Genomic DNA, 140,703 nt, shown 5'->3' with positions numbered 1-140,703 from the left:
CTCCTTACCACAAGACTTCAAAACCTCTTACAAGGTGCATGGCCCCAGTACTGCTGCTCCCATGGGGCTCTAACCACAATGGAAGCACATGGTGGGGCTAAGGGTGAGTAGCAGGGCTCTTCCAGTGTGCTGTGGCTTGGTTCATCTCCCATTCAGCAGGGAAGCAATTGCTGAAGCCCACAGGAAATGCTTGTTGCCACAAGGAAGTTTCAGCAGGAACAGGGAGGCACTGTTGTATATAGCAGCTGATCCGAAGCACTGTGAGCTCCTGCAATACCTTGCAGTGGTTTTTATGCAGCAAAAAGTGTTGATATGCTGGTTGGAATCATGGAGCAGACAAGGAATTTTACCCAAGTTTATTCAAGTGTCATGGTTCTTGCCCTCCCTCCAGCTTCTGAAGGCAATGAGATAAGTCTAATCATCCAAATAGTACAGCAGTATTTAAAGACTTTGCCAGCATAATCTTCCAATATATAAAATTTTACATATAGTTCCTTGCTTTTATAAAAACAAAAATATCTTTTTTTCCCCCCCATACAAAATATTTGGCATCAGCAGGTTCCAGACAATTGGGCTGGGAAGAGGAGTGGTCTTCACCACATTGTGGGTGGGAATGTGACTGAACAGTGGCATTTGTCCTTTCTCAGAGAACCTATAACAGTGGAGCAGTAACGTGTTAACGTTCTCTTTCTCCAAGGAATTCACCGCATATTTTGTAAGATGTTCCTGAAGTTTTCCAGTTCTCTAACACTTGTCGAAATCCTGTGTGAGGAAAGCAAAGAGGAAAGAGAGACAGATCCACATCACACTTTATTTAGAATTCAAGAGAAACTTGACAGCAGTCCCTAAAGCTGCAAGCAGCTCTTAGGAAGAGAGAATTTAAGATTTCAACTAAATTAGGTTGCGGTGAGGTTATCTGGTAATTTCAAACTCTTTTTAAAAGAAACACTGAGAAACACAGAGGATGTTACAGAGATCACACAAACCCGTTAACTAGAGGTCAAGAAACAGACTGTAATATTACAAGCGCTGCAGGCACGTCTCCTTGCTCTGTAAACTTGTTTCTTCTGAAGGGTTATTTTAATCACCCACCTCATTTTCCTGCCCCTGGAGCATCAGTGAAGGGGCCAAGTCAGATCCTGAAAATATGGCCCATGTGTACCTCTTCCGTACAGGAGGGTTCTGCCCTTCTGCGTACAGCACAAACTGCTGTTCTAAGGTTTGGAATAACCCAAACAACAAGTGAGAGATGGAGGTTTTAAAGGCTCCAAGGAGGATTTTCAGTTGGGCATCAGAGGGGAAAAGGGAAGAAAGAACAAGGCCTGTTCTTGAGCAGCTCAATTTCCTCTGAACACAGCCATGCAGAGATTCCCTAAGTCTCCTGCATGCTGCTTCCAGAGGCTGTGGTGATCTGGCAAAAGAAGGGCCAAAGGAAGTTGAGCTTCCTTGGTGTAAGGGGAAGGCAGCTGCCGTGCTTGGGAGGGAAGCACGACAGCAGCCCCTGGGGAGGAGCACTTAAGGGTTTTCCAGGTCTGATGCACATTACAGGCTCCCTACTGCTTACAAGTGATGCTGCAGGTTTGGTTTGAAGCAAGATATAGCAGGATCCCTGAGCCTGAGCACTGGCAGCAATGTTGCCCAAAGAATCTTTTGAAAAGCTTGAAGGAGAGCTCAAAAGGGAGCATAGAACAACCACAATCCCCATCTGCAGACAACATGCTCTGAGGACGGAGTCACACAGTCCTTAAAACCTACCAGAATACTTTGTATCTTTATACAAATGCTGCCTTGTATTTCTTAGAGAAATGTAGAGTATGACAGAGTTGTTTTAAATTGGATGAAGCCTTTGGTGATATGGTTTAGTGTGTGGTGTCCCTGCCCATGGCAGGGGGGTTGGAACTTGATGATCTTAAGGTCCTTTCCAACCCTAACTATTCTACAATTCTATGTCAACATCATCTGATGTGTGAGAGCTTCTTCATGAGACAGAATGATCGGAGCAGGAGCCAACAACAACATTGCTGGTAAGAAATGTCTGTTTAAGTTTAAAAGGGATGTAACCCTACAGCTCACGTGAAAGTAGAGGGAAAAAAAAAAGTCTCATACTAACCTTCCAAAAGCATTAAATAAGGCAACAATTTCTTGTCTGGTCAGCTGGAATCCATAGGAAGGGCCACTTTCAGGCATCTTTTCTATTAGGTTTTCAGAAAAGAGAATCTTCAGCGCTGTACCCAAGCCCTGCGTCTGTAACAAACAATTACAGTTTAATAATGGGGAGATCCCCACAGCCTGACTCACAAGTTTAACTTTCCCTCCCTCCTCCGTCTTTGCAAGGATTCCTGCTGACATCATCTAACAGAGCAAGACCTGGATTCCACCTAGCACACATCAGAGAAGGGGCAGAGCACAGCCAGGATGCTTTATTCATTTAGTGTTGCTGTGACAGCACAGTTGCCCCACAGCAGCTTTCTGTGTAGGTTTGACCACCTCCAAAATCCAGTGCAGATTGCACTGAGCAGCACCCTCTGCATTGCTTGTCAGAGGCCCTGCAGTCCCTCCGCTCTTTTGGGGAGCTGCTGTAGCAGGGTAACCCAGTTTCCAACTGCAACGGCCACAGGCAGCTGCTGCCAAGCCTAGAAGGGGCACACTGCTTCCAACTGACCACACAAGGTAACACCCGAGCAGCCTGATCTGTACCTGGGAGCTGACCCATACCCAAGAACCACATCTGAATCCCATAGGATCAGCCTGCAGACACATCCCCTGCCACTGAGCAAGCTCACCTGCAACTTCCCCCACAGGCGACATTTGAAGCAGCCAACACAGTCCATTATCCTTGAAATATTCTTAAAGTGTAGCCTAAATTCCTCCTAGGAGAAAAAGACATCCAAATTGATTGTGGTTATGCACTAATTAGGACTTCTTCCATCTATTAATCCAAATCCAATAATGTATTAATCCTGGACTTCATGCTAAATTCAGTGGGACTGAGCTAGGGAAATGCATCCCCAGCAGCAATTCCCCACTCTCCTGAAGGTGCAGACTGTAGTTACCCAACAGGTATCCAAACCATTCAGAAAGAAAAATGGAATTTAGAAAATTAGAAATTGGAAGATTTGAAATACCTCACCTGGTCCCTGGCATGTACTGGGGTCCTTTTTAGATCCAACATTACCCCAGCCACACACCTGGAAATACCCTTTCACCAACAAGAGTCCCAAATGAAAGGGCTGGCCAATTACCTTTAGTTTAGTAGCTTCCTTTTTATTTCCTGCAAAGAATGAGTTTTCATCAAAATGCAGTGGGAAAGATCTGAAATAGAATAAAAAGAGATTTGTGATTGATGAGAAGCTCAACATGGCCGGCAGTGTGTGTTCACAGGCAGAAACTGTCCTGGGCTGCATCATAAGAAGTGTGGTCAGCAGGTTGAGGGAGGTGATTTTCTTCCTCCTCTTTCATTAGACCCCACCTGCAGTACTGCATCCAGCTCTGGGGTCCCCAACGTAAATAGTACATGGCTCTGTTGGAGCTAGTCCAGAGGAGGCCATGAAGATGCTCAGAGGGCTGGAGCATCTCTGCTATGGAGACAGGCTGAGAGCTGGGCTTGTTCAGCCCAGACAGGAAAAGGCTCTGGGGAGACCTTAGAGCAGCTTCCAGTGCCTAAAGATACTGACAATAAATCTGGAGTGGGGCTTTTGGCAAGGGCCTGTGGGGATAGGACAACGGGGAATGGCTTTGAACTGAAAAGCTTCCCCATCCTGGGCAGTGTTCAAGGCCAGGTTGGACGGGGCTTTGAACAACCTGGTCTAGTGGAAGGTGTCCCTGCCTGTGGCTGGGGGGCTGGAACTAGATGAGATTTAAGGTCCCTTTCAACCCAAACCATTCTAGGATTCTGTAATTATCACTCCACAGCTTGTTTCTGTGGCTGAAGTCTGGCTCCAGGAAGTACCTGGTGAGGTGGGTGAATGAAACCAATCATTGAGAAACATTGGACATCTCTAGATGTATTTTAAGTGTAATCTGCTTGTTTCTTAGATTTTTTGGAGGCTTTCCATTTTAGCTTGCATCTCACCTTGGAGACACATTCAGCAATTGCCCTATGGTTTCTAAGCAATTTTAGTCTGTTTTCTAACAAATGTAAGTATTGAAGGAGCAGGAGTGTGACAAGATAAATTCAAACATTGATCACATTGAGACACCTGTTTCCATCTGCTTCTATTTCTCTTAGTCCAGACTGTCCAACAGCCCAAATCTCTGTTACCAACAAGATGCTGGGGCTTGAAGAGCCATTCGTCCCAGCCATTGAGTGTAATTACTTGGCCAGGTGGAGAATGTCCAGCAGTAGGCTTTTCATTTCTGCATCACGACTCTTATTCCCTGTGTAGAGCTGGAAACCTGGGCGCTCAAAGAATGGCAGCACTTTGGACAGGGCTCGCAGCTCTATCAGGTAGAGAAAATAGAGGTTCTTGAGTCTTCTGGGACCTTCTCCTCTTGTGATGACTTCATCAAATCTTCGCTGGAACTCTGTAACATTGGGGCCCCATTTCTTCTCTGACCATGTATCTGAGAGAGTGGAAAAAAAGACAAAGATGTGATGGGTTTAGTTCAGGTTCAGCTCCTCCCACCATCCCAAGTTAAATGATGAAATATAACTCTAACCAGGGAGATGCAGGCTTTCCAACAGTCACAGACCCTTCACCTACCACAGATGGTTTCAGAGACAAGAGAGGTGGGCTTTTAGCTCAAACCTCAGCAAGCACACAAGTCCCACAGACCTCGGTCAGCTGGTTTAAAACACGACCCAGGCTTACAAGCAAAAGGTAAAATTGGAGGCTACCCATTTTAACAAGTTAAATCGGTTGGAGAGTTTCTCATCAGGTGAGCTGAGTGTTTCTGGGAGCAGTTCTGCATAAGCTGGTGATAGCTCAACATTTGCAAGTGAAGAGGACCAGATGGATGTACCAGGCAGGCTGTGAAGGTCCCTTTGTTTCTTTCTTCACTCCTGCCTACAGAAGCCATTGACTTAACTGCAGAACTCTGAAGAGGTCTCTGCTTTGGCATGAGTCTGCAGAGGCAAAAAGGCCTCCTGCTCCCATTGCTCTGGCAAGCAGCAAGGAGGCCAGAGGTTGGGAGGTTTCCTCAAGAGCAGGGACATCTTCAGAGAATTCCTGCTGTTAGGGAAATGCAAGAGAACAAAAGCAAGCCAAGGGTGGGAGGAGACTGGCCTCTATTTTCCATTCTCAAGCCCACAGGTTTCACAAAGGATATTTCATTTTGCTCATTCTGTCATATACTTCAGACTATATTAAAGAACATAGTGGAAATGTGGAACACAGCCAGAGTGAGCTAATGTATAAAAACAAAGAATAAAAAAATAGGAAGAAGCTTTATCTTGTAAATCACCCAGCAGGAAAGGGCTCCTTCCCAGCTCTGAGGTGAGGTAGGCTCTCTGCAAGGCAACCACAGCACCTGCTGATGGAAATCCCTGCACAGATCAAAGCTGTGCCAAGGAGCAATCACCTCAGAGCAGAAATCACCTTCCAATGGATGCTCTCCCTTTCTACACATGCTAGACAAAGACACTCACTTGGCTGTGTGTAACCACCCTTATTTTCCTAATTCCTCTGAGTCCCAGCTCATCTCTTGCCTTTGATGTTTCTCTTGTCATTCCATCTCCCAGCTCTAACATAATCTAACATCAAGACAAGGCCTATTTGAGCTGTAGAGACACAAATATAATTACTTAAGTTAAATCTAAATTGCTTATCCAAATTTCAATGGCTGTCTCTAAATCTGTGCTTGATTTCTATAAGCTTTTAAAGAATAAAGGTGTTAGGCTTGACCCACAGGTACCTCTCTGGACTACAACGACTAAATCCTTCAGGAAGTCTGTCATAATCTATGCCCCTGTGCTGCATGAGCAGCGCACTATAGCCATTGGCTTCGCAAGACACACTTATCATGTTTCCATGTTACCCTCGATTTTTAACCCCTGGGTTGAAACTTCAATCCTTCAGACAGCTACTTACAGACAAAGGCACGCAAAGGAAATGGAAATAGCATATGAAAATGGATCAAGGGTGCTGGGAAAGCCTAGCCAAGCATTTCACAGTCTAGGTGAGATTACTGCTAAACTGACCATCATAAAAACAAGGCTGTCCCTTCCTAGCCCGATACTCAGTTAGAAACCCACTCCAAGATAATCTTGGAAGAATAATAGAAGGTATACATGCTGGGAGTCTTGGTACAGAGCACAGTCCAGCCATTTTCAGACCTGAAGGCATGCGGTAATTGCATTCCTAATTCTGTTGCACAACTGGTGTGCTGAGGGAGGGAAGAGAAGGGTGCAGACAGAGGCCTGAGCCCTGCAGGAACAGGCTCCAGCTAGCACTTAGTGGAGACACAGAAGTCTCAATTTAGGAGTGATGCAGAAGAGCTATGGCAGAAAGTAGCATTTACCTTGTAAAAGGTACCTGGCACTCAAATGGATGTTGATGCTTGCATGGAGACCAGAAATGAGTCTGTAGAAAGCTCGTTTCTCTACACAGACACCTGAAAAAAAAATGGGCATCTTAAGATACTGAAAGTTTACATAGAATTTTCTTCTCCCAGCTGTCAGACAGAAATCTAACCCCACCTGAGTGTGGCCAGTAACTCCCACCCGTGCCCAGACCATTTTGTGTTCATCCCAGGAACAGCAACCAAGTTTAGACAAAGGATTACCTTTCAGCCACTTGTAAAACGCATGCCCTGGAAACAAAAAAGGAAAACAAGCACGTCAGTTTAAGGGTACTGCCCAAGCCTGATACACTGAACCACCTCCAAGACCAACCCCAGGGTTGCCCTTCTTGGTCTAGTTTGCAGAAGCCAGGAGAGGAGCATGAGAAGAGCATGAAAATAGGTTTTCTCCCCATCCTGACCGATGCTTCTATAACCCAGCATGCCAGCAACTAAGCACAGCACATGGTCCTTCCCACCCATCTCAGCAAGTGCTGCAGAACAGTACAACATAGGGGGACACAATGAGCACTTTTCTCTTCTGGCTAAGGTGGAGACAGGGGCATTTTGTTTGGCTGTTTATAAAACAAACAGCACAACAACCCAACCAAGTAAAAAAACCCCACACAGTGCAACCAAGTGCACACAATCACACAATGTAGTGTTTCACACTACTCCTGCTACTTGATTGTAAGTAATCTGGAGAACACAAAATGATTTGGAGACAATTTGGAGACAAAAAGACACGGCATATACACAGGCCCAGTGCTGCAGATGGCAAAGAGCTCCAGAGAACATGATCTCCCAGATGTGAGCCCTGCAGGGCTGTGGGCTGGGTACCCAGCCTATCAGTCTTCTCAAAGCTCCAGCCTGAGAGCTGCTGTCTCAGTAATAACCAGTGTTGAAATAACCACAACACAAGTCCTGTTTCTGAAGACTCACAACACTTCAGTGACTATCTTCAAATGGCATTAAAAACCTGCTGGTGCTTTTAAAGCCCATGGAAGGATGGGCTGACCTCAAGGACAGGGAGCGCAGGGAGATCTCTACACAGGGTCCTGAACACAACAGAATTTCAAGACAACTTTGATTTGCCTGGGAAAAGATTTTGCTAACCAGGTGCATTAGTTAATGGTACAGCTCGACAGCATGAGAGAGACACTATGTTTGTTTCTGTTATTAGTAGAAACAGGTAGAGTGCCACTCACCTCCATCGTCTCCTGATGAGAAAGAGCATGAATGGTGGAGGAAGAGAAAACAGGAGATAAAAATTACACAAAACCAAAAATTAAAGCCCAAAGCACAAGCATTAAGATTGTTCTGTTAATCTGCTCTGACAAGAAAATGAGCCTCTCCAGGGAGACTTAGGAATGTTCCCAACATGGAAAATGTTCTGAACATCTCAGGCTGCAGCAATGAACATACCAGATGAACAATGCTACTGAATAACCTTGACCAACACTGGGGGCATTGATATTTGCAAAGGAAGTAAAACCACCACAAGCTGAACCAGAAGCCAGAAAACAAGGGACATAAGTCACAGAATTATAGAATGGTCTGGAAGGAACCTTAAAGTTCATCCATTTCCAACCCTCTTTCACAGGCAGGGACACCTTCCACTAGACCAGGTTGCTCCAAGCCCCATCTAACCTGGCCTTGAACACTGCCAGGGATGGGGCAGCCACAGCTTCTCTGGACACCCTGTGCCAGTGCCTCACCACCCTCACAGAGAAGAGCTTCCTAATATCTAATCTAAATCTCCCTCTGTCAGTTTAAAGCCATTCCCCCTTGTCCTTGTAAAAAGACCCTCTACATCTTTCTTGTAGGCCCCTTCAGGTACTGCCTATGTCTGCCAGAGGTGCCTTGTATGACCTCTGACAGGATACTCAAAGATCCCATCGCTGCTTCCTGCAGTTTGTCACTTGCAACAACTCTAGCAGGTGTCAGTCTCTATTTTCATGTTCTCCTGCTTCCTGATCTGTGAAAGGTATCCCTCTCCCCTCAGCATATCTGTAGTATTTCATTCATATCTTGCCCTAAACTGAGGCAGTCCAAGGAAGCACTGGTATTTTCAAGGACATTGTACATTTCCTTTGCCAGTGCTGCTCCTGAAGTGCCACTTCTCTGCACAAGGGTCAAGTGAGGGGGGAAGCACCTACACAGTTTAGGGAAAAATCACGGGATCCCCCAGAGGGCACTGCTGGGGCAGTGTTCAGGTCAAACGAACAGGAAATGAGGTTAAGGATATTCTACTCATCTGGACACGGTGGGGTATCAGGAGATGTGGGGCCTCTTAGCCGCCTTGAGCAAGAAGCTCTCATGCTTCCAAAACCCTTCCCTACTTTCATTTACACTGTATAGGCTTTGCTTTTGGGGCAGATTTTTTCTTTCTAGTGTCCACAGATGATCCCAGCCAGGTTCTCATTTCAGACCATCACAAATGGTTTGGTATTGGTAAGCAGAGAAACCAGGGACCCAGGGAGAGTTCAGAGTTCAGCCCTGCTCCCAGTCCCTCCTAAGTTCACATTTCTTCCAGGAATGGAAGATCAGACTTTCCTTCTCCATGATGAATGCTAGAAAGCCACAATTCCAGCTGCTCTTGTGTTAACTATAAAAATCTACGTGTGATCAAGAGCTACAACACATTTCTCATTCAGTAGAAGTAGCTCAAGAGAGCATTTACCGTTCCTGGGGCTAGGATCAGTACACTGCTAAACCACTTAGTGAAATAAATAAATGACTCACCTCTATCAGATTCTAAAGGTCTTTTTACATTCTGAGGCCTAAAAGGAAAACCAAAATAATTTAAATAAGATATGTAAATAAGTTAGTGTCTCCTTGCTGTGCAGAAACACAGTACAGCAGAAATAATTATTTCTCTGCAGTCAAATGGCTAAGGAGATCTAAGAACCCCTTCTGTGCTTTAGCTTTGCTTAGAGAGGAAAAGGATACAGCAAAATGAGGCTTTCTCTGGGGCTTCTTGTGTTGTTTTGGGTGGTTTTTTTTCTTCTTTCTTTATTAAAAACAGCTAGGAAAACTTGAGTGTCTACAGAAGTGCTGGTGGGCATTATCACACAGTGCAGCACGATACACCAGGAATGGAGAGGAGAGCCCTAGAGACCACAGCAGTCAAGACTGCAGACCAGTGCCCACCAGTACTGTGTATCAGCCTCAGGGGTACCCCTGGCAGAGCTCAAACTGGCGCACAGCCTGGGGAGAGAGCTCACCTCACCTGGGTGGTGGCCAGGGAGGACATCGCACCAGAGCTGTGCACCCCTTGCCAGGCTGCTGCCTCGCCACACTGCAGGGCCTGCATCAGGAGCCTGCACCAGGGCAAGCCATGGTACAAACAACAGCCAAGGGAGGCTCATGGGGCAGCCACATGCCTCATCCCCTCCCCTGACAGCCCATGCTGCACAAGCGCTGTGGCAAAGACAGAAGAATGAGGATTAATGGGACAGTTAAAGCACATGCGGCCCCTCTGCAAAGAAATCAGCACCTGCAAGCTTGTAGAGTCTGTATCCCAAAGCACCTACTTGAAGCAGTTTTCTTCGTAAATACTGTTCCAAATTTTCCAGGCATCCGGTCCTTTGTAGCCAGTATAGCGCTCAGGGTTCAGGAGTAAATCCACGTACTCTGCGTCAGGAGAAAGGACGTCTGCAAAGCAGAGTGCTGGGTCAGTGACAAAAACCTTGTGAAGGAAAATGCCATCTCCATCTAAGCTGCTAAATTCCTAAACAGGGCAAGACCCTGAGCAGTGATGAAGCTTTGTCAGCAATCTTTGCATCACATTGTTTTCCAACTAAAGAGGGGAGGGGAGGTGGAAGAGAGAAGAAATGCTGTATATGCTCCAGGCTTGCTGCAGTATCACACACTGTCCTGAAAGTTCTGCAGAGGTACTTAAAATCCCACTATAACACTTGTCAGAGCTAAGAGGCCCCTGTACCATCAGCTTCGCAGAAGTTGTCTGAAGAGTCATCGTGCCGTGTCCATTGGAGCATTGCCCGCTGTGTTTCCGCACTGCAAAGGAAGTTGAAAGAGACAATGAGAAAGAGCACTGATACTGGGTTTCCTTCAAGATGAGTAAGGATTGTGGAAAAAGAAGTCCAACCTCAAAGAGCCATCAACAGCTCCAAGTCGCTCGGCTTCTTCACATTCTTCAGCAAGATTGTTGGCTTCTTCTGAGTACTGGGTTGAAAAACAAAGGGGTGGGGAGAGAAAGGGATTAAAAAACAGGTTTTTTGCTATTATAAGTCTGCCTTTAATGCCTTAACCTAGGTTACACATCAGAAACATTTTCATGATTCATCCCACCCTGTGTTTCCACAGGATGTCTGCAGATACCCAGATGCTTGTGCAATTGCCATGACTTGCAGGGCCTCACAGCAGCCTCCAGCACTGCCAGGAGCACTTTGTCCCTGACACCACCCTGAAGGCTCTATAGCATACCAAACACCTGAAGAGGGTAAAAATTTAGGCACAAATACTGCCCTCTGATTAAGGCAGCTTTTATCAGCTGAAGCAACATGGAACTGGCCTTATCAGCTGTGTCATTTTGTGTATGCAGACACACCTACCTTGTAACTTCCAGATCTGATTCCATCAGGGACTTCCTCCTGAAAGACAAAATGGAGCAAGTGCTTCATGTGGAGCTGATGAGGCCTTTCAGCCTAATCTTTGAGAAAGATTAGGAAGGTTACCACAGTTTCCAGTTGGTAGAAGGTAATCAAAATGCTCAGCTCAGCTTACAACACATCCAGTTTCAGGCTCCTCCACACACTAAGGTTAAGCAATATTCTTGGGTGGTTTATTTGGATTTCTCACAAGACTCCTCAAAAGGTCAGCAGCTTTCCACAATGCTACATCACATTATGTTTTGCTTACATAAGCATGAGGTTGGTGAAGCCAACATAAACCCCAGAGGAGCTGGAGCTGCCTCTGGTCAGCTGGTGACATCCTGTCTACCAGTGATGCCAGCAGTCCTCGGATACTACACAATTGATACATGTCATTCCAAAACTTCCCCTTTGCCACTCTGTCACCTAGTGTCAGCCCCACACAACCTGAGCAGTAGGCACAAGACAACTGGGCTCTAAATTCTCCTCAACTTCCATTTCCTCCATCACTGGGAAGGCAGTAAACCCACTTTTACATTGCAGAAGGAAATATTATGATGGCAAGTAGAACAGGAAGAGAAAAATTAAGCAATAAATAAGAGTTATTTTTATTGCTTTTCGTGCAAAGTGGGCCCAAATTAAAATAATTAAGAACAGCAGTGACACAGCCAGTTCTTAAAATAAGAACTTCTTCCCTACAGGATGACCTGGGCAGGCTGGAAAAGTGAGCTAACAAGAGCCTTACAAAGTTCAACAAGGACAAGTGTAAGGCCTTGCACCTGGATGAACACAGTCAAAAAGTGCAGCACGGGCTGAGATCTACCCAGCTCGGGGGCAGCTCCATGGACAAGGACCTGGGGGTCCTAGTGGACCAAGCTCAATAGGAGTGACCAGTGTTCAGCTGCAGCAAAGACATCCAGCAGAATGCTGGGTTACATCAACAGGGGCATCACAAGCAAAGATAAAGATGTCATTGTCCCATCTACTCAGTGCTTGTCAGACCACACCTGGAATACTGTGTTCAGTTTTGGTCTCCACTATACCAAAAGGTGTGGACAGGCTGGAGAGAGTCCAGAGAAGGGCCACAAAGATAATTCAGGGACCAAGAAGCTGTGTGAGGAAAGGGTGAGAGAACCGGGCTTGCTCAGCCCAGAGAAAAGGCAGCCCAGGGGAGACCTGCTCACCCTGTTCCAGTATTTAAAGGGTGGCTACAAAGAAGACAGAGACTCCCTTTTGACAAAGGAGTCCCATAGAAAAGATAAGGGGTGATGGACACAAATTATTCCTGGGGCAATTCCGACTGGACACAAGAAAGTTTTTCCCAATGAGAACAATCAGCCATTGGAATAATCTCCCCAGATAGTGTCCCCAACACTGGACACTATTAAGATTCAGCTGGGCAGGGTGGTGGGTCATCTAGTCTAGGTCATGTTTTGCCTGCAAAGGTTGGACCAGATCATCCTTGAGTTCCCTTCCAACCTGGTATTCTATGATTCTAGCAAATATTAATTTAATCGTAACATTACTCCGTCACTAGTAAATCATTAGTAAAGACATTCCTTTTAAGGAAAACAGTATTTAAGCAAAATTTAGGAATCATTCCCAACCCAACATTTTGGGTCCATAATAAGTGCTTTTTGAAGACTAGGGAAACAAAGGACATGTCTCCTACTCTACCCCTCAAACACAAATTTAACATACATATCAGATTTTATATAACACAAGTGATATCCACACACACCCCAAACCAGAATATTCCAAGGTGTTGTATCAGCTTAGTAGCTGCTGGGTTTTTTCCAGCCAACAGCTATGCTACACCACAGTAGTTATCAGGTGAAGGGGACAGACACCTGTTTCACTGCAGCAGACATTAAGTTATACATGGAAATAAACTACTACATTGGGAAGACACATGCAAGTAGTGCCATGAGGCCTCTGTCATTGAGAGCACTCATCACACTGTTGTCACAGCATTCCCAGGGCACCATCGGCACACAGCTGGCTCCAGAGACCAGGGAAGAAAAGGGTGAGACAGCCTGTTGCTGGCTGCGACCCGCAAAGCCAGACCGGGTGGTATCTTCAGCACCTCTAGCAACCCAGCAACCAAGTTGTGATTCATCTACTGTCCCATCCCCTTCTCTTCAGGCAGACGCCTGCAGTCAAGGTGTTTTCTTTTAGTTCAGCGAAAAAAACCCTTTTACCCAGCAGACAGAGTCAAGAGTGTTTGCTTTCATACTGGGAAAATAATACTGGTCTCTGGAAGAGCAACTGCACGTAAAGAGAATGGGCTGGGAAGGTTGAATTCATCAGGCAAAACTGCAAATCACAGTGTGCCTCATTGGCCAACTACAAACATTCTGTCAGTTAACACAAGAGGAACTTCTTGTAACAACAGTGGATTTGCCCAAACCCCATCCATTAATGCCAAAAATAATAGGGTCCGGGACAAGGTTTTAGCCATTCATGGAGGGTGCAACTCTTAAAAGCCCAGACATTTAAACTGTCACAATTTAGCATTTTAGCCTTTCTCATGCATACCAGTATCACTGCACCTAGGAAAGCTTCATCAGAGCCACAGGTTTGCTGTAGCTACAATAACAAGTAAGTCATCTGCCTGCTTCTTCCTCTTGGTCTGCAAAAAGCCAAGTAAAGGTAAAATAATGGATTTTGTACTTACAGACATGCAGGGCTTTACAGCACAGTCTCTTATTCCACAATGACTGTCGTCATTCCAGAAAGGGCAAGGTTTCTTTAGGTTTACCTACAAATAACATAGTATGCTATTACACATTTTTTCCATGCAACCACACCAACCTTCCACACCAGATTTACCAACACACACCTTCAGTGCCTTAGTGCAAGACTTCAGATTTAGTGCAAGGTGGAGTGCAGTGACAGTGGAAACATTTGGTGTTACTTAACAATACAAAAAGCTGATTACACTCATTGATCTGTCTCTCGCACAAGAGGTGTACACCCTCACAACCTGGTCAGCACTATTTATGGTAACACAGAACACAGGAGGCACATATCTTGTGTGATGTCAAGGTGGCTTGTACCCTTTAGGAGCCAGCAGGCACTCGCTGGCCTTGGAATATTGCTGACTTTGTTCTCTGTGAATCTTGGGGGATGTTTGCTCCCCATTGATTTTGTTTCCTTGTTTTGGGCATCTTCGGACCTCAGCCTGCCTCCCTGTCAGAGGAACAAGGAGAGGATGTGCTAGAGTCCTGCTGCCAACCGCTTGTGCCCAGAGAACAGGTCTGTTGCTGTCAAGTCACCTGTGTTCTGGACATGTTGGTGTGTGAGCCTTCCAAGCTTGGCAGGAACAAATAACTCCTTGGTGTTCACGAGACTGATTGCTATCACTCATGTCCTTGCTATCAATAGAGGTTATGTTTTTAATCCTTGCTTTGCTAGTTCTTCAGGTGCTTTCACACACAGACATTTTTATTCATGCTTCATTCAGACCAATCTTAGTATGTCTGCTACAAATCCCAACACTGGAAGGGGAAAGGACATGCACTTCTTTAATAAGCCCTAGTTTTCCTTTTCTGAAAGTTGGTATCAAGTGTCATTCTTCCCAAACAATTCACAAGATTTTGTGGGTTTGGTAGAGAGGGAGAGCAGGGAAAAGCAGCTTCACCCCCATGATTTTATATACGGGCCCATGCAGTGAAGTTGGGAACTTTGCAACTTGTTCCCACAGAAAATGTTTATTTTGGCTGTGGAAACAATCAGGCAACAGTTGCTATTCAGTATCTGTACACAGCAGGTAAAAATACCACCCAAGCACCCAAGCCAAGCACACTCAAAAAAGCCCCACATTTAGTTACATACACATGGTCTCATGCCAATATCTGGCAGTAACAGCCATCACGTCACCCGAATGCCTGGTAACTAAACCTAGCTCTCCACCTCAATGGGGAGACACTGTGGAGACTCTCATTATGCAACACGGATCTCTGGTCATCAATATTTTCGAGCCACAGCTCAACAGAAGGAGTCGTTTAATTGGTTTACTGCTTGAGTTCTTAAGGGGGAAAAATGCATAAGGAAATACCTTTAAAGCCATGCATCTTACAAGCATATTGTATGACAATAAGATTCTCCTAATAACAGAAGAGTTCACCTACTGACTGCATTTTTAAAAGATCAGGATTAAAATGTAGGCATCTGATTTTAAAAAGATCAGCAACAACTTCAAGGGAGAGTTAAAAAATTAAAAGCAAAGCAGTAGCACACAAAATAAACACAATTCTTCTATGAGAAAATTACTTTGTAGTATCTGAAATAGTCACTTTCCAGAAGTTCATTCAGTCTAGGAAAAATCTTGTAGTTGTTGAAGGCGTCAATGCTTTCGACATCACAGGTGCAGTCATCTAAATGGCCAGTAACCTGTTAGATAAAAGAAAAACAACAACCAAATATGAACAACTTCATCAGTGCTTTTTAACACTGCAGACAATAAAACAATTCAGAATTGTCTTTCCTTTTACCAGCAACTCAACTAGTTAAGTTTAAACAACGTTAAAACAGACAGTGCCGATTGGCAGAGAACTTCTTTTGGTGCATCCTTTAGGAGCTGTCCCATACTTGTTGCTTGGGACAGGCAGTTTTCTCTGGTAACACTTTTCCTCTGACACAGAGAGATAAGTTAGAATTCACTGATGTCAGAGTAATAGGCATGAGATGGACACTTCTGTCTCTGAAAGGCAGATAAGTGCGTCCTCAGCAAGTTCACCGATGACACCAAGCTGTGTGGTTCGGTTGATATGCTGGAGGGAAGGAATGCCATCCAGAGGGACCTTGACACACTTGTGAGGTGGGCTGATGCCAACCTCATGAAGTTTAACCATGACAAGTGCAAGATTCTACATTTGGGTCAGAGCAATCCCAGGCACAGCTACAGGCTGGGCAGAGAAGAGATTCAGAGCAGCCCTGTGAAGAAGCACTTGGGGGTGTTGGTCAATGAGAAAATGAACATGAGCCAGCTTCAGTGTGCGGTTACAGCCCAGAAAGCCAACCGTATTCTGGGCTGCATCAAAAGGAGCATGACCAGCAGGTCGAAGGAGGTGATCCTGCCCCTCTGCTCTGCTCTCATGAGACCTCACTTGGAGTATTGTGTGCAGTTCTGGTGTCCTCAACATAAAAAGGACATGGAACTGTTGGAACAAGTCCAGAGGAGGCCACGAGGATGATCAGGGAACTGGAGCACCTCCCCTATGAAGACAGGCTGAGAAAGTTGGGGCCGTTCAGCCTGGAGAAGAGAAGGCTGCATGGAGACCTCATAGCAGCCTTCCAGTATCTGAAGGGGACCTACAGTGATGCTGGTGAGGGACTCTTCATTAGGGACTGTAATGACAGGACAAGGGGTAACGGGTTGAAACTTAAACAGCAGAGGTTTAGACTGGATATAAGGAAGAAATTCTTTACTGTTAAGGTGGTGAGGCACTGGAATGGGTTGCCCAGGGAGGTAGTGAATGCTCCATCCCTGGCAGTGCTCAAGACCAGGTTGGATGAAGCCTCGCATGATATGGTTTAGTGTGAGGTGTCCCTGCCCATGGCAGGGGTTTGGAACTTGATGATCTTAAGGTCCTTTCCAACCCTAACTATTTTATGATTGTATAACAGGACACATCCGTGTGTCACACACATACACAAAATCCACACAGCCCTTGTCCACACATCACACACAGTTACAAGGATCCCAGATGTTTCAGTTGAGGCCAAATCCAGCGAGACCTTGATATTGGCTGCTGTAAGAGCTGGGAGCTGTAGGCACTGCCAGCTGAGGCTCTCAGCTGTGACCACCTCAGTCTGTCATTTCTGTAGGATGGCACACAGAGGAGAGCTGGCATTTGTATAAGGGACCAGTCAGGCAATGATAATGCCACTGAAGATTATGGCATCCAAGAAAGTCCCTGTGGTTGATCAACTATGCTTCAGCCATTTGTTTGACTTAATCAGAACCACAGCAACTGCAAGAGGCTCTCTCCTCACCTCACCTTGGGGAGCCATATGGCAAGAAAATATTTGTTTTAAATGTGATGTAGAAAGCCAATACTTCCTGCATTCCCCTGAACGACCCAAGCTCTGAAGAAACAAAAAAGTAAGAAGTAGCACAGATTCTACTATGGGTTTGTGAGATGTGGATTACAGTCCCAATGACAAAGTTGCACAATAAAAGTAGTTTTAAGCATATCTGAGCTCTGGGGAACCAGCTCTTGTGACCAGCCATCAACTGGATTTCATTCCACTTCCCACCACACTTCAGGCCTGGCCACCCAGACAGTTTTTACCCAGCAAACAGCACACCCCTCCAAGCCAGTTTCTCCAGGAGAATGCTGTGGGAAATGGTGTTAAAAGCCTCACTAAAGTCCAGGTACACAACATCCACAGCCTTTCCCATACCTATTAAGCAGGTCACCTTGCCGAAAAAGGAGATCGGGGTAGTCAAGCAGGACCTGCCTTTCATAAGGCTATGCTGACTGGGCCCCATCACCTGCACATGTCCTATACATGCTATAGGACAGCACTCAAGATGATCTGCTAAATAAAATCCCCCAGCACCGAGGTCAGGCTGACAGATCTGTGGTTTCCCAGGTCCTCCTTCAACCCCTTCTTGTAGGCAGGTGTCATATTTGCTAACCTTCAGTCAGCTGGGACCTCTCCAGTGAGCCAGGACTGCTGATAAATGATGGGAAGTAGCTTGGTGAGCACTTCCACCAGCTCCCTCAGCACCCCTGGGTGGATCCCATCCAGTCACCCTGGCCAGAAATCAAGTATTACTACTCATTCACTCTCAACAGCACACCAGGGATTCTTCCTGGATGTAGCAATACAACATGGGGCAAGCTGCCATTCCCCTGTATCACATAAATTCAGAGTTTTAAGACCAGACAGTTGTTTTAAATGGATCTTGTTGATTTATGAAGCAAATAATGGGACGTTTGCCACAGTTTGTGATAAGAAACTGCCTTGTCTTCTGTCCCTGAAAGCCTACAAGATCCTGGTAGGAAACAGCACAGAAATGATGCACCCCCTGATAGTGTTCTAGGGGGTAATGTCCAGTCTCTGCCTTCTCTCTGTGCACAGGACAACCAGAAGCAGAGACAAGCAGAATAAGGCTGGAAACACTAGCAGCTCCTGTGCAGTGCGACAGAGTGCGCTGATGGGTGGTGGCACAAAAGCTCTCTAGGAGAGGCCAGGAACAAACAGGCAGATGGGGGATGCGCAAGAACTAAGAATTCACTGGATTTGTATTTAAGAGGCTCCCCCTTTTCTTACTTTTAATGCATGTGACCAGCCTAAGGGTCACTGAACACTGCAGAACAGCAAACAGAAGCAGGTACCATCCCGCTTGCAGGAAAGGCAGCAGATGAGAAAAGTCATAGGCATCTGTGAGAGGAAGTAGAACCCTGGAAGCCTCAAGAAAAAGCATCCCTGAATCCAAAGCAAAGGGGCTGCTCCAGTCTTCGCAGTTAGGGCAAAATACATTCTGTACAGTGCCACGTGTAAAATACGAACTACCTGCCTTGACACATTTCCAGAGAGCCCTCAGATCATTCAGCAAGAGCTACGCATCAACTTAAACCCATCGTAATTACTACTGTGGGAATGGAACTCCCTGTCCTCCTTCCAATAGCACAGGCAGAAAACGGAGCACTTGCCCTCAGAGCACACATGAACTGGGGTGGTGGCACGGGAAGAATAGCCTGGATTAAACACAAAGTACCTTAAAGGCAAGTGCAAGTTCCTTTCCACCACTCCGGACAGGGAAGGAAGTAATCCAAGCTCTAGACCCAGACTGCTCCATAGCAGGAGTTAGTACTTTGGGAACAGTTTTTTTTCCAAAGGGCGTTGATATTCTGGACTCATCAACACTGATCTAAGGAGTGAGGGGAAATCAGAGCATGCCAGACTGAGCACTCAAACAAATAGTTTGTGTTAAGGCACCATGATTTGCAGGCTCACTTCTAATTGTAGAGCTTACATCGAAGCCCCCCCATATTATCCTCGCACAGGTGCTGGATGGTGTAATGCATTTTACACAGTGATGAGAATTAACAGCATAGCAATTAAGCTTTCCACTAGCCTGAATCACCCCTATAAAAAACAGTGCTTTGCTAATCCAGTTACCCAATTTAATGCTGTTTCAGGATTAAAAAACAAACAAACCCCCCCATAACCTGGCAAGAAACAAACCACAACAAAAAGCCAACCAACCACAGTTATTAATTCCTGGAAACTTGGCATGCTTTAGGCAGGAATGTTACAGACAGGGTCTAAAAGTGGGCTACAGATGGGTTTGTGGATAATCTTCAGTTGCTCCTTGTATCCATGACAGTCAAACATGTTGCTCCAAGGGAATTATACTGGAGTGCTCAGCAAGCCCTCAATGGGAACAGCCTGCACTATGGGCACCAGGCCTGTCTTCACTGCACCTGGCAATCAATTCAAGCCAGAACCAAGCTGTCAAAACACCATCCTGAAAATAACCCAGGGTAAAGCACTGCAGCACATAGTTAACACAAAACTGAGGAGGAGATGGGTTCACGCTTTGGAGATCTCCACATATCCACTGCTCTGTTTAGAAAAGCACTAGTGGGAAGATGAACCACAATTGCCATCAAAGGGCAAAGGGGAAGCACTGGGGAAATCTCAAGCTCTGCTCAACTCTGAGGAAAACTCCTTTTTTCCCCAAGGATCTCAGCCGCTCTATGCAGAAATGGGCAATTTCCCCAACCTGTGCATAAGATATTGCTGGCCTGCTTACCTTCCAGCTCTGCCTGCTGAGCCATGCCTGGTGGCACTACCTGCTCATGTCCAACCTACCAAAGCTCACAAAGGAGCACAGAAGACATGAGCCAGGTCTCTTCAGAGACTGAGACGAAAGTCCCAGTGATATTGATATTCTGGATATATTAATATCCCAAACAGCACTGATCCACATGAAGATGCAGGGATGTGGGCAGCATCAGAACACTTGGCAGGGCATTGTCTTCACCCCAGAATTTCCATCTTGCTCCATGACCGTTTGCCATCCCAGAGCATGTAAGCAGCCAGAGACTTGTGTGTTTTGGACTTCAGTTAAGCTACAGCACATGTCAAACATGCCCTGCAATGGGTGGTGCCTTAAAACACTTTCCTCCCACCTCCATAAAGTATCTACATCTTTAGCCTGTATTAATTAGAACAGCTGTTTAAGACGAAATTTAAATTGATCCAGTCCCAAACACGTGCCCTGTGCTTGCTGGCATCTGTGAATCACGGAGCTGAGCAGCAGCAGTGGGTTTCACTCCACCCAGTAAGGGTGTGAGAGCCTGGCACGAAGCTGACAAGCAGGGCTGGGTTTCCAGTGGGAAGAGATGCAACGGAGCCGCCGGGACAGACATGACACAAGTGGCTCCAGCTGCTGAGCAAGCACCAAGGAAGGTGTTTGGCTGTCCCTCTGCAATAGCTGCTCTCAATCCCTTAATGCAGGTTGAACCACCACACGTGGACTCCACATCATCCTTGGGTTTGGCCTTTCCTTCCACCCCAGCCTCCTGTCAGTCTGCTTTCCCTGTGCTGCTGGTCCTCTTTCTGCTTCCCCTAGTGTCACGGAAGCATCCCCTGGGCAGTGGATTTAGGGCTTCTTTTGCTATGGGCCTCATCCCAGACCCATACACCACCACATATTGCACAGCTGGGCAGGGAAGGAAGCAAACTCTTTTCTGGATCTCCCACTTGCAGCTACAACAGGGCACAGGGAAGGCAATGCTACAGTGGCTAAGGAGTTGCTTTCAGCCTATACTGACCTTCCTGGCAGCTGCCTGCTCTCCTAGGCAAGCCACACCAGTCCCAGGCTGACAGCAAGCAGATGCTTCCCCTGCTGCCTCACAGAAGCTTCCTTGAAGTCTCTCTGCACAAGTGCTCTGTGGCTGTGCTGAAGCACTCAGCTAGGACCCCCTTTCACCCATGCCAGCACACTTGGAGCAAGGAACTGGCAGTCAGCTGAGGATAATCATGCCCAGCATCTGGCTTCCAAGCAGTATATGCCAGCCAAGGTGCTTTCTTCCCCATTTTCTGCCCAGAAAACAAGGCTGGGGCCTCCAGAGCTCACACAGAAGCAAACCTCACTTGGGAGCCTCAGGATGCAGTTAAACATGAGAAGCTGATGTGCTGCCAGATATCACGTCTGAGCATCTCCTAGCAAAGAAGGATCTGCAGCTGCTCTGCACTTGGAGCCACCCGGCAGAGATCAGGAGCTGTGCTAGGGATAAATTCCTGCCCTGAAGGCTGCTGGATGAACATCAGTTCAACAGGAACACAAGAGTGGCTTGAGAGTCTGTTCAGGTAACAGGGAGGTAACGCTCAGTGCCCAGACTCACCCCTAATGACAATGTACTGACCATAGGAACACCCCGGAAGGAAACTGGCCCTTTGCCAGACCGGAAACCTAGTCAAAATGCCAGTCTGCCCAGCACCTGCAGCACATCCTTAATGCAGCTCCCTCAGTCTGTAAACAGCAAGTGAGCAATAATTGCTAGGAACATGGAGAACTGATTCATGTCTGACTAAAGCATTAGCACCAAGAGCAATATCAGGGCTGGGGTAAGCTGTCTGTAAAGTTTGAGGGAACTCCGATACTGAAATGTTATTCAGCACTAATGAGAGGGGTTAGAAAGCAGGAACAGTATGTGAAAAAACAGTACTTTTAGTAATAGTTCCAAATACAAGTTTCGGGACTGGTCAGCAACCTCTTTAATGAAATTAGGAGCTAAAATAACAGTCAGGAAAAGCAGGTGAGACACTGCTCTTACTAGTACAGAAAGAGAGCAACACCCATTCCAGAAGTATGGCCCACATAGGTCAGCTCTTGAAGTACTGCTAGAGCAGCCCCTGTCACCTGTCACAACACGGGCTGACAGACAAGTTGAAGCTCTTCCACTTGCCCTAAATCAAGGTTTCTGATCTGACAAGCTTGTGAGACAGCAGGAGATGGTTCACAGGAGGAAATCAAAAACTATACCCAGGCCTTGGAGTATATAAACAAAGGAGGGCAAACCATACCATTTAAGGCTTGCCCTGTATTTTATTTGCTGGTAAATTAAAACCACCACAGACGATGATCAGCAAATCATTTTACAAAATGCCTCAGGTATGTTTTTAGCAGGTTAAGTGGATTGCAAGGCTGAGGAATGCTGCCCTACACAACATGCTTTCCCAAAGACAAAGTCTGGAAAAATCTTGACCCTGAACACTTGTATTGAAAACTAAACCAAAGCACACACTACATGAACAAACAAGTGTGCTGCAACAAAACAGCAGTGTACAGAGTACACTAGTTCCTCCTCCCCAAGGAAAAAAGCCTGCAAGCCATTACTATGCCAGGATGCCAGTTCATTGAAGATTTGGGCTTCTTATCCCACACCACACTGCCCACTCAGGCTTTAGTCCTTAGCAGAAAAACTTCACTGCAAAGCAGTAAGTGTACAAGCAAAAACCTTACAGATATATGGGCTGTTGGTTGATGAGAAGCTCATCATGAGCCTGCAATGTGCTCTGGCAGCCTAGGAAGCCAACTGTGCCCTTAGCTGCATCAAAAGAAGAGCAACCAGCAGGTCAAGGGAGATGACTCTCCTCCTCTGCTCTGGTGAGATTCCACCTGCAAGTACTGCATCCAGCTCTGGGTACCCCAACATAAGAAGAATGTGGACCTATTGAAGCGAGTCCAGGGGAAGCCACAAAGATGCTCCAAAGGCTGGAGCACCCCTCTCGTGGAGACAGGCTGAGAGAATTGGGTATGTTCAGCCTGGAAAAGAGAAGGCTCTGGTGAGACCTTAGCCTCTTTAGGCTTCTAACGCTTAAAGAGGGCTGACAATAAACATGGAGAGGGACTTTTTTACAAGGACATGTAGGGACAGGAAAGGGGGAATGGCTTTAACCTGACAGAGGGGAGATTTAGGTTGGATATTAGGCAGAAATTCTTCCCTGTGAGGGTGCTGAGGCCCTGGCACAGGGTGCCCAGAGAAGCTGTGGCTGTCCCATCCCTGGCAGTGTTCAAGGCCAGGTTGGATGGGCCTTGGAGCAATCTGGTCTAGTGGAAGGTGCCCCTGCCCATGGCAAGGGGTTAAAAGTGGATGAGTTTTAAGGTTCCTTTCAACCCAAACTGTTCTATCATTCTATTATTCTATCTATGTATCTACCAATCACAGATACAGAATCAAAATGCATGTTTTTCAATTCTTTATCAGCACAGTTTATATTTACTGTTTCCACATGAAACTGAAGTGTTAATACCCACCAGAAGGCAAAGCCAAGCACAGAGCTGCAAGTTTTTTTCATTTCTCCATTCTCAGTTTCTGACTCACATTTAAGCACTAGAATTTTAGTACAGCAAAAGTAGCCTTTACAACACTTTATTAATAAAAAGGAACAAAAATATAGCACTAAATACCCTGTGCCGTCTTCACCCTTTCATCTTGCAAAGGTGCTTTTGCTAAATTAAGTCAAAAGCAACCTGGGGAGGCACCATTCCCTCAAATCCAGCTGCCTGGTCTCATCTCTTCATTAACCATACCCAGTTCTCTCGTTACTGTACACCAACAGAAGGTGCACCTGCCGGACGGTAACAAGCCTAGCACATCAGCAAAGGGGAAAACACTGTAAGAGCTTTAACATGAGGGCACCCCAACTCCCGCTGGCATGGCAGGGTAGGGCAGGGGGTGCCTGCTTCAGCCACACTCTCTCCTAGACAGCGGAGCTGGGAAGAACAGCGAGGCAGACCCACAGGAGAATCTAGAGAAAACCCTGGGGTGACCTTAGAGCAGCCTTCCAGTACCTAAAGGGGCCGACAGGCTGGAGAGCGACTTCTGACAAGGGCCTGTAAGTATAGGACAAGAGGAATGGCTTTAAGCTAACAGCGAGGAGATTTAGATTACATATTAGTGCAGCAATACACATCCCTAAAAAGCCCGACGAGAGGCGGCTAGTGAGGGACAGCTCACCTAGCTGAAACAGTCGCATTTCCTGCTAGGCGCAAGGAGAGAATACAGCTAAGAAAGCAAGGCAGAGGGCACGGGACTGCTCAGTGGGGTGAAGTCTCCCTCCGAGTCCCTTTGCTTTGGGCACCTTGCAGCAGGTTTTCCCATGCTCACGGAGCACTACCGCCCCCGCCCTGACGGCTGAGCCTGCCGCCCCGTCCCGCCCCCCGGCAGAGCCCACCTGGCAGAAGCAGCGCCGCTCCGCTGGGCCGGGCTGCCCGCGGCACAGCACGGCCCCCGGCAGCGGCAGCAGCAGCGCGGCGAGCCCCAGCAGCCGCACACCTCCGCCCGCCGCCATCTCTCCAAGCCAGCGCCGCCGCCGCGGTCCTGAAGAACCCGCGCCGCGGTGCGCACCGCCCCTCGTCGGGGGCGCGGCCGCCGCCGGCTACGGCCCGCGGAGCTGCCCGAGGGCGTCCGGGCCCTCGGCGGGAGCGGGAGGCGGCCCCGGGGAGCTGCCTGGGTTCCCACAGCGGTGACTCATGCGGGCCGGGCCGGCCCGGCCCGGCCTCTCCGGGAGGCGGGCGAAAGGCGGCTCTGGGTCTGGGGTCACGTCCGCAACGGTGCCGTGACCGGCGGCAGGAGCCACGGGCTACAGGCAGTGAGTAACGAGAACTGGGTGGACACTTCCCGGAATTATGATGAGTATGTATATAATGAAGATATACAAGCTGTAAAGTGCCTCTTCTCGGTGTGCGTGCTAGGTGGAGCGGTCCCCCATGCACCCGGTACTATGACAAAGTAACGCTGGATTTCTAACCTGTCATGCTGGTTGGAGAGTTGATTTTCCTGGATTTCCGTGGCATCCCGGTGGCCTAAAGGAGAGACAGGGCCTCTCCCAGCAGTAGCCCGGGTGTCCCCAGCTAGCAGGGAGCAAGGGGTGGCAGCTGGCCCTGCTCCAGAGGGGTACCCATACTGGGGCACTTTCCTTCCCTGTGAGAAGGAGCTGGAGGACACAGGCTGCCACTGTCCTCAGAGGGACCCGCTGGCCTTGTGTCCTGGCTCTGGATGTGCAGGAGTGTGTCCAGGTACTCCAGTACCCACCAGGCCATGGCCGCTCCATAACCTGTAAACTAGCCAATGCTGAAAATAAATCCTTGCTAAATCAGATAATGGAATTCATAGCTTGGCTGTAATCCCGTGACTTGTCTTTACCATTGACATCTCTGAAGCTCCAGAATGGCCCAAACCTCAGGGCAGCTTCCTTGGGTGGGCAGCCCCCAGGGCATGGAGCTAAGGAGGCTCATCGGGATTCCTGACCTGGCTGCTGCTTGTGCTAGACACTGTGGTGTGCAGGTGTGTACCTACAGGGAACCACAGAATCAGCTAGGTTGAAAAAGAGCTTTAATGGAACCAAATCCATCCATTGCCCTAGGATTGCCAAGGCCACCATTAACCCATGTCACTGAGGGCCTCCTCTACAGGGTTTATGAACACTTCCAGGGATAGTGGAAGTGTTAGTTACACCACTGCCCTAGGTAACCTGTTACAACACTTGACAACCCTCCTGGTGAAGACATTTTTCCCAACATCCAACCTAAACCTCCCCCGGTGCAGCTTGAGGCTGTTTCCTCTTGTTCTATTGCTTGTTCTGTGGGAGACCGACCCCCACCTCACTACAGCCTCTTTCAGGCAGTTGTAGGGAGCACTAAGGTTCCCCGTGAGCTTCCTCTTCCCTAGACTAACCCCCCCCCCCCCCCCCAGGTCCCTCAGCCACTCCCCATCACACTTGTGCTCCAAGCCGTGCACTAGCTCTGCTGCCCTTTGGCCCTGTTCCAGCACCTCAATGTCCCTCTTGTAGTGAGTGGCCCAGAACCGAACGCAGGATTCGAGGTGCATCCTCACCAGTACCCAGTGCAGGGGGATGATCACTGCCTTGGCCCTGCTGCCACACTGGTGCTGATACAGGCCAGGAAGCCGCTGGCCTTGGCTGCCCGGGCACAAGCTGCTCATGTTCAGCTCTGTCCACGAGCACCCTCAGACCCTTTTCCACAGGCAGTTTCCAGCTGCTCCTCCGTAGCCTGCAGCAGTGCATGCGGTGCTGCAGCACAGCGCAGGCCGCGGCCCCCACCGCGCCTCACCCGCACACCTGCACCTCGCGTTAACGCACACCTACAAATACCGGCATGCACCACGCACGCGGCCTCCCCAGGCCCGCGCTCCGGCGCCCCCCGCACCGCGCATGCGCTCGGTCAGGCGCGCGCCCCCTCCGCGGCGGCAGGGGGTGCTGCGGCGCGCAGCAGGGCGGTGGGTCGGCCGCGCGCAGGGGGCGGGGCGGGGCGGTCGCGCGGCCATGGCCCTTCCCGGCATTCCCTATGAGCGGCGGTTGCTCATGATGGCGGACCCGAGAGACAAGGCTCTGCAGGACTACCGCAAGAAGCTGCTGGAGCACAAGGAGATCGATGGCCGCCTCAAGGAGCGTGAGTGAGCGCCGACACTTCGGGGCTGCCCACACGGCTGTCGCCGCCGCTGCGCCCCCAGGGAGCCCCGAGGAAGCCCGGGGGCCGCCGCGCCGCTGCCCGCGCTTCGTCATGGGCCTGGCCGGGCCCCGTGGGGTAACGCCGGTGGAAGGGAGAGGAGGGGCCGGCCTCGGCGCTGCCGGTGGTGGCGCGGGGCCTTGCGGCGCGGCTCCCCTTGCTAGTGCCGTGCTGTTTTCCTCTCCCTTTGGAGAGCCCCGTGGGGCTGCCTGCGCCCTGGGGACTCACTTGCTTCGGTGCGGGCGGGAGGGACGGGCCCGACCGAGCCGAGCTGGGAAGGGAGGCTTCCTCAGCCCTTCCCCCCACCCGCCCCTGAGGTTGTTCTGTTGGCTTTTTATTTGCCTTTTCGAAATGCTGTGTGCTGCATCGGTCAGACAGTATAAATACTAGTGCTGTACAGAGGAGCTGGGGCCTTTATGTCTGACCTTTATAAATTGGGGGTTGGGTTTATAGATGCCTTCTACAGTATTTGTGCTCATCAGCACCCTGTCAAGGGTGTGTGGTCCTCGGTGTTGCAGAGCAGGGGCTCTGCTCTGCTTGCAGGAGGGTGACTTGTGGGGTGTGGAGTTCTCCCAAAGCTCTAGCTTTGGAAAAGGGCCTGGTCCCGAGTTCCTGTTGGATTGAACAAAATCGAATCCCTGTGTTTCTTTCCTCTTCTAGTAAGGGAACAGCTGAAGGAGCTCACCAAGCAATATGAAAAATCAGAAAATGATCTCAAGGCCTTGCAGAGTGTTGGGCAGGTAATTAAGAAAAATGAGGTCATGGCATCGTGTAGTAGTGGTTGATTGTGAGCCTGCCTGGGTGTAGCGTTTTGGTCTGTTTATGGCATCAAGAAAAAGTGAGAACAGCCTGGTTGAGAGAACTGGGGGGTCTTGCTGTCAAGAACACATGTGCTGAGTGTGTGGGCTAGGGAGGTTTCCTGCATGTGTCCTGCTTAACAGAGAGGTGTTAAAAACATTGGTGAGCAGAATGAAGCAAGAGAGAAGATTTCAAAGCTGGGAGTCATCTTCAGTGCCCTGAAACAAATGTTAGAGGTGGTTTTGGATGGTAATTTATCTCTAAGTTAATACTGCCTTTATTCTTTTGCAGATCGTTGGTGAGGTTCTTAAACAGCTAACAGAAGAGAAATGTAAGTACGTTGGACTGTTACAGTTTTAGAGGTCTCAAAAACAAGCTTTTGTAGTTAAAATCTGGCTAAAGATTTGTAAGAGTAACAAATTAAAGAGTATAAAAACCTTTGCAACATGGACAGTGGGATTGAGCATGCCCTCAGCAAGTTTGTTGATGACACCAAGCTGTGTGGTGTGGTTGATGTGCTGGAGGGAAGGGATGCCATCAAGAGGGACCTGGGCATGCTGGAGAGGTGGGACAGTGCTAACCTCATGAAGTTCAGCAAAGTCAAATGCAAGGTCCTACACTGGCTTTGGGGCAATCCCAAGCACAGGCTGGGCAGAGACTAGATTGAGATTCTGTGGTGATCTGAATATTGGCAGAAAAGCATAGCAAAGCAGTGAATCAAGGAAATGTGATCTTTTTTTTTTTCTTTGCTATTTTCTCTCCAGTTATTGTCAAGGCCACAAATGGACCAAGATATGTGGTTGGCTGTCGTCGTCAGGTACCTGATATGTGTGAATATTCATGAAAGTTTGCTTTTCATTAACTGTGTGCTTAGCAAGATTATCTGGTGTCTGCTTGCCCTCTCCCTTTGTAGCTGGTAGTAGTAACTTCCAAGTAAAGACAAAGAAGTCAGAAACATTCCTGGAACTTTGCATATGCTGTATTCTTTTCATGTAGTTGAAACTCTGTGTTTTTGCCTAATCTTGAATTCCCTGAAATTAATCATTGCTACAAAAATTAGTCAGCTATGTATGGTCTCCATTGCCATGCTGTGAATACAGAATGTGACTTTTGCTGTCGTAGTGCTGAGCTTCAGATTAATGTTTTTTTTCTAATGGTTTTACACTGCAATAAATAATTATGGTAGGCAAGGCCCCCCCTCTGAACATTGCAAGGGACTTTTGTTGCTGATGATCTTAAAAAAAGCCTTGGCACTCTCAGTCCACAGGATACCACCTTTCTTGCCTATATCAAATTCTGTAGAAGCCAAACACTTAAATACCTAAACTTGTGTACAGTGTAATCCATCTGCTGTGGCTGGCAACAACCATTTAGAGGTGCTCTTTGCTTTTTATTTTCATACAAAGTGTAAAGCATTCTATTGCAGGTGTGGTTCAAATACCTGTTGGTTAACTGAGTGCTGAACATAACCCCTTTAGAGTAATAAATCCCTAGTATGTAGGACCTAGAATATGCAGTGGAAGTGTTCTGCAACTCCAGAGCCATTGGGAGAGCAAAGGCAAATTTCTAGTTAGATTTTATTACACCCATCCCTGACTTTGAGAAATGGAAGCAAAGAAGAGAATGCATGAAATGTGAGACCATAAGGTAGCTGAACAGAGAGCAGTGAGCCCAGGGAACGATAGTGTATCCTGAGAAGGCAGCAACGTTTAACTTCATAATTTTAATGCACAAACAACGTAAGATCTTCTAACAGCTGTGACTTCTTATCTTAAGCAGATTCCTTTATGGTGGGGAAAGTTAACTACAGCTGAACTTTTAACACATTTTGATTGTAGCATGTTCTGTATTTTGGAAGTTGTGAAAACCAGAATTCCTTCAGTGAGAAGAGCAGACATGTAGTAGTGGTGTATTAGAGGTGGCTTTTCTTTCAGAGAAACCGATGTTAAGTGCAGAATTTTAACTCCTAGTGGTTCTATATAAAGGAATAAAATGTGTTTGCAAGAAAAACATGCAAATGTTTTTCAGTGCCCAGAATATCTGGATTAGCTTAAGGTTTGTATGTGGAAGTTAAATTGAAGATCAGTGTGATAGAACTCCAACACGGCTGGCTCAGCCCTGGCAGTGTTCAAGGACAGGCCGGGGCTTTGAGCAGCCTGGTCTAGTGGAAGGTGTCCCTGCCCATGGCAGGGGGTTGGAACTGCGTGGACTTGAAGGTCTCTTCCAACCCAACCCAGTGTATGATTCTAGAATACAAAAGTCCACCAGCACTGTTCAGATGATTCATCCATCATGGTGTTGGGCTGGCTGTAGGAGCTGAAAGGCAGAGCAGGGAACTGGCTGTGCCATTTGAAAAGCAGGACTGCTGGGGAATTGCCAGTGCAGGCCCACAGTTAACAGTGCTTGGCAGTAAGCAGTGAGCAAAACTCATGCAATAAGTGTTCTCCTGATGGATTATGTATTTTTCAGTAAGGATGGACCTTTTCTCCTCATTCTAGAGGCAAACTATTTGAGAAATATGGCTGCCAGTAGGTGTGTTAGTTCAGGTAGTATATGTACAGGAACTCTTGACTTCCCTTGAGCATACTGCCATAGTACTTGTTTGTGGTTTTGCTTGTGTCATCTGCAAGAACTGCTAATATTGAAATGCTCTTTAAATAATTTTAAGCTTCATCCCTTTCAAGGCATTATGGTGCAAACTCGCTATTTTCTTTCACTGGAATGAACAAATTATTTTTCTGGAACATAAGTATCCTTAATTCCGCTTCAGGACATGTGAGGTAGTCTTGATGCTGTGTGTTGAAACAGATAAATGCTAAGGAATAGGTTGTGCTTGGATGAGCCTGGCATTGCAACGCATACTTTCAAATTTATTCTTCAGTAAAAGCATTTGCTGATCTTAAAAGATCCTTGATTGGATACCAGAGGCTAAAAAAGCCATATCTGTGATTGGTTTCAAAATGTCAAAATACCAAGGTATACGAATGCCTGGGGTGTGTTCAGAGACTACTTGAAGGACTAGTTTGATGAAAGTCGCTGTGGATGTGCTGCCTTGCTGAGGAAGAAGAGCAACACTGCATAAATTGAAACAAAATTACTTCTTATCTGAAGTGCTTTTCCTAAGGAATTCAAGGTCAAGTAGCTTCTCTTTGTTTTCTTCTCACTGTGGAATAATTTAAATCTACTGGGGAATGTGCCAGGTTGGACAGAGCCTTGGATGATATGGTTTAGTGTGAGGTGTCCCTGCCCATGGTAGGGGGGTTGGAACTAGATGATATTGAGGTCCTTTCCAACCCTAACTATTCTATGATTTTATGTTGAATCTGGTAGAAGCTAACAAGAAAGAGATCTCACTAGTGACTGCAGTATAGGAGGAGTGACAGTGTGATCCTGACCACCACTAGAGACTAAAGAATCTGCATGGTCAAGGGACCACATAAATCCCCACAGTGGGGGGTGATGGGAAACTCCAGGCAGTGCTTGCAAACAGTTGTCAAAATCATTGTTGTTCAGATGCCCTGTCAGTAAAACTTGAAACAAACAGGTTTTGTATTATTCAAATGTGGACATGGAAGTAATCTCTTATCATTGTTCAAGGTTGTGTTGTATGAGAGATGGCACTGCTCTCCTAGACCAAGTTTCTTAAAAATAAGGTGAGAAATGTGAGTTAGTTGCTTTAACTCCATCTGAATTTATCAGGGTGTACTGGAATAGGACTGCTATTGTGTTTAAAAATCTCATAAAAATGGAGCAAGCAGACAAAAACTGCCAGGGCAGATGAATGAGTAGGGCAGCTGAGGTAAAAGAGAGCAAAAGAGTAACACTTGGAACATCCAGCTTTAAAGATGGGTTATAACTGAATTATGTGAAATGATGGAGGGCTTGGAGAAAATAGGTTAGGAACATCTACTTGCCCTTTCTGTCAGGCTGGAAATTGGAAAGCCATTGAGGAGAAGGGTGGCAGGCTGGGACTTCAGCAGGCAGACTCTCATCTCTGCTCTCAGAGGAGGATTCTTACTTGTTCTGAGACAGCTGGTTCTGCCTGATGTTGAGCAGAAAGGAGGATTCAGTCTCTCACTAATCCAGTCAGATTGACAGCATAAAAACACAAAGCAGACCAGCCTATTACAGTCTAGAAAATAGTATTTATTTTCAAAAGTGGTGGAATGGTTAATGACTTGCTGCTAAAGATCTATTTCAGTGCAAACAGAAGTTATTCCTGTGGTGTGGCTTTGCAGGTGTCCAGTTGTGACAACCAACAGGTTTGTTGGTCTAGACTGGTGCCTGGATTGCTTCTCTGAAAGATCATGTCCCCATGGCACCATGGGCCAATTTTTTCCAGTTTAAACATTCCTGGAAATGGTGGTGGCGGGCACGTGGTGTTTACTAAATGAGCTGCTTGGCAGCTTTGTTTTCTTCTTGTGTGTGGTTGAGTGAAGGGTGTAAGCTGCAGTAAACATCATGGCTAAAACAGATGTTGTTCTGGAGTATGGTTCTAATAGAAATACTTTTTCTGTGTCTAGCTTGACAAAAGTAAGCTGAAGCCGGGGACGCGAGTTGCTCTGGATATGACCACTCTGACTATCATGAGGTAGGTTTCTGCTCTGCAGCTGCTCTTCTCATTATATAAACAGGGAAAACAGTGATCTGAGTAGGTTACACAAAGGTTTGAATGATCAGTTTTGTAGTATTCGTAGCTAGATCTGGAGTGTTTTGTTTGTTTGTATCATCAAATACACTTGTCTTATCAAGGGGGAAGGAAGAGAAATAATTCTTATAGTTTCTTTATAATTTATTGCAATAACTTTGTAAGTGTGTGGGCACAATGAAAAATGTCTGCTTTTCACTCTTTTTCCCCAGATATTTGCCAAGGGAAGTAGATCCATTGGTTTATAATATGTCTCATGAAGATCCAGGGGATGTTTCTTATTCTGAGATTGGAGGCTTGTCAGAACAAATCAGAGAGCTGCGAGAGGTATCTAATATCTCAGAAATGCTTGTCAAATAGTGGTACATGTTCTGAGTGAAGTTTTTTAGCACAAAAATGTTATACCGATGTTTGTCCTAAATATCATGAGACGGGTTGTTAAAAGGTCCTATCAGATTGATGCTTTCCATGTCTCATTAACTTAGACCACATTTTCCATACTAGAAGCTAACTTCTGAAGTTTCAGAGTGTTATAGCCCTGTCACTGGCTTTGTGGCAAACAGCAGTGTGATGGCAGGGCACTGGTGTATTGTACTAAAGTAATCTCTAGTTTGAGCATCAGTGCTGCAGGCCTGCCCAAGAATGGGGGTGTTTGAAGATGAGCTTGTCCCACTGTGAGCTAGCTGACCTTAACAGAGATTGCTTGTGTGCTGGGCACACACCTCATGGTAGCAGAGAAAGATTATTCTGAACACCACAGCCCAGTTTGCAAACTGATATATCTTTACTGTTAGAGCAGCTTGCACTGAGATTAATATGAAGACAATTCTCTAAAGAAGAGGATCTGAAAGAACTGAGACTCTAGCTAAGGGCATGCCATAAAGTCATCGGGAGAGCATAGTTAGGATTGACAGCCAGAAAACCAGGCTTGAATTTTGCACAAAACCTACTAGAATCAATCTGGGTAGCAGAATTATGACAGTAACAAAGAGCATTGCAGGAGACAAGCCATTGCTGAGCTGAAGTCTGAACAATGAGGGCAGGATTGTAGATCTCTTACTTACATCAATCTGACATTTCCTTAAGTGCTGCTCATACAAAATATGCACAGATAAGTCAGAATACAGATATCTGGAAAGCAGGCTGGCAAATGTATCCTTAGCTCCCTGGGGCTGCTGAGCTGAAACTCAGACACTGAGTCTCAGTATGTTGATCTGTCTCTTCACAGGTAATAGAGCTGCCTCTTACAAACCCAGAACTATTCCAGCGTGTGGGAATTATACCTCCAAAAGGCTGCTTGCTCTATGGCCCCCCTGGTGAGTTTTGTGAAGGGGTAATGAATGCTTAGTTGTCACTCTCAAACTGTGGCAATAGGCTTGTTTTGCTTTTGGTTTTGTTTTGGGGTTTTTTTTTATGAATGTTTCTCCCTTGCTACTGTTTTACTATTTTATGTTGGGGCTTTTTTTGAACATGCAGTCGCTTCTTAAAATCCTTTAATCTCCTGTCTCTCCAGGTACAGGGAAAACACTTTTGGCCAGAGCTGTTGCTAGCCAGCTTGACTGCAATTTTCTGAAGGTAGTGTGATTGTACTTTTGCACTCATGCACATGGTAAATTTGTTTGCACTCCAGTGTCTTCATCCGTGTGCCTTTTGCCTTTCAAAAGGTGGTGTCGAGTTCAATAGTGGACAAGTACATTGGTGAAAGTGCTCGACTGATCAGAGAGATGTTCAACTATGCCAGAGATCATCAGCCGTGTATCATTTTCATGGATGAAATAGATGCTATCGGTAAGGCTGATGGCTTGGGGGGTGGCAAAATTATGCTTTTAACACTGAAATTAGCTATAAAGTCACAGTCTGTCCTCTCAAAAGAAAGTGTTCAAGTGTGCCAGTTCAGAAGAAACATAAAGGGACAAGTGGCTCGGCTTCCTTCTGGAGCTAGCTTGGAACCATATGTAAGAAAGATCCCAACAAAAGAAGGATGTGGACCAGTTTAGAGCAAGTCCAGAGGAGACCACGAAGATGATCTGAGGGCTGGAACATCTCTGTTCTGGAAACAGGCTGAGAGAGCTGGCTTGTTCAGCCTGGAGAAGAGAAGGCTCTGGGGAGAGCTTGGAGCAGCTTCTAGTGCCTAAAGGGGCCAACAAGACAGCTGGACAGGGGCTTTAGACAAGGGCCTGTAGGGATGGGACAAGGGGGAATGGCTTTAAACTGAAAAGCTTCCCCATTCCTGGCAGTGTTCAAGGCCAGGTTGGATGGGGTTTTGAGCAACCTGCTCTAGTGAAAGGTGTCCCTGCCCACAGCTGGGGAGTTGGAACTGGATGAGCTCTAAGGTTTCTTCCAACCTAGACTGTTCTGTCATTCTGTGATACCTGCTTGTGTCTGGATTGAATGTTTTTGACTATGGGAAAAAGCATTTTGCAATGTGTGCTTTTAGCTCTTTACCACCTCTCCTACCCCCAGTTTAAGAAGGATACCTAATTGTCATCTTAGTATTACATGGAGGCAAAAGTAAAGTACTGTCACTTATGAGTTTGGGATGCTGCAGGTGGTCGCCGTTTTTCTGAAGGCACCTCAGCTGATAGAGAAATTCAGAGGACTCTGATGGAGGTGAGTGTTTAATCCCTGACTCCATAATGTGCAGCCCACGTTAAATAATGATACAGACGTGAATTGTTACAATGATCTGCCTCAGTTCTCGGTGAAACTTTTTCAGAGTTAATAATCTGATGCTAAAAGTGAACCAGATGATGCTTTTACAATAGGCAGCTGCACATCCTGATAACTCAGCCATGAGTTCAAGTTGGGGACTAATTAGAATCTTTAAAAACGCTAAAATTATTTAGGATATTTTCTCCTTTACGATGACTTTAACTTCATGGCTGGTTACCACCTTTTCTTTGAAGATTTGGAGGGCCCCTCTTAAGAAGAAAAAGCTGAGCTTGTCTCTTCTAGTCACAATGACACTATAAATAAAATGTTACTACTGTTCTAGTTTGATTTTTCCAAACTAGGAGAAGTAGTTGCATTTCTTTGTACAGATTGCTCTGGTTAACTGGGTTGTGTTGAGATAATTTCAAACTGCTGGTGACAATTAAGAGTTCTGAAGCTAATAGGAAACTTCTTTGGCCTGTTTGCAAACAGTTTTGCCCAGTTCAAAAGAATAGAGTCTGCCTTACATGGAGAACTAAATCACTGCAATCAAAAAACAAGTGCTTTGAATCATCACAATGAAATTTTAATGTATGTGTGTATTAGTATTCTAAAGGTGGCTCTTCAAGTCTCATTTGAATGTCCTGGACAGGCAAATATGATCAAAATGTGCCAGCCAGGCATTGGCTCCCTCAGCACTTGGACTGTTTTCACTGCCTTATTGTTTCAGCCAAGTCTTTCACTTTGAGCTCTGCTTTGCTAGGTATCTTTTTCCCTGGGCAAAGTATTTTCAGTGTCTCTCTTAAGCTTCTCTTTATTGCTAATAGAATATGCAGGAAGTGTGCTGCCTTTCATTAGGCAGCTTGTAGCTGTTTTTTTTTTTTGATTTCACGACATTTATATGTTGGTGAAAATACTCTTGCAGAAAGTAAGTACAGTAGATCACAGTAGGAAAATTTTGTGTTGTTTAAAAATAAACTTCTGCTTTCTATTAGTTATTGAATCAGATGGATGGATTTGATACTCTGCACAGAGTTAAAATGATCATGGCTACTAACAGACCAGACACTCTGGATCCTGCACTTCTGCGGCCTGGAAGACTGGATAGAAAAATACGTGAGTTACTACTTCACAGTGGTTGTAAGGAGGATACTACCAGTATTAATTGTTTTTTTGCTTTTACTAAAGCTGTAATTCTCTCTAGATATTGATCTACCAAATGAACAAGCCAGATTAGATATTTTGAAGATTCATGCAGGTCCTATCACTAAACATGGAGAAATAGGTAAGTAGGAAGCTACCTGGATATCCTTTCTACTTGTGTTTGTAAAACTGAAGAGAGTGAGCTGTTACGATAGGGACTTTGCCTTTTTAATTTGTGTCCTTACACTGGCCACACACCTTCCCTTCTCTCAGAATTCTGTTTGTTTTATCACATCCTGGTTGAACAGTTGTTAAGGCTTCCATTGCAAAGGAAAACTGAATATAAACCCTTGGAGCATGGTTGTAACTGGAAAATCAGCATGATTCTCAGCAGGTACTTTCCTGTCTCTAAAGGAAAAGCTTAAAGCAAGTAAAATGCATTTTGATTATTAACATCTCCCCACCCCCCAGAAAGAAAAATTGTTACTGCAGAAGTCTCAACACAATAAAGTACCTTTAAAAGTCATGGAGAAGCTTTGGAGTTTGGAGACAGCATAATGAAAACTTTGTCTGAAACAAAGCTTGTCTTTGGTTAGTGGTGTAGACTGCTCTCCAGAATGTAAGAAGTGTCTGTCAGATAAAAAGGTTTATATTATGTAATTACTGTGCTGACCAGGGCCATAGTGTCACAGTGACACTTCAGAGCTTTCCTCAATAAAACTGTTTGCCTCTAAAATGATGCTGGCAGCCATTTATTGCAGTAAGGCCCACCAGCTGCATGCAACCTGCCTCTGCCTCTTTGCTAACATGAGCTATTCATGCATCATGATCTGAGCAGTGGAACTGATCTCCTTCACCATCTGGCTGCATAAACAGCTGCAGATCAACAGAGTGGGTGGTACGTGAGTGGGAATGAGCTGGGGGAGGGCAGGAAGGATGAGGATTGCATTTCTTAGCAGCAGTGGTGGCTTGAACATGTATGAATGCCACTGCAGCCTGAGAAGCTCTAAAGCTAATGCTGAACCTGAGGTAAAGTGCTTCATCCTTTTTCTCTTATCTTTGGATACTGGAGGGAAGCTGGGTAGAGTCACTCCTTTACACTGTTCAGCAGGGTGAGATGACAGATGGGTATTAGCTAGGTTTCTGACCCTGATGTCGGAAGGCTGTGATGCTCCACTTTGATTTCTTGAAAGAACAGCCAGAACTGATCAGAAAGGTGGGGAGTGAACTGCATTAAAATCTGAAGATAATGACCTGTTCCAAGGTCCAGCATGAGATTCTCCTACTTCCAGTACTGCTGTCTGCTGAATACCTTAAACTTGCAAACCTTGTGATATTTGGTATTGCTTAGTCCCCTCGCTTTTTTTACTTTTCAGTTATTGGAAGACTCGTTTATAGGGCATTGTGTTACATGGAATTAAAATAGTTGAGTTTCTGACCTCCAGGGGGCTTTGGATTCTTGGAGAAAAAAAAGCTTTGCAGGAAGTCGAGGTTATTTATTTTTAATAACTAGTCTTGCAAAAATTAGATATTTCTGAAGGCTCAGCATACACTGTGTTTTTAAAGTTGTTTCTAGAAGCTATAACCATAGCCACTTTTTTAGTAAATATATGTGCATAAAATATTAGGTTTAATATATCAAGACATTAAATGCTTTTAGTAAGCACAGTTGTTATAATGGGAAAAGAACTGAGTTATGATCACTTGGAGATAATTTTTCTGGTCTTTCATATCATTTAAATGATGATAGCATGCCTTGATGTAGCTTTTCTTGCATTTCATGTTGATGCTTGTAATCACCAGTTAGTCACTTTGGGATTTAGTTGTATGAGCTTTTGGCTGCAATTAATTTTTTTTTTAATGAAAGGGGTGATACAGCTGATGTCAGTTAATTCAGTTTATCAGTCTAGTGGACAGCTATCTATTTGCACTGAAATCAAAATAAAGTGTTTGTTAGCTGAATATATGCATTGTTGGCATCTGTAATGGGAAATGTGAATTTATTTCTAATTGACATTTGTGTCTTATGACTAGATTATGAAGCAATTGTGAAGCTTTCAGATGGCTTTAACGGAGCAGACTTGAGAAATGTCTGTACTGAAGCAGGTATTTTCTTAACTCTTCATTTTGTAAGTCTTAGTTAATGCTAAACATTCAAGATCTTTCTCTGATACTTGTCTCAGTCAAGGTCAAAAATCTGCTGTTGGAACATGATGCTTGTTCACTGATGCTCACTTCTTGTGTTCCTTTCTTAAGAGCAGATAACATTACTAAGTGGTAATGTTAGCATCTGGACAGTATCAAAATGCTCAAAGAGCTGCATATTTCACAGCATGTCTCACATGTCTGGACTGTTAAGGTTATGCAGCAGCAGGTGATATGCCCTGAAGCTTTGATGAAGCAACTTGAACAAAATATCTTCTTTTTCTCCAAAGTTTGCTTATGACCTGTACAGTCACACAGAACCTGATTCCTTACACCCTCCCTCTAAGGTTTCTGATAGGTCTCTTGCCAGGTCAGCAGAAAACCTGGCTGGGTGTAACAACAGACCACCTGATAGGTGCTCGATGGGGGCAGTAGCCTTGCATTCACGTGATGTTCCACCTGCCGAATATCCCTGGCCATACGCAAGCGGGGTCCACGTGGAGTTATGTGGATTTGGGCACCACCCTGTGACATGTGTCATAAAAGATCTCTGTAGGTCTGGTTCAGCATGATGGGAGTTAAAAACAGCTGTACCATTTCTGAGCTGGAGCTTGCCTCTAACCACTTGTAGGCTGAGTATCATGACATACGTCACACTTTCATAAAAGCTGGATACATTCCAGAGATGGTGATGGTACTCATATTCATCCTTTTTGTATAGAATCCATGTCTCTTAGTACCTCGGTGCCTAGAGAATTAATACTATTTTATGCTTTCTCCACATTATAAACTCACTGTACATGCAGGGTTTGCCTACATGGGAAGGGCAAGTAGCACAGTAAATACTCATAGTTTAAAACAAGTTACACATTTCTTCTTGGTGGTCACCTAGTTCAGAAAGGTGACCTCATTGAAGGCTACTTTTCGCAACACTTAAGCCATGTGTGAAAGTCTACATGCAAGACAGTGTAATTTGGATGTGTTTTCACTTTAATTTGAGCGAATCTCTATGTACTGTTTTCATACTGTTGCTGCAAGGAGCACCAACTTAGTCTTGCTGTTAAATTACTCTTCCCAGGTATGTTTGCCATCCGTGCTGATCATGATTTTGTAGTTCAGGAAGACTTCATGAAAGCTGTTAGGAAAGTGGCCGATTCTAAGAAGCTGGAGTCCAAGCTTGATTACAAGCCTGTTTAATTTAACCATATAATTTGTGACTGCACGTGTCGTACATACACATAATGTATAAAAAGAGAAATATTGTACTTCTTTATTATTGTGTTTATGTAACATGTAGCTAGTAATTTGGTAACACTAGTTGCAGGTTGGCTACAGAAGTGTTTTCTGTACAGTTCTGAAATAAAACATTCATTACAGCCCAGGTTAGGTAAAATGTGTGGAGATGTGTTCTCGCAGCAGTTATAGTAGGAATTTATAAATGCGCCTGGATGTGATAGCAGACTGAAGAAAGTCAATTAATTTCTTGACTTTTTTTATATTGGTAAATTTCCTTTTCCCAAATAGTTTATGAATAAAACTTGTTTAAATCTGCTTATCCTGATGTATGTTCTTTGTAACTCTTGAGAATTGAATTATGCCTTGTCAGAATTTGAAGAGCAGCTTTTCTCTGGCATAGGTGTTCTATTGGAGTCCTGTGCCTTTGCCTCCATGTGAGAGGTACCTTTCCCTTAGACAGAGGAGGGTCAAGTGCTGGTTACTCCACTTGTTGTCTGGGAAGAGGATCTGGCTGAGCTAGCATTTAATTATTGCAAGAAGTAAATAAGTCCTCTAATATGTTTGCTGTCTTCCCTCAGGCTGGGATAACTCCTGTCCTGAATGCTAGTTATTGACAAAAGCATCTAAGTGGGAGTGTGAAAACTGATAGCAGTTTGACACATCAGGTTTTGATTATGACTTTAGGGGTGGTAGGGGAGAGGCACAACATGGATTTCCTTCCCAAATTCCCATTTCAGTTGCTCTGTGGAGGCAGGAAACGCCCACTGTCATTTGAACCTGTGCCACTTCAGGCATGAAGTGGTAGACTGTGTACTTCTGGAGCTCTGAAGAGGGTTTTGCCATGCACCTGATGAGGTTGGAATTTGGCCATATACAGGTTGCCTTTGTATTCCCTGAGAGTTGACTGCTGCAGCTGATTATCATAATTGGATTATGTCAGCCATGCTCAGCTGACAGATAAGTACATTAGATGAACTCTAGACATACCAGGAAACACACTACTTAACAGCACCTCCACAGCAGTTCTGATAGCAATGATTTAATTTCTCCATCACCATGAGACAAAGCAGCAGGTAGTGTAAGGTGTAGAACAGTTACAACAAAGCAGCAACAATATTTTTGTGTTTATGTGGCTAATGGTTGTTACAGAACTTTTTTTTCTGCTTAGTATGAAAACCTCCTATTGTGATTGTGTTGTGGTTTAAGCCCAGTCAGTACCTCAACACCACCCAGCTGCTTGCTCACTCCCCCTTTATTCCTCCCTCATGGGTAGGAGAATTGAAAGAGTGTAAGCCCCAAGGTTAAGAACAGTCCAATAACTAAAGTATACAAAACTACTACTAAGGGAAATAATAAGGGAACAATATAAAACTAGAAAGGGGGGAAAAAAACCCCAATAAACACAAGTGATACACAATACAATTGTTCACCATCTGCTGACTGACCCAGCAGTGATCTGGGCCTTGTGGGTAGCTCCCCCCAGTTTCTGTACTGGGCATGATGTGCTGTGGTATAGAATACCCCTTTGGCTAGTTTGGGTCAGGTGTCCTGTCTCTGCTTCCTCCCAGCTTCTTGTGCCCCTCCTCACTAGCAGAGCATGAGAGACTGAAAAGTCTTTGATCATATTGAGCAATAACTAAAGCATTGTTCTTAGACTAAACGTGAAACACAGCACTGCACCATCTGCTAGGAAGGAGAAAAATAACTCTTCCAGCTGAACCCAGGACATTGTGTCAGGAGTGCAAAGATGCAAATCTTGTTTTTTTTTACCATAACACCTTTCAAGTGCACTTGTATGGAGCTGTTAGGTCTGAATGGTAGAGCCATGTGCTTGGAAAAAAATGGAAAATTAAATAAAAGTCAGTTTCTGAGTGTTAAGTGACATAAAGGGAGCTGAACTCCTGGTATTACCTTGGAGGTGGGTAAAAGATAGCAAAGCATTTCCTGAAGCCCTGGGAATGGTTATAGCTCATTTTTGAAGTCTGGGCCAGAAGCTAAGGCTACCAGCACCTGTCCCTTGGTGCCAGCTGGTGGAAGCTGCAGTTTTCTTCCCTCTGCTGTTTCATTTTTAATCTTTCAGTGGAAGGAAACTGCAGTGCTGAAGGGGTCAAGTGAGTATATGTTTAAATAGTTCGGGGTTATACCTTAAGAGTCCAACAGAGCATGGGACTGTGGGATTTCAAGATAGGAGGAAAGGTGGGTTCCTGCCTCACGGCTCGTGTGTCAGAGGATGTCATGTCCTGTGTGCTCAAGAGGACCCGTTTGAAGATGGCCCCGTTTGTGGCATCAGCTAAAATCCGAGTCAGCCATCATCTTTCTGATGGTGATAGAGTGTCTGCTGACCGGAATAGTGTCCGTGTAGTGCGAGGAGCAGCAGACGACCAGCACTGGCAGGGCGAGAGGAAGGCGGCTGCAGGATCGGCGCTGAGAGCGGTGCAGCTGGACCCGCCGGCCGCTGCCAAGCTGTGGTGATGGAGCCGGCGGCCCCGCTGCGCCGGGCCCCGCCCCTCGGGCCGCTGGCGGCACCGCCCCCGCGCGCTGCGGCCGTTGTGGGCGGAGCTACCGGGGCGGGGCGGAGGCGCCGCTGGAGCGGAGCCCGGGGGCGGGCAGAAGGGAGGGAGGGGGCACGGCGGAGGTGGGGGCGGGGGTAGAAAGCGGCAGCAGCAGCGGCGGCAGCAGCATGGCGGCCGGGTGCGAGCGGCCGAGGGCGCCGCCGCCTCCCCCGTCTCCTCCTGCCGTTGCTCCGCCGGAGCCTGTGGGCCAGCTGCCCAAATAGCCGCCCTGCCCGGTCCTGCCCCGCCCGGAGAGCGCCCGGCCATGGAGCTCGCCAAGCCGGCCTTCCCCGCGCTGCCGCAGGCCAAAGAGGACTCTGAGGTGAGCGGCGGGGAGGGGGGAGCTGCCAGCGGCTGCCGCTCAGCCCTGCCTTGGGAGAGTCGCTGCCGCGCCGGCCTCGTGCGCGCCCGGCCCCGTGTGGCACGGCTGCTCACAGCCCCCCCGCGGGGCCCTGTCTCCCGCCGGTGGGTCCCTGCCGGGCCATGTTTGCCGTTCTCTGCCCCGTCCTCCCCTTCCCCTGGCCGCAGAGACCTCGCTGAGCTCTGAGCGCAGCCCCCGCGGGGCTCTATGGAGGCGCAGGTCCTTCTTGTCCCCCCTGTCCCGGTGTCACACCGGTCCGCCCGCCGCTGTGCCAGCCCCCGGGATCACCCACTGCATCGCCTGGTCCTGCCTGTGCCCTTTACTCCCTCAGAGACCCTCTTTCCTCCTGCATATTCTCTTTGGGGTGCATCCGGCCTTTCCCTTACTCTGCCGTCTGCCTGCTCTCGGTGCTCTTAGCGAGCCCTGCCTGCTGAAGATGGGGTGCCAGCCTTCACAGAGCCCCCGGGCTATCCCGGCTGACCGCTGCTCCCTCGGCTTTTGCCCTCTGATAGTGGCCCCTTGTGTGTTCTTCAGTGTGGCACGGCCTGGTTGTTAGTTGCCCTTTTGCTTCCCACTGCGTGTTCTCTCTCTCTTTGTATGTTCACCAGTCCTGTTCTCCATCTGCTGCTGGCTGCCTGTTTGTACGTGCAGAAAGGTAATGAGCTACTAGCAGTGAGGACCTGCATGCCCCCTTCCAAACAGTTGGTGTGCATGAACTCTTAGATACTCCAGAAACAGTTTGGCACTCCAGTGAGTCTGTTGGGAAGGCATTTCAAGAGCCAAGACTTCTTTGCAAACTAAGACAGGTGGCAATATCTGCCAAGACTGAGTTGCACCCTGTGTTGTGTCAGAGGAGTCGGGCCAGTGTGGTGTTTGATTTCTGAACTTGACTTAGCTTCTCAGTTCTGACCCTGAATACTGATGGTGTGTTGTCATGTGTCATAGACAGCCCCGAGTGTCCCACTTTGACAGGGTCAGGTACTTCCTGAAAAATGTCACAGTGCTCATGTGGAAGTTGATAGCATCTGAGCTCTTCAGAGGTCTATAGGTTGTTGTGTGTTTCATAAACATTAGTGTTAATTCCTGTTTTAAGAGAGCTATTGTTAAATGGTCTTAAATTGTGGTAAGTCACCTGAAATATGGAAAGTTACTGTGTCACTTTCAGTTTTGTTGTTAAGACTTTCTCCAGAGTGTGTTTAGAAGGAGGTGTTTGTAAGTTGTCTTGGCTGTTTTCAGAAGGCTGTGATCGCTTTGTATCTGAACAGAAATTATATAGCACTCTGTGAGGCTTATGACTTGGGGTTTTCTTAATATCTTTGTGGAGAAACTGATCCTATTGACAGCTATTCTGAAAATGGTCAACCCAGCCGGGATGGCTTTTGGAACCTGTTATAACTAGAATGGCTGAAAAGGCATGTGCTGTTAAAACAGTTAAAAACAGAAGTTGCTGCCCATCTAACAACTCCTAGCTGGTGAAAGCTGAAGTTATAATAGTATTCAGAGTGGATTTTATTTTTAGCTTTTTTTTTTTCATGCTCTGTCTCTCAGTGGCGTAATGTATAAAATGTGAGACCTTTACAGGCTGCAAAAACAGAGCAGAGAATTTCAAGGACTATTTTTTAAGTAAAACTCTTAAGATATTTTTCTTCCCAACACCTTACATCTGTGTCTGACTTAATCAAAATACACAGTTTATAATACAGTTGGAGTATTTATGGGTAGCAGGAAAGTTAAACCCAGTGGGGAATGTCAGAGTTTTCTTGTGGAGCTAACCTGCTAAGCAAAGTGTAAGATACTTCAGCCTTCAGCCCAGTCCTTACGAAGATGCTTTGGGAAAGCAAACTGAGGAAAATGAAGTCATTCTGCCCACAGAATGTAGTTATTTATGAGAAGCTGAAGATCATCTCTCGTGTGTTGCAGTGAGGTGGTTCTCTTATGAGGAGTACTCTCTAGTATTTCAGGAAGTTGGTTGTGTATGGTTTAATGGTGTCTTGGTAGATTTGAATTCAAGGTATTGTGGGGAAGAAGGGGAAGGGAGACAACCTGGGGAGTCCCTGGTTTACTTACTGATAAGAGTAAGGGCAACTTTGTGGTCATTTTAAGGCAATCTTAACTGCCACTCCCCACTCTCTTCTCCCTACTGACACTAATAACCATGTGACAGCTTAAATGATAACAGTAATAATAATACCAAATCAGTGTGAGCTGATGTGGTTGACTGCACAGCTCCATGCTCCCTAGTTGACACAAGAAAAGATCAGTGTGTGGGCAAGGCTATGCAATGGGTGACAGCAGCCTACAGCTGGATTGACTTAGGCAGGCTGCAGACGTGTACTCTAAATAAAAAGGTCAGTTTCCTGGCCTGTAGATTGTTCACAATGTCACTTATCCATACATAGCATTACGAATTGCTGTTGTTTTAAAGTACTTGGCTATTGGTACTTTTTGGATGCTGGTGGTATTTCCCTGATGGAGCGAGTTGTTTCACCTTTGCATTCTTAATCTGATACCATCTCAGCAGCTGCCCGAGCAGAAGTTGGTTCTTCTGAGAGGTACACATATATTATGAGGCATGGGGGGGAGTTCATTCAGGTGGTGAAACCGTGTATTAAAGGCCAAGCACAAACAGGTACTGGCAAGCATCTGCCATGCTTCAGTGTGTCAGCGCTGGCTGGCCTGTGGTGCTTCTTCCAGCCCTCTCTTGTGCATTGAGTTGTCCAGTTCTGCAAGGTGAGCTCATGAGGTCTGGGATGAACCAGCTTCCATCTTTCACTGGTGAGTCTATGGCAGTTAAAAGCCAAATGCCTTTTTACAGGTCCTTATGCCATCTGAGTGTTTTTTACTTCCAATTTTGGATGTTAAAAATGTAACTCATCATTCTTGAAAAGCTGAAACAAAAATCTGTATGGCACAAATGTCTGTAAACTACATGTTTAATGATACTGAATATGTCAAAGTCTTACATGTAATAGTGATCTAAGCTTAGATCTATGTCTTTTTCTAAAATTGGCATGTTTTCCAAGATAAGGTCTCAAAACTTCCTTAAATTTGAGAAGTACTGTGTATTTTTTCTTTCCCCATATATAAACATGTATGGATAAAGACCTGTTGAAGGAGGTCGGGTTAGTAACAGTGCATGCTGACATATTAGCACTGAGACATCTTAGCACTTTGTGAGAGATGGTAAGGACTGTAATAATTCAAAGAATTTAATGGAAATTATTTTCCCATTAGATTGTAAACAAAAAAAAATGAAAAGTAGTGCTAGGGTATAAGTACTGGGAACACAGCAATAATTAGCAGTTCATTTCTTTGTTAGGGTATGAGCATACTTGTTTGCAAGCAGGCTGAGTAAACTAGTATTTGTGATCTATTTATAATGGTTTTTAGAACTCTACATGGTTTTTGTAATGGAATTATCAGCTTATTGACTAAGCAATCATACTTGTCTATTTACTGTGTGTCAAAACTGAGCTCTATTTAGTGCATGATGAAATTTACATTTCTTGACAGCTGTATTTAGTCTGAATGCTAATGTATTTTTAACTACTTTTTAAAACTCTGTGGTAGTGCAGTCCATCTAAAGGTGGAACAAATTTCTTAAGCTTTTTTACTCTTGCACAATAAGAAATGCAAATAACCTCCTTAAACATAGTGATTCCCCCCACTGCAGTCTCTTTAAAATAAGTAGGAAGCCTGTATTAGAGTATTTATTTTACCTGCCCACATAATAGAGCAAAAGAAATTTTACAACAAATGTAATGTTATGCTGGGAAATGTAAATCGGGTGACAGATTTTGATCACGACTGGGATACTATCAGCCTGCTTTGCATAGATCAGAAGAAGTGCACTGTGACAGCTAAAGTCGAGCAGTCTTGTGAGCTGTGATAAGCTTATGCCTTGCATCAGTGGGAAGCCCATTCAAGTGCATAGGCATCCACACAGACATAAAGGGGGCTCACACCTGAAGCAGTTTGTAGAACTGGGTACTTAAAGTATATATTTTTTAATCTAAATGAGGATTATGAAGAGACCTGCATGTTCCTTGGCTGCCTCAGTGGAGCCCAGCTCACTAGGCTGTAGTTTAAAAAACAAAGGCATGAAAAAGAAGGTACTTGCTCCATTTATAAACAATTCTCATAATCTGAATTCACCTTTTCCTTTACCACTAAAACTTGTTCATTAGGGCCCATTCTACAGATTCTTTGTAAAAAGTGAATCCTCAAGACCTTTTATTGTAGTGGGTACAAATGGGGTGAAATATTACAAGAAAAAAATCTGATGGGTCTTGGCTTTTGTGCAAGTCTATTTAAAAAATAAAAGAAATGCAAAAAGTGTGGCAGTCCTGCCATTTGGCTGTGTGCTTCAAAGAAGCTGAAGAATTCTGCCTTTGGTGCTTTATTGTGCTTTAATAATTATAGAGCTATGGAATAGTTTGGGTTGGAAGGAACCTTCAAAGCTCATCTAGCCCTTGCAATGAGCAGGGAAATCTTCCTCTAGGTCAGATTGCCCAGAAACATGTGCATCCTGGCCTTGAATTTCTCCAGGGATGGCACATCTGCCTTCTCTCTGGGAAATCTGTTCCAGTGTTTTACCACCCTTATTGTAAAAAAAAAATTAATCTATAAAATAAGTTCAGTTCACACATAATAATATAAGAGTTCATACAAACATTATTGCATTATGCAGTAGTGCGTATGTAGTTAGTTAAATGAGTTCCATCAGAACAGATGATCACTATCATGTGTCAGTTCCAAAGTAACAACAAAGATTGATTCTGTTGTTATCAAACACAGTACCACTTAACAGTGCTGATGAGCCGGTGTGCTAATCGGTATTTCACAAGTTAGTAGAGGTATCTGTTTGAACTGATGTTACAGAATGGGACAATTCTGTAACAGTATTCTGTTTCTGCTTTCCATTTAGTTGCCTTAGTCCACCTTTTATCCTTTTCTGTGGCTTGTGTTTCTCTTTGCTAAAATAACCTTTATTTTCCTGTTGTATGCTTCTTCCTTCCTCTCTGTGCTCTGTCATTCCCACCTGCTATTGTTTTTCCTCTCCACCTTCCTGCTTTTGTATTCCTTTGTATTTACAAAATCAAAAATGTCTGTACAATGAGAACTTCATTATCTGAATACTCTTTACAAATAAACAGAAAGCACTGTTAAACACTGCTTCCCAGCCTATGTTTACCATTCTTGAGGCTTGACTGAAGTGGGATCTCTGACCAAGGGGGGACTTGCTGTTACAGCAAAGCCCATCTAATAGCTGGCTTTGCTAAAAAGCAGCTTTACCCATCCTGCCAACCATCCAGTGTTGTCACCAGTTTTGTCCCAATGCTTATCTGACCTGTGGTGACCTGGAGCGGGGAGCTTACTTGGTTGACAACCAGCTTTGCTAAAAAAGCAGTTAGTGTGGGGCCATTATAATTTCCTGAGCATGGTACTATAGGATTAAACAGCCATGAAAGGGTGGGAACGAAACCTTGCCCTTGTTTGTAGTTAATATTGAGGCTCTAAAAGTAGCATGCTTTGCAGTGAGAGATGTGACAGTTTTCAGTAATATTCAGATATTTTTCTTTAATATGTTTTCAGTACTTCATTTTATGTTTTCCTGTTAGAATATGGGAAATGAATGTGCTCTGTTACATGAAATACTTCAGTATTTCATGATTTTGCTTGACAATTGTTCTGTTTTACAAAAAGCTTTACTTTTGTGCAGGTGTTTAATGATAAAGTCCCCTCCCTCCCTTTTGTTTGACTGTCAGCCGTGAGTATATTTTTATATTCCAACATACTATCTAAAGTACTGTCAGAACCAAGACGTGCTTTTTTTTTTTTTTTTTAATTGTGTAAATTAACCTTAAAACTGCCTCAGTTGCATATAAAGCTTTTGCATCAAGGTAATCATTGAGAGATCAGGACCCATCCACAATCCAAGCTGTAGCTTGCTTAAGGGGGGGTGATAGCAGTATTGACAGTTAATGCCATCATGCACTCTGACTGTTCTGATTAGAACATTGTTTAGCTGGACTTTAATTTCCTATACAGCGTGGTCAAAGTTAGAGCCAAGAGATCAGTTGGCTAGAGCAGCTGAAGGAATTGAAGCAGGTCAGTAGAATGTGTGGCTGGCATTGCCGTAACAGTTGTCTTCAGCTTGATTTCACAACTTGTGGAAGAGTGTTGTATCAAGTTTGGAGAAAAGACTTTGAGTGTTACAGCTTATGTGCGTATTCCACTAGACAGGGAAACAAATTTAGGCAAGAGGATTCTGACAGCCCTAGGTTTTTGAGGTACACAAGGAAGGATCAGTCATGGGGAAGTGTTACTATGATAAATTGTGATGGGAAGAGAAATCAGTACAGAGAGGTAAATGATGCTGTTAATCATCAGCAAAAGAGCTGTTTTGAGTGTTGGAAAAGGGTCAGAAACCTGTTGTAGTTAGGAAGGTTTTTCTGGGAGTTGTGTTCAGCTTTTCAACAGGACTTGAAAGCAGGAAGAGTCACTGCAGGTGGTGGCTGCTGCCCAGGGGTGCTGAACAGATAAGTGGCAGCAGCTGAAATCCAGAAAAGATAGTGGATTCTCCTTCTTTAAACTACTGGTCTGATATATTTTAGTAGTGGGGTTTTTTTTCTGCACCTTTGAAAGCATCTTCCTTCATCTAGGGCAGTCTGTGGTTTTCAGGCTACTAATTATAAGGCAGCAAGAGTTTAACCATAATGATGAAAGTGCAGCGGGTTGCCTTCCAACTAAAGCTGAGCTTCATCAGAGACCAACTGGGATATACTGACTAGAATATACCTTTTATATGTGGGAATTAGATGAGTCTTCAGACTTCAACTGCCTGTTAGGGACCAGTTAAGTGATTTCACATATGTACATTTCACTACATTGCTTCTGGTGAGGCATGTGTGGATTACACAGGGTATCTTGAGATGCTGTGTTTAAAAAGCAGTCATTGCTTTTGTGCAGATCTTGAGCATAGACAAGTCTCAATATCAGGGATGTGAAACTGATATAAAATTCATTTTATGAATTTTTGAGTCCTAGCCATGGTCACTCAGGGAAAATCCATGTGTACAGGCATTTGCACATGTCAGTGTGTAAGACATTAGGGGTGTTTTGCCATTAAACTGTTCTTCTAAAGAACAGGTATAGTTATGGCAAAATACCAACAAAATAGCCATAATTGTTGGGAAAGTAATTCTCTGTAGTTTAGATATTGGTTACCAAGAAGCAATTTGTAATGTATACAAGTCTTATTCATTCTTGTCTTCAGTTTATTTCAGCCAGAGGCTGGCTGTAGATGGGGAAAGAAGGGCTTTGAAACATGCTTCATTCCCTTTTCTCTTGACAGTCACTCCATTTTGGGACAGTAGTTGAAATGCTTTACATAGTCCCTGGCATTTTATTTGTGTGAATCCAAAACAGCAGATAGGTGCTGTGAACACCCTCAGCGAAACAGCTGAGCTGTCTGTTAAACTTGTCCATCAGTGAATCACAGTCAAGCTTGGGAAGGTCTGTCAGAGGTGAGTGGCTCCTCTTTTCAGAGTTTTAAAGACTTTGGAGTTGTGGGTGTTAATTTTTTGTATTCTTTCTCTGTACTTTTGTATGTTGTGAGAATTGAAGGTGATGTTTTGGTGTTTCCAGGTAAGTTGTTGCTTGTTCTGAAGAGCCTACAAAGTACTTAGCAGTAAAGTTTGTTGTTACTTTATCCAGCCCTGGCTGGATGTTGTTTTCTTAGCAAAAATCTTCTATTTGGTCTCTTAAAAACAAACTTTCAATTGTTATTTTTCTGATGGGTGGTTCAGACAGCATGGAAAACATGACTGATGAATGAATTCCTTAAAATGAGACCTATGCTTGGGCTCAGCTTACATTCATAGGTTAATTTTGCATTGGAATAATCTTGCATTGTTGGTTTTAGACACCTTGAAGGGTTGTCAGGAAATCGCCAGAATCACTCTCAGTAGTTTGTGTACTTGTTTCAGATTAAATGTTTTCTTCCTACATCACCTTTCAGATAACTATTTTGCAAACTAAATCCCACTGAAAACTGTATCTTTTAAGCTTCTTGATGAACATTGAAGACTAATGTCTGGAGCCAATACTAACTCTTGTTCAGAACATCTGTGGCATCTCTTGTCTTTTGGGTATTGATTTTCCTTTGGACTGTATATTGCTAAGTTCTCACCTACCTACTTTTGCACACTTTACAGTTGTTGGGACTAGCACAATTTCCTGCTTCTGATGCATTTAAAAGAAATATTTATAATGTAAAGTCTCCTTACCCCAACGTGGTGATGAATTAGGGTTGTCATTATGCGCCATATTAAGACTTCTAAATTCTACAAATAGTGTAATAAACCCACTGAAGTGTTTAATACTCCTGGAGTATAGCTGAAGCTTTTCAGAGTTTATTCATCTTACTGTTGCTTTTATACTTGAGAAAAACTAGGGTTTTCTTGCTTTTTGATGAGCAAATGATGCTTTTGTATCTGCAATGAGACAGCTGGGTTATGCTACTAAACACTCTTAGATCAACCCAAATATCTGTTTCTGTGCCCAGAGGATACAGTTCTGTAAATGTCATCCTTTTGTCACAGGTTTTCTAATTTCTACTATCAGGATATTTTATTATTACAGCTGAAACATGCAGAAATAATTTAGCTGCATCTCTGTATCTTTAGCAAAGACCTTGTCGGTGCATTTATTTCTCTGCTTCTACCATTTTAGGTTGTAGTCAGAGCATTGTTTTGAGTTGCTTAATGTTTGTTTGCTTTCTCAGAAATACTTTGTCAGACACAATTCAGGTGGTTTCCAGACTATCTTTACTGATACTAATCCCCTCTCTAATTCCACCTCCAAGAGCTAGCAAAACCTCCCTGTGTTTGGGGGAAGCACTGGATTTTTCTTGTATGTCTTAGTAAAAAGAGGGTTAACGTGCAATACCAGTACAACTGCAGGTGCTGGGGTGGACAGTATTGCAGTTTAAGGTTTATCTTAGTGGAATCCTGAGCTTGTTTCAGAGGTGGAGTATTCAGAGTTTTAACTTTCTCATAGTTTTGAGGAGAACATAGCAAGAGTGACATATGGCAGTGTTTTTTTCTTAGCTGCTGGTGTATGCGGAGTGAACAACAGAGTTATGTAAATATATGTATGCATTTGATTTGGTATGTTTTAACTATTTCTTTTTATCTTTTTTTCCCCTCCAGCTGGTAACTGTGATCTCAGATACAACTCCTTCATGTGTGAGGGTCAGAGAATGAGTAAGAGCCTGTTAATAGAGGACAGTGGGAGTTGGAAAGAAGGAGAGACAGGAATAGAGTCTGCCTGAGCATTTTTCTGTTCAGCTTTGGCAGTTCTGTAAAGTGGAGCAAAGGATAGAGATGTTGATCCTGGCATTTGCTTTGGGCAGTTCTGATAGATTGAGCTGGATGATAGTAAATAGTTGAGGTATTTCCTGAGTGGTGAACACTCACAGAGAGGGTCTGAGGTTCTATAGAAGGGTGTGATGTGCTATATATAAATTAATTGATGAGGAGCATCATGTCCTTGTGGCTGAACACGAGTATATGCAGTTACTGTGGAAGGATCCTTCCCAGTGTAACTGTCTGGGGTGGAGAAAAGTGGAGATTCATTTTAGTGGTTTGCTATGCTCATGGAGAGCGTTAAGTTTCTAGAATTGCTAATCCTGAATATTCAAAATGCAGTTAGTTTGAATGTATTGGGTGGGGCAGTGTAGACTCTAAGGGAGTTACCTGCTATACGTGTTATCTTCTAACTGTTTTGCCAGTGGTGATAGGAATGTGCCAGGCAAAATGTACCTGGTACAGAATGTTCTAAAGCTTTCTTACTTTTTTTTGTTGACCTCTCCACGCCAGAGGGAAGCTTCTGAGCAGAAAGCTGAGGTGTGGATGTACAACCCTGGCTGTTCTGCACTGGCTCCTTCACTGATAATGTAGTGAGCTTGAGGTTTCTTAATATTAGCTTTCAAAACAGTGTTCCTTGCACGTGGAGTGTGCCTGTTACCTGTGTGGAGAGTTAGCAGTGAGCGTAAGCACCCTGCCTGGTGTGTAGCAGGTAGCTTGTACAGTCTGAGAAAATAAATTCCAAGTTATTTCTATAGCATGCCAGTACAGATCTCTGCCTGAATGTGTTTTTCCCCTTGTCTGTATATGTAGTTATGTTTTATTTTATTTTTAAGGATTGGACCTATCCCATGAGGAGAGAGATGCAGGTATGACATGCTTTCATTTACCATTTCAGTAACAAAACATATTGTGTTCAGCGAGTGAAAGAAAGTGCCCTACAAGGGAGCAGGTACCAGAATTAGTCTGGAGGGGTAAAGTACCAAGCAGCACCATGCAAGAGATGAGGATTGCTAGCTTGGAGTGCAGCTGGACTTGGATCTCTGCTGTACAAAGACTTAAAAAGAAATGTAGTAATTTTGTCCTTCAGAATCCCCCAAATACTACATTTTTAACTCTGTGAATGTTCTTGGGAGATGACTGCTAAAAATATATTGGCTTTGCTTTTCAACTTAAATTTGGTTGGAAGTAAGTGTTCTCAAGTAGGATGAGCAATTAAAATTTTCCTACCATGGTGTCAGCCAGATCTTTGCAAAAATAAGTTCTACAGACCTACATGTCTCTATTGGTGGGGGGGTAAATGTTTAAAAATGTGTATTTTCCTACTACTAGGACAAAGTTAGCAGATTTACCATGTGTGTATCTTTCACCATGAGAGCAATTTGGAATTAATTGCAAGACACGATTATATACAAACATAAAGTTCCCTTCATTTGATCTGGAGCTGGGTAAGATGCAGTAATCAAACTGGAACTTTGTCCAAATAAAGGACTTGATTTCTGTTCCAAAACAAGATTACTGCAGAAAGATCATGTTTCTTTTATTTTGCCAAACTGATTTTTTTTTTACCTTATCCTGTTATAAATGACGCTTGATAACACATCTCACTAATATGTAAGTCTCTTTTCCATAGCCATAGTCTGAATTGAGTGTATTATTTAAAATAATTTTGACTTGGTATTAAATGTCTGTGTTCTTCTGCCTCCTAGGAAATTTTACCTGGGTTATTTTTAGGCCCGTATTCTTCGGCTATGAAAAGCAAGGTATGATTTTCAGAATAGTGTCTCATAAGGAAACTTTGCTGTGACGATTTGATTTGTTACTGTGGCAATATGTTTGTGTGTTCTGTATGGGTGTTAATATGGCTGCAGTCCTGAACTGGAACATGAAAGATGCCAGAGTAGAAGTAATACATGGTGCATTTATGGAATGGTCCTTTTAGCCTGTGGGATTATCTGACTGAGGCTGGTGTCAATGCCTCTGCTTTCCAGGGTGAATCTGAAATGCCCTCTCAGGCACATGCTGGGCAGTTGACACTTAGAAGACTCCTTTCCTTCACAGTGTTGTGAGCTAAAGGGTTACTTCAGGAAGAAAAAAACCTAAAAAAGAGCCCTGATGAAATTCTTTTCATGTGGCCCGAAGTTCAGGATGTGTTCATACACACATGTGCTCTCTCAGTTCAGCCAGTCAGCTCTACCTGTGCCTTACAAACCAGAAGTGCCAGTTTGAAGTGACTTGCACACTAATTGCAGTGAGTGTTCATGAGTGACCTTTTTGTGCTATAATTGAGTCTTATAATCAAGCTTGAATATAACTTTTCTTAGGAAATGGTGAATAGTTTGAGACATGCATGTTCCTGATCAGGCTATCTATTTCCTTTGCAAAAGCATTGCAACATAAATCATGTATGTGTGAGTGGGAACTTGCACATACACAACAAAGTAAGGCGAATTGCATCAACAATAAAGTCAAGTGCTGCTAAGACAAAGCTTGTATCTGTGAACTTACCTCATAGTTTAAATGATCTTACTTTCAGTGGTCTGATTACAGCAAGAATCCAGTGTTGGATGTAAACTTCTACATCATGTAGGGACTTGTCATTTCAGGCAAAGTGAAAGGTGGGCCAAGACAAGTTCATTGAATGCCTTCTTTACTGCCTGTTCTTCTTATCATTGTCATGAATGCCTTTTCTTGCAGCTCCTAATAGTCGTGTCTTGTCTTTTATATAAAACATTTTTTACACTATGCTTTGAATATTAGAAAACCAACTTTGGCTTTCCTTGAACCCTGTTGTGTATTTAGGCATAGCTTTTCTTCTGTTGCTCTGCAATAGATGGATTCCATAATTTTAAAAATAAGTGTGTGGTTTTGTTTTTCCACAGCTACCTATACTTCAGAAACATGGAATAACCCATGTAATATGCATACGGCAAAACATCGAAGCGAACTTTATTAAACCAAACTTCCAACAGTTATTTAGGTGAGAAATGATCAAGATTTTCTGTGTTAGTGTTCTTTCCAAATATTTTCACACAGTCAAAACCTTTTGAAAAAATGTGCTAAGGCATAGACATACTCTTAAATCCAAACCATAAAGTGTATTCATCCTAATAAACTCCAGACATAGGCACATCTGCAGATGAGAAATATTCTTGCAGTAACTGAAACATGAGACCCTGCTTGGAGTACCGTGTGCAGTTCTGGTGTCTCCAGCATAAAAGGGATGTAGAGCTGTTGGAGTAAGTCCAGAGGAGGCCACAAGGATGATAAGGGGGCTGGAGCACCTCCTGTATGAAGACAGGCTGAGGGAAAGTTTAACTTAGATATAAGGAAGGAGCTCTTTACTGTGAGGGTGATGTGGCACTGGAATGAGTTGCCCAAAGAAGTTGTGAATGTTCCATCCGTGGTGGTGTTCAGGGCCAGGCTGGACAGAGCCTTGGGTGACATGGTCTAGTGTGAGGCATTCCTGCCCATGGCAGGGGGGTTGGAACTAGATGATCTTAAAGTCCTTTCCAACCCTAACTATTCTATGATTCTTCACCTGTCTAGAGTTTTAAAGCTGTTAGTTGTGAATAGTTCCTCCTGCTAATAAAACATTTGAGGTAACTTAATCAGAATGGTACCTCTGAAAAAGTTGCGTAGAGCCCCAGAAAAAGAACCCTGACCCATATTTACACACTGATGGGGAGCATGTGAGTGTGTAGTATTTGACTTGTCTGTAGCATAGCACTTGTGAATTTCTTCTCCTCCGAGATGTGTTTTTTGTCAGGAGATATCAGAGCAGGTTCCTCACATCCTTTTTCATAAGGACAGCTCCAGAGGTTGCTTCATTATAGAAATTCTAGAGCTCGGACAAGAAAGTACAGCTGGGAGAGTAGTGCTAGTTTCCTTCTGCGGTTTGAGTAAGGTGGGGTTGAATCAGCTGTACAGGGACTGGTAGCAGCAACTCAGTAGTACTGTGTACTCATAGCAACTGTTTTCATTGTAGGTATTTAGTCCTGGATATTGCAGATAATCCAGTTGAGAATATAATACGATTTTTCCCCATGGTAAGTATTTGTGTGTTCATGTGAATGGATTGGGAATGGAGTTGCCCAGTAAGAGTTTTCTGAACTGAAAAATAGTGGTTTCAAATCTGGGATACCCAGCCAGAGGTTCCTGGAGGGGCTGAGAACTCTTATGTGACCTTACTGCCACACTAGTAAGTGTAATTAACTTCTTTTTACAAGTATAGACACTGAGGCAGAGTTCAAAGGGCTGTATCTTATTATGGTCTTGGGGAGGGGCAAAAGGGAGGAGTAAAAAAGGCTGTTCTCAAAACAAAGAACATCACGAGGAGATGCTGGAGAAATTGGCCTATAGAAAACTTACTTTTTGAGCTCAAGAGTATTTATATCTCTTGTATCAAGTTCAACAGGATATCAAACCAAGTTTAACAGAAAATAGGAACTAGATAGTGTAATTAAGTTTTACAGCATCTTAAGGCATGTTTACTGTAGAGGAGTTAAAAAGTAACTTTACATTATACAGTATCCATCACATACTAACATTTGGAAATAGAATAAACCCCTTACATTTGAGCTATGGTTTTATATCTTTAGGTTAGTTTGCAACAGAGCAAAAACATTTTGGTCCTTCCCCATCCATACAAACCAAACAAAGCTCTTCTCTGCCATATGCAGAAAGGCCAGTGATCATGTTTTTGCAGAACAAGGCACCAAATCAGTTGATGGCTTATGGCTTTTCTAAAGTGTAATGCCATTAAATCAAACATCTTTGCAAATCTTGCAGCTCTATATTGGTATATTTTTACGTCTAGTCTGAGCTTTCCCTATAATAAATTATTTAGCTTTGCTTTTCATCTAATCAGCTGTTTCAAGCTGGCAGTATGCCACAGACCTCATTGCATTATGTCTCACAGATTGATTAGACCTACTTCTGTAACTGAAAATACCATTGTAGAAATTCCCTACTGACCCCTGTGTGTTCCTAGGGGTCCAGGCTGTATTACTGCTGATGTGTGGAGGGTTTTGTTTGTCATTTTGTTGTTTGGGTTGGGTTTTTTCCCCCAGCTGTTCAGCAGACATGTTTGGAAGTTACCTTTTAGGATAACGTGACATAATGATTGTAAAAAGCACAGTAATGGAACTTTATGCATTTTGTTTCTGGCTTCACATTTTTCACTGACAATTTTATGGATAGTTAAATGTACAAAAGAAATAATGCCCAGTTGAAGTGGTGTCTAAGTCTATATAAACAGATCTGTATAAGAGTGTGTTATTGTCACTGTATATAAAGACAGATAAAATTCTGCCAAATTTAAGTGCAAGTAGCAGTAATGTCTAAAATAATCTGAAACTTTGAGTCTTTTTCTTTTTCGTAGACTAAAGAATTTATTGATGGAAGTTTACAAAGTGGAGGTAAAATCATTAACTTTTTTCCTTCGCTTACTAATATGTTGTTAAAGCTTTAAAACTTAGTGATCTGTATTAGTGTCTCTTAGGTATTAGGTTTTCTTGTATTTGTGGTTTTATTGTGCTTGACTTAAACTATCAAAGTTCGTAGGAAAATGTTCTTTCCTTTGCCTCCTACTGGAAAACAAACCTCTTTGAATATCTGGGGTTTGGGTCGGTTCCCCTCTTTTAAACATAGCTGTGTTCTGTGCATGAAGTTTGCATTAGTGAGGGCTAAAAATCTGCATTGTGCTCCTGGAATGCAGATTCTGCTACTCAGAATCCTCTGAGGCAGGGATCTGTGCTTCTCTATCCAAGGCAGTAATGGACAAAGTGTAGTCAGTAATCCAGAGTGAAATAAGACACACCTTTTATTTTTAGGATGTACCTTGCTTCTGTGTAGTTCTCCATAATGAGGAAAGAAAGCCTACTTTTCAAAGAATTTTCTTCAGTCTATACAAGTTCTTTGTTTATTTTTTTCCTTCTTAGGAAAAGTTCTTGTCCATGGAAACGCAGGGATTTCTAGGAGGTAGGAAACCATCCATCCTGCTTACTCTATTTTTAAACAATGGAAACATCTTTTACTAATGTTTTTCTTTGTTACTTTTCAGTGCTGCCTTAGTTATTGCATACATAATGGAAACATTTGGGGTGAAGTACAGGTAAGAGCGAAGCATGGTCACATAGTTAACCGTTTGTCTGAAAAGGCTGGAGTGAGAGAGCACTTAGTACTGATAAGAGGCCTAATATATCTGTAGACATTAATGTTTTAATTCAAGTAGTGTAAGCAAATAGTAACTTTGGAGGGAATGTAAACAGTTGTGTATTGATGCATAACCCAGTTAGCTACTGAGATTGAATGAAGACTGTGCATGGGGCAGATCATTCCATTTCACTTCATTGTAGATCTGTTTACATCCTTTCTTTAAGAAGCAGGTACCTGCTGTTAATGGAAACAGGATACCAGCCTAAGCAGGCTGATGCCTTGCCGTAAAACTATAGGAAGGGCCCAAAGAGGCTGTTCTAAGTTTTGTGTTGAGAACAGGCCAGCAAGCTGACAGCTGTAGGTAGGCCTGGGCAAATAGTGTTTTACAACTAGTATTATTTTACACTTCTGCCCAAACAACTTCAGTTGTATAAACTGGCTCTGAGAAACAGTTAAAGGCTGTATATTTCCTAAGAGCTAGGAACTGGAAGGAAGACTCCTGAAACCACACAGACTTCTATCACTGTCTGTTTTCCACTCAGGTATTTTCTCTCTCCTTCTCTTTTTAAGGGATGCATTTACTTATGTTCAAGAAAGAAGATTCTGTATTAATCCAAATGCTGGATTTGTCCATCAACTTCAGGTGCCTTTTAGGGTTTGTTTTGGTTTTTTTTTTTTTGTCTGGTCAATAACTCAGAGGCCATTTGATGAATCACCTTCCTGTAAAACAGATGTTTCTACTTAGATTTAACATTTACTGTAAAAGTATGCTTCAAGTAAATGTCAGAAGCTAAAGTAGAGCTTGGAAGGAAGATGAGTGGGTACCCACTTCATTACACTTAAGCTTTAGACAAAGCAAATCCAGGAAGGGAGGAGAAATAAAAATCCTGGTTTGTGCAGTGAGTAAGAGGCTCTGAAACAGCTTAATTGATGACTAAGGAAAGTGCTGGGTCGCATGGGAAAATGGTGCAGCATGCATTGGTGTCTTGACACTCTCATTCCTAGGTGATGAAATTCACAAATCTGAAACAGCAAACAGCGGTATCATAAAGTTGCTTTATTATAGTCAAGGAATCTGTGGGGTGAATGGTGGGCAAGCACCAGGACGGTATGCTGAAACAGGCTTGCAGTGTCTCTGCTATTCAAGATGATGAGTATCTTCGGAGGGGTTTTTCGGATGGGGGTTTGCTTTTTTTAAAGTAACTCCTTAAGGAGTTACTGTGTAGTACTGAAAGTGTGACAGGTCACTGGAATGCAGCTTGATGGCCCTGTGTGGTTTGTCCTTGTAACAGATCTCTGAAACTACTGTATTCTAAGTTTGGGTTGTTTCTACTGTCCAGATTGGGAGCAACGATTTCTCTGAACATTCTCACAGAAGTTTTGGGTTTATTTTTTAGTGAAAGTTTACTTTGTTCTCTTTTGCTCTTTTTTCCTGATGCTTTTGTCATTCACATCAAAGCAGCAAAGAACTCTCCTCTAAAATCTCTGCCTTACTATAAGCTACTCGCTAGACCATCTTAGTGAACTCTCTGAATTAGCCCTTCTTGTGCTTACAAAGCGTTATGCTAAATTAACAGCAATGTGTATTATTAAACTTTTTCAGGAATATGAAGCCATCTATCTAGCAAAATTAACCATACAGATGATGTCACCACTGCAGCTGGAGAGATCCCTCGCAGTTCCAGCTGGTACTACAGGTCAGAAGCCGTGTGTTGTGTGTGATGCTGCCTGTCTTAAGTGGTGTTATGAAGTGACTCTTGTACTCCCTAAGCGAACCTTCAGCAGCAGCGAACCTCCAACTTTTGGGAAGGGGATGGCTGCACTTGGTGTGTAAGCACTGTTCAAACTTCAGTGTGCAGTATGCATATTCTGTTTTCTTATGTTTGAGCTTCCTTCCCTGTGGTGTTTTCTGCACTTCCACACCATGCTGGAGAAGGGCCCTGTCCTTCAAAAACCCTGAGTGTGCTGGAGGAATCAAGAGTGACAGGTTGAAAGCAGCCAATGTTCATTATGTGATCACTGCCCTTAAAATTAAGGCAGTTGCTCTGAAAAGTGTTTTGTTGCATCATTAAACAGATAATGGGGGATGAGGGCATGTAAAAGCTGTTTTCTCAGTCATATAGAGGTCTGCCAGTAGTCACCCCTGCTGTGGAAATAGAGTCTGGGGGAGATGTAAAGGGAGTGCAAGAAATGACAGATTCTAGGAAACTTCCTTTCCATGTGGAGAAGTGTGAGGGAAGCAGAGTGCTGTCAGCATCTGGCTGTCCAAAAGCAGAATGTCTTCGAAGGGTAGAGTCCCTGCCAGAATACAATAGCAACTGCCCTGTAGTCTTCCTCATAGCTGTGTATTGTGAGAGCTGATCTTTTCAGATGTCTCCTCCTTCCTCTTGCCTTTTGCAGGAAGTTTAAAGCGAATGCATGAAGAGGATGAAGAACTTGGAACCGTGCATGTGGCAGCAGCACAGAATGGATGACATTTGAGGACAAGCACTGTTTTATTGTGAATTCCTGCCGAGAAAGGTGAAGAAAACTAGAGAAAAAGAAAACAGAATTGTAAGCAAAATAATGAACACACATAGCTTCCTTTCAATTACATGTTGCTTCCAGATGTAAATCTGCCTCTGCAACACACTAAACATCTTTTTTAAGATGTTGGACTTCTTGAATGAATAGATGGCACTGATTGTTTTACTCCTTTTTTACACTTTACAGTTTTATTCTAAACCAAGATTTTTGGACTTGCAAAGAGGTATTATTGCAATAATGCACTTTTCATACTTGAAATTTCTTTATTTGTATGATATAAAGTTATTACTTTAAACAAAATGCAAGTTGGGGGGGATTTGTTTATAAAGTTATTTGTGTAATTTATAACAAGAGACTTTAGTAAAGAAAAAGTTTGCTAAAACTCACCTTGTTCTCAGTATATATTGTGGTCATGCTTGTAGAAATGTGCTTTATGAATTTCAGTGTGCACTACTACTGGCAATTGAGCAACAGCAGTGATATAACGAGTATTTAACTCTTTACCTTGTTATAAACCTCACTATATTTGAATTATTTTGAGGCTGACACTCTGAGATCAATTTGAGACAAAATACCTCTAAAATCTCACTGATGACTTAATGAAATAGTCATGTGCTGAATTAGTAGAGAGCAGATACCGATTTTACATACGTCAGGACTGAATTCTTTCAGCTAGTGCTGAAAAGCTGTTAGTTACAGGATTATTTAAATTGAACAAAACAACATGACCCATCCCTCTAGTAGACTAGAACATCTTCACATTGGTACTGAAGTAGTAGTTCTCTTTGTAAAACAATAGTTGTATCATTGGAGGTAAGACTTGGGTCAGTGTCTGATAACTGAAGCCCAAAGCATTGGCCATAGTGGTATCAGGAGTCAAAAGTTTCTCCACAGCTCTTCTAAAGCTTTAGAGTGAAGTAAGGCCACACACTTAATCAGTGCTTTGAAGTTCTCAGATTGGGAACCTCCAAGGCCATGAAACTCTTCTCCCTTCTCAGCAGCATTGTGATAACCTCTGGTTTGCAAGAACAGGTTTGCCAAGAAGTCTCTTGCAGAAAAGATGTGAATGAAATAATGGCTCCTTAACAGCACTGTGGTGACTGGGCAAATGATGGAGCTGTTAGAAGAACTTGTGTATTTGGGAAATCTGAACTTGTTATTAGACTATATTTTAACAGGGCTCAGGAGACCTGAATCAATATAAAAAGCACCCATGGATCCAAGCATCCAGCTCACTCCCTGTATGCTGATACAGCCGTTTGCCTCAGAACAAGCAACCTGTGGGGCGGGGACTCTTGAGGGCAGATACCCTTGAATTCCAAGTCATGAGCAGCCATTTTGTACTGTGAGGATCATTTTCATGTTGCCTTCTTCTGGAGGGTTGTCCAGCAGCTTGTTTACTTTGTAGGAGTTGTGCCTCACTTTGTGTATTCAAGGCAAGTTGACCACGCCTGGGAGTTGCTGGTCTTTGCTCAGTCACAGGTCCTCTGCCTTGTCTTGCAGCTGAGGGACAGTCCCTCCAGAACAAGTCTGAGCTCCTGGCCTGTTAAGGCTGTGACATGTACTTAACCCAGGCTGGAGTTTTCAAACCAGAATTTGCTAACTCGTGCTGCCAGAACACACACTGGTAACACCTAAGGAGGGTGGTTTTCCTCCTGGTTTAAGTCTGGGCACTGAGCTGAGCCAGGATACCTGGGTGAGACTTTATAGCCCAATAACCTCATCTCCTTTGGGATGTGAAGGCCCTGGAGTGCTGCAGGTTGGGAGGGCTCACAGCAGAGCTGAACCTGAACAAGTCTTCAACTGCTGCTGTCCTCTGCCACTGATGCTTGCGATGGAGCAATGCAAATTCTGCAGAAAGAAATCTTGGAGAAATGTATGATGCTTTAGTTGGGAAATGTTCTGCTTCAAAAAGAAAGTGTGACTCTTACCTCCTTAAGAACTACAGCACATAGAGTCATAGAATCATAGAATAGTTAGGATAGGAAAGGACCTCAAGATCATCTAGTTCCAACCCCCCTGTCATGGGCAGGGACACCTCACACTAAACCATATCACCCAAGGCCTCATCCAACCCAGCCTTGAACACTGCCAGGGATGGAGCATTCACTACCTCCCTGGGCAACCCATTCCAGTGCCTCACCACCCTCATAGTAAAGAATTTCTTCCTTAGATACAATCTAAACCTCTGCTGTTTAAGTTTCAACTCGTTACCCCTTGTCCTGTCACTACAGTCCCTAATGAATAGTCCCTCATCAGCAACCATGTAGGCCCCTTCAGATACTGGAAGGCTGCTATGAGGTCTCCACGCAGCCTTCTCTTCTCCAGGCTGAACAGCCCCAGCTTTCTCAGCCTGTCTTCATCCAGGAGGTGCTCCAGTCCCCTGATCATCCTTGTGGCCTCCTCTGGACTTGTTCTATCAGTTCCATGTCCTTTTTATGTTGAGGGCACCAGAACTGCACACAATACTCCAAGTGAGGTCTCCCGAGAGCAGAGTAGAGGGGCAGGATCACCTCCTTTAACCTGCTGGTCATGCTCCTTTTGATGCAGCCCAGGATACGGTTGCTTTCTGGGCTGTGAGTGCACACTGCAGACGGCTCATGTTCATTTTCTCATTGACCAACACCCCCAAGTCCTTCTCTGCAGGGCTGCTCTGAATCACTTCTCTGCCCAACCTGTAGCTGTGCCTGGGATTGCTCCGACCCAGGTGTAGAAGCTTACACTTGGCATGGTTAAACTTCATGAGGTTGGCATCAGCCCACCTCACAAGCGTGTCAAGGTCCCTCTGGATGGCATTCCTTCCCTCCAGCGTATCAACAGAACCACACAGCTTGGTGTCATCAGTGAACTTGCTGAGGACGCACTCAATCCCACTGTCCATGTCACCGACAAAGATATTAAACAAGACTGGTCCCAACACCAATCCCTGAGGGACACCACTCGTTACTGGTCTCCAACATTGAACTGTTGACCACAACTCTTTATGTGCTGCCATCCAGCCAGTTCTTTATCCACCGAGTGGTCCACCTATCAAATTGATGTCTCTCCAATTTAGAGACAAGGATGTCATGTGGGACAGTGTTGAACGCTTTGCACAAGTCCAGGTAGATGATGTCAACTGCTCCACCCCTGTCCATCACTTTTGTAGCCCCGTCATAGAAGGCCACCAAATTGGTCAGGCAGATTTCCCCTTAGTGAAGCCATGCTGGCTGTCACCAAGCACCTTGTTGTTTTTCATGTGCCCTTGCATGCCTTCCAAGAGAATCTGCTCCCAGATTTTGCCAGGCACAGAGGTGAGACTGACTGCTCTGTAATTCCCTGGATCATCCATTTCCCCCTTCTTGAAAATGGGGGTTATATTTCCCTTTTTCCAGTCATCAGGAACTTCACCTGACTGCCATGATTTTTCAAATATGATGGTCAGTGGCTTTGCAACTTCATTTGCCAGCTTCTTCAGGACCCGTGGATGGATTTCATCAGGTCCCATGGACTTCTGTACATCAGTGTTAAGCTGATGGATTTGTAGTTATGTGGTTTATTACATGCTGTTAACTAACTCTCCTTAAAAGAATGCTTCAGAGCTGTTGGGAAATAGGTTCTTGCATGTTTCAGTGCTTATACTGTGTGGCCACTGTGCTGCTGCAGTGGAGTCTGGGGCTGTCTCTCTTTGCATAGCTCACCAAATGATGTCAGCTATGATGGGAACCAGCTCTTAGCATAAAATGGCTGGTTTAGCTCCCTTTGGAGGGGCAGCAATGAAGCACAGATGGAAGAGAGCTGGTGATTCATCTGTCTCTCCCCTGCCAGAGAGGCTTGTTCGTGTGTAGTCTGGTTTTGTTACCTCACTGGGGTCCTGGTGCTTCCCTGGGGAGACTGTTTCACAAACCAACAAGCTTCATGACTAAGGATTTTCCACCAATCCATCTTTTTTCAAGCCATTACTCCCTACTGCTGCCTTCTGCAGCCATTGTGCCTCCTCCAGGCAGATAACAGCCTCTCAGATCCTTTTACCTATTAAGTCTTAAAACTTCTGGCTGTGGATCTCATGTAGCTCTCTGCTAGTAGGTATTCCAATCACACCAAAGCTGGTAGCTGGCAGTGGGGTGTCTGACTGTGGCCTTAGACTGTCAGTAGAGGTTGAAATTATTATCCCCAGATTCAGACAAAGCTTGCAGCACCCACAGCTCTATGGTAAGGGGCTGAAGTTCCTTTTTCAGAGTTTGGGGAAGAAGTCAAGGAGCTGGAGCTCTTCCTCAGGGCAGGAGGAGAGCTGTTACCTTCTCTTTGGGGGTGTGTTTGGGTGAAGTTACACCTCTGGAGGAGCTGGGAGTAGTTATGTTATGGCTGATTTCTGACAAGAGCCTTTAACAAAGTTCCTTTATTCCTGGGGAAGTCTTGCTGTATCCTCTAGAGCCAGTAGTACTGTAGGTAAACCAACAGGGCTCCTGCAGTTTAGGAGACACATAAAGTATTTTTTAATACTACCTGTTGCTGTGTAAAGCTGTTATTTGTGGCATTTTCCTGCTTCTTGTGAACCATGCTCATCTAAAGTACATACCAATGTGCTGGGTGGTCTTGACTTCCACTCTGGGTACTACCAGCTCTACAGCATCTGCCTGCAGCTTGTCCTGTTCCTGTTTTACCAGGGCTGGCAGAGGCTTTAGTGCCCAACTGATGTTTCCAGACCTTTAGTGCAACTCATACCCATACTCCTTTCTCCATGTAACTGACTGTCCAGGAGTCCGTCAGAATTCCTGACAGCTCCTCTCTCAACACCAAGTTGCCATAAGTGCTGTGCCATAGGGATGGGGATGGCACCTCTGCTATGGAACAAAGAGCTCTTCAGCAGTTGCTGGGATGCTGAACAGCTGGATCCTTCCCAGCAGCAGCATTGTTAGGCAGTCACAAACCCAAGCTTTCAGCCCAATGAATTTGTTTTACACTGATCTAAGCAGGGAACACAATCACCTGCTTCTTGTACTATTCTTTTCATTAACTCTTAATGAGGGTGTGGAGCTATGTCCATGGTATAGGCATTATTGAATTCAAATAATCCACTTTAAACTAGTGGAAATTCAGAATTAATTAGAACTGTGAAAGGCAAGAAAATCCACCTCAGTCATTTGGGCAAGCATAAAGCAGTAGCTGATTTAATATAATCAGTGCAGAGTTAGGGCCCAAGCCACTTCCATGTTCTCCTGGGGGGAGAATAACCCAAAGAAAATGTGGAGCTGCTGGTCTGCTAAGGGGAAAGTGGGTTAGAAACTCCTGCCTGGGGTTTGTGCCTGCAGGCAAAGGCTTCACCCCCAGAACAAGCAGAGAATTGTCCTTTGAACACTTGCAAAGCTGAAAACATGCATCAGACACTTGCTGAAAATAATGTGGAGTCTCTAAAAGTCATCTTTTCAGCACAGAGAAAGGGAAAACAAAAGTTATTTTCAGCTGGTGGTATTGTTGAAGCCAGTAGGTGCACACATCCTCTGGGCATCACACAGCAATATGAAAGCCAGACACGTTTGGCAGTCTTCATTTATTCAGCTTAAAGATTAAAAAAAAACCCCAAAATAAAAATCAATAAATAAACCAGACATCACCAAGGAAACACTACAGTGAGTGGAGTACCATCAGGAACATTAAAGAGAACCCCACCACAGCTTAAAGTACCTCTCCACACCACAAAGAACGACCATTTTGTCAAGCCTTGCTGTTCACAAATGGGACCAGCTGCTCTGTACGAACCTTCATGTTTTCATAATGCCCTATTCATTGATACAGGATTTGTCACTCTCTCCACACAAAACCCCACTGTTCAGACCAGGGCTTTGTACATTATTTGCTTGCAATTGCTGGCAAAAGTGCTAAAACTATTTATCCAATCTCTTAGCAAGAGGGATGCTCCAAAACAGCACAAGTCCCTCAGGCTGGGGTGGGGGTTTCCTTGCTGGCTTGCTATGCTGTAAGCATAAGCCATTACTAGCACAACCACAGCCCTCCAGCCCTGGGAAGCTCAAGCACAAAGCTGAACACACTCCTGCTCAACCCAAATCACATTCCCATTGAGTACTACGAGCCCCACTGAAGATGGGGTGTTTTCTCTGCCAGACAGTCCAGTTTCCCAGTTACCTTTGCCCCATCACAAACCATGCACTGTGGTTGGGCTTGTCAGAAAAGTAATTATCCTGGAAACAAGTTACCAGCTAAAGTGCAGGACCCCTGCAGCAAGACATACGCAGCCTTTTTAAATTCAGCACATCAGATCTAGCTTAGCCCATAGGAATTCTCCCCTACCCGCACAAACAGTAACAAATTCGGCTTTGGAAAATAGTGCCTATAAAACTTGAGATGCACCAACACATCATCAGCACTTCAGTGAGGTTCCATGGCAAGAACAGCACTAAGGCCTGTTCCATATCACTCATTCTGCCCAAGAGAAGCACTGTCCCTACCCAAGCAAGCTACATCACCCTTCTGTGAAGTACAGGCAGCAGAACAGTCCCCTGAGCTGTACTTTGCTATTGAGAAAAGAATCCCAAACTTTTAGAAAAATACAATGCAAGAAAAAATTTGACATAAAAATATATACCTTTATATTAAAAACCACCCCTTTAACAAGAGTCCTTTGTAACTTAGTGAGAACAAAAGCTTCACTTAGACAGAACAGTAGTAAAAATTAGTTCTAAGTGCTTATTTCCTAACCCAGAGGACCCTTCTAAAATGTCAGTAATATTTCCCCCCCAGGATTTACACATTTGATGGTCATTATTTTTAGAGATAGTTACATTTGCAGCAATTAACTCTGTAAATTTTCCATGAAGAAAATGTTTGTAGCGGAAGCTCCTCCACCAAGAGTCTACGGAAAAAAAACCAAACCCTCGAAATTCTTAGTTAAAGAACCGCTGAAACATGTAGTTTTCTTCAGATACCGAATAGCCAAACTTCTTATAGAAATCCACATTTTTTGGCAGACACTCAAGCGTGATTTTGTAACAGTTCAGTCTCTTACTTAGCAATGTGAGGGTGGATGTTAATCTGAAAGAGACAGAAAACCAACAGTTAAATGAAGCTGGCCTGGAACACTGGATTGATTAAAGTTATCAGACCTTCAATATTCAAGGTTTGCAGCACTCTGCATTTGCCTTCACTGCAAAGGACAGTCACTATCCCAAGAAACAAACAGAAGTACCAGCATCTTGCAGACAACTTTATGACTCTGTTTTAAGAACCTCAGCTGGTGATACCTTCTGGCTAAATTCTTGTCACATGCCTTCCTGGGGAGGATCTGCCCTGCAGCTTCAGCTGCAGAGCCAAGCTCCAGCTCGCCCTCCAAGGTCTGATGAGCCAGCTTAGCTGCTGGTGCCCATAAGGGACAGAAAGCGGCAGGGTGAGGGCTTGCTGCCTGCTGCTGAAGAATGGCAACAGTGGGAAAATACTTACAGTTTACCAAGCTGCTTTCCTCTGCACTCCCCGCTTACTACGACATCTTCTATCCTTCCTCTCTGTGAAAACACAGGCAAGCATTAGTTGAACAGAGCACTGTTGTGTTAGTTTACTTTCTGCTTATGCTTCACACTTGGATTTTCTGCTGTTTAGACACCACTCCTCCAGCAATCAACACACTTATAGTGCCCCTTCCAGCACCCAGCAGGAGCAGCAGCCCCACCACAGCCTTTCCCTGCCAAGAGATTTGTATCTCTAGCTCCCTATTTTCACACATCTAGCTGGGACTCCCTGTGCAGCAGCAAGATCCTCAGCCATCTGCTCCATCAGAATCATGTCTGACTAGTTCAAAAGCTCACTGGGAGGGAGAACGGGACAGCCATCCAACTGCTCTCTCCTTAAGAAAAGACAAAGCTTTCCCTTACTATTTATCTGAGCAGCTAAGAATGAGAGATACTTTTAAAATGCAGAAGATACTTCATAACACAGTGACACCATAAAAATGACACACACAGAGTCAGGGACAGGATCTTTTCCCTCTCTTTAAAGCTGCAGCAAGAGAAGATACCTTTGCACAGGAGTGAGTGAATTTATGTTCTATAACCAGCGTTGCTGTAGCAACAATCTGTCCAAGATTTGTGTCTTCTACGACAGTAACGTAGTAATCTCCAGATCTCTTCATGTGCTCAAAGGTTTCTGTGGGAGCAGACAGACAGCACAACAGGCACTATTAATCTCAGATTAAACTGCCATGAAGTCTGACACTTGCAACAGGTTTTGAACACTCATCACTGCAGGGTTCAGGATCATGAGGATGATGCGCTCAACACCCCAGAGCCCAAAAGCCACAGAGTCAGATTAGCCCAGAGACAGAACCAAGAAAATTAAATAACTTTTCCTTAGCTGCCAAGAGATCCCTCCTTCCCCAGCATCTCTGCTGTCTCTTAGGGGCACTATGACAAAGGTGGCAGCACCTCCTCTAGGTTATTTTACATTTTGTTTGAACCAGTTAAGTGAGCTCAGGATGCTGTTGAGCTACAATCAGAGGCAAAGCCTCTGCCTCGCTACTAGTACTTCAGTAATTCAGCCAAGACAAGCCACCACCCAGCAGTCCCTCCTTAAGCTCAGCCTCAAAAGCAGGTATACAATTTAGGCATGCCCCAGTGAAGAAGCTATCCTTCAGGATAGCGGCAACTGGATTCCACACCGAGTGCCTTGGGGGAGCTGAGTTAACAAATCTGCCATCGAGCAGTTGGAAGCCTTTCACCCAAGCAGATCTGCTGTCAGCATCACCATCCTTTGGCTCACAGCAACCTCTATGGAAATGCCAAGAAATAATGATATACTCACTGATAAACTGCTCTGGGCTTGCAACTCCAGTTTCAGTCAGCTGACCCAGAACCTTAAAAAAGCCTGTTATAAAAGAAAGATGAGGAACAACCCTCAGTGAGAAACAGAGACACACAATAAGCTCCAAACAGCACTGAACAACCCGACATGGCTGTTTGGAGAGTTAACATCCCCTTGGTATCATCCAGCACAGTTGTATGTAAAAGCCTGTGCTCCACATATTACAGAACTAGACTGTAATCTTAAAATCAAATTTCTGCCTTGTGCAACACTGAAAAACTGCACCCTGAGTGCAGAAGATGCATACATTGAAGCAAGATATATATATGAGCCTGAAAATCTGTGATATTAAGTTGTTTCTTCAGAACAACCTTTTTGTCCAAGTTACGGAACTGAAGAAGTCTTCACACAACAAGAATAATGCTGGTTTCCATTACTTTTCTATTAAAGGGAACAGTACAACCAACTATACTCTCTCTCTAAAGCTGTGGTGAATAGGAAGTTGTGGATTATTTGGAAAATTTTGCTTGAATTTTGATGGTAAACAGTAAAACCAACTTTGAGGGTCACCCAACACAGCACCAATCCATGGTGCCAAATGCTCAAATTCCTTACTGATAAAAATAACCCCTATCAGATAAAATGAGCAATCCTAACATAGTGCAGGATCACACAGAAATATACGGTATCTAGTTCAGCACTCAGCTTTCCTTTGTGGTGATCATTAAACAGGATTCTACCTCGATTTAAATCAGCTGTGCAAAGTGGTCTCAAAACCAAGCCATCTCCTGGATCTAAAGGAGAAATAGCAGGAGAAAATGTCGTCATGTTCTCGCTCCAGTCGAGTTCATGCAGAATGTTTGGGTCAAACATCGGGGTGTCATCAAGCATCATGGTTGCAACAGGCATCATGGCTGCAGCAGGTGGTCTGGAACAGAATGCACATGGGTAAAGGGCAGTTTGGTTAGCTCTTGCTTTGATCTCTAAATAAGTCATTTCCCCCGGTTATATCATGCCACAGTATGTTCATCCGGAATGTAAAGAGAGGTGAACAAACTGCTGTTCATTTTACTTGCAACTGAAGCTCCTCAGCTTCCACTGGACTAGGTTAATGGGTTAAAGAGCACACACACTGATACCACACGTATTATCTAAAGTTGACACGTGGCACTTGTGTGTGCATCCGGGAAGTTTTTTCTCTTGGAAAAAAGCCCCAACAAATAGATAAGACATTGCCTGGGATATTTAACCTCTGCGGCCCTCTGAAAAGGAAAGCATCTCATCCTCTCAATAACCCTAACATACTTGCTACTGATATAGAGGGGATCTTTGGTATTAGTGTTCCATTTAAAACTGGCAGTAGCAATAGTACACTTTTTCGAACCTGTTCCATCACACAAATGTTTATAGTGTCTCAGCCAAGAGGCACTACAACACATGTATGAAAATACAGATAATACAACAGCCTGCACACGCTCACAGTCCATACTGTGCTCTTTGTGTAAGTCAGTTTGCTCTGTCCAATGCCACCTCAGGTGTAAAGTGCAGCACCTCAGTGTCCACTAACAAGTAAAATACACAGTGCCAAGGTGACAGTGAGACAACTGGTAATGACTAAAGAGAGTCTGGGGATTGTGCATTATCCAGAATTAAGGATAAAAGGAAGAAAAGGGATATCTTTTCCTAACTGCCAAGTATAGAAAAATAATTCTTACTTTGACACCTGCAGCACCTGGTATGAGCAGTGTATCATGAGAACCTCTCCTGAGACCAAGTTCTTTATGCATCTTCATATTAACTTAGCTGCACCATAAAGTTGTGGTAATGCACATCATTGGACAGGCCAAATAAACACAAGAAATAAAAAAATGTATTTGGGATTAATACCTTTCAAAATAAGATGTCTTTCAGCCCTGTTAAGCTGCCAAAGAAAGTACATCAGAGGTCAGCTATGAAGCCTATCAGCCTAACTGCAGCATGCAAACCTCAAAGTGGAAGGTGGCTCTGGAAACTCAACCGAAAAAGCTTCTTTAAAACAAAACAATCAACCACAAAAATCTTTTTTCTATGCCACCTGCTGATACATGCTGGCATTTAAAACCCCCTTCTCACAGCAATACAAATCCTCATTCCACACGATTTTTCAAAAACAAAACAGTGGGGGAAATGAAGTGCAAAGAGAAACATTTCTCTAGATGGGAGAGCAAGAAGCAAGAATCCAGGTCTTTGAGTCCCAGTCCTGAGCTTCAGTGATCAGATCACATCAATGTGTGCAGAAGACTACAAGCCCATCACTAGTGTATTCATTATGTCACTGCTTAGAAAAAGTGAAGTCCACCTGGTTCCAGCAACACGTTTGGTATCTCTGTTCCTAGATCTCAATTATTCTAACCTTGCTGTTACCCTGTCCCATTACAAAGCCTTCCTAGAATTAATGACAATGCTCTGTACTGTACAGACTAGAATCTAATTAATTTCAGCTCAAGATTACGGAATACCAAGCACACACAGCAGGATAAAAGCACATGAAAGAAATAAATTTCTTTATGCTCTTCAAGTAGTTAGTGACAAACTAACAATTATTTTTCAAACTACATCCAGCACAGCTGGAGCAGGATGACGCTTGAAGCTTCATGCACCTTCTGGAGTCAGGGATATGACTTGCCCAACAGAAATGCATTGACTAATTAAAGAAAAGGGTTCAAGGTGCAGTAAGGAAGAAGAGCTTCGGTCTGTTTCGATGGGTTGCCAGTTTCTCCTCCAGGAAACCGGGTGCCGGCCCTGGTGCGTACCTGAAACCCCCTCGGGGCATCCTGCACTTCCCACAGTGTCGGGCCGTGCAAGGGCACACGGAACCTCCGGCCCCTCTCAGCAGTCCTTCCTACCTCTGCTCCGTTCCTCGAAGCCGGCGCGGAAGGAGCCCGGGATCCCCACCAGAGAAGCTGCGCGCCGGAGGGAGACGCAGCCCTGAGCACCTGGTGCGGGGCCGGCCGGAACTCTGCGGCTCCTCAGCTGCGGGCACGGGAGAGACCCCAGCCCTGCCCCGAGGGGCAAGAGTTAGCTCCGCACGGGCCCCTCGCCTAAAGCAGCGCCTTCCGGGAAAGGGGAGAGGGAGAGAGACTCCTCGGGGGGTGCCCACAGCTCTCTTCAGCTGAAGCAGCCCCTTGGAGCGGTCCCCTTCACCTCATACACTGCTCCTCGGAGAGGGGGTGTCCGCGCAGGCCCACCACTTACATACAGCCCCTCGGAGCGACAGGGCGCACAGCCGCTCTTCTCCAGCCTCTCTGGGAGGTCCCCGAAGGGCCGCCCCTCACACAGCCCCCTGAGGGGGGTACCGAGGAGCCGGCGCCCTCCCCACAGCCCCCTCAGGCAGCGCACACCCCCCTGCACTCACCCAAACACGAGGCCCCGGCGTCAAACACCGGCTGCGCCGCAGGCGCCGCACGGACGTGGCAGCGGGGCGGAGCCGGGCACGCACGCACGCCAGCGCTCAGCCAATCACAACCCGCCGGCCCCGCCCCGGCCCCGCGCGTCCGGAACTTGGGGCCACCCCACGCCGGCCTTGCAACCGCCGGGAACAGCCCCGCCCCCGCGCGCTGATTGGGCGGTGTGGCCACGCCCCCTCCATGTGGGAGATCCCGCCCACACCGGGCGGGCTTCAGGCGTGGAGATGGCGGCGGTGTTGCGTGCGGTGTTGCGTGCGGTGCTGCTCCATGGTGCAGCTCCGCTTGCGCTGAGAGGGTTTTGGTGTCGGAAAGAACATCCCTGTACCCCTGAACAGGCATCTCCCAGGGGCCGGGGGCGTGGGCGGTGGCCATAGCGCAGGGAGTGATTTGGATGCGGTGTGGGGAGCCCTGCTGTTCGCAGCGCCGTGCAGGGTGGCTCTCGTGGGTCATTCCTTTCTCTCATCTGCACCAGCTTTCTCGTTACAGTTCTTTTTTCAGCCTACGACTGTGACGATTGTGGTATTTGTGTTGACAGACTGCAGGACTTTATTGTGGGGGAAAGGATAAAATTGAGGCCCAGCTCCATGAGGTCACTGAGGGTGATACAAGGCTTCCCAGAAGCAGCCGATCACTGGTAGTTCCCGCAGTGTAATGGCTGGCTGTTCCCCACACGTTTCCCTGCGTTGCCACCAGGGTTTGGCCTCCGGAGGCCTCCGAGAGGTGTTTGAGATGGCCAGAGCTCAGGACAGGCTTATGGGTACCTGTGGAGGGGTGGCTCAGGTGACAGGATTATACAAAGGTTCCTCTTTCTCCTGAGGAATTGCAGGTGGCAGCAGCTTTAGTAAAGAAAGAATCCCTCCCTTTGATACTTTCCATCCCTGGGAGATTGTTTTTGGAGGCTCCATTGCTCCCCTTGGACTTGCTGTCCTGGGAGGGAATAAGCTTTGTTCAGCCCCCAAGGCTGGCAGGGGACCTGACTGAGGGGGTGTCTTACTTTTCAGTTAACAACAACAACAAAAATCCCAACTTGGAGATCACCTTGAGAAACTCTTTCATAAATAGCTGAGGTCAAGGCTCACACGTAGCATGAAGCTGGAGGCCTGCTGCACAAGATAATTATACAGTGTGCTTCTGAGACATGATTTTCATTTTCCATGTTTCTTCCCCCCGTTACTTTACCCTCAGATGAATCACTCTCGTTACCCTGGAAACAATCAACATCATTACTTAGTTTTCAGTTCTGCAGGCCTAGAGTGACCAGATGACACACACCAACCTCCCTGGGCTCAGGCACACCCAAAGGCTGGGGGCAGTGCTCGCCCCAGCTTTGTCCAGCCGAGTCAGGGTTGGGGGCTGCCTGGATGAATCACTGCGACTATTAACCTTTTATTGCAAGAGAGAGGCACAAACTGGGTGTGAGCTTTCCCCTCCCTTTTCTCGTTTCTTTTGTTTTGAGGGATGAATAGAACTGGGAAGGTCCCATCCATGATGAAAAATGTACACCATGTCTTGCTTCCGTGCATGAAAAGAAACGGGGAAGCCGTACTTCAGCTGGTTAAACAGGGAAACTGGGGATGCGGACACATTTCCACTGTGTGAAAAATGACAGACAGTAATTTAGCTTAATTCTCTCCATGATGTCTTTTCCTTGATGGTAAGTTTTTACAGATGTGAGGTAGATTTTACATTTACCTAAGTATCTATGGAAGGTCAAGGCTTTTTAAAAGCAAAATCATGCCATAACAAGGCCATGACCACATGGGGTCAGCCCAGCTCTCCCAGTGAGACTTGGAGCAGAGGTCCTGGATCTGCAAAGGGAATATGATGGGGTTTGGACAAGCCTTATCCAGGTACATCCTCACAGTTTCCAGCAATTGGTTGTGTAGAGACATCCTGACCCAGAAAATACATCTGGCTCATGGTACTTAATAGCTGGACAGTGCTATCTTTGGTGCTCGTATCTCAGCTTCTGACGTTCAGAGCATGTCTGTGCTGCAGTATAACATTGCAGGGAAAATCCTTTGGTTTGGTTAAACCTCTTGCCCTTCCATTTATTTTTTTTTTTAGCCCTGGAAATTAATCCTGTCCTATTTACCACCACAGCTACCGACTTCAGCTTGGCTTGAGGACAGCAACATTTCTGCATGTGGATTTTGTAGCGGCATAAGTCTAAGCTGGATCAGGGAAACAATTGGATGGAAAAACTTTCTGAAGCAAAGGTGAATTGGCCAGGGGTGGGAACGGAGCCTCTTCAACTGCATTTGTGAATGGAGAGCAAAGAAACCTGCCCCACTGGAGGGGTTTAAACTGAACAGTGCCTCTGTCAGTGCCACTGAAACCCTCGTCCATTTCAGGAGCCCAGAGATGTTATAGGGAAGGACTGCTGTTGCAAGGGGATTCACCTCTCACAAAGATTTGATCTTTACCCCCCTCTTAGGGCCCATCCAAAACCCTCTGGCAAAACCTGAGCCAACCACTGAGGCAGGACCGGACAGGGGCAGCTGGTTTTCAGCCACCCCCTCCCTATGAGCTACGTTTTAAGTTTTTTCTCTAATTCTAACCACATTGGAAGGAGATGGCAGTGCTCTTAAGGGCTTTTTAAAGAGAGGTGGCTAGTGGGGAAGGACTGGATTAGGGTACCCAGGAAGGGGAAACTGGATTCGCAAAGGCTCCTGAGGCTTTCCACTCATGAAAAACAGGCATTGCTTCCTACTTGAAAGCTTGGTGAGAGGAACGTGGCCACTGATGAGCTCTCACATCTCCTTGACACACCCCCGAGTCCCATCCGGTGGCTTTTTAAAGGTCAAGCAATTAGGGCCAGTGAGGATTCACAGCAGCCAACAGATAAATCTCTCTGGTACTTCCAAGGCCAGGATTTAGTTAGTGAAGAGCAAGGGGAAAGTTGAAATAACACATTTCCACTTGTGTCACAGATGTGTTCATCTCCTCTTTGCTGGTTCCACTGCAGTGTATTTTGTTGCAGCGGAAAAACACCCCAGCAAAGTGATATCCTCTGACCGCTCCAAATTTACCAACACTGGAACAAGGCAATCATAAGTCAGGGAAATTGCAAATTTGTGACCACAGGCCAGTCAGAAAGATGGGAAGGGAGCCATGCACTTGCTTGATATAAATGTCTGGGTCTGAAACACACCCTGCTTTATGAGGAGAGAAAAAGCGCTCTCCTTTCCTTTGGCTGTATGACACAAGGCAGGAAGCATGAATAAATCCTTGACACAATAAAATTGTTTACATTCTGTTTTGGAAACAGATGCCTGGGTTTTGGTATACCTAGGGACCAGTCTCTTTAATTCTTTTTAACCTCTAGTTGGGCAGGCTGTATCCAGCCACCAATAAATCCCAAGCATTGGAAATCTCTGCAGAAGAGCTTCATAAACTAGCTCTGGGCACCCAGATTTTGCGGAGGACCCAGCTCCTGCTTAATCCCCATCTGTCTGCCAGAGGAAAGAAGAATGCTGCTGTGTCTCCCAAAATATTGCTGTGGATGGATAATGAGGAACTGAATATGTAGTCAAACTCTAAATAAAGACCTGACAGTCTTTAGAAATGCTCTGCCGCCGTTCAGAAGGACACCTGAGACCTGGGAAATTTATTTGGGGTTTGTCATAGCATTAGTGCAGTTATGAAAAAAGTGCATCTGGACCATGCGTATCTCACTGGAAATAGTTATACCATCTTTAGACAAGAAGCTGAAGATTATTTAACTGCAGGGGAAGGGGAAGCGTTAGGAACCACAGAGGTGTCGCAGCCCCCTTCCTGAGCTGTTGCTTTCAGAGGGAAGCAGAGGCTGCCCCTGGCAGAGGCAGCCCCAGCACACTATCCATGGAGGCTGGAAGAAGCATGAGTTCAGTGTCTTCAGGTTTTCTTGTCTCTTCTGTCCATGGCCCAGAAACATTTTTTTTAGGTGGAGAAAGTCCCCACCTGAGACCAACAGAAACATTAATACTCAAATCTTGCAACTTAAGAGTCCAGACTGGGGCTTAAAAAACATACGAAAGGGACTCCAGCAGGAAACTTGCTTATTGCTGTCATGCTCCTTTGGATGTGGCTATTTCATAAGAAGTAAAATAGTATCAGGTCACCCCAAAAAATTGGAGTTGGGATCAGATCAAGAACAGATCTGATGTTATGGGGAACACAGCCCAAATAGTACTTTTGATCCCGAAGTGTCCTGAACCTGTGCACAGTGGGTAGAAGTGCATTGCAGGTAAGAAGAGATTTACAGTCCCTGCAGGTAAAATGACATTTCTCATCAGCTACAGAGAGAGTGCTCTGAATGACAGATCTCCCCAGCCTTCCCATACAAAATGGGGAACAGTACACTGTGGATTCGATAAACTATCATCTCTAGATGGATTAGGGAGTACATAACAGCTTTTAACTTTTCTCCTTCCACCAAATACAAGCCGGTGGTGCTGAGGTTGCATTTGTCTAGCAACTGTCCCTGCAAACATGCTGTCTCACCCTATGTCCCATCACTGGGCTGGTTAAAGAGGACCTTCCTGTATTTCCCAAAGGTTACAACCTCTCTATGAGCTTGATTACATGCAGGACTGATGCTTCCTCAAAGGAAATACAGCCCTGATCTCTTGTCCTCCCCTTCCATGGATGCTGGGATATACATTTGATGGACAAAACTGGCCTCTGTGCTGCCCTGTGGCAGCTAAGGTTTGGGCATGGGCAAGTGTCCATCCTGAACAGTCAGGTCACCTGAAACCTGAAGACAGAGTGGTCTCCCTGTCAGGATGGGTGGCAGGAAGGGCTTTGGAGAGAAGCTTTAGGCAGGAGGGAGCTCTCACAATTCAGTTGTATGTGAATCCCAGCTCTGTGGCCATCCCAGCTGAAGGCTCAGCAGGACCATGGCAGAAGAGCCATGTCCCTCGGCAGCCAGCTGCTGGTGGAGCTAAACTTGGGGCCGGGGAAGAAGCACACCCCGAATCCAAGCTGCTGAGAAGGCAGAGTATAATATTGCCATGTGAGCTGCTTGGCAAGCTTCATCCCTGTTTATCTATCACAGTGGAAATGCTTTATGTTCTGCCCAGGCTGCACTGTGTGTGTAGTGATAAGAGGCAGTTGTTAAACAGAAGCTGAAGCCGATGTTCCCTTGGTCTCTGATTTCCAAGGTTACAGAAACAAGAAAGTAAAATGGTGGCTGATTCCTATGCCCAGACCTGGCAAACTGTGGGCTGGTGTCCCACTGGAAGGGCAAAGGCGCTGAAGCGAGCAGGGCCTGAAAGATGCTGAGCAGGCATTTGGCTTTTCTTCCTTTCTTCCTTCCTTCTTTCCCTCCTTCCTTCCTTCCTGGGGATGAGCATAGGGTCTGGATGAGACAGGAGGCACTTTCCAGCTCTTATTATTGTTAATCTAACTGCAGGTAGATCTATTGTTGAGAAAAAGAAAAGAAAGAAAGCCAGAGCATGTGGTTGTAGAGAACAAACTCAGGTTTGGGGGATTTAGCACTGGGAGGGAGACTATGACAAGATACATGTTTGTTCTGAGTTCCCTACCGGTTTTAAACCATATGGTCCATCCACAGAGATGTCCATGCTGTAGGAAGTGCCAGGGAGGAGTGAAACTTCAGGTGAGTGAAGGACTCGGAGAGTTACTCTGTGAGATGGCCATGAATCTTGTGTGTGAGACCAGTGACTGGCAATTGGGGTGGGAGGGGACAGCTAGGCGTTTGATCCAAGCCGGTTGCAGGCTCACCCATGTTGCCCGGCCATCCCTTTTCCCTCTAGGTGGAGTTGTTACACATCACATTGCAGCTCTCCCATGTCTGGACCTGCTCCTGCAGCTGGGCAGACCATGTCCCGGCCAGTCTGCCTGCATCCCTCTTGCCCAGGCGCTTTGTGGGAACTTAATGACCTGAATTTAATGAAGCACAGCATATCTTGGAGGGCTTACGCCTGTATGTTCCATGTGTGGGATGGGAAAGATGAGCTGTGCTTTGGTTGTGCAAGGGCAGGGAAAGGATGAGGGTTGCTCTAAATGAAACAAGAGAGATGATACATAATGCTGGGAGGTACCATGGTCTTCATGGAGCATCTTCTCTTCATTCTGCTTTACGAGCTTCTCCTTTCTCTTACCTTGTGGTGCAGTTGGAGGGGAGGAAAAGGAGGCAGGAAATCCTGCAGGGCTATTTTTGAACTCTGGATTAATTAATGGCGTCATTAAGGGGCGGGAATTAACTTGGTCGCGGAGGGCTTAAAGGACAATTTGGGAAGCGTTGGTTCCAGACTTTGCTCATTCCCAGACCATGGGGACATCTGAGATAGCACAAGGTTTGGCTGTGTGTGCCAAGGGTGCAGTTGGGGCCTGGTTCTGTCCTGCGCACTGTGCTGTTCCTAGGCACTAATTAACCTTTGGGGCAGTGTAGCTCTTTATCTGTGCCACGTGTAGAGCTTCAGGGCTGGGAGGGTTGGTCTGCTCATCTTCCAGGTAGCTGAAAGTGTTCTTTTATTTCCTTGTTTTGCAATTCTGCATTAAAGAGAAATGTTAGAAGTGCTCACCTAGTGCTCACTGCCCTAGCAGTGATGTTCCCTGCTCTCAGCAGCTCTTCCAGGATCCAGCACTGCAGTGCTGTTGAAGATTTAACAGTCACTTCCTCCCACCCCGTCACTTCCCTGATGGTCCAGGCATGTTCCCAGCAGCTCCTCCTGTTTATAGGAAAGGGGAAAAACATTCAGGAGATAAAACGACTGCCCCGGCCATCACCCAGACTCTGTAGTGCGGGGGGTTACCATCGGGGAGCCCCTTGGCTATAAGGTCTTGTCCTTTGAAGTGTCTGACACATGACTTTCAGCTGTGAAAGGATGTGAATCAGATGTGGTCCCTGCACACAGCCGCCTGGGACAAGGCACAGCACAGACTGGTGCTGGAAGTGGCCTCGGGGCAGCTCTGTTCCCCTGACAGGGTGGGTAGGGATGGGGACACCTTGGGGTCTGGGCTGGCCAAGGGTGTTTTTAGCATGTGTTTGTTTGGGGTGGGACATCATGGTGTGTTTTTTGTCGGGGGCAGTGAGGCAGAGGGGATGGGATGATCTGATTGCTTGGCCAGGACCAGAGCCTGCTTGAGTCTCGGCACAAGCCCAGCTCCCAGTGATACACCTAGAGCCTTTCCAAGGATTACTGGGCTTCTTCTTTCCAGGTTTGCCATTCCCAAGAGCCCTCTTGGCCCTCACTGCCTTTGTAAAAGCAAAATACATGAAACTCTTTCCTTTAGGTCACCAGTAGTGAACAGCAGTTCTTTGTTTGCCTTCCTGCCTAAATTTGCTGAGAGCCATTAGGGAAACCAGAAACCCAGTTTTTCTCAAGTGTCCTAGGTGAGGTCTGGCCATACCTGTCATTTGGGAGGGATAATACCCACAGTTAATGTGGTAAGGAGCAAGGGAGACCTTCACCACATCTAAACACAGTGAGGGAGTCCCTTGAATGCATTGCATGATGAGCTGCTCCTCCTGCTCCTGATCTGGATGTGGGGAGCACAGCTGTAGCTTGCTGGTAGCTCCAGCCTTGTCCACCTGGGATAAGGTGCTGGGGATTCATGGGGATTGCATTTGGGATGTTTGATGTTGTGAATGTCAAAGCCCTAAGAAGAACACACAAGGAGAGGAGCCCTGTGGGAAGGGATGTCGATGTCAGGAAGCTGGCTGCAGGTTCCCCTCTGCTTTCAGCCCAGAGTGAGCCGGCAACAGAGCCAGCTGGAAACACAGTGAAGGGGATGAGCTTATTCTGCAGAGGATCATCACCCCCTCTCTTGCTGGTGTGCCCATGGGATAGAGCTAACCCAGACCTTGGCAGTGGTGCTCTGCCCTGCGGTTAGGAATTGCACAGGAGGACCAACAGAACCACTGCTGTCTCATCCCGCATTCTCCAGATGGTGCAGGCCTGGTTTGGAAGGCAGCACAGGGGCAAGTGTTGTCTTTCCTTGGGCAGGCTGGGACCGCGGGGCTTCACTTTCTCTGTACGCTGCTGCAGTTCCCTTGTGGCCCCTTATGCTTGTCCCCGAGCCAAGCCAGTGCCTCCGTCTGGGACATTTTCCTGGGCAAGGGACAAAGGGGAGCAAGTCCCAGCCGGGATTGCTGGCATGAGTCAAATTTCTAACCCCAATCCTCTCCCATTTCCTTTACACCCCCTTTCCCAGGCAGGAAATCAAAGCCCAGCTTGCTCATTAGAGGCTGACCAGCTGCTGACCAAAAGCCAAAAACAAAAACCCCAACCCCCAGAGCAAATGCTTTATTTGCTCAAACTGCTGCTTTCTCGGAGCAGTGGGAGTGGGAGTCCTGCAGCCAGAGGCTTCCCACCAGCGGAGGAGCTGCGGCCTCCCCGGGAGCTGACAGCACAGGGGAGCTCTGTTTTCAGGTCTTTGTCTTAGCTATGGATCAAAGGGAAAACTCTGAATTGTCTCAGTATCTGACAGGTTCTTTCATATTTGAGTCACTGTGAAATCTGGGGTTGGCCTTTGGGCTCTAGGAAATATTTTGATGCTCCTGTGTCAAGTTAAAAAGCGCCCCCCCCGAAGTGCAAACACTGCCATGGATCAGATGGAATGCTGATCAAACCAATGTGAGCTGGTTCCATGGCAGCTTTTTGGGGTGGTTTTGGCATGTTGAGATTTTAAATTCTTCTTAAAATGGAGTTTCCCATCCTCTCCTTCCCCAGTGCGTGCTCGCCCATCAGCACGACTGTTTTCAATGGGGAAGGTCTGAGTTTCCATCCCAGGGGCATTCAGACCTGGGGCCTTGATAACACCCTGGGAAAAGTCCCCCTTTGCATTCTGCAGTTATGAAAACCAGATGGGAGGGCTTAAGAGAAACCAAAGAAGCAGTTTCTGGGAGGAGACTCAAGCCTGAAATATGTCGAACAGCTGGAGGGATGCAGGGGATTTCAAAAGGAAGGCTGGGATGCCAGTCGAAATGGGAACAGGCATGAGGCTGGGCTGCCTGGTCTGCATTGCACTGGTGCTGATGGGAAAAGAAGCGCGCAGGGAGGAACTTTTAAAATCTCTAACATCTAGTAGATATTTATAGATCTTTTATCTCTTTAGTGCCTTGGTGCCACAGATAAAAGCCTACAATGCTTTTATGATACTTAAAGCAAACAAACCCCCCACTGGTTTCCAGAAAGGTTTTGAGCCATGTGAGCACGGTCACTTATCAGTCTGAATTTAATTAGACTGATGAAACTGCTCCTGCCATCTGAGTTGGTGCTGCTGCTGAGGGCTTTGCCTCTTCACTATCCTTTCCTGCATCAAGATGAGGGTTAATACACACGGGAAGTGAGGGTTTCTTGGCAGCTGGACTGAAACAGGCATCTCACGTCTGCATATGGTTTTGTCTCTGGGTTGGATCCTGGCTGGCAGTGGCGACGCCTGGTCTGGGTTTCCTGCATCCCTGGTCAACACCGGGTAAACCCCTTGTGGCCCCGAGTGCCCCCAGGGGTGCCCAGAGCCCCTCTCATGCAGCACACAGGGCAGGTCAGGGTGAAAGGTGCTGCTCATCCCAACCCCTCTGATGCTCAACAAAGTGAGGGGCTTGGAGGGGCTGGACAAGGCAGAGGAAGGCACCTGAATTCATCTGCGATGTGAGCACCAGGAATTTGGGAGCCCCTTCCCAACCCAAAGTCTGGAAAGTCCCTAGTGTGCCTCCTGCAGGGCTGAGATGCTGAAATGACTCGTCCAGCTTGGATGATTAATGAATAATTGACTAATTTAATGAGCTTTCTTTGGCCCTTGCCTACCGCAAGAAAGTCCCACTGTCTAGGGTGGACATCCCTTGGTGGGAGGACTGGGGTGGGGCTTTTGGAAATAAACCCCATGCTCCCACATGTCCCGGTTGTAGGCAATAACCTGCCTCCTTTTGTAGAGGTTGGGGGTCATTTTGTATTATTGCCCCCCCCAAACCAGCAGCTTCCCCAAATATCCTTTTTCCATTGATTCACAGCAGCAGGATGTACCCCTGAACCCAGGCCATGTGGCTCTCGCCCCCTCCCTTGCTGCAGGCAACAGCCTTGTTTTGGAGATGCTTCATTTTTGCTTTGTTTTTAGGTTCTCCACGGGTCCATGAATCTCTCACAGTACAAACCTCTGCTGTTCCTGCTCTAAAACTGCTATGTGACTTGCCCCTCTGCATGATATTGAATTACTTGGGGCTTAAAAAGCTGTATGAATCCCAGCCGACACTGCAGCCGGTACCTTGCTCAGAAAGGCGTGCGAAGCCCCATGGCGCACTAAGTGGAGCAGTTTTTCACCCTGGCAGCTGGTTTGCATCAGAACCTTTCTGTGAAGTAATTTATTCTTTCCTTTCCCCCGTTAAGGTCCTCAAGAAGGGTCAGCAAGGGAGAAGCATCCATCCCCCAGCCCTGCCCGCTGATGTAGGGCTGGAGTAATCCCATATTCAGGCACCTCTGATGCTTGTTTGGGTTAAAATGAGGTTTAAGCAGTGATGTTGGCTCCGAACATCTATCCCCATAATGTGCTTATCAAGATAGTTTGAGTTAATTGTTTTTCCCCAGGGCAGCCACCAGATGGTGGATGTCAGATGGTTACTGCTCTTCCTCACCCCAAGGGGCTGTGGACACCCCACAGGCTGGTTGCTCTTTGTTTTTGTTTTTAATTTGGTTTACTTTGTTTACCTAAAAGGGTCACCCATAGCCAGATTTCATTGCATCAGCAGAATAAACCTCTACATCTCCCATCAGTGCTGGTGCTGCAGGAGCTAGGATTTGCATTGCCAAGACCTCATCCTCCATTGTTTGCTTTAATGCCCAAACACCCTCAAACACATCCGGCCTCTGACACCTCTCCCCAGCACATCACTGGAAACCCTCTGCACCCACCATGTCCTGGGTTCCCTTCGACTCAGCATCATCCCAGCAGTGATGTCCGATGGTGACGGGAGGAGCAGCAGAGCAAACAGCTCCTGTTCTCCTTGTCCTCCTGCCAGCTGGCTGTCACTGCCACCCGTCCCTGGGGCGGATCATCCATCCCCTCCCACAGGCTCCACTCTCAACACCTTCCTCCCCAGGCCATCTTGCAATGTGCCCCTTCTGCTCCCTCCTCACTCCTGTGTCCAGCCTCAGTGTGTAGCAGTTCTCATTGTGCTGTATTTTATCTCTCCAGGTAAGCCAGTCTTTTTTATATCCCCCTGCACTCTCCTCTCTAACAGCTCATTTCCATTTGTGTCTTTTAATCCTAGCAGAAAGGAAAGACACCCTAGAAACCTTGGCAGCCTCCTTTGGATCACCTCGAAGCTCCTTGTGACTCTCTCACTGCTTCCCCACTTCCTACCCAGCTTCTCCCAGCTCCCATCCTCGGGGTTGAAAGCAGCCTCTGCCTTCCCATGCCCCTTCCCCGACCTCCTCTGCTTTTCTGCTTAGCATTTCCTGTCTTATCACCTCCCCCAGCTGCAAAATCGGGTCCCAATTCACTGTAGTGGAGCCGTGTGGATGTGGCCGGGGATGGATGGACTGGGGGCAGGATGCACCTTCTCCTCCCACCTTTCCTCTCCACGTTACACCTCCCCACCCCACGTAACCTCAGGCTGTGGAAAAGGAGCTAAATATTTTTTAGTGAGCCATTCCCATCACACGCTCATCTCCGGTGTGATTCCAGGCCAGGCACGTTCTTATTGCTGTGCCTCACCCCCATCCAGCCAAGATCCCAGCGCTGCCTGCCAGAAGCGTGCACGCTGCTGCTCTGTTCGCGTGCCTCCTGGGGCTGCCCGGGCTTGTCCGGCAGTGGGGAGCTGCCAGCACCCAAAAGAACAGGCGTGGGGCAGGGTTGGGAGCATCCCTGGCACGTCCCAAGCACACCTCTGCCCTGGCAGTGCTTCCATTTGCAGCATGATGGTGGAATGGGAGGAATCGTCTGGCACCATCAGGCCAACCCTTCCCCTTGCTTTTATGGAGCAAGAGTGCAACCTGTCCAAGACCACATGGTGCAAAAACCAGAGGATCACTGCAGGAATGCATCAGTGATGTGGAAACACACAATTTCTCTAAGCACCCACCTGCAAGGGAGCAAATTCAGCTTGTGCCTGCGGAAAGTGCTGCGGGTGTTGCTGTTGCTTGCTCTTCTCTGTCCCGCCCAGACATGCAGGTGAGCAGACATCCTCACCTGCCCCCTTTCCCATCCCTCCTCACCTCCCTCCAGCCCTGCTATGGCCCTGCAATGTTGGGATGGGAGAACCTGAGTCTGGGAGCTGAACCAGATGTGGCCAAACAATGTCCCTGGCCCCTCCCTCAGGGTGTTTTTGTGCATGAAGCTCTCTTGGTGGTGAATCCGTCACTGGCTTCTCTACCCGGGCAGCACCCTATTCCTGCACAACAGCACTGTGTCTGCGGGGCAACTGGTCAAAGGCCCTCACTGGTGCATTGTGGCTGCAGGATCTCCCACTGCAGTGCACCCCTGTGGCAGCAAACCCGGTTTCATTTCACTGCCAAATGAAGGGCTGAAATACACTGGCTTAAGGCTGACTTGCAAATCTATTTTCCTTTTTGCTAATGTAACTGAGCTCAGTGCTCCACCAGCAGTCTTCAAACTAGGTGATGGCAGGATTCTGATTCCATGTGTCCTAGCAGCATCCTTCCCTGCATCCCTGGGTTGCTTCATCACTGCCTGCCTGGGCAGGGAACAGGGCTTTGGCCACTCCTGGCCCATCCATGTATTTTGCTTTGCTTTTTGGTACCATTTTGTTTCACAGAGCTCAGGGTAAGGTGTTGGGAGGAAGTGTAGGGATGGCACAGGGTGGTTGAATCACACAGGACATGCTTAAGGCCCTGCCGTAGCACAGTTGAAGCACAAAAACCAGGGGCAGCAGATGAATGTTAAATAAAAGATTTGACTTTTATTTAAAATAAAATGCATTTGTATATAGTCCTGAAACCACAGACTACAGGAACACAACACTGGTTATTCCTCGGCATTAAGTGGGGCAGGAGATCCCTCTCCGTTAGTGTTAATGCGGCAATGGCTTAACGAACAGGGAGGTCCTGGCCCCAGGTATGGGTTATTGAGGGTGTTGTGGCGCAGCTCTGAAATCCCATTTAACTTAGATAAAAAATTACTGGACTGAAATTGTGGGGTTTTGGTTTTTGTTTCCTTTTCTTTCTTGGTTACTCCCCGTACCCCTTACAGACATACTAGAGTTAATGCTGATACTCCAGATCTATGCAATATTGTAGCTGGCTTGTGAGACTAGTTAAAAAAACTGTACAATTTTATAAAATTTGTGTTTTTTACATTAGTTACACAAAACCTATACTTCATAGACCTTTACTTCATATTGTAATGAAAAAGTCTGCATATCATAGGCAGAACAGTGACTATGCTGGTGAATACTAAAAGTGTCATAATACAATATGGTGTAAAAATAAAATAAAATTAAAAAAAATAAGACAATATAAATGATTATCAAAAGGCAAGTTAACAAATAAAACCAAGCTGTAACAGATTAACAGAAGGTCATCTTCGAGGCCACACACAACTGTCTTCAACGTCATGTCAGGCACCTGCAGCAGTCCTGGTGCATGTAGTGTGAAAGGAGAGATGGCAGTTCTACTTACGGGTAGGACGACTTCCAAATAGGTCAAATGTACAGAATAAAAAACACAAAGAAAAAGAAAACACTCATGCATTAAACATGATAAATAGACTTCATATAGGTTAAGCCCTGGATGGCTTTACAAGAAGATGGCTTAGAGTTCTCGTAGAAAATTGGCTATAAGTCAAATCTTATCCTGATCTGCCCATCGGAATCTGTATCTCAAGGCCAGTAGCACGATCTCCCTGGCCCAGATACAGTCTTGTTATAGCAAATTAACAGAAGTGCTCATTAGTGCACACAGATTAACTGGTCTGGTAATGCAAAAATTGTCATGATAAAAAAAGATACATTTCAAGCTTACTTTATTAAGCAGCATATTTCAAAGAACAGCTTTTTAAAGTTAAATATTAATATGGCCATGGGGTTTCCTCTCGGTGTACAGTACATGGGACTCACACCCAACCACTGGTCAGTTTGTAGAACATCTCTTCATCTAAGCTCTCATTCTGATCTTTTGCTCGTGTCGACAAGAAGATGTAGCCACCGATGAATTCGTGAACCACTTTGCAATCCACCTCTGTGCAAATGAAGGACACTCGAACATCGTCTGCAAACTCCACTGTCACCTAGAAAGTAAAACTGCAGCATTAGGCTCACCCGAGCTGGAGGTCACTTGGGGCTGCCACACGCTCTTCCCTCTGTCTCATTCTCCTTTTTCTGTTAACCTAGATGCCTTTTCCAAGCAAAATCCAGTGACAAAAATGATGATATGGGCTTGATCCTTATGGCTCCCTTCCAATTTGAGATATTCTATGATACAGTGATTATTATTCAAATGTTTAGACACACAAATACCTTTTACTTTTATTCAATTTTCTATTTTATTTATTTACTTAAATTCTCATTACCCCTTTCATTCTCCCATGACTCACAGGTAATTACCCAGCACGTCTGCATCTCTCAGCAGTATCTTTTCACTTTTTCCTGTGAGTTTTGGTTTTGTAAGTGAAAATTTGGCTGTAGAAATGCTCTATGGAGGCCGGGGGAGCTCATTTCACAGTTACTGAATAGACTGCCTGTTTATTGATGCCCATTATTTTTTTGTCCCCCCAGCAGTGACAGCTCTACAGGAGGGAAGGGAATTCCCAGCAGAGCATCCGAGACAAATAATTGGGTTATTTGGGCTTGCAATAGGGTCAAAACAAAGATTCTGAGGCAGAGGGGAAGATGAATAATTTCTCTAGCAACTCTTAATGACCGCAAACCGCAGAGGAAAAGTCCTCACGTATCCCTGGCAATTCTGATGAGATGTTCCACTGAAAAGAAGCACAAAAAGTTTGCTCATCCAAATTTAACAGTTGGGTAAAAGCCCATCTTGGAACCTAGCGATGTCTCTACTGTTGCTTTTCATTACTTACATGGAAGTTTGAGCTGTACTGCAAATAAAAGGAATTTTAGTGCATATAAAGCCGGTCCATTTGTTACTGTTAGGGTCAAGCCTGAGCATCAGTTCTGGTTTGATTTTATTTTGCTGCCTTTGAGTGGGTGTTCAGAGACCAGAGAAAATGGTTATGCAGGAAGCGTGTAACTGTGTTAAAGACATGTTCAGGGTTTGCTGTTCTTTTGTTTAAGGGTCATATTCGACTCCACCAGCAGTTAGGACAAGCTCTGCTATATCTCTAAGGAGGTAGAAGAGGAGAGAGGAGAAACTGTACCTCATCAATGTAGCTGGATGGGACATGCTTTAGAAAACAGCACTGTGAAAACCTGACTTTTTACAAGATGACTTATAGTTGAATTAACACCCCCACACCTCCGAGAGCAGCACCTGTCTCACATCACAGGAGCAGGGGAAGTGCCTGAGGTATAAAACACCAGCTCACCATTTTAATCTCCCAGTTCACGTTCCACTGCTTCATGTTGCTGAACCGCCAGGTTTTGACAGCGTCACCCGTGCTCGCGTCCATCCGTATCAGCCGGTTGTAGGCGATGCCGATCAGCTCCTCCTTCTTGCCCCCCTGGAACCTGTGACACAGCGAGGGGTTAATAAATGCACGCCTGTGATACACAGCTATGTTTGTTAAACTCGGCAGCTGAGTTAACATATAAAATTGGGTTTATGAGCTAATGCAATTACTGCTGTTTAATTTCAGTTCCACTTCGACTTCCACAGCTAAGGATATGCTGCATATCTAACCTGCTCCATGCTCATGAAACCCCTCCTGTTCTGCCCACCAGACCCACCAACCTTGCAATGAAATGTGTGATGCCGAACTCCGGCAGTGACTGCCAGGCTTGAATAAACCGCATCTTCGCCTCGATGAGGCTCATCTGGGCAACGTTCTGATGGGCTTCCAGGATGCGTGCCGTGATCTGTGGGCAGTGAGACACATCAGCTTTAGGCAAGGGGGTCATTAGTGGCATCTCGACTGTCATGCGAATGGGTAACGACTTGGGAGGTGTATGGGTGCCAGCGCAGTTATGAACACACATAATCAATAATTTCTACCCTGAGGTCTTATTTCAGCTATGACTGCTCAAACTCCGTGACCACAGCTGATAACCTGGAGCTGCTTTTGCTTCGTATCTCCAGACATATAAAAGCAAATATAGACCTGAGCTGTCTGGAGGCAAAGAGCTGCTCAGACTCAGTTAGTTTAAGATGCAGGATGTGAGCAAATGCTGGGGCAAATTTCTGGTGTAGGGTTTCCAGTTTCACAGCATGAATCATTGGGGACCATTATAAAAACCAAGCAGGGCCCATGTTTCTCGGGGAGGGTGTAAGTTTTGCTAGTCTTTTCCCTGCTGTTCTCCAAACCAAAGGGGCTCTAGACTATTTTAAGCTTTATCTTAAATTTATCTTAATTTTATTGTTGCTGTCACTTACCAAGTCTCTTACATAGCCTGGCTGAAGATGGCAAGGCGAAATAAAAAAAAGGAGGCAGAAAGAAAAAAAAAGGCAATCAGAAATAATGGCAACAAAGCAAAGAAAAAGTGTAAATTAACTGCAAACCAAAGTTCAAGCAAAAAAACCACATGCACAATTTCTTAGGTGGAAAAGCAGCCAAAGTGAACATAAGGACGGAGAGAGGACAATGCTCGCTGCTTGTGCTGGCCCTGCCTGAACACTGGTGTGGTCCTGGCTGCCCAGCACCGTGCAGAGATGGTTTTGGTCATCCTGAGATGGTTTTGGTCCCGCTGGTGAATGAAGGGGAAAGTGAAGCTGCCAGCTTAAGAGGAGAATTAGTGTGCTCACACTCCTCCCCATGCCTATCTGCACGAACTCAAGCCCACTTTCCATGCATGGGTCATTAACTCAACAGCTTCTTTTATCTGAGATATACAGAGAAATGATCGGGATACTGCTTGGGGTAGCAGGCGGCTGGAGGACAATATCAGCCGGGCTTCCTGGGGATGCATCTGCCCTTGCAAGCCAGCAGCACACTGCTCTGACACTTGAACCCCAGGAAGGCACCTGAGAGCTATGAATACACTTAGTTTGTGTTGGTTTGTGTTTTTCTGTATTTAGGATTTGGTGCTCCCCAAACCCAACCTGCCAACCCTACGCTGCTGCAAGTGCATGTGGAGATAAACACGATCCCAGCAGGTCTGGGGCTGGTGTGGGACCAAGAGCCTCTATATACCCTCCAGCAAGGCCCACTGCCAATTCCCATTTCAGCACCAGCTGTGGGCTGCACAACCTCTTCCTCCTCCTTCTCCTTCCCTGTGTCTGGGCGCTGAGGGACCCTCGTGGCCGAATTCCATGCATTCCTGCAGTCTCCATCCCTCCGTCCCTCCCAGCTGAGCGCTGCCCACAAACATCTTCCATTGCTGCACGCAAGCTCTGCCTCTGGCCATAAAGGAAAAGCCTAAATCTGATGTTTAGCCCACGTCTATAGGGGACCTGGTGTTTGCTTGGCAGCCGCCAGCCCAGTGTGGCGCAGGGGGAGGGCTCATGCCCATCCCCATGGTTTGACGGAGGTTATTTTTCTAATGAGGATACCTGCATTGTAAGCAAGTTCTGCAAGCTAATATTTTTCCAGGTGCCTCCATTTTACTGAGTTCAAGCCTAGAAGGCATTATATGCACTAAAAATGGTATATTTATGCAGCCTCTCCTTTATCCAAGTGGATATAAAGGCTTATTCAGAATAATAATAAGGGCTATATAAAATATAACTCCACTGCCAGGAAATCATCATGCTTTGCCAGTAAAAAGTTACATTTTTCCTGCTTCTCTGACTTGCAGCCTTCTTCTGGGTTTGGAGAAAATAGTATCTAGCTACAGCCTGTCCGAAGCACACAGGCTGCGAAGCTACAGCTGAATGATTAAGTCACTGAAAGGCTCACAGAGCAATGATTTAATTATTTTTGCTGCTGTTCTGACATATAATGTCTTTCAGAAAGTTATGCATTTATTTCCAGTGCAGAACAGTTCAGCCCTGTCATGCACAGACCGAATGTAGCGTGGAGTTCAAGCACAAGTCACAGCAACTCAAAATGAAGCAATGTTTCAAGGACTGGCATTTGGAAGTAGTGGAAAAGCAAAGAGAGAAATATGCAAACCGCATTTCAGCCAAGTCTGGATAAAGCACTGCAAGCAACTGCAACTCTGCTGATCCTGAGGATTTTTGCACGGACTCTGTGCAAGGGAAGGGGTTTTAATCCCAGCACCGGGACTGATTTAATCTCACCGCTGCTACATCTGTGAGGGGAGAGATGGGGGCAGCTGACCCATGCTTTGCTGCACTGTCACTCAGTAGCAGCAGGGGCAAAAACCATTCCCAAAATGTATTCAAAGTAAATGTAAATGAATTTTAAATGTGTTTAAAATAAACAGTTCCCTGCTGCCAAAGCTGTGTACGTGCAACATCATAAAATGTATGGCAGAATTAAGGTAGTGGGTGTCATCCCCAGGTGCTGGATCGAAACCACACATTTCAGTCGGCATCTCATTTTAGTAACCACGTGCACCCGATTAAGTGACACATCCAAAACACGCAGTGTTAAACACCAGGTACCGCCGAAATGGGTGCACAGTCAGCCCGGTCCACACCAACACCGTGCTGGCAGAGAGGGCGAGCACGTACCTGCTTGTTCTTGTACTTTTTCAGGTAGCGAGGAGAAACCAGACACTCGGGATTGATGTCGGTGTTGATTTGTTCTGGGATCAGCTGCGGGTCTGGGTTCAAATGCTGCATTTTCAGGAAGGAGAGGATGTTCTGCACTTCCATGCTGTAGGAGCTGTCAGCCATCGTCTTGCCCTTGGAGGCCAGGCGGCAGGCAGCCATCCAGCTGGCGTACTGCGTCTCCTGCCCCCCAAAACAGAGATCCATGCCCATCAGAGTGGTGGGGGTGCCATCTACCACCCCCAGTTAAACTCCAGGGAGCCTTTATTCCAGCCCAGGAGACTGAAGCACACAGAAAAGGCAGAAACCCAGCCAATGTGTAGACTATAACCATGGGACAAAGCCAGGGAAGAGCAGGGGTTAATTTTCTCTTCCAAATTCACATGTGCAACAGTGAACACAGAGCTCAGACACACGCGAGTGCATTTGCTGTCTTTTTTTTCTTTTAGCACCAGCTACACGGCCCATCTGAGCATGAGCTGATGGTAGGCAAAGGGCAAAGAGACAGCCGGTCCAAGTGATAAACTTACATTATCACAGCGAAGCCAGATTTCATTCATTCCCTCCGCCACTGGAATCAGAAGTTTGATGTTAAACTTCTGACCAGAGATATTCACATCAGGGGTGACTTCACATCCTGCAATGAGGACAGGGTTTAAGAGGAGTGTCAAGAACCATGCTTTAAAAAAAGGTGAAAAAAAACCCTAAACACAAAGGATGAAAAGGAAAACCAAAGCCCTCCAACTAAAGCATCTCCTATGACATCTCAGTGCAGCAAAAGTTTTGCACCACATCTCTGATGGGATGAACACTCTACATAGAAGGGACAAAAAAATTTGTTCAATGTCTCTTTTTCCAAGTGACAAGAAAAAAGGGTGCAAAAAGCAAGACCTGATCTAAAGGCAAGGGAGCCAAAGCTAAAGCACACTTGCAGAATTCACCTTGTAGATCCTGCCTGGCCTTGCGAATGGACCCGATGGCTGGCAAAAAGCCACATCCCTGAAATTTTCATGGAAGGGTGGGATAAGGTGGCAGGATGGGTGGGGACTCTCACCCCCAAACCCCTATACATCATTTCAGACAGGCACATCGCTGCTATAGTCACTAGCGAGGTGTGAGCATCCCACTTTTGGTGTCTGTAGAGAACTACAAGCAGTTTTACAAACAGTGGGGGGTGATGAACTGAACCAGCCAAGTTAGCCCAGGCACTGCTTCAACTCTGCCTCCAAGATCTTCTAAAAGTGCCATCACAGCAGATAATGAGCTCTCTGCAGTTCGGAGGCTGCCGGAGCAGGAATGTTTCACTTGACATAGGAAAAACCAACAGCTGTAGGAATTTAAAAACTCATGTGCAAAGCGTGCAGGGAGTGATAGACTGAGGCTGGTCATAACCAGCACCAGGGAGAGGTGGAATGAAAGTTAAAGGCAGCAGAGGAAGGGAATGGTCTGTTCTCTCCAGCTCAGGCTTATTCTGTGCTTGGGAGTTAGTCCAATTTCTTTGGACAGCCATGACAAAAAGGAGAACTGCAAGTTGTCTCCCCATGCTCCTCAGGAGCTGGTGGGCTGGGGTCACAAGTACCATGTACTCACTTTCTAGAAGTCTAAACATATGCTATGCTACCAAACCCAGCCACCCTCATTCCTTTAAACGTATTTACCCAACCCTAGGATGGCATTCCAAGAAGATAAACCAGTGGGAAAAGAAGATGCAAGAGGACCAGCCTATTAGTACAATAAAATACAACAGCATTTATACTTCTCTTACCTCTCAGGTTCATCTGGTGTGCAGGAGTCCCATTGGATTCCTCTTTGCTTTTATAGCAGGAGATAGAGGTATCTTTGAAGGTGCACCAATATGGCTTGTATCCTTTCAACGTCAGCTTCTTGGGCCTACCAGGCAAGTTGAGGGACATTAAATTTAGTTTAAGCTCCTAAACCAAGCGCTTCACCAGGAAACTCATTTCACCCTTGAAAATCTGGTGTCAGCAGTCTGGGACTGTCCCTGTCTGTGAGCTCAGCCACCACTCACCATCCCTTCACTACAATGGTGAGTTAAGAAACTGAGCTATAACTGCAAGTTTGGATTCTTCGATCGCATAGAGGTCACACTAATTTGGGGCAAGGTCAGGGGAGCTGGACAACTGTATTACAAAAATAGACCCATCTACAAACTGCTGTGAATTATGCCTCTTCACCCACCACATTAAACTGGAGCCACTTTGCTCAAGCTCTGAAAGGAAGTGGTACTTCTAACAGATCTGTCACTGACAGTACTGAAAGTAGAAGTATATGCATGAGTACACTTGTTGTTTTCTTTTTAAATACTCCACTTTACATCAGAAAAGGTTCAGTTCTTTTCTATGGGAAACATGGATTTCACTTGACTCTGTGTAAGAACTGATGGGGCTGCAAGCCTGGAGCAAAGAGACCACCTGGCATGGTGGTACCCTGAGCTGCTCATCCCACCATGAGCTCAGGACCTTTCCAGAGCTGCGAGTTTCTCAATTTCTTAGTCCCAGTTAATTTCTAAACCTTATTCACAGGCTGTGTTCGCAGCCTCTTCCTGCAGTGCACTTCTCACATCTCCATCCCAGAAACAGCTGCTGAACCCTCATCTGTAAGAATCAGATGTATGATGGCCCCAACTGCTTGTCCTTGAGGGCTTGTGACAACCCTCTGCATTTTCATTTCCAAGCAAAACCATGCTGGAGGCTGCTCAGGGTGTGTGAATCAGAAGGAAACTGGGATTGAGTGTGCCCTCAGCAAGTTTGCCGATGACACCAAGCTGTGTGGTTCGGTTGATACGCTGGAGGGAAGGAATGCCATCCAGAGGGACCTTGACACGCTTGTGAGGTGGGCTGATGCCAGCCTCATGAAGTTTAACCATGCCAAGTGCAAGGTCCTACACCTGGGTCGGATGAATCCCAGGCACAGCTACAGGTTGGGCAATAAGGAAATTCATGGTAGTCCTGTGGAGAAGGACTTGGGGGTGTTGGTCAATGAGAAAATGAACATGAGCCAGCTGCAGTGTGCACTCACAGCCCAGAAAGCCAACTGTATCCTGGGCTGCATCAAAAGAAGTGTGACCAGCAGGTCAAAGGAGGTGATCCTGCCCCTCTACTCTGCTCTCGGGAGACCTCACCTGGAGTATTGTGTGCAGTTCTGGTGTCCTCAACATAAAAAGGACATGGAACTGTTGGAACAAGTCCAGAGGAGGGCCACGAGGATGATCAGGGGACTGGAGCACCTCCCATATGAAGACAGGCTGAGAAAGTTGGGGCTGTTCAGCCTGGAGAAGAGAAGGCTGCATGGAGACCTCATAGCAGCCTTCCAGTATCTGAAGGAGGGCTGTAGGGGTGCTAGGAATGGATTATTCATTAGGGACTGTAGTGACAGGACAAGGGGTAATGGGTTGAAATTTAAAAAGGGGAGGTTTAGACTGGAGATAAGGAAGAAATTCTTTACTGTGAGGGTGGTGAGGCACTGGAATGGGTTGCCCAGGGAGGTTGTGAATGCTCCATCCCTGGCAGTGTTCAAGGCCAGGTTGGATGAAGCCTTGGGTGATAAGGTTTAGTGTGAGGTGTCCCTGCCCATGGCAGGGGGGTTGGAACTAGATGATCTTGAGGTTCTTTCCAACCCTAACTAGTCTATGATTCTATCATTCTATGGTGTGGGAGAAACACAGTGTTTGAATGAGCCTCGCTGCCCCCACATCACTAATGGACATCTGAACTTGAAGCATCTGCTGCCTCCTTCTGCCTTTGCTGGTTTTCCTCCTGCTAAAGCCCTGACACACATAGCCCTGTCCTATACAAACTTTACAACTGCAATTTCTTTTGAAAGCTGCCTCTCACTACAGAATTAACCAACCTTGAGCCAAGCCATCCTACACATGCAGGTCTTTCCATCTTTCATTTTCATGCTTCACTAAAGATGCTTTAATACATCCTTTGGCTAGCACGGGCAGTAACATGGATGGCAGGGGAGAAAGGAACATCCCAAAACTGCAGCAACACCAGGCATTTATAGGGACATACATGTAGGAATTCTACGTAAGGCATACCAGGGACATACTGCAGCTCCTCTCCAGCTGAAGTGTGACAAGAGGCACGTCCAAAGCTGGACCATCTCCTAATGTCATGTAATTTATGTTGGGCTTCTGGCATTAAAATACTACCTGGCCAACATTTTTAGGAACAAATAGCAATTCTGTGCCTCCCCGCCATGGCAGGACAGCCTCAAATCGCAGCCCAGGACTTGGGGCTTGCATCAGGTGAGGAACCAACAGCTTCTTGCTGCTTCATCTCCTGTCCCACCAACTGGCACTCCAATTTGCAATTAGCTCCCCAAGTCATGCCTCATTTTATTGCAAACAAGCACACTGAGGGAAATAGCACAGGGATTTTTTGTTTGTTTATTCAAGATGGGGGGGGGGAAGCCACTCAGATGCAGGGCACAGGCTGCAGCCCTGAAACTTTGCCTCAGTTAAGACAGTCCATAAGCCCTGATGGACACAGAGACCTTATTAATTCACCTTCAGAGAGGGAGAAAGAGCTTTTCAGAACAGAAGTGCTAAGTTCTGTCTCCAGAGCCAAACAATTAATAAAATAAAGGCTTCTTCCAGAACTATTTTGCTGGCTACAGCTTTTCTTCTCTATCCTATAGCTATGCTGTGGAATCTCATCCGTATTTCCAGTTTCCAGAACGTTCACTGTAACCCTCGCCGCAGCAGGCAATAAACTGCAAGAGACGGTTGTGGCTGCCAAAACGTTACTCCGAGTCCAGACGTTCCGAGTTTCCACGTACCACTGTCAGAGTCAAAGCAAAATATAAACACCCCAAACTAAACCCTGAGTGAGCTGGAAGAGGAGCAGAGCAGAAGCAGCTTAACCTGCTCCTCTTGGCAAGGAGAGGGCAGACTGACTGGGATCTCAGCTCACTGAAATTCATCCAGCTTCTTGCAAACCAGGAGGAGGAGTAAGTTTTCTGTGTTCCACTCCTCATTCTAGGATGGCTTGATTATCCCCAGGGCACTAAGTATGTGACAGAAATATCCCAGCATGCACTCCTGGCTATGGGATGCAGCAAGCTTTCCTGGAGGGATGTGTACCTGCTGGGGTGGCAACAGTGGGAAAACACCCTTTGTTTTGTATTTCAGAACTGATCAAGTTCAGTATCAAGTATTTCAATAGTGTGTGACTGTGCTACAGGATAAAGTAAAATGTTTTAACAGTAAGAGAGCACAGATACTGGGCTGTGGTATTACACAGCAATTGCCTGGTGGCTTTTCACAGGAGAATAACGTAGTGGTGTGCAGCAAGATTTTAAGGCCAGGAGATAAATTTAAAAAAGGATATTAGGCGATAGAACATTAATTATTCACAGACATTACCAGTTTCACAAGCACCTCTTCCCATCAGTACTTACTTGAAGACTTTAATGTAGTCGGCGAGCTCGGGGATGGAAGTGATGTCACCCTGGAAAGAAAAGATTACCCCATTCACCCGCATGCCAGAGTGGGGCCGGGGTGCTTGGTGTGCAACAGAAAGGATGCTGCACAGGGGAGGAAGCCGGGGGCTTCACTGGACAACAGCAGGGCTCAGGGCTCAGGGCTCATGAAAATGCTCCTGAGAAAGCCTCATCCACTTCATGGGAGAAGCAAGCAGAGAAAAATGCATGGCACAGAAGTGCTGTCTGCAAACCAGAGGACAAGGTTTTATTTTCCTTTGAGGAATTCCTGCTGCTGCTGGAGCCAATTCCCACCCGCGAGGTCACTGGCGGTCACACCGGCTCATGTTCGCATAGGGGTTTTTCTCTTCCCTTAGTTATTTCCTTATGCTCCAAACAAAAGGAAAAGATGCTGCTCTGCACCTCCATGGAAGATTAGGGAAGGGTTTTCTGATAGTCTAGAAAGGTTTTCTGCTCCCAGCTTTTTAAATATTGAATTGGTGTTATTTATATTTAAATATGTTATTTAAATGTTATTTATGTTATGTTTATGTTATATATAAATATTGATTATATGCATGAGAAAAAATATACATGAGAAAAAAAAAAACGATTGCAATTCCCACAAGCTCAAACTAAAGGGTTCTTGAAGGACAGAGAAATCAAAGACCGCTCCAACAGCTTCCAGTAGCAAGCCAGTTTACTTTCCGTCTGCAGTGAGCAATGCTGTTTATAGATACCACAGGGAAAAAAATGCAGAATCTAAACAAACAATCCAGTAATTGCCCATTATCCGTATTCAATTACTCGAGTGCATCTGGAAATGGCTACTGCTAGCAACCCCTACGGAAAGGGATGGAGAGTTCTGATGAATCATTGTCATCTTCCCTCCTCTCTGGCAGGGACTGTTCCTAAGCACTGTGCTTCAAATCTGGTTTTGCAAAGAAATTAGAAAGGATCTCTTGGCGATAAAATCTTGGCATTCTTTCTGTTGCACCAAAGGAGCACTGCTGTCCCTGCGGCGACTGGTTAATATTGTAAACTCTGCTGTTATTAATGCTAGTAAAGCAGGCTAAGTATGGATGTTAACTTCAAAAAGATCCTTCATGAACACTTTAAGAAATTATATGAAGTGTAAGACTGGAAAGTTTCAGGGATTTTAGGGTCTGAAAGGACTTAAAATGAAACTCAGAGACGACATAAATGCACAAAATGCCTGGAAAAGCTGTCCTGGGCCAAGTCTGACTGGACTCAGTCCTTTCTCTGCAGTTTAATTCTTCAGCTTTACATTTTTAAAGGTGGAAAACCAGTGTCAAAAGACTGTATCAGAAAGAAGGCGAAAAATCCTCTGAAACAGTCATAGCCCACTCCAGGCCCAAATCCAGTCCCATAAAAATAGGGCTTTATAAGCGTCTAAGTTATTTTTGAAAATCACGGCAGCTGTTTTAGGTGCCGTAAAACTTTGCCATGAATTAGAAACAGTGGAAGAGAAACCTCAGTGTGAAGAATCAGTATTTTGGGAAGTCGGTAGTGAGAACAGAAACCAAATTAATTTTAATTCAGTTTTCCATTATTTTACTAAGGAAAGTGACTTAGTGCATGGGGGTGTCAGTAAGACCTTCGCTCCTCCAAGATTTCTCCAACACCATTTGGTCTTATGCTCCCAGCATGAAAAAAGCAACACTGCACTTGACTTTTGCAGCAATGCAGAGCTGGGCACAGGACAGGCTGAGCTCTCCCTGCTAAATTAACTGTTAACACCCAAAAAATAGAAGGCAGTTTTACAGCTTAAATGAAGCCTTTGGTTCAGTACATGCACGTGATCAAAGAGGTTTTTATGCTGCCCTGGGCTCAGAGCAGAGCTCCAGTTTGGTGCTGGCCCCACGTTGGACACTGCCCAGAGTCTCCTCCTACCAGAACTACCCCGGGATACTTAACAAAAATACCATTTTAAGGAAAATATTATTGGGGTCTGTGTTCTGTGTTGCTTCACTGGGCTGTGGGCAACTTCCTCATGCTGTAAGAGCAGAAGTACTAAAAAAAAAAAAAAAGGAGAGGAAGAAAATAAAAAAGGAAGGATCCCTGGAAGAATTCCCAGCTTGGAATGATTGTTCCTGCTTGTGCGAGGTGACAGGACACACAAGCCATTTGCCACCAGGTCCTGCAACCCTTACCAGGATCGTTGACGTTTTGCCACCCTCCAAAGTAATTTCCAGATCCAAGAGCGCAGCATCCACCTCATCCACATCCTTGTCACTGTTGTTCAGGTGGTTTTCAGAGGACATAATAGACAGCTTATTGATGTGATACTGAAAGGCAAGGCACAACATTTCACTGGGATGCTCCTGCAATCTGCTGGATGCTATGGGCTCATCACAACACAGCCATCATGCTTGGGAATCAGAGTGGAAAAATGGAGCTGTACCCTCTGCATAAACAGAGGCCAGCAAGTGCTGAGACTGAGTGCAGTCGTGTCAGGAACAACCAGCTTGGCTGTTTTTAGTCCAAGGAGTTGGTACAAACCCTGAAGGACTGCTCTGTACTCTGCAGAGCACAGCTACTCTTTTCACAGCATCACAGACTAGCTGAGGTTGGAAGGGGCTCTGGAGGTCATCTGGTCCTACCCCCACCTACAGCTACTGTCCAACACCATGTCCAGTTGGCTTCTGAGTATCTCCAAGGATGGAGACAGTCTCAGCTCTCTCAATCTTTCCTCATATGAGAGATGCACCAGGACCTTTATAATCCTTGTGGCCCTTCACTGGACTCTCTCCAGTATGTCCATATCTCTCTTGCACTAAGGAGCCCAGAACTGGACCCAGAACTCTAAGTCTGGCTTCACCAGTGCTGAGGGGAAGGATCACCTCCCTTGACCTGCTATCAATGCTTTGCCCAACACAGTCTGGGATACCGTTCACCATCTTTGCCCCAAGGACACACTGCTGGCTGATACTCAAACTTGGTGTCCACGAGCACCCACAGGTCCTTTTCTGCCAAGCCGCTTCCCAGCTGGATAGTCCCCAGAACATACTGGTGCCTGAGGTTGTTCCCCCCAGGGGTAGGACTCTGCACATCCCCTTCTTGAACTTCATGAGGTTCATGTTGGCCCATTTCTCCAGCCTGCCAAGGTCCCTCTGGGGAGCAGCCTGACTCTCTGGCCTATCAGCCATACCACCCAGTTTGGGAAGATGTATTGCATCTGTTTTTTTCCCCAGAAAACCGAAACATCCACAAAATCTTACAGGAAGGCCCATGCCCAGCCCACTCTGCACTGTTCAGGGAGCTAATCTGAGTCTTTGTACTTGTTTTCACTCTTTTTTTTTTTCCCTGGAGGGGCCCTAGGAGCAGAGAGCCCTGCTCTTGACGGAGCTATTTCTACATCCTACAGTGACGAGGCGTGCCAGACCACACATAGTAAAGGGCTTGCCATCCGTCTTACAGAAGTCAATAGCAGGTGTAGTGTTTATGCCAAGTGATGCTGAGTATTTTATAAAACAGATAAATAAATAGTTCTGGGAAACCCACAGATTATCACCAGCTGCTGGGGGGGGCAGCGTGCCAGAATGCACAGTTCAGTAACCTAGTGTACTTACTGGGGTTTGTTAAGAAGGGCAGACCTTAAAGTTAAGATAGACAGGAACACGTTTAGTTAAAAGAAGGCCAAATTCCTTTTCATGAGAAGTAAGCAGCAGCAAATATTTAAATTGCCTAAGAAGTTCAAGTGAGTATCAGGAGACAGGAAACGATCTGACTTCTACCAGCATGAGAAGGGCAGGCTCCATCAGAGGTGCTTAGAGCATAAGGTGGGGCTTAGAGCACCAGTTACAGGAGGTTTCACTTATTGTGTTAATCAATATTCATTAATAGAGACATCTGCAAAGCTACAAAAGCAAGTTTAACCAAAACTGCAAGCGTCCCAGGCTGTCTCCTACCTGCAGTGCTGCAAACATCATCATTTCTTCTTCTGTGCACTCAATCTCCTCCAGCAGAATAGCCCATTTGGACTGCTCATACAGCTGGTTGATCCTGATCGCGTCGTACTGCAGCACAGCACAAAAACACAGACTGGTTGTAAAACACATTATCCTAGCTCAAGACAAACCACTTAATCTTTCATTTCAATGCAATGCCTCAATCTAAGACTGAAAAGCCTCTGCCACCAAAGCAGAATGGCCTTAAGCATCTCTAGCAATACCTAATCATTAGCAAACTGGTACTTGGGAGCATGCAAATTGTGCTTGCTGCCTGCATAATTAATTTTCAAAGTAGTGGAGGATTTACCAATACCAAATGTAGGGATACAGGCACCCTTTGCTCAAAGCCTTTGCCTGTAAGATGCGAGTAAAATAAATAGCTCTGTACCTTTGGATTCAGGTCAAAAAAGCTGTAGTACTTGAACCGGAGCAGCAAAGCCTCATTTTCTTTCACCTCCTGCTCCATAAGTGATCGGGATGAATCCAGCCATCTGTAAATTGTCAACATGGAGTAACACACACACGAAGAGCTCTGGTGAAGTCAGAGTGATGCTTTCAAGAACACAATTTAAAACTGCGTATTGAAAAAAAACAAAAAGAGAAAAGAAAAGAGCAGAAAACCAAATCCTTAACTCACCCTTGGTTGGTTTTGGCTTTATCTAGCAACGCCTGTGGCTTGTACATTTTTGCTAAGGACTCTGGGGAGGTGACGGGCTGGCTCACGGCCAGGATGCCCGGGTTCCCCTCTGACAAGGCGCTGTCACCAAACCAGGCTGAAGTCGGTGACAGGGGACTGCCGTCGTGAGCGTCGTATGTCGGCGTCATCGTTTTGCTATACAGTCCTGGGCTTGAATATATGTTTCCTACCAGTAAGAGGAATAAAAGCTGGGAGTTAGCTTAGGGCCAAGCCCTGCCTGCTCCCAGCCAAGCCAACTCAGACACAGAACTGAAGCCAGTGGATGAAAAACCTTCCCTTTTTTATCATTTCTCTTTTTTTTTCCCGCAATGGGAAAACACTGTGCTGCTTGTTTTCCCATGAAAAGCTGTCCCTCTCTCTCAGCTCTCCTCCAAGAGAAAAACTGATGGAAAACTCATTCCAGCCCAAATCCATGGGAAAAGGCGCAGGTCTCCCACACCAGGAACTCCTGCCCCCTGCAATTCTATGGCACCTGGGACACAAAGGGCCCCCAACTTACCGGTATTACCTGTTTCTTAAAGATTTTGGAAGTCAAAAGTTTTAGAGGAGCAGGAAAATAAACTAAGGGCGCAGCCAAAGAGACCAGAGGCAGAGCGCAAAAGTCCTCCACTGAGGTGGAGCTCACCTTTGACGGGGCCGATGTAAAGAATATCAGTGCCTATGGAGAGGGAAAGAAAGGAGGGAAGTGAGAAGGCGAGAGAAAGTCACTGGGAGAGTAGGGACGGACAGAAGGTGAAAATAGCCATTTTCAGAAGAGGGCAGAAAGCACAGGTGAGGTTTAACCATCCAAATGGAGTGTCTGCAGCAGCACTGGTGGACTTGGCAGGCAAAGCAACCCAAGTGACTCCACATTATTCTATTCCTGATACAAGAAACAGCCAGGCACGGAAATGCAGCATTTCATGGACGGAAAAGCTTGCTGAGATGCCCAAACAAATTTGGTATTAATATGCTGAGCAAGTGGTGCAATGTGGTGCCAAACTGATGCCGAAGCACACATTACTTCCAGCCTTTTAAAGCTTTACAGCTTGTACAGACTCAAAGCAGACAAAATACCCCCCTTTTAAAATTACACACTTGAAGAGAAGAAAGTGGACCAGCTTGGTATCTCATACTCCAGAATAGCTGAGAGCTAAATAGTCCCCATTCATCTCACTGATTTTTATGGTAAGAATATAAAACTCAGATTTTCAATATTAGGGAGGTTCAATGACCGTATCCTAATGTCAGTAATTCCACTACATATGTACACTGGGCAATGCACTCAGCGTCATTTGCTTGCTGGGCATAAACCTGAGCTTCAGTACTTAGAAGGACCAATAATAAACTGGCTTTTTGGGAAAGAGCTGTGTTCTTCGTAAGTCAGAAGCCTACCCAGATGTGCAATACGATGCACCCAAATTCTGCCTCTACGAGCACTATTAAGGGTGTTTAAGGTGGTGTGTGGCATGGTTGAGATGTCACAAGCAAGGTTTTCTGTGCCACCTCCTACTGCTGACCTGAACCACCACACTGGGCCATCATCCAGCTCCTCACTCCAAACCATCCCTCCTTCCTAAGTGCAGAAGGAATGTCAGAAAGTTAAGCTAGACATCTGGAAAAGTCTAAGACCAAAACAATAGAAAAACCTTTCCAAACTCTCATGTTTTTGTGATGGGTATCTCAAGGAACAAAAAGAACAGGTTACATCAGTAGCATCACACCGATAACAGACAACATCTTTGAAAGGAAACTTAACATAGAAACATGATTCTGAATTGTCTGACAGGATGGAAAATGTAAGTGAAAGCTGTCCATTGCATCAAACAAGAAAACCACCAGGAAGCTTTTAATGCTCCTGCTAGTTTTGCTGGCATCCCAACCTGGATTAACAATGTGGGGGACCAGTAAGCACTGTGGGTACCTGCCATCAAGACACACCCAGCAAATCAGGCAAGAGCAAAAAAAGCAGGAGCAATGGTCAAGGGATGAAGGTATCTACTTTCAAGCTTCACACTTGTAAGGAGAAGGCCAGGGTGACTTGCCAGGTACTAATACCAGATACTTATACTTTGGGAGTTGGACTCAGTGATCCTTCCAGTCCCTTCCAAGCTGCAAGGTCCTACACCTGGGTCGGATGAATCCCAGGCAAAGCTACAGGCTGGGCAAAAAGGAAATTCATGGTAGTCCTGCGGAGAAGGACTTGGGGGTGTTGGTCGATGAGAAAATGAACATGAGCCAGCTGCAGTGTGCACTCACAGCCCAGAAAGCCAACTGTATCCTGGGCTGCATCAAAAGGAGCGTGACCAGCAGGTCAAAGGAGGTGATCCTGCCCCTCTACTCTGCTCTCGGGAGACCTCACCTGGAGTATTGTGTGCAGTTCTGGTGTCCTCAACATAAAAAGGACATGGAACTGTTGGAACAAGTCCAGAGGAGGGCCACGAGGATGATCAGGGGAATGGAGCACCTCCTGTATGAAGACAGGCTGAGAAAGTTGGGGCTGTTCAGCCTGGAGAAGAGAAGGCTGCGGGGAGACCTCATAGCAGCCTTCCAGTATCTGAAGGGGGGCTGTAGGGGTGCTAGGAATGGATTACTCATTAGGGACTGTAGTGACAGGACAAGGGGTAACGGGTTGAAATTTAAACAGCAGAGGTTTAGACTGGATATAAGGAAGAAATTCTTTGCTGTTAAGGTGGTGAGGTACTGGAATGGGTTGCCCAGGGAGGTAGTGAATGCTCCATCCCTGGTAGTGTTCAAGACCAGGTTGGATGAAGCCTTGGGTGATATGGTTTAGTGTGAGGTGTCCCTGCCCATGGCAGGGGGGTTGGAACTGGATGATCTTCAGGTCCTTTCCAATCTTAACTATTCTATGATTCTATGAGTCTATGAAATATTCTGTGATTCTATGATTACAAAAGCAGCAGAAACTTGCTCTCCCCACGAACACCAGAGTGGAGCAGTCCAACAAGAACCACCAATAACCCACCATTCACCACCCATAAATTGCATCCTGAAAGATGTTCTTGCCTCTTCTCCATCCACCCTCACAGTGTGCCTGCCTCAACCTTCCTGTGGCTCAAGTAGACGGGGCTGAGCACAAACTGGACCAACAAAAGAAAAGCCCACTTCTTGCCCCAGATTGGGCAGATTTGCCCATGGACATCTTCCCACACTACTCCAATCAAGTGTCTGCCCCAGAGCAGCAAAACTTCTCCTCGGATGTTCTCCTCATCACCTTCTCCAAACATCTGAAATATCTCAAAATAAGCTTCTCTTAAAAAAATGTGCCCAAGGCAGACAATGTCATGGGAAGTTCCAGTTGAAATAGCTCTAAGTTTGGCTAACTTGTAAACAAGTGAATACAGGTCTTCTAATGGAAAGTGTTGGGCAACATTTACTGTGGGTTTATTGACAGCTTTGCTTGCAGTGATTTAAATGGTTTCATTGCCAGATAGGGGATGCTCAGTGACAAAACATGCCTGTTTACACCTACAGGCACTGAAACAGCAGATCTTGAAATAAAACTCATTTTACAGAAGAATTCCGCATGCAAATTAATGTTGGAACAAAGCGAGAAACAATTTATTCAGATTAAAACCATGCCTTTTAACTACTGGCACCTCAATATGGCAGGTAGCTGCAGTAATTAACCCTACAGCAAAAATAATTTAATTCACAAGGAAAGCAAAACCATCAAGACAGTTGAAAATGACTTTCTGAGAGACCAATAATGAATTAAAATAAAACCCTATCTTTTATATGCATTTCCCCCCAAAGCAGGCCAAGTATTTCCTATTAATCTAATGGAGATGCTCTCTGCCAACATTGACTTTTGGAACGACTAATTATGGACTTTTAAGATGCAAATGCCAAATGAAAATGAAAATTGGCTGGAGCCTTGCCTGATGCAGGGAAAAATCCCTGAGCCAGCAGTGGGAGAGGACCAGCCCAGCAGTATTTTTAAGTATCTGAGAGAAGAAAGAAGAAGACCAGAGCAAAAGGAGGATTATTTTTCCCTTGCCACAAACCTGTGCTGATGGCTTGCTCTGGGGCCTGTGGCTCAGCAGCTCCAGGGCACCATCACTTTCACTCATGCCTTTCTGCTTGCAAGCCCAGAGCCACCAGTGGCACTGACCACACTGCATGACCTTCACTTTTACTTCAGTTAATTTAAGATAAATTAATACAAGTTTACTGAATTCCAAGATATTTATTTTCTTTATTTATTTTTTTAATTATTGCAGCCCTGTTTCCCCTTCATCGCTGCATTTAAAACCAAGATCTTTGGCAGCCAGACACATCTCTCCCGCCTGGCACTGTGCATCACTGTGGCTTTCTCTGCAAGTCCATTTGGGCTGAACTGCTCCCACTTGACCAACTTAATGGTTTTTGCTCCTGCCATTTGCCTTCAGACACCAGACCTCCAGCACCTGTGGGGCAGAGCTGAAAAAACCCTCTGCTTGCAAACCTCCCTGCATCAGTTTGCTGAATGGGGCAAGAGATGTTACTCCATCACTGAGGCTACTGTGTTAGCAATTCTCTTACCAATGCTGCTCTGGTTATGTAAGCCAGACTGGCAAAATACCCCCCCCCCCAGCAATAACAGTTGGGTGATGTTTTTTTTTTTAGCATTACAATCTATAACAACACCCCTAACACAGAGGAACATTAATTAATAAAATACTAGGTTTGCTGGGCTATAAAGCAGGAGTAGAACAGTGGTACTGCCTAGAATACACCTGGAATTTGACATTAGGAACGATTTTCCATTTAACTCCTTTCTTAACAGGGTAAGAAAACCTTTTAGTAACACAATCTGAGTGCTAAAGTGGTCACACTCGGTTTCTGTTTTATTTTATAAAGTCTGGCGTTGCTCTGCTCCCCTATATGCGTGACAGCTTCAGGCATGCATCTGTGCGACTGTGACCGAGTGCTGCAGCCCTGGATCACTCGTGGGATTTATCTGGGGTCTGTTTCTTGCACAGACCTTAAGGAATTAGGCCAGATAGATACTGCTATGTCATCTTCCTCCCCCATCATCTTTTTGACTCTTGCTGACCCCTTCCCTGCAAGCACATCCTCACAAAGCAAGCCCCAGCTCACCAGACCCCGGCGTGATCAGCGGACCCTCCAGCTCAAAGGCGTCGTCTTCACACTGATCATCCAGCTTCTTCTTTTTTTTCTTTGATGGATCTCTGGGTTTCCTCAAAAGGGAGAGCTCTTCCGGATGCCTGATGTCTGGGAAGGAAATGGACCACTTTTACAAAGGGAAGATGGGCAAAAAGGGGGGGGGGAGAGAGTTATCTTTCCTTTAGGAACAACATCCAGTAACGTACAGTATCTCTCTCAGCCGATTTTCCTGCTTTGCAATGGTTAAAAATCAAGTTGAGAACATTTTTCCTGCAAGCCTGTTGGAAAAAAGAACTGTCCTTGGCTAGAGAGGTAACACAGCATTTGGGTAAAACGCAGAATTTCCCAGGGACAGCCACTCAAATAGAAATACAAGCACTGCTAGACCCAGTGACAGAGCATAGCACCATTCACACCCATCAGCATAACCATAAATACAAACACAAACACAAACACAAACAATTCAGCATGTGTATCCCTATTTAGGCACCTAGGTAACAGGCCAGGTACTCTCACTTCCATAAGAGCAATACAAGAATTAAGCCATTCCTTTACTTATAAAACTGGAAACTTTATAGCCTACGCTTAAGACACCCACTTTTTAAAGAGATCACAGAATCATAGAATAGTTTGGGTTGGAAAGCACCTTAAGATCATCAAGTTCCAACTCCCCTGCCATGGGCAGGGACACCTCACACTAAACCATATCACCCAAGGCTTCATCCAACCTGGCCTTGAACACTGACAGGGATGGAACATTCACTACCTCCCTGGGAAACCCATTCCAGCACCTCACCACCCTCACAGTAAAGAATTTCTTCCTTAGATACAATCTAAACCTCTGCTGTTTAAGTTTCAACCCATTACCCCTTGTCCTACCACTACAGTCCCTAATGAAGAGTCCCTCCCCAGCAACCCTATAGGCCCCCTTCAGATACTGGAAGGCTGCTATGAGGTCTCCATGCAGCCTTCTCTTCTCCAGGCTGAACAGCCCCAACTTTCTCAGCCTGTCTTCATACAGGAGGTGCTCCAGTCCCCTGATCATCCTCATGGCCTCCTCTGGACTTGTTCTAACAGTTCCATGTCCTTTTTATGTTGAGGACACCAGAACTGAACACAATACTCCAAGTGAGTTCTCACGAGAGCAGAGTAGAGGGGCAGGATCACCTCCTTCGACCTGCTGGTCACACTTTTTTTGATGCAGCCCAGGATACGGTTGCTTTCTGGGCTGTAAGCGCACACTGAAGCTGGCTCATGTTCATTTTCTCATTGACCAACACCCCCAAGTCCTTCTCCACAGGGCTGCTCTGAATCTCTTCCTTTGGCCAAAGTGTTTCTTTTTCACAGAAAATCTCCCCCATTTCCCTGTCCAGAACCAGCCTGAATAATTTTAAAACCATGTAACTGCAGAGTGTCACAGTGTGTTTGTGGTTTAAGCCATGAGACTATAGGGGGGTAATGAAAGTGAGGATTTTAGGGCCATTTGCCACTGTGGCAGTGTGTTCGCTTCTGCCTGCTGCAGTCACTTCCAAGTAGGAAGGAGTTTTCTGGGAAAGCAGAGCCCACTGTTCATCATACCACTGAAACCACCGAGGGACTGGATGGGAGCCAGGAGCCCCTCACCAGCACTGCAAAGACAAAGAGGGGAGAAAAACCCTCTTCCATTTTACTCTAAACTGTCCTCAGTCGATATGTGGCAACCAACCTGGAAAAGCATCCACCTGGGCATAAAGCCATCCTGCTGCAATGATGAAAGGCTGCAAAAAGGTTGGAGAGCTCTGAAATACAGTTGGGTTGGAAAAAAAGAGATAATGGATCATGCTTGAGCCTGGAAAGAAGTTTCAGAGCTCTCCTCTGCAGCTGGCTTTCCATAGTCAAGCCCCTGTGTTGTTTTTAGCTCTTGTTTATTGCATGTATCACCTGAAAATGCCCAAATGCACAGAGATGTGCAAAGCTTTGCTTTTGGAATGCCCTAAGGAAAGCAGCCCCTGGTCCCATCCCCACTGTACATCGAAGCCTGAACCTATAGCTGCAAGGGAGGCCAGGAGACAAGAGGAAAGGGAGCTGGCTGCGCTGCAGGCAGGCTCTATTTTCCCACCAAGAGGAACGCTGAACAAGACAATAAGTCATTATACTAATGAGCAGAAGTTACAGGGGTCCTATCTCACCACTGCACTGGCAGCAGTGGGAGTTTGCTGCACACTCTCCAGTGCAGGGTTCTAATTAAAACTGGAATTCGCCCCCAGCATGTGACTTGAGCAGGACACATCCCCGCAGCAGATGTGTCTGCCTGCACCAGCATCTTCCTCACTGCAAATAAGCATGGAAACATCAGGCTGGAAGCAAGATCTGCTTCCCTCTCGCCCCATCCAGTGACACACTGTGAGCCCATTAACCAGAACAGACACAACAGCACCCCTGTGATGTTATTTGAAATAACACCCATAACAACCTGTTATTTCAGGTCTGCTTTTCCCATTTCCTCCTCCTCTCCACCCCAACCCTATTTTAAATAACAGCTTGTGCAGCATCACAAACCCTGCCATGCCTGTCCCATCTGGGGATTTGATTTTAGGTGACCTCCAGGGATGGATCCCACTAGCCCCAGAATTCCTGAATCCAGAGATTGGGCACTTCTGGATTTAACCACTACTGATATGGTGGCTGTCTCATCCCAAACCATCATCTAGCACAGCTTTAATTTAAGCTTTATCTTTATTTACATAATTATATTTGTTTATAAGATATTTTTATTTTTGTAAGATTTCATATCACCTTTAACACTGATTTATTGTTACTGCATACACATTATCATACTAAGCCCCGTCCCTGCACCCACTAACCAACCATTAGTTTCAGTGCACAATTTTTTGACCATTTCTAGCAATAAATACCTAGAGTATGAATCCAGATAGCTATTTGCATTCCCATTTATCCCAGCCAGCTTACCTCATGGAGAAAAGATCTGCTGGGACAACCAGAGTCATGCGCAAGGGACGACACGCAGCACAGCCTAAAATGAGGAGTTCCCCTGGTATTTTGCTAGCAAGGTTTAAGCTCTGATGTTTATTTATGGTGCATTAGCAACTGATGCAGCTTCTCAGCTGAAACCATTCAGAGAGGCCAAGAGAAGGGCTCTGGGCCAAGCTTGGCTCCTGAAAGCAATCTCTTGGAGACGGCCCAAAGCTTGACCATCTGATATCAAAGCAATTTTTTATAGTCCCTCAGTTGTTCATGATGCTATCATTGGATTACAAAGGATATGGGGAAGTTTTCGGCAGCTGCTTCAAAACAGCGCATGGCCATAGGGTATGGCAAAGACAGAGGCATTTGTGTGATGCCAGAGCATCCCTGCTCCCCGTTTCCCCTTGATAAGCTGTAGATTTCTCCCAGGCAGCAGTGTGCTGGATGTACCATCATCTCCGAGACTTTACAAGCCCACTGAAGGAATGGAAGGTTGCAGGGGAAATTAAAACCAAAGCCTGCTGTGCTAAAAAGCAGTGAGCAGAACAGCAGCAAGAGCGCGATGTTTGTATTTCCTACCCCAGAATTAGAAGTGAGAAGCATCTTTTCACATTGCAATCTTCCAGTAAAATGCTGGCAAAAACATGTTTGTCGCTGCTCATGATTAATAAGTGTACAAAGGGTCTTATAGCATGTTTTGAATAGAGCCGTGCTTGGCAAACATGGTGTTTAGTTACTGTAGCTGAAGCAGAGCCTATCCCAGGGTGGAAGGGCTTGCAGATGGTAGGGCTCCAATTAATTGGAAACTGGGACAAGGAACTGCTCCCAAGCCCAAGCCCATTTCTTGACCATAAGAGCAAGAATAAGATCCTTAGAATATCCAAGTGATACACAAAAAACATTAAGTCCTTTATACAGGTTTGTGATTTTTACCAAGTCCCAGGGCACCTGGATGAGCCCATCTGGAGCTGTTCACCAGGGGTAAAATATCTCCCTAGGGTTTGACTTCAGCCCAAATCCCCACTTGAAATCCTCTGTTAATTGTTTCATCCACATTTTCAGCTGAAGCCAGGCTGCTCCCAACAAAGGTCACTTAGAAGGGAAAAGGGTCAGCGAAAAGTGGGTAGACCAGAAGTGACCTTCTGAACAAGGCTAATGTGTTGACTCTTCAATTGATGCGTTGGTCGGGGCTGTGTTTGCTTAAAAGAGATTCCTTGCCTGTACACATGAGACAGATGGCACTGGCAACATCTACTAGAATTTACAGTAAATGATCCTTTTAGCATTTCATTTCCATTTATTGTGTGAGTGAAAACCCATCTACCCAGCCTCTTACCAAGCATCCCCAGCGATGCTGGTGGCAGCTGCTAGCAGAGACCACCTGCAACAATATGTGGTGCTCTCTGTATGGAGGTGAGAGCACCAACAAAAAACTGGTCCCAAATCATCTTTCAGCTGTATTCAAGCAAGAACTGTTTGTATTTTGACATCTCCAGCCCACGCTGAACCAGCTGCAGCTGTGCCTGAGCCCTAACTGTTGCAGCTCCATGTTCATGTCCTAGCAGAAGGGTTTTATCAAATTTAGGGGATTTGTTGCCTGGAGATGTGGTACATGCCCCATCCCTGGAAACATTCAAGGTCGGGCTGGACAGGGCTTTGAGCAACCTGATCTAGTCAAAGACGTCCCTGCTCACTGCAGCAGTGGTTGGACTAGGTGACCTTTAAACATCCCTTCCAACCCAAACCATTCTGTGACTCTATGATTCTATCAAGTGAGGGCAATGCACTTTGGCAAGAGGAGCACACATACATGCATTTCATGGGAGGCATTTAAAAAACGGGACTGGCAAGGCAGCTTTCAACCTCCAAAAGAAAATTTTTCAGCTGTTGGATGAAGCCATTTTACTCCCTGACAGCATCTTCTGTCCCATTTGCCAACATGGAGCCTACTTGTGCCTGTGCTGCCTCCCACTGAAAGCAAATCCTTAGCCTTTTTTCCTTGTGTAACCACAGCTCACCCAGACCAGCTGTGCCCATTTATCTCCCACCCAGAGACAAAACAGCAGGGCTGGGGTGAAATCCACCTTCTTCACAGGACATCAAACTGCCTGCACCCAGATAACCAGCTTGAAAAACCCAATCTGCCTTACAGGGTGTAAAATTCACAATTTATGCTCTTTTGCACTAAATCCACCAAGTTAATCTTGCAGCTGCTGCATCTTTAACCATCAAGGTGTACTGTCATGGGAAAGCAGTTGTGGTCAGAGACTGGACTAAAATCCACATGTCTCAGCATGGGAGAAGGGATGAGTTTGCTGCTTTGTTCCTGTCCAAGATGGGGGGTCCCCAGATGCTGCCAAGCTGCAAGCCAAGGGGTCTGGGGCACACAGTGATTTCAGTGCTCTGAGGGATGGGCTCTCCCACAACAAATCAGATTTGTGGTTTTCTTGCATCACCTACATACACAACACGGTGTCACCAAGTGTCTTGAGTATGTATTGACTCCTCCAGAAGTATGAAGACAGGCTGAGAAAGTTGGGGCTGTTCAGCCTGGAGAAGAGAAGGCTGCGTGGAAACCTCATAGCAGCCTTCCAGTATCTGAAGGGGGCCTACAGGGATGATGGGGAGGGACATTGAAGACACTAAGGACTGTAATGATAGGACAAGGGGTAACGGGTTAAAACTTAAACAGGGGAAGTTTAGATTGGATATAAGGAGGAAGTTCTTCACTGTAATGGTGGTGAGGCACTGGAATGGGTTGCCCAGGGAAGCTGTGAATGCTCCATCCCTGGCAGTGTTGAAGGCCAGGCTGGACGAAGCCTTGCGTGATACGGTTTAGTGTGAGGTGTCCCTGCCCATGGCAGGGGGGTTGGAACTTGATGATCTTAAGGTCCTTTCCAACCCTAACTGTTCTATGATTCTATGTTTTTTCCACATGATTTCTGGTTCCCTTAAAAGGCCAGAAGGCTGGTTTGCCTCATTAGCTCTTGAATCATACAAACTCCATAATTTTACTTGTAGCACAGACAGGATTTAGGGGAAATCCTCTCTTTAATGCTGACCCAGCTACCTTCTCTCAAGAAATGTGTTTTGAAGTCAGGTATTTCTGCACTGGATCACCATGGACTCAGAGCAATGACTCATACAAATTACAGCCTTTGTGCATTGCCATGCCAATTCTTAGAAAAATGAGACCTCAAACCCCATTTCAGACTTAAAAAGAGAAAAAAAAAAAAAAGGTATTTGTTTGGAATGAGTGAATTCTGTGGATCATGTTTCACGGTTTAAGTTCACAGAATTAAGTTTCTGACTTATCTTCAACATAAATACACTGAAAGTTCTGCAAAATAGACCAGGAACACACAAACAAAAAAAGGCCAAAAGACTTCGTATAACTTCTGAAGTACCTGGAGAGAAGACTATGGGTGTGCTGGACACTGGCCAGTATCTGATTAATGGTGGAGCAGGTCATCACCCCTTAGCACAGTTACTAGGTTTGTACACCTGCCTACATTCAGAACATTTTGTTACGGGTTCTTCAGCTGCCTAGGTGCTTAAACACTTAGTTGGGTAAAAGCCAAGTTCTCTACTTGCTGCCTGGGGCGATGCAGCTATGTCAGGACATCCCACAAAGCCTCCTGAGATGCCTATCAAGTGCCAAGGCCGCAGACCAAGCTGGGGCTGACCCTGGCAGGGGCTTTCCCAAATTCAGTGTGGAAAAACCCAAGTGCCTGTTGACGTATTGATTTGCCACCAGAGCAACAATCTGCAAAATCACCTGAGAAACAACGTCAGTGGGGTGTGCAGTGGTGGACTGCTGCTTGTAAACACCACCTGTGTGAGTGGTACCCAGAGCCAGAATCAGGCACCATCAGCCAGAAGGGACACAGGAGGAGGAAGAAGAGGCAGGCAGTGATGATGGAGCCAAGTGCTATTGCAAGGCTAATAAAAAAGGCCACTGGAGAGACAGAGTCAACAAATGTTGAATGTCTGGATGTTTTTTTCCACAAGTGGGACGAGATCCCCAGACTCCAGTTATCCGGATGCCTCTCAGAGCACAGACAGCACTTCCAGCCCTGCCCCTGAAGTGTCTGAACTTCAGCTAAAGTCAATTAAATTAAGCACCACAAAACAAGAGAAAAACTCCACTTACACCCCTGCATCAGACCATAAAGAGCAATCAGAACAACCTTAAGGAAGGCAGGGGCACTGGATTTGTCAGCATCTCCTAATGTCTTCAGGATGAAAGGCTATTTAAAGGGTCTCTGTCAACAGCAGAGTAAGGATGAAAAAATCCACTGACTCACGCAGTGACATACAACCTGATGCTACTCAACAGGCAGAACACAGACCAGCCTGGGGAGTGGGGAGAAATGGGAATAACTTCTTCCATTTCAGACACTTTGCAGTGAACTCTCGTTATTTCCCTTACACCAGTTTCTGGTGTTCATCTGGATCCTACACAACTGCATCTGAATACAGGCAAGCAATAAGAGGAAAACAGTGAAATGAAGAAGTTGGCAGCAGTACACTTGGGCCTCGCAATTTAAAAAGCTGAGTACATTGCAATTTGGCCGACACTCTAAATGGTAAGATTTCCTTCCACACCCATCCCCTAGACATATTTAGAAATAGCTGCACTTCTGCCAAACCTCTCTGCTCATGGCAGCAAAACACAGCAAACCCTTCCCTCGATTTTCACTGAGTCTGTCTCCATGCCAGGATGCAAACGCCATCTCCAAGCATCTTTGTGGTGCTACTGAGCATCCAGAGACTGTATCATGAGATGCTGTTGTCACCCCACAAATACCCCCCTGAGACACTCACACACACCTACCAGGACTCTGTTTCAGCTCTATTATTTTAGGAAAACTGCTACTTTATTTACCAGCGAGGGTGTGAAGGAAGACAAAACATTCTGAAGAGGTTCACAATGGTCCAGACTCCCAGAAAGGAACCGTGCCTGGGCTGTGGCTCCATGTGTTAATGGGCATGGGCAAAGCCCTGGGAACTCTGAGCATCTCAGGCTACCAAAGGGTTCCAGCTCTGGGGAAAAAAAATAATAAAAAAAAAATAGAGAAAAAAAAGTGGCTTTTAATAGAAGTTTTTTTGGCAACTGAGGGCGTGGAAATACTACAAATACTTCAGAAGTCAGAGGACATTCTGTACTGGAGTGGAGACCGTTTATAAAGAAAAAAAAAGGTAGGGTCATATGCAGCATCCAGACTGCTGGACGGTGTCGCCTTGCTCAGGCTGGGCTTGCATCATGTCCTCTCAAATGCCATCTCTGTCACCTCATCTCAGGTTGCATCCAGTGGCGGGAGGGTGAAGCAAGGAAGATTGGCTTTTGCCTTCCCATCAGTCACGCAGTCCTGGGCACCTTGCTATTTTGGGGCAGAAGAGGTGAGGGGAAGTAGCCCACTGACCCCATGGGACTCTCCACATCCCATCCCTCATCCCCCAGCCCTGCAAGCTCCACGGGGTGGGACCACCCTTAACCTATGCAAAAGTGGTCCCAATTTCTCAGTGTCCCTTGCCCCAAGGGAGCTGGGGACTGGAGTAAGATGGGATGCAGGCACGGAAACTTTTGCTGCTCAGCACAGGACGCTCTCCAGACTTCATTTTCCAAATCAGGTATTAACTCACAGGATGCTGTGAGGATTATGAGGCAGGAGCTGGGTGTGATGCCCTCCCAGCCCTCGGGGGAAAAAAACAAATGACCTGAAGGGAATTTCTTCATCTTGCACAGCCCCAGGGTGGGTAAGGGAGGGAGTAGTCATGAATTCTGGAGCGTTTCCTCCCAGAGCTGCCTCCTCCCAGCTCTGGCACCACATCCTCCCCCTGGTGCTCCCAGCTCCAACCAGCATCAACTGGAATGATCCCTGCTCCTCTGCTCAGGCTGGAGGGCAGCACAGGTCCCGTATCTTCACAGCCAGAAGAGGAGGAGAAGGATGCAAGCTTTCAAGCCATCACAGCATCTCCCCTTGCCCTGCAGCTCTGCAACATACGCTGTTTCCCCATGAGAAGCAACATCACTGGGGCAGGAAACGCCGAGGCATGGGAAAAAACCTTCACACTTGCATCTTGCTGTTTGCTCTTCCTCTCCCACGTGCCCACACAGCAGCAACAGATCCTGCCTGGAGTCCCCCACTGCTCCCAGCACACATGGAAAAATACACAGGCAGCAGCAGGAGAAGGAGGATGCTGTCAGGAAGCAGCTTAAGGGCATAAGCAAATGCAAGGCGTCCGCTGTCCTGGACTCAAACGAAGCCATTGTGGAAGAAAAGAGGATTCTTCTGTTCATTGTTAAGTAAGAAGATGGGTTAGCAGGAGTCTGCAACACTCCTTCCCAAATCCTGCTTTCCAATGAGGATATTCCTGCCCACACCAATGAAATGGAGCTTATATATTTGATAGGCTGTCCACTAGGAGGAAGAGGGCACGCAGGACACCGCAGGCAGCCCCCATCCCAACCTCCGTGCCCTGCTGCCGGACAGGCAGGCAGCACAAATCCACACTGCTTCAGGAAAAAAAAAGAGAAAGTGAAGTTTTACTTTCTCTTCCTCTGGTCTTTAATTGCAGATCAAAGCTGGCCCTTCAGGCTGGAGCCGCCTGCCAGCAGCCGCTCCCGGGCAGGCTTCCAGGCCACCCTTGGGGTGAGGGCTGCCCATCCCATCCACCGCCCTGCTCCTCTTCTCCTGCCTACTCCTACCGCAGGCAGGGTCAATCCGTGCTGTTAACCCTCCTGACCGGTTGCTGTGGGAATTGAGGGGCTGCAATTCAGCGACTGGGAATGAGATTGTGCTTTCTTCCAGCTTCACACGACCTCCAAGAAAGCGAGGGATGTGCGTGCGGCACCAGCATCTTCCCACACCACCTCCGGGCTGGCCCCCAGGAGCTGCAGCCCGGCCAGAAGCAAGAGCTGCCCTTTGCAGTAACTTCAGTCTGCACAAGAACAGAGCCTCTGCTTTAAAAGGCAACCACACACTGCAGTGCTGTCAGCTCTAGGTACAGTTTAAAAGGAATATAAGAAAAGGCATGACCCTAAATAATTCACCCAAGTATGCTCCTCCTTGTGTATAGAGGATTTTATAAATGCAACCAGCTAGAGTGCTGGCAACATGAGGAATTACTTAAATTACTCATTAATCATGCCATATGCTAAAACTACTGAAGTGTGTAATTAAATGCTTTGAGGGCGCAGACTCCAAACAGTTATAGCCAAAATATAAGCCACTCACAAGCAGTTTGTCAGCTGGACATTGGTCCAGGCCATACCAGACCCTAACTTTAGACATCAATGGATTTGCAGACAAGAGCTATGCTGTTAGAGCAATGACTACTTCTTTCCCCTTCTACTTCAAAATATCTACTCATTTTTCCTCTTAGCATGATTAATACAGAGTATGAGTGCTCTCTGCAGTCATCCCGTGCAGAGATGCTGTGGAGGGCAAGAAAAGATAATGGAGAAAAATGGCACAGAATAAATACTAACCTGGGGAGAAAAAAAGAGGGAAATGGGTCAGGAAAGTGTTAGAGCACAGACTGCAAGACTCCAAGAGAAGGCTATGTTGAGAAAAAAGAAAACACGAGCTCCCCAAGCCAGGATGACTCCACCACCCTAGAGCCGCTCTAATTCTTGTCAAGCTGCAGCGAGCACCACGGTGCAGGCAGATATCCCCAACACCTTCCAGGAATGAAATGCCCTGTGCAAATTCAGCCTGACAACCCTGGGATGATTCTGCATGGTAGAAAGCAGCAGCCCCTCTTGCCTTGCAAGCACATGACCTCCCGGCTGAGATTAGCCTCACCTCTATTGTCAGTGCTCGGCTCCAGGACCTGGTGCTTGAGGACGTGTCTGACCCACAGTACACGGCCAAGGTCACACACGGAGGAAGGACAGGCACTACATGACTGGGATCTGTATAGAGCAGTTCGGTGTTTGCCCCAAGGAGATCCTGGATCAAATACACACATATATGTATACATATGATATGTACATATATATATATGTGCATATATATGATCCAAGACCATATATATATGTGTATATAGGAACCAAAACTCTTTGGGTCAAACATCAAACCTGGTATATATATTGTATGTCTTCCCATTGTGAAGCTCTTCCCTAGACCACAGAGGCATTTGGACACCTACTTATATAAATATATAATATACAGGTGTATATTTAATAAAGTATATATGTTAAAATAGATTAGATATTCTATTCTATATAAACAGTGGTATTTGGACACCTATGTAACATACAGGTGTCCAAATACCTCTGAGGTGCAGGGAAGAGTATTCTAGCCTCTCCAGTTCCAGCACTGCTGACTCCCTCATCCCAATCCCATCTTCCCTCTGGCCTTTAGGCCAACGTGGCCGTCTTCCCCACAGCTCCACTGAATATCTGGCTCCCAGTAAAAACAAAGACTAAGGCTAAACAAGATTTAATCGCTGTATTTGGCCATGTAGATTCTGCCTGTCCTCAAACTGCTCATGCTGGCAAAAGTCACTAAAAGAAGAGTAAAGATTCTAGGAAAAATCCCTCTTTCCCCAAAATGGGGAACATTTTCTTCAGTACGTCAGACACCATGGAAGGAAAGTCAGAATCACCCTCGGCAGATGTCATTCCCGCTCTGCTGTAGAAAGCTCCTACCACAGCAGGGCTTAGTGGCTTTTTCCCCTTCCACATCTTTAAATATTAGCATTTTTCTGCTGTTTGTTCATAAATAAACTGAGAGCCTGGGCATTGAATAAATAGCTGCTTCAGGCCCATGTAAGGTTGTGACTGCTTGGCAGCATCAGTGAAAGATCTTGTTATACAATTAACTGTATCAGAACTTCCTGACGTGAGTCATTGCTAGGAAGATGCATCAGCATCAGGCAGACGCCTGTGACTTCTCTGTCTGGCATGACATTAAAAATGGCAATGGGAGACACAGGGGAAGCAAAATCTACCGGGAAATAATGCTGGCTAAGCCTTTTCTATTTTAAGGAGAAATTGCCCAATATTTATATTACCCCCCCCCCAGTAGAATGAAACAGGAAAGCAATAGCAAAGATTTGTAATCAGCTATATATACTGACCTAACCACAGATGTGCCCAAGGCCACGCCATAACACTGCACATATGGTTGAGCTCTTGCCACCTCACAAAACAACTGGGTCAGCCAAGAGTAACCCTAGCTGCTTTTTGAGAGCAGAAATAGATTTACTACAGCCGAGGTCAGGTTGCAGGCTCCTTGCGGAGGGGAGCAAGCAGGAAGGACACCGGTACAGAGCCTACAGCGAGTGCTTATTTGAGTTCCTTGGACTGCAGTTGCTATCTCCTGGGTTTCTGGGTGGAAAGAAGCACCATCTTTTGGGATGACAAATTCTGGGATGAGAAGCTGGGTACAAAGTGATGCGCAAGAGCTGCAGCTGAGGACAAACCTTGTGTACCTGGCAGGAAATCATTCACCCTTTCTTCTGGGCTTCTCAACAAGGGAAAGAAGCATGAAGGGGAGGGTTCGGGAGGAGCAAGGGGGACTCGGTGCCTTCCTTCCACCAGACAGTTTTACAGTGAAGCATCATCACTTAATCTAATATGATTTTCCACTGGAAGAGAAGCCACGGAGCTGGCAGGTTTCCTATTTCAGGGTTTGTTTTTCATCTAGCACGTAAATTTGCAGGAAAAAAAATTATGACCCAACACCAGCAGCTTTACAGAAAGCAGGGCTGCTACCACCTCACCTAAGAGAAAACCAAGAACAGCCTCACCACAAAACAGAAATCAGCACAGAAAATCTATTTCTTCTTACGTTTCCAGTACAATTGGTCTCATTGTTTAAGTATTTCCACTTGAAAGGTTAGATCTGCAAGGGGAAAAGAGTGGATATTGGAGCTGCTTGATGCCCAAGCGATTGTTGGCTGTTTAAAGCAACAAATTACCAGTGAATTAGTAAATTTATGAGTACATGCACCAAAGTAGAGGCAGGAGCCAAACCAAATGACAACCTCCCCACCAGTGGCTCTCAGCATTTGCTACTTACTGAACGTTTTGCAGATGTCAGAAACCGCCTTGAAGACCCTGTCTGAGAAGTTGACTTTCACCTTGACATACTTCATGTTGGGCAGCTGCAGGCGAAGCAGCTTGTGCTGAGGTGTGAACTGGAGCTTGGCATCAGCCTGTATCCCGTATTTGTCCAACGTCCAGTGCGTTTTAAGGAGCCAAGTTTTCTTCTTTTCCCACCACAGTGCGTGATCTGACCAGTCTTTCTTGACATCTAGAACAAAGAAGCCATTCCACCAGTCAAAAACAGGACTAGAATTAGCATTCAAAAGACAAAAGCAAAAGTTTAAATGCATTTAACTGTGAAGTGACTATTGATCCAAAAGTGCTGACAGCCCTTTTCAGATACAAATAATTGCTTCTACTCAATAGCATCTAAAGCCAGCTCAGAGATAAAAATAGGAAAGAACTCAAGAGGAATAAGGATGCAACACAATGTGTCCACACATCACTCAGCCCAACAGCAATGAGGCTGGAGTATGAATCTGGGGAGCCATGAACGACCCGACACCTTCCTCATCCCCATCATGTAGAACACATGCTACCCCAAACATGAGTTCAGCTCCTTGGGCACACATGGAAAGCAGAACTAGAAAGAGGCTTGCAAGAAGAATTAAACAGAAACACCGTGTCTTCTCCAGGTCTTTCAGTTCCTACAAACAAAACTGGAAAATTCCCAGATGAAACTAAAATTTACTTCTCAAAGGAACAAGAGTGCAAAATCCAACAGCCATGTCTCCTTCCAGTAGGGACATAACCATGGGGTCTTTGAAGATCATGTCCAAGTTGGGATGCATTTGGGGAACCAAAGCATGGTGAGAACTCCAAGAAAGAGCAACTGTTATTATTTTCTCTAACATCTGGAGTATTTAACACCCACCCTGTTCTCACCAAAGCCCCTGCCTCTCCTGCAGAGCATTTCCTAGTCTAACCACCACCAAACATGGTGGGACAATGTTCCCCACCACACAGAGGAAAGGGAAGGAGAGGTATGGGGAATGATCCAGACGCTGCAGCTGCATTTTGCAAAGCTCTGCTTTGCTTAAACCCTCCATCTCCAAAGATACTGACAAGGGGCAGTTTCAAAGGACAAACCAAATGTTTCCACGGGATGTCATCTGGGCAAGCACACGGGAACCTCAACAGATTGCAGGACAAGTTACAGGAGCAGTGGAAGGTGTTCCTGCCCATGGCAATGGGGTTGGATGTAGATGATCTTGAAGGTCCCTTCCAACCCAAACCATTCTGTGATTCTATGATACCATGAACAGAATTATCAGTAAGTTTTGATCTTATGGACTTTGTATGAGGATTATTTTAATTTTAATAATAAAATAGAAGCTTGAATGCAAAACAGTTCCCCAGTTAAAGAAAGCATTGGTTATATAGTAATTCAGTTTCAGCTCCAGATTCTCCTGTGATCCTGGATTCCCAATATGAAACACCACTTTTCCCCAAATTAAAACTGCCAGATAACATTCACTGGAACTGCTTCTTTCTCCATCCTCTGGTAGCGATGTTCATGCATCTCAGGGCACTGGCCCGAAAGCAAGTGGCCAAGCCAGCAGTCCAGGGACAAAGTCCCAGCAGAAACACCACCCAAGAGGCTGAAGGTACTGAGGAACACACTCCAGGACTAACATCTTTAAGATTATTCCCCATAAGCCACGTCTGAAATTACAACTGAGATATGAACAGTGTGACAAACTAACTTTTTCCTGTCTCAGTCTGGAAACAGGATCTGGAGCTCAGTGTTACTGAGAAAACCCGGCAGAAGCTGGTCTAATAGCAGAATCACGCAGCCAGAAAGTAGAAATGTTCAGCTAGACTTTTCAACAGCTTTGTACTATCAAATTAAACAAAACCAAATATAGAAAAGCATGCAAACTTGCACAAGCCTTGGCTATGCTTAAAAAAATCTGAGAAATCATTACAATGGATTCTGTAATGAAGTCCAACTTATGCCCTACTAACAGCTGAACAAATTGGCACTAAAATGTACAAACTGGCACTCTGGGGGGAGGAAAAATAAAGGCATTTTGAATCACTAACATCTATGCCTAACAGAAGGGGGTTTGGTGCATGCTGCAGGTTAACCTTTCAGGCTACAGCACAAATGCACACAGCATCGTCTTTTGGCCTGAGAGCAATTAACACTTTGAATTAACAGTGAGATGTTGGCTATAGCCAGAAAGGTAAAAGTCTATGGCTTGCCCCATGGGGTGGGTTTTATATATATATATATATATATATATATATATATGTATATATGAAGCTATATGTATTATATATTATTATATATAATATATATTCATATATAAGTTATATATTCTAGTTTATATATATATTTATAAGAGAGCTTAGCAAATGTTTAGAAGCTGACTTGTGAGGTTAACATGTTGACAAGAAACCTTTGGTGCTCTGCAAAGCAGTGGTGTGACCCAGGGCTTGGAACAACCCTTGCATGCCAGGGAATGCCAATGCCTGGTTAAATCTGATCAAAGGTTTATAAATCTTCACCAGGGTCCCAGTTCACGAGTTACTGATTTGCTGGGGCTGCAGCATTATGACAAGGCTTATTATTTTGACTCAGTCTTTTCCCATTTACTATTGTCAGTCATAGGACTGGTCATTTCTTAGTTACCAGAACACAGGTCAGTCTCTGAGCATTGCAAACTCATTTAAGAGATCACAGGCCTTGAACTCAAAACATTACTACAGGTCCAAAGCTACAGTGCAAACCTCAGCAGATGTGTTTGCAGATCCAGAGCTCCTCTGAGCTTCTAAAAGCAACTTGCACATCCCTGATCTGCTGTTTCCAGCTGTGAAGTCTACCAGTTCCATAGCAGTGCTGCTATACAAAGAAGTAGAAATGTTCAGAGTTGCCAAGTATTCATCAGCATCTCAATCAAAGCAAATAGCAAAAGAAACAGGCTTGTTCAGCGGGGTTGGAAAATCCACCTGTATTAGTCTAAATCAGGCTGATTCCTGCCTATGGCACAGCGGGGCAAAAGAAACACCAGAACCACCGGGATTCAGGCATCCTCAGTGCAACAAAAAATGATCCTCCCTCTATGGTTATCTTGGGCGAAGGAGAGCAAAGAGGGATCCTGAACATGAGCTGCACACATTTGCTATGGTCACAGCAAGTCATTGCTACTGATGCTGCCCTTCCAGTCAAGAAACCTTCCAGGTGAAGGCTGCAGAGATGTGGAGGCTGGAGCCATCAGCATCAGCTGGAGGACGGTGGGGGACTGGGAGTTCCAGAAGCCCAACCCCAGCAGCAGCACCCACGGGAAAGGGAAGCACAGCGCTTCCTTCCCAGCATCAAAAATAATCACTGCTCCCAGCTTCCTCCACCTCCCAGTGCAGCCTGAACCAAAACCTCAGCTGCTGGAGCCTGGGAGAGCTGGGGGATCTGGCTGCATTTGTGTTTTTGGAGGAAGAACCTGGTTTTGCATTTGCCTCCCAAAACTGTGTCAGGAGCCACAGATGTGGCACTAGTGATGCTGAGGAAATGTTGTACAGCAAAACCCTCTGAGCGAGCTTGATGTTCACCTTGAAAAGCTGTTCAGACAGTCCTGCAGATGCAAGAGGCATCTTAAATCACCCACCCAGCTGCAGAGACCTCTGCAAGAACAGAACATTCTGAGAAGAGGTGAAAGGCTGCTCAATAAAGTGTTTTAAACTTTAAACATCCTTAGCTTTCAATTCATGCCAGTGCCTCACTGCAGTCACATCACACCAGCTTGTCCAGCATAATTACAACTGCAGGTTTTTATTCCCACAGCTACCACTAAATTCACATCCAGAATTCATGTAGCAGAAAATAAAGCCTTAATTGAGATGCACACAAAGTGTATTTTAATTCTGGGCTTGCCATGGCACTGATACACACATACACAACTACCATTTAAGAAACAAAGACAATTTTTGGCAAAGTGCAAAGAAGCCCATCCGCTCTGCCTGATGGCCCATTTATCCCAGGAGCTGGCTGCTTCAAACACTTTCCCTCTGCCTATCCATGGATTTTTAAAGTCCCTTTTCTGCTCCACTTCTGCAGCAGCTCCTGAACCTCCTTTCTTCAGAAGCATTACTGTCACTTGGCAGGCTCTCTGTGCAAGCTTACGACTCACTAGCAATAGTATACAAGTCTCCAGTGTTACATAAACACTGTATTTGCCTTGTTATTTCGGGATATCCCTTATTGCAGATGGGCTCTCCTTCCATGCACCACTCAGGACAATAGAGCCCTGATACAACTAAATAAACATCTTTTTATTCCACCCCTCCCCAGCATACGGTTAAACCTCACTAGACTGATATCTGGAGACCAGGAAAGTTCAGTAGTGGTGGTCTCTTATCTCTTTAGATATCACCTGTGGGGTAGCACCAGATCCGCTTTCACACACACATCCCTGATTTAATTCATAGGACAGCAAAGAGCCTACCAATGCCCTCATCACCTTAACACTGGAGGCAGATTACTAAAAAGCTCCAACATCAACCAGAGTAGGTACGTAGGGAACTCCTACAAGTCTGTCTAGTTTGCATCATGGTTTTTTGTTTGAGTTTTGGAAACAAAGGCTGGCAGCTGAAGCTGGTTTCCCTGGAATACTGTTTACCTTAGGAGGGTCAGCAGATACAACCAAAGCAAAGCTTTGAGTTCATTTCTTAATTATAAGTGATGGCTTTTAGAAGAATGGGTTCAAGTCTTCAACTCCCCCACAGGAGCAATATGAAAGAACCATCCTCCTCCAGTACAAAGCACAGCAGAATTAAAGCCCATCCATCTCACTGGTTATTTTTCCATAGAGGCTGAATTAGCACAACAGCTCTCCCAGTCCTGGCTCTTCCCAGGGGTGATTGTGCACCGGGAGTGCTTTTAATGAGGATTATTGCTGCTCTGAACTAGTCACATTTGGGCAGCTGAGGCAGGAAAACGCCTTTCAATTACCCACACAATACCTCATATTGCTCCATATATATAAAGTATATATGCAGGTATAAAATCTATTATGCATATAAACACACACATATACACACAGCATATATATATAAACATATGCATACATAATATGTACACACATATGTACTTACATGAAATATATATATGTGTGTCACACAAACACACACGTTTATAAACACACATACATACATAAAAATGCTACATATATAAGGCACAGTGCAAGGACTGAAGCAGCTCACAAGCCAAGCATTGCTTCTTGCATAAACTGATTTTTGTACTTGGTAATCTACAGAGAAAACACGCGACCAACCAACCAACCAACTTTACAGCTTTTCAATTACTTTGGTGCAGGTGGGTTGAAATTCCTCAAGGGTTCTTAAAAGGATGGAAGAAAGAAGTAAGTGGGTTGCATTTATTTTCTTCAAATTAATATGCAATACACATTTTATTGAAAAGAATACAGACGTGGACGACACATTTAAAACCCTGACTGCAGGCAGCAGACAGCTCAAGAGGCAGCTGGGGGAATAAAGTACCTTTAAGCTCAAATACCTGCTGATAACGCATTAATCCAGCACTCACAAGCCCCAAGGAGCGGTTAGGGCTCTCCAAGCTAGAGGCTGGGTGTTGGCTGGTTACACACCCCTCTGGGGAAGCCAGCAGGGAGGAAAAACTCCTTGAAAAGAGATCTCCAGCAATAAATAGCTGGGGAGTGCCTTGTGTGTCCTGGGCGAGCTCCCCAGGAGGGGATGCATCCTCCCCTCCACCTCCTGTCCTCTTGGGATGCATGGAAAGCAAGGCCAAAATATTCTAAAATTTGAAAAGGAGAGCAATTTAAGATACAATTAAAAAAGGAGAAAAAATGCCCCCAGACAAACCACCAAAAGTCACTGCACATGTGTGGCTTTGGTAGGTTTCCCTTTCCCATGTACTACCAGTGGTGTGTGTCAATGAGGTCTGAAGGTGTATGCATCTTCACATCACTTAATAAATCAGAGAATATTGCAAATGCTCCCGAAACATTCAGAAGTACCCCAAAATCGCTAATCTGGTGCATGCAGCAGGACAGAGGTGCTGGCACAATACAAGAATAAAGCAGTGTTTTATAGCGAAGAGTGCTGCTGAAGGTACCACTCCAGTCAGCACCTACTCTCATGGTCATGAATATGTACTTTTCAGAAACTGCTAATCCAACCATTAAATACTGCTGCATTTCCTTCTCCCACCTGCAGAAGCTGGTGCGGGGACCAGCTCCTGCATCTCAGTGGATTGGATCCAGACCCATGCAGTTTGCTGGGAATGGCTGCAAGATCATCACTTGCTTTTGAAGCATCCTCCCAACCAGTGCAGGGATTGGAATTTCATGAGATAGATGTGCTCAGGCTGCTCTGCAACTCTAAAATGCCAGTGTGGTGACCAGCTCATCTTGGGCTAACATCGCTGCAATCAAAAGTAAGGCAAAAAAAACCCAAACAAAACAGATTTCTTTAAATACATATTTATACTTTTATATATTTAAATGGATCTATAAATACATACTTAGCTGTGTGTTTATGTATTTTATGGATGTATATACACACACACACAGAGGTATATCTATATAGCTGAACACACTGGTCCTATGGGGAGGTATGGGATATAGCCTTCTTGCTGCTCACACTGACCTCTTTAAACTCAGATTCCTTTAAACATACCAAAGCCACTCCTTCCAGGGCAATTATGGAAAAAAAATAAAGATGGAGCTGTTTTAAATTATCTTGAGTCCAACAAAAATGCTGATGTGTTTTGCTGGGTGATACAGTCACTGTCTTGGGACAGAATCTATTTTTTAGTGCGGATTTGAGTATGATTTGATTTGGGGCATGGTGTGCACTGAAGTAGATGCCTCTCCAACCCCCAGTGGGGATTTAATTGGAGAGCAAAGTTCAGAATGGAACAAAAAATCCTTCCAGCCACTGGTCACAACACTTGAAAAATTATACTTAGAAACATGGAGATAAACATCCTAGAAAATTATTATCAGACTGCTGTAATAAAGCTGTAGCCACAACAATCTGATGCACTTGGTATTAATGAGACTTAATAGGGGGTTTTAGTCACATGCCTCATATTTGACACGTGCTATGAAAGATACAGCATACAGCAGACGCACTGCAACAACTGCCTGCAGAACGGCTTTTGCCCATAGTTAAATACAAAGTGGTACCTCACATTCTCCAGCATCTACCACCATGGGCCACTATTTTATCCTACTTTGTGTTCAGGAGAACAAACATGAAGGAGAACATCTACGCGCCCAAGGAGGTGTCCAAAACAGGGTGAGCCTGTGCTGGAATTTAAGCTTAAGAAGAACATTTCTTGCATGAAAAACAGTTTGATTTATTAAATAAATAAATAAATAAATATGGACAAAAGCAGCCTTGTTCCCATTGCTGTGATTCCTGTGAGCGCAACCCAGGGCAGGCAGGAGCGCTCCCTCTCTTCCCGGCGTGCCAGGGTACACACTCATGGTTCACCACCATGAAATCCTGACGTCAAAGCACACTGTGCAGTCGCAGAGTGCCATTCAAGAGCAATGAAAAAAACATGAAGGACACTGAGTACATCAGGACACAGCACTGAATGAAGATGTTAAATGTGTTCTTGCTCAGAAAAATTATAGAGCATCTTCTGCAAATGAGGGAACGTGTTGCTGCACTGCTGGAAAAAGAAGAGTCCTTTTGTCCTGGGTTCAGCAGTAGCAGTAATTTTTTCTCCTTAGTAGCTGGTGCGCTGCTGTGTTTTTGACTTTCGGCCTGGGAACAGTGCTGATAACAGCGATGTTTTTAGTTACTGCTCCAGTGTTTAGACTGACCAAGGACTTTGTGAGTCTCATGCTCTGCCAGGGAGGAGGGGAAGCCTGGAGGAAGCAGAGACAGGACACCTGACCCAAGCTAGCCAAAGAGGTATTCCATACAACAGCACATCATGCCCAGGATGTAACTGAGAGTTACCCAGAAGGGCTAGTGCACTGCAGGGTTGGACTAGGTATTGGTTGGTGCTCGGTCGGGTGGGGTGGGGTGAGTGGTTGTATTCTCTTCCCTTGTTACTTCCCTTATCATTGTTATTATTGGTGGTAGCAGTAGTGGTTTGTGTTATACCTTAGTTACTGGACTGTTCTTATCTCAACCTGTGGGAGCTATATTCTTTCGATTCTCCTTCCCATCCCTCCAGGAGGTGAGGGAAGAAAAGGGGTGGGGGGGGGAATGAGAGAGCCACTGCGTGATTTATGGCTGACTGGGTTTAAACCATGACACCTTTCAACTGGTTTTTAAGTGAGGTTTACAAGGGCAAGCCCATGTCTCAATAGAGCCAGGATGGTAGTTGAAGCACCAAAGAGGTGGCACAAAACATCATTGCGGTCAATCTTTTTGCTGCTCAAAAGCACCACCCTCCCCTGAAAAGCCCACCATAGCAACAAGGCATGGCAGAAGCCCCTGTGAGATTTTACCACTTGGTTTCTACATGACTGGTTTTGGTTTATAACCATTTTGCAGAGCAAGGACATTTTACAAGCCCAAAACACCAGTGAAGGTCTTTGTAAACACATGAGGCTGCTCCATCAAACCCAACTGCCTCCCAGAACGCAGCTCCTGGCTAGGCACAACTTTGCTCACTCACCCTCAAGCTGCTTGACCCACAGGATACTGAGCCTTCAAGCACCTCTGCTGGAGTCAGGTCCACAAGCAGACTTCAGGGAGAAGAGCAAACCCTGACAAGCCTGAAAGTTACTTTTTTTTCTTAAGTAAGCTCTAGGAAGGAAGCTCTTCAGTGTTAACAGTATTACTCAACTAGCACTTGGAAATTTAATTCATTAAGATGCCAAGGCAGTTATCTACCTCTCGCACTGCTAGTGCTAAAACACAAGTAACTCCTCCTCCTCCCAGGGCTGAAAGGATTTATTTCATGCTGGCCACAGTAACAAGCACCTTTTGACCTGAACATGTGCTACTCTCCTATGGAAAGAATAGCAAAAGCACCTTTAAATTTGCTTTACACCTCTGACACTATCCCACAAACTCAAAAGGCACATGCTAACTGTAGCACTAGCTGTGAACTGAGCCTATGGCATTGGCCATAGAGTTGCGTAGATGCTTTCATTATGCTTTTATGCAAAAAATTATTATACATATATAATAAAATACATTTTATTACTCAGCATCTGTGGGTTTCTCTGAGCTGCTCAGCTGCTCCCCAGCCATACCCGGCCCTGTTTAAACCTCCCAGCAGAGAGCAGATTTGCAGCAGGGCTGAACCCAGCTGAAACATCAGGAAACTCTCCAGAGGGGCCAAAAGCTGGGGCCAGCTCATGTCCCCAACACCCCTATGCTAACAGGCATCAAGCAGCTCAGAAAATTCTTTGCAAGCACCATGCAGACTTGCTTTAAATCCTTGCACCAGCCCCCCAGAGCCATTTGGCCTGTTCATTTTCCAAGGCTGCATTCTTATTTATTTTTTAAAACCCAGGATCTTTCCAACCTGATTTTCTATGTTTCCCCTCACTCATCAAGCACCCCTCCAGAGGAGGCTTGCACTGGCTGCTCCCTGCTTCCAATGGAATCATAAGAAATGGCATAAAATCAATTAAGGAGTGTGGTTTCCATGAATCATCCAGCACAAAATAGGAAGCATCAGAAAGAAGGAAGGAAGGAAAGAAGAAAGGAAGGACGATCATTTCTCCAGGGAGCACTCAACTGCCTTAACTACCAGCCCAGGCACTCCCTCACCCTCCAGCTATGGATCACACTTCCCTTACCAAAAAGGAAAAGTGCCCCAGGGTGATGTGCAGTCTGCAACCCTGACTCATCCCCAATGAACGTGCAAGGCATAAAGGAGCTGATCCCTGCCAAAAAGACATCATACCAAATAACAGAGCCAAAGGACATTTGGCAGGGTTAATGCATAGAGCAGATAAAGGAGGACAACCTGAATTCCCTGTCTGAAACTTCAGGCTCACCAGGCAAGTGCCCAAGTGCACTTTAACAACAGGCACTATCTGATAAAGCTCAGGACCCTGGAAAGGGAGGTTTGCAACAGTCAGGATGCCTCAGGCAGCCTCACCCCACCCCAAACCTGTGAGCCAGCATTGGTCCTGCAGACCAGGTGAGATCCTGAACTGCAGCAGAGGGATACCAAACCTTCCAGGTTTCACACAAAATGCATCCCCTCAGGTAGAGCATAAGCATAAGAAGGTGTCTTACCCTTCCCTGGCAGTGACAGCAGCCAAAAGCACTGCACATGCCACCAGCCTTTCCTTGCATGCATTCTGGGATGAGCTAGTCAGTCCTTTGCAGAGCCATGGGAAAATGGCATGGCAAGGGGAGGAAACCCCACCATTTTTCTTATTTATTTCTGCATGTTAGCCCAAGCTCACTGAAGCACACAACACACTTTGAAAAGGGCTTTAAGACCTCTAACCTTGAGCTTGGGTCCACCTCACCTATCACATAACCAAGATTAAGCACAGAAGCCAAGGGCAGGACATGCAGGATGCAGCGAAGACAATTTCTGCTGCAGACAGCTCTCCAGCGGACATCGTGTCGTGCAAAGCCCTGTGTATTATCAGCAAGAAAGGGAAGCTCAGCAAGACAGAGATATAGCTCTTTACAGGCAATGTCATAACAGAGACTTTCTTATTGAATTTGCAGTTTCAGCAATTAACCCTTCCAAAAGCAGATATACCTGCAGGGAGTGGGGGTGGGAGGAGAAAACCACCAAACAAACATGTATGATCAGCTGGTAAGAGATTTAAAATGTAATAACTGGCAAGATGAAATTCTGGTTGCTGTCTAGTTGTTTTGCAAGCTAAACACCAGCTGAGATTATAAAAGGGAAGGGTTATACAATCACTGCAGTGCCTGTTTGCCTCTGCACATCCCCTCCCAGTGCTGTTTGTCCAAATCCAGCCACATGTTAATGAAAATTTACGGTCTTCAAGACCTCACCTTGCAAGACTGGAAATAATGCTGGCACAGGTACATGCCATGTACAGTTACTGACCAATGGGACATTCATATCTGAGCAGCCACGGAACGTGATCTGCACCCAGAGCTGCTGCAACCATGCTGTAAAATGGGTGAAAATGTGAAAAACCAATGAGTACGGCTCTCTGAAAATAAAAAAGAACACAAAAAAGCTTTCCTCTGGTTTGCTGGGCACTTTACTCCCCCTGCCCCATCAGTTCTAGCTGGTGGAATCTCCAGCCTAGACAACAAGAGCAATGTGCAAACATCAAATCTGGGCAAGAAAACTAAGTTACTGCAACTCTGGCCAAAACTGTTATTTCTCCATCCAGCAGGAATCTGAGGTTCCAAACTGTAACACCTGAAAAGCCTGGAAAGTCACCGAGAACATTCAGAACTGAATCCCACAAGCTGAGAAGTTTTGCATGGTTTTGTTTCACTGCCACTTTCTAAGCTAATCCATATTTCAAATCAAGAACAAAGAAATGCATCTTCTTTTAAGATAGTTTAACACTACAGGAGTTTTTCCCCCAAACACACCCTGGGTTGGATGCTGGGCTGAAAGTGGTGTAGCAAGAGCTCCATGAGTACCATGTATGTCCTTCCTTCCTTTTGTCTGTAAGAGAAACCATCACTATAACCCACCGTAAATAGGAGCTCGCAGTGGTGGTGTCAAGGGTGATGTTGAAACAACTGAAGTTTGCAGTGCAAATACTCCCTCTTCTCTTTCTCAACTTGGTAAACACTCTCACATCCATGATTTCTATGATTTCTCTCCTCAAATCATAGACCAAAGGCTAAAACCCAGATTCCTGGTTTGCTTTTTATAATGTCCCATAGTGGGATTGCAAGAAGTTGCTCATAAACCCACTGTGGACTGCAAGCTGCAGATTGACAACTACCAAATGCCATTTTTAAAACTAAACTAAAATCAGAGTCAGGCATGATTTTACCCTGGTAGCCAGAGGAGGATGGTACCTGCCATGAACACAACCATCACACACATAACAGCACAGAAAGAGAGTACAAAAATCCCTGCCAGGGAACACCTGGAGGCATCTGGCATCTATAAATACTAAACTATCCCACTTAGTGCGTGTGGGAAAGGCTGTGGATGTTGTCTACCTGGACTTTAGTAAAGCCTTTGACACCACTTCCCACCATTTCTCCTTGGAGAAACTGGCTGCTAGCGGCTTGGAGGGGTGTGCTGTTCACTGGGTAAAAATTGGATGGCCTGGCACAAAATGTGGTGGTGAACGGAGTTAAATCCAGTTGGTGGCTGGTCACAAGTGGTGGAAGTGCCAGGTTAAGAGCTGCACTTGATGATCTTAAAGGTCTTTTCCAACCTAAACAGTTCTATGATTCTATTTTGAGTACAATTTGTTTGGGATTTTATATGGTTGAGACTCATGCAGATGCCTGGGCAAAATGCAAGCTCTGACAGAAGAGGGTGGGGAAAAGGAAAGGACAGCTACAGAGAGAAAAGAAAAATGAAAGGAAAAGGGAAAAAAAAAGGGAAGTGTGTGACCATGATGACTTGTATCATTTTAACTCCCTTCGAGTGACGTGAGCATAGCTCCTTGTGCTGGCTTCCCCGTGCGCTCTACGTCAAATGGAAACCTGAGGGAACTGGAAGAGGAAACTACTGATTTGGGCTGGGTGGGAGCAGCAAACCCAACAATTTCCTGTCTGTGGTACAACAAACTCTGGCTCTGGTATTCGTGGGAGCGCTGCCGCCACCTCCTGCCCCACTCTCTTCCCCTCTGACTGCGATCTGTGTCATCGGCTGGGCTCTTCTGAACCCAAGCAGACAGCTCAAGTGAAACTACTTACATAATAATAATAATAATAATAATAATAATAATAATAATAATAATACAAACCAAAATTAAAAAAATAGGCCTTTTTTTTGTATTCTAAAGAGACATCTCCACTCTGGGTAGAAATATCAATTGCCATGACACAACTTAGAGTTGCCTGCATACGGATTTTACCTATCTCCGCCTCAAATTCCTCTGGTCATTGGCAGTTCAGCTGAATATTCCATTTAGGCTAACAAAGAGAACATTATTTGAGCCATGATCCTACAATTTGGTGTGAGGCCACACAGAAGCTTCCTGGAGTCAAAAGTTAGATGTAAGGAGCCAGCCCTACACAGATCGATGTGAGTGGCTGAAGAGTGTCTGTGTTAATAAGCATTTGCATATTCTCACTTAAATGTCACAAAAAATGTGTTATTTGGAGGAAGAGGATTCAGCACAGATCACTAGCAAAGATATTAATCAAGGGGAAAAATGTAAACGCAGGGCACATTAATGGCTCCCTTGGTCTCCTTGAAGATGTTGCTGAAGCAGAAGTACCTGTGCTGGGAGCATCCTCACTGGGCTGCTCTGAAATCTTCCAGGGTACCACCTCCACTTCAAAATGGCCCCAAATTCTGCCCACTTCTGGAGCAGGAAGACTTCTCTGCTCAGTGGCATGCCACATCCACCCCTCAGCCTCTGGGCTCACCATCCCACCGCCCACTGGCTATGCAAGCTTTGCTGTTTAAAAGCCTGAGATGAGGTTTCCCAGATAAATATGGAGCAGGATGAGTGTGGAGCATCAGAGGAGTCCTGGCTGCCCATACTGCAGCCACCTAAACTGCCCTCAGCAGCAAACACAGCCACCATTTATCACATTATTTGAGACAAGCACTCACCACTCAGCCTCAAAGGGAATACAAACAGCTTCTCGGAAGCCTCCAGGCATACTAAATGGCACTCGGAGTCCTCTCCTGAACACCATGTACTTGAAAAGCAATACTGAGGAGTGACGGAGAGCTGATTTTGAATTACAGAGTCATAGCATGAATCATAGAATGGCTTGGCTTGGAAAGGACCTTAAAGACCATTCAGTTCTAACCCCCACCCTCCACACACAGGGACACCTTTCACTAGACCAAGCTGCTCCAAGACACTTCCAACCTGGCCTTGAACACTGCAAGGGATGGGGCAGCCACAGCTTCTCTGGGCAATCTGTGCCAGTGCTTCACCAACCTCACAAGGAAGAACTTCTTCCTAATATCTAATCTAAATCTACCCCCTTTCAGTTTAAAGCCATTGCCCCTTGTCCTATCCCTACATGCCCTTGTAAAAAGTCCCTCTGAAGAAAGATTCCTTGCCCCTTTAGGCACTGGAAGCTGCTCTAAGGTCTCCCTGGAGACTTTCCTTCTCCAGGCTGAACAACCCCAACTCTCTCAGCCTGTGTCCATAGTACAGATGCTCTAGCCCTCTGAGAATCTTCGTGGCCTCCTCTGGACTTGCTCCAACAGGTCCATGTTCCTCTTGTGTTTGGGGACCCAGAGCTGGATGCAGTACTGCAGATGGGGTCTCATGAGAGTGGAGTAGAGGGGGAGAATCACCTCCCTTGACCTTCTGGCTACGCTGCTGGTGATGAAGCCCAGCACACCATTGGCTTTCTGGGATGCAGGCACACACTGCCAGCCTACGTTGGGCATTTTGTCAACCAACACTCCAAGTCCTTCTCCTCAGGGCTGCTCTCAATACATTCTCCACATTCTCTCAACTCACTCTCCAGCCTGTCCAGGCTGGATGAGGTGGGACATCTGAATGCCACCTGTTCCCTCCAGTGTGTCGACCACACCACACAGCTTGGTGTCATCGCAAACATGCTGCGAGTGTGCTCGATCCCACTGCCCATGTTGCCGATCCCTGAGGAACACCACCTCATCACCTATCTCCACTTGGACATTGAGCCATTGACCACAACTCTTTGAGTGTGACCATCCAGCAAATTCTTTATCCACCAAGTGCATAAGGAATTTCAAAATGAGAGGAATTCCTCATCTCAGCCAACATCTGATGGCCAGACAACGACCTGCAGACTGCACAAATGGAAATGCTCGGCTGTCATCCTGGAAGCATGGACCAGAGAAATGCCCCAGCCATACTCCAGGCAGCAAGCACTAATGCTCAAAATAAGTATTTCTGGAAAGTGTGGCTACAATAAACCCTCTTTTTTCCTCTTTAGCCTCCAACCATTTCTCTTGCCCTCACTAACAGCAAAACACATGTAGTCACCTAGTGAGCACGTACCAAGTCTCCTTGGAAAAGTCCATAGGAAAAGGTGTAAGTCACCTGCGAAACAGTACTGCATCCTGCCTTGTCTTTGCAACAGGAATGGGCTGGAGCAAGGATGCTGCATTTCTCTTACATGGCCTTAAGCTGTTTCAAAGGGTTCATCCCAGTTTCAAGTAAAAAAATTCCCCAGCAAGTCTCACAACAGTTTGGAACACTTACAAGCACTGCAAAACCTCAAACCCAAACCTGAGGAAATCAATGACACTGCACTTTCTTGGTGTTTTATTCATAACCCTTTGAGGGGTCCATTAAGATAAAGAGACTTTACTGGGAGAACACTGGTATTTTCAATTGATCTTTCAAAGAGTATAGATGAAGTCATTGGCAAGATAACATGAGCAGAGTCCATTTGATGGTTGAAGAGAGCCCCCTGGGTAAAGCCCAGGCATATCCCATACGCAGGCTAAAATCCGCAAAAGAGGGAAAGAGCAAGCTTGATGTGCTACCATGTGCTAAAGCACTTAAACCAAAACACTCTGCACGTGACAACTCCTGTGCCAGTCCTCAAGTGACATCCTGCCCTCTCCAAAGCAATGGGAGATAGCAGAGGAGCTGCCAAAACGGAACAATGGAGTTTAAACCAGCTGCCCAAATCCTTATCAAAGATGTGATTCACAAAAACCCCAAGGCCTTAGAAGATGCCATCACTGCCTGCCATTATCAGCCACTCTCTATCAAGGGTGGAAGGCTTCCTTTGACATTTATCCCCAGTGCAGCTGATGTGCTCATACTGGCTTGATAAAAGAGGGATGCCACCATGCTGCAGGGCAGCACCTTGAGCCATCCTCCCATCTTGGCCAGGGGATGCATCAAGCATTAATGCCTTTTGGTCCAGAAGGACTGCTGCAATTCCCAAACTATCTCTTTTTTCTTTTTCATCCACTTATCTATTTCCTTCACATACAAACCCCTAAGGGTGCTCAGTTATCCCCATGAGCCCCCACAACTGGAGCTGGCTGCCATGCATATCATGCCTGTAAAAGAAACCTACAGAGAAATCTGCATTTCCACTACAAGACTTTTATCCACAGACTTTGTGAATCTGCTCAGTGCACATTTAGGTCATCTGTCTTAAGCCAGTCCTCTGCCAGCCACCATTTGTCCCCCCTTGCCTGCTTCTGTCAGCTATTCTTTTATTCCCACTACTGTACAGAGCATCCCCTAAATGCAATCCTGCATTTAATGTATGTCCCACAAAGCTCCTCCCAAGTGCATTCCAAAAAAGCAGCGTGTTTTCCTTACATGTGTTTAGAACAGCCTGAAGTTGACAACAACAATAACCTGCGTTCACTTCCTTCCTTCCTCTGCTCCCAGTGATTTTAAGCCTCTTTTTTTGTTTGTTTTGTTTGTAAGTCAATAGTGGCAAAATTCCTAAAAACCCCTGGGTGAGTACCAGGAGTTTCCAGTACTCCCAACCCACATGGACCAACTAAATACTACTGTTCTTAAAACCTCAGCAGTTTTTTGACCATTTTTCAGAGGACTCTGCCAAGCACAAGGCACGGCTCAATTAACAAAGTGGCTTAATCCAGCAGGGTGATAAATAACAGGGGAGCCAACAGGTCATTGCAATTCACTTGAGTAACCAGAATCCCTATCTGCTGCTTGGGTTTTTTCCAATCCTTGCCTGCATTAGTGACAGATTTTAATTGCCTATTCCCAAATAGTCTGACTGCAGCCACTCTAAGCAGGCAAGGACTGAGTTGACAAGATTTACTGATACCTGCAGCCTTGCAGATATGGAGGAGAGACTTCCCTGTGTTCTTGCTCTGAGAATGGCACTCCAGCCCTCTCCAGGGCAAAGGGATATTTACTGCAATTGTTTTCCCCTACAAGCATCGGAAAATACTAACATAAATCTAGATTTTCCCTCTTCCAGGCTCTCCTTGCTGCTGGGAGGAGGCAAGCCACTAATGGTGGAAGAACTTCTACCAGCATCCTACAGCCAGAGTGGGACCAATGTCTGCAAATCACAGTGATGCCCTAAACTTCACTGAAACTCTGGGCAGGCCACAGAAATCTCCTTTCCCTGCCCTCCAGCAGCACAAAGCCCAGAGGAGGTTTGTCCAAAAGGATGGCGCCAGCAAACCCCTGATCAAAGTACAGTCCTGCAATGCGCAAGCAGAGTGGTCCATAAGGGATTCCAGAGCTGCAAAGAAACTTTGTTTTTAAGACATTTCCTTAAAATTCACAGCAAAAATCAGCTTAGCTAAAGATGAATCATTTTTTTAACAGTTGGAGCTGTTAAAAAAGGGAAACCAACACTGTGAGGGACAGAGGAGCAATGGGTTAAAAATACAGGGAAAGGGTTCCAACATGGAAAAATTGCAAAATTAATATATCTGGAGATGAAGCAGTGGCAGAGGCTAGATGAAGGAGGGCATTCAGGAGGCACATGAGGGTGAGACACGAGTCCTGTCCCACCCCTCTCTGCTAAAGCCGACCCTGATAAACTGGCAGGAGCTCAAAGAAGAGCCATAAAAGTAATGAGAGGGCTGGAAGAGCTGACATACAGGAAGATTAAAAGGAACTAAATACGGATAGCTTGGCTCAGCGACAAAAAGCCGGCAGGAAAGGGAAGGCAACAGCTGGGGACATCCACAGGTCTTGGCCATCCTGGGAAGGGGGGCATTGGGGCCGAGCCCCCAGGGGAGCACCATCTCCACTCTCCCTGCCGGGCCGGCGGCTGTGGCCGCTGCATTCCTTCCCTCTAATACAATCCCTAATTTAACAAGTGGAGAGGATCCGGGCAAACACATTTTGGGGGGGGTGGGGGGTGCATGACGTCAGGAACTAATTTAAGTCCTTGCTGGGCTCCATCCCCATGCATGCTCCCAGTTTACGGCACATGAGTCGGCCCCGGCTCTGCTTTGGCATCTGCTGGTGACACCCAGCTCAAAACCAAGGGGAGCATTGCTTATTCATTCATGATCAACGGGTTGATTTTTAACCGTTTCTAGAAAACTTTTCCTTTTTTACCCTAGCCACTGAATGCTCAAATGCAGCAAATCTTTCTGCTGCTCCAGCATAAAAATAATCAACTTTTTGGAGAGTCAAGGAGCTACCTCCAGCGCGAGACCTACTGATGCGAGCTCTTGCTTCCTTTCGAAACGAGCGTATTTATATCCATCCCTTCCTTCCTGCAACTTCAGATAATTAATAAATCAAACCCTAAGCATGGAGGAAAACGGCATCATTGAAGGGCTCTGCGCTGAACCCGGCCCTGGGGGCGCAGCTGACGGCCCCGCTCCTCCCACGGCCGCAGGCACGCGCGGGGACCTCGCAATTAACACTTTATCCGAGCAGTGTCAGCCCTCAGCCCAGGCCGCTCCGCCGAGCGCACACACCGGAGCCGCAGAGCTGATAAACACAAGGGCAGGTTTGTCGGGGCACGGCTGCCCGCGCCCGGCGCGTCGGGGCGCTCCTTGCGGCACGGAGCCCCTCCACCACAAACCAGCCCTGCGGCTCCGGCCGCGCGTTCCCACGCGCCCCAGACAAACGGGCTCTTTGTCCAGGTACGCACCCACAGCCACCGGACACCGCGGTGCCCCCGGTCCCGAGAACAAGTTCCCGCGGCGCCCAAGACACCCCGTTAACCACCCCATGCTCGCACAGGGCCCTTGTCCAAAGCAGCGCAGAGCCACATACAACTCCAGAATTAAACTGCTCTGTAAACTTGGAGAGCATCCATAAACCCCCCCCCCCACCACCACCCCATGAATGAAGAGGTTTCCCGGCTCTCGGTAAAACTGAGTACAAAGAAGGCGGCGATGGGGGATGAAGCCCTGCCACAGGCAAAGTGGCCCCGAGGTGTAAAAGTTGGGCTGGTTTGGGCCCGAGGCAGTTCGAGGGGCAACCCAGGGCGCTGGCTGGGGACAAGGCGCCTGCCACCAGGGGAGGGGGGGCTTTGCTGTGGATCCCAAGCGAGGTGGGCAGCGAGGGGATGGGGTGCTAGGGCAGGGTGCTGGGACCTGGGGTGGACAGGGTGCTGAGATGGGTGCTGAGACAGTCAGGGTGCTAAGTAGAGTGCTAGGACCTAAAGCATAGTACTGGGACAGGATGCTGGGTGCTTAAGAAGAGTAGAGGGGCACGATGCTGGCCACTGAGTGCAGAACCAGAGTACTGGGGCAGGGTCCTGGATGCTCAAGCACGGTGCTGTGTGCTCCAGCACAGTACTGGGGCAGGGTGCTGGGTGCTGGAAGGATGCCGGGGCAGAGTGCTGGGGTGGATGTGGGGTACCGGGGAACTCACCGAGCTTCTCGACGAGGCGCAGCATGACGCCGCCGATGTGGATCTCGCCGGTGACCCTCAGGGTGACGTCGCGGCCCAGGTCGGTGACATGGACGCTCAGCTCCCAAGTCCCATCGGCGTAGCAGCCGTCCGGCATTCGGATCCCGTCCAGCGCCATGGCCCCGGCCTCCTGCACCGCCAGCTGCGCCTCACCGCCCGCCCGCCGGCACAGCACCGCACAGCCCGCCCGTGCCCCGAGGGGGTGGGATAGGGGCGCGGTGGGGCGGGATCGGGGGGTGCAGCGCTATCCCACCGCCCCCAGCCGCTGCCTGCGGGGCCGCCGCGGGAGGAGAAGGGGCGGGCAGGGAGAGGGAGGAGGAAAAGGAGGAGAGGAGGGGAGAGGAGGAGGAGGGGGATAATAATTAAAGGAAAAACGCGCCCCGCGCCGCCGGGCCCCTTGGCCTTTTATGGAAGCGAAGGACTGAGTAAGTGGGGCCCGCTCCAACATCCGGGACTCGCCGGGGGGCGGCTCGGCCGGACTCGGCCCGGCACGGCCGCACCGGAGGTCGCCGCGGGGCTCCGCCGGCCCCAGAGCGGCCGTAGGGGTCCGGCTGCGTGCGGGAGGGCAGCGCAGGAGCCGGCCCGGAGAGCGTCCTCTAGGGCCGGGGGGAACTCAGTGTCCCAAACGCATGGATGCTTCTAGCGCCTTTCGCTGGCAGCCCTGCCCACTGCCGCGCTCAGTTTGGTGTTTGTTTGGGTTCTTCTTGACACTGGCCATTTAAAAGCCCCTAATTCATAAGCGGAATAAGACATGTTAGGCAAACCGCTTACCTTGGCATCGCAGTCCGTGGCTTGTGCAGAGCCCATGCTGAGGCTGGGCGATGTGCTGGGTCTCTCCATCCTTACCATGTGTCAATCTAGGAAACGGGAACTGTCTGTAAAATGAGTCTGAACCGGCACAAATGGAGAAAAAATAATATTATCCGCTTCCTGTAGCTCTCCACCCAATGATACACACATCCCGCCAAGGCAACTGGGCTTCCTGAAAAACCGCCACGCGGAAGGAGCTGTGTTTTGAGGTCCGGCGTGGTGGTTGGAGGCAGCGGGAAGGATGTACCCCACGGTGTGCCAGGTGATGCAAAGCCATGTCCCAACAAAGCCTTGCCCTCCCTGGTAGCCTCAAGGATGGCTCTGCCAGTACAGAACTTTCCTCATGCATGCTGTTCCCACGTCCTGTGTGGGAATGTCAGTGGGACTATTGCCATTGTGGAGGCAGCAAAATGCTCTTAATGGGGATGGTAAAGTTTTGCTACTGTTCTACTTCTGCTGCTATAATGGAGATACTTTCAAAGGATTGTTCCTCTGTGTTCCCATATGCATCAATAAAAGGTTTCCTGAGCTTGCCCCAGGCAGAGTAAGCCAGGTTTTACTTACAAACAGTGCAGAGGATTTGGGCAAAAGGGGCTGATGGTGCAGAGGGAAATTGGGTAATACTGCCCCAAATGATGGAGGACGGGCAGCAGATGACCTCCACCACCAAATCCTTGTGGTGCCTTAATCTCTGTCAACACAACCCGCATTTCATCCCCCTAAACTTGGAAGCTGGAGCATAATTTAGGGGGTGACAGCTTGGGAGAGCAGAGGAAAGCTGGTCTGTAACAATAAAGCCTTCACAGATTGTATCTCAGTGTTCTTTCAGTATAAAACAATAGGGCAATAAATAGAAAGGGTTACTCTCAACCCAAACGTTTTGGATGAGGTTCCCAGCTGATGCAATTCAGTTCAGCTCCGCTGGAGCTAATAACCTTTTAGTACAGCTGATTGCATGCCATGAGGTAGAGGGTGCTGGTCCTCTGTGCTCTTAAAGCCATTTGCAGAGTTTCTCCTTTCCTGAGGACAGGGAAAGCCACTCTCTTTGCCTTTTCTGTCCTGGCTAAGGCCAGGTGCTGCCGTCCTTGGGATATTCCTTTCCTCCCAGCGCC

At 45.9% G+C, this 140,703-nt stretch overlaps 5 protein-coding genes across 6 annotated transcripts; 2 read left to right on the top strand and 3 right to left on the bottom strand.

The window, feature by feature from the left end:
* Positions 1–341: 341 nt before the first annotated feature.
* Positions 342–24,536, bottom strand: ERO1A (endoplasmic reticulum oxidoreductase 1 alpha). The gene is made up of 16 exons (XM_034061904.1): positions 24,324–24,536; positions 15,390–15,509; positions 13,792–13,875; positions 11,076–11,114; positions 10,610–10,686; positions 10,445–10,518; positions 10,035–10,155; positions 9,244–9,281; positions 7,707–7,718; positions 6,724–6,750; positions 6,460–6,552; positions 4,317–4,563; positions 3,243–3,312; positions 2,784–2,870; positions 2,111–2,244; positions 342–762 (listed from the first exon to the last, which is right to left on the bottom strand). The coding sequence occupies exons 1-16, from the start codon at positions 24,438–24,440 to the stop codon at positions 702–704; spliced, it is 1,401 nt and encodes a 466-aa protein (XP_033917795.1). The 5' UTR covers positions 24,441–24,536; the 3' UTR covers positions 342–701.
* Positions 24,537–26,401: 1,865 nt separating this feature from the next.
* On the top strand, positions 26,402–39,557 carry PSMC6 (proteasome 26S subunit, ATPase 6). Its single transcript, XM_034061900.1, has 14 exons — positions 26,402–26,559; positions 27,277–27,356; positions 27,706–27,745; positions 28,179–28,231; positions 31,938–32,005; positions 32,275–32,389; positions 33,291–33,378; positions 33,576–33,637; positions 33,727–33,850; positions 34,611–34,672; positions 35,710–35,830; positions 35,919–35,999; positions 37,892–37,963; positions 39,081–39,557. The coding sequence occupies exons 1-14, from the start codon at positions 26,433–26,435 to the stop codon at positions 39,197–39,199; spliced, it is 1,212 nt and encodes a 403-aa protein (XP_033917791.1). The 5' UTR covers positions 26,402–26,432; the 3' UTR covers positions 39,200–39,557.
* Positions 39,558–41,895: 2,338 nt separating this feature from the next.
* STYX (serine/threonine/tyrosine interacting protein) lies at positions 41,896–60,216 on the top strand. The gene is made up of 11 exons (XM_034062286.1): positions 41,896–42,112; positions 52,359–52,391; positions 53,232–53,285; positions 54,405–54,502; positions 55,511–55,571; positions 56,906–56,942; positions 57,465–57,504; positions 57,587–57,637; positions 58,252–58,324; positions 59,285–59,378; positions 60,082–60,216. Exons 1-11 carry the CDS (start codon positions 42,056–42,058, stop codon positions 60,153–60,155), a joined length of 672 nt encoding a protein of 223 aa, XP_033918177.1. The 5' UTR covers positions 41,896–42,055; the 3' UTR covers positions 60,156–60,216.
* A 6,554-nt stretch (positions 60,217–66,770) lies between these two features.
* GNPNAT1 (glucosamine-phosphate N-acetyltransferase 1) lies at positions 66,771–72,453 on the bottom strand. The gene is made up of 6 exons (XM_034062475.1): positions 72,389–72,453; positions 69,735–69,922; positions 68,995–69,057; positions 68,213–68,340; positions 67,642–67,703; positions 66,771–67,236 (listed from the first exon to the last, which is right to left on the bottom strand). Exons 2-6 carry the CDS (start codon positions 69,904–69,906, stop codon positions 67,089–67,091), a joined length of 573 nt encoding a protein of 190 aa, XP_033918366.1. The 5' UTR covers positions 69,907–69,922; positions 72,389–72,453; the 3' UTR covers positions 66,771–67,088.
* A 12,826-nt stretch (positions 72,454–85,279) lies between these two features.
* On the bottom strand, positions 85,280–139,654 carry FERMT2 (FERM domain containing kindlin 2). 2 transcript variants are annotated; one of them, XM_034061916.1, is made up of 16 exons: positions 139,553–139,654; positions 138,743–138,911; positions 119,359–119,592; positions 106,334–106,468; positions 101,192–101,417; positions 100,943–101,045; positions 100,513–100,620; positions 98,755–98,889; positions 96,560–96,609; positions 92,898–93,022; positions 91,663–91,769; positions 91,094–91,315; positions 88,892–88,912; positions 88,253–88,377; positions 87,888–88,029; positions 85,280–86,630 (listed from the first exon to the last, which is right to left on the bottom strand). In XM_034061916.1, the coding sequence occupies exons 1-16, from the start codon at positions 139,628–139,630 to the stop codon at positions 86,457–86,459; spliced, it is 2,154 nt and encodes a 717-aa protein (XP_033917807.1). In that variant the 5' UTR covers positions 139,631–139,654; the 3' UTR covers positions 85,280–86,456. The 2 variants fall into 2 exon arrangements, with proteins under 2 accessions (XP_033917807.1, XP_033917808.1); XM_034061917.1 differs by lacking the exon at positions 88,892–88,912 and having other exon boundaries at positions 86,246–86,630; positions 139,553–139,652.
* Positions 139,655–140,703: the final 1,049 nt, after the last annotated feature.

The sequence above is a fragment of the Melopsittacus undulatus genome, chromosome 4 (genome assembly GCF_012275295.1).
Source record: "Melopsittacus undulatus isolate bMelUnd1 chromosome 4, bMelUnd1.mat.Z, whole genome shotgun sequence".
Lineage (NCBI taxonomy): Eukaryota > Metazoa > Chordata > Aves > Psittaciformes > Psittaculidae > Melopsittacus > Melopsittacus undulatus.
The sequence above is the reverse complement of the archived record's forward strand: the minus strand, read 5'-3'. Positions and strand labels throughout refer to the sequence as shown.

Excerpts from the sequence above, each read along its gene's own strand:
- ERO1A (XM_034061904.1), bottom strand. The coding sequence starts at position 24,440 with ATGGCGGCGGGCGGAGGTGTGCGGCTGCTGGGGCTCGCCGCGCTGCTG. Across the intron at positions 15,510-24,323 it reads AGCGGCGCTGCTTCTGCCAG|GTTACTGGCCATTTAGATGA; the intron begins GTGGGCTCTGCC and ends TTTATCTAACAG. Across the intron at positions 13,876-15,389 it reads ACTATTTCAGATACTACAAA|GTAAACCTAAAGAAACCTTG; the intron begins GTAATTTTCTCA and ends TGTTATTTGTAG.
- STYX (XM_034062286.1), top strand. The coding sequence starts at position 42,056 with ATGGAGCTCGCCAAGCCGGCCTTCCCCGCGCTGCCGCAGGCCAAAGAG. Across the intron at positions 55,572-56,905 it reads TAATACGATTTTTCCCCATG|ACTAAAGAATTTATTGATGG; the intron begins GTAAGTATTTGT and ends TCTTTTTCGTAG. Across the intron at positions 57,638-58,251 it reads ACATTTGGGGTGAAGTACAG|GGATGCATTTACTTATGTTC; the intron begins GTAAGAGCGAAG and ends TCTCTTTTTAAG.
- GNPNAT1 (XM_034062475.1), bottom strand. The coding sequence starts at position 69,906 with ATGATGCCTGTTGCAACCATGATGCTTGATGACACCCCGATGTTTGAC. Across the intron at positions 68,341-68,994 it reads AAGCCCAGAGCAGTTTATCA|AAACCTTTGAGCACATGAAG; the intron begins GTGAGTATATCA and ends CTGCTCCCACAG. Across the intron at positions 67,237-67,641 it reads GGAAAGCAGCTTGGTAAACT|ATTAACATCCACCCTCACAT; the intron begins GTAAGTATTTTC and ends TGTCTCTTTCAG.
- FERMT2 (XM_034061916.1), bottom strand. The coding sequence starts at position 139,630 with ATGGTAAGGATGGAGAGACCCAGCACATCGCCCAGCCTCAGCATGGGC. Across the intron at positions 138,912-139,552 it reads CCACGGACTGCGATGCCAAG|GAGGCCGGGGCCATGGCGCT; the intron begins GTAAGCGGTTTG and ends CTGGCGGTGCAG. Across the intron at positions 88,378-88,891 it reads CAGGCTATGTAAGAGACTTG|ATCACGGCACGCATCCTGGA; the intron begins GTAAGTGACAGC and ends CACTGCCCACAG.
- PSMC6 (XM_034061900.1), top strand. The coding sequence starts at position 26,433 with ATGGCCCTTCCCGGCATTCCCTATGAGCGGCGGTTGCTCATGATGGCG. Across the intron at positions 26,560-27,276 it reads CGATGGCCGCCTCAAGGAGC|TAAGGGAACAGCTGAAGGAG; the intron begins GTGAGTGAGCGC and ends TTCCTCTTCTAG. Across the intron at positions 33,379-33,575 it reads CTTGCTCTATGGCCCCCCTG|GTACAGGGAAAACACTTTTG; the intron begins GTGAGTTTTGTG and ends CTGTCTCTCCAG.